Source organism: Python bivittatus, unplaced genomic scaffold (assembly GCF_059951505.1).
Source record: "Python bivittatus isolate LINGU-HERP-01145 unplaced genomic scaffold, Pbiv_v1 ctg000700_np1212, whole genome shotgun sequence".
Classification (NCBI taxonomy): Eukaryota; Metazoa; Chordata; class Lepidosauria; order Squamata; family Pythonidae; genus Python; species Python bivittatus.
In genome coordinates this window covers 80,153,046-80,297,224 of record NW_028277098.1, presented here as the reverse complement: position 1 = coordinate 80,297,224, position 144,179 = coordinate 80,153,046, and the positions used below count along the sequence as shown (strand labels likewise).

The 144,179-nt window shown below is 38.0% G+C and overlaps 1 long non-coding RNA gene across 1 annotated transcript; it reads left to right on the top strand.

Moving 5' to 3' along the window:
• The first annotated feature begins 39,508 nt into the window (after positions 1 to 39,508).
• LOC148214264 (uncharacterized) lies at positions 39,509 to 118,198 on the top strand. The gene is made up of 5 exons (XR_015798607.1): positions 39,509 to 39,690; positions 39,770 to 39,822; positions 112,469 to 112,602; positions 114,209 to 114,266; positions 117,911 to 118,198. It is a non-coding gene; the product is annotated as an uncharacterized LOC148214264 (long non-coding RNA).
• Positions 118,199 to 144,179: the final 25,981 nt, after the last annotated feature.

Below are 144,179 nucleotides of genomic sequence, written 5' to 3'. Positions count from 1 at the left end.
TTTCAAGGCCATTTTAGAACCATGCAAAATTCCGGCTGCAACACAAACCTAAATGGATCCTGTAGGTCTAAAGGAAACCACAGATAGACATGTTATAGTAGATCAAGAGGAAATCACTTCACAAAAAATGCCATAGCTTCTGCTGGAGGCACATGCACTGAATACAACTCATTCTGCCTTCTTGATGCAAATATTTCTAATCAGGTTGCACTCATCTCTTCTTCACACTGCAGAGACGGATTCTCTTTTGGAAGCTAGGGACTATTCTTAACAGTTTTGGGTAAGACAAGGGTGGAGTTATGTCACACAAATAGATGCAGACAGGATCGCTATTATTCTTGTGTTTTAAGAAACTGTTTTTAATCAGTAGTTTGGGATATATATACTTCAGTGTTTATGTTTCCTGCATCAGAATGATCAAAACTGTACTAATAGTTTTTGGAAGCTGCAAAAAAATGAGACTTAAAGTGATGCCACAAAGTCTCCTTCAAGTCAATCTCAGTCCTAAATATTGCATGACCAAAAATTGTCCAGCTCCCAGATTATATATATTCCCTTAAATCCATAAATGAAACCATGTAAAAATATTATTTAAACAACATATTGGGATGGTTTTCCATACTTTTTTCTAGTTATAACTATGATTGTCTGATGAATTGGATCTTTTGCCAGTTCTCATGTTAATTCAGTTGCTCTGTACTTCCCAGACTAACATACAGATTGGAATTCAACAATCCTTTGGATTTTGCAATTCTCCCAAGGTCATGGTTCAATCCTCAGCTTAAAAAAGGATTTAAAATACATTTGCAAAAATATTTTTGAATAATTTACATTTGGAAATAAAGTATGTTTATATTATAAACATATAAGAATATGTTCTTGAAAGGGTATGTTGTAAAAAATATGTTTCTTAGTTATATACGTCAATGTAAGTTTTACATGCATTTTTTTTTTTAAAAAACTGCAGATTAATGTGGAATCAGGATGGAAAGGAATTATTTATAAATACATGTGATAATGACTAGGAGCAGAGTGGTTCATCTATCATGATCTATTATTTGCATTTCATAAATAGCGCTAACACTTAAAGTTGGATCCATTTTTAATCACACTTAGAGCAGATACATTGAAATCAGTGGAAATTAAGTCTCATTATTTCAGTGGTTCTAAATATTCATAAATATGGCTCTAACTCATAAAAAGGCTTTGTTAATATTGTGCCTAAAATTTCTTCCACATTTTTCTAACTAATTTTATTATTTTTCATCAATTAGCCATTTAAAAAGAACCTTAAAAGAGATGAAATTTTTGGTGGAATCTCATCTTTAATTTGCTTTAGTTAAAAGTGGATAAGTGTCCTTTTTTCATTGTGTAATCGTGTTTTTCAATGGTCTGCATCTTCTTGGATTGACTGCATTTCAGTTAAATCCTAAGGGAAGATTTAATGGAAAAAAAATTCCCTTTTTAAATCAGGAAGTTTGAGCAGCCAGGGAAGTTGCAAAGCAATGGAGAGAGATGCTATAGGAAGAAAAATGTGCATAGCATCCTCACCATTTCACAACAGTAAGGAAAGTTTCAAGCCATTATCCAAAAAAATGATAATGAATAATTAAAATAAGCCATACAAGCCAATGCTGCTTTTAGGGGGAAGAAACGTGGGAGGAAATTGGGAGACAAATTTTGGCATAAAACATTTCTCCTTAATGTTTTGTAGTGAAAAGTAGCTCCATATTCCATTCCTCTGAAATTCGTGATTAATTAAGAAAAACGCTTACATTAATTCCAAAATTACAACTTGATCAATTTACCTTGGAACTTAGCTATTGTATGTCTTTTTTTCCATCTATTCTAGAAACATTTTTGCCTATGAACAGAAATAAAATGCTAATAAAAATGTTAATACATATATGGCCAGACTCTTGTTTGCATCAAGATTGTGTTTTGAGACATTTTACTGCCTTGCCCATATTCTCCTGAACATTAGGAGTATTTCTACAAACAGATGTACAGCCACATCAAGATTGCTTCTGACATGGTTTTATCAGGATTCGACTGCATCCTTTATTAAAATTGTATGAAGTTAGAGATAGAAAGAAAACTGGAGGATGTGCTAAATTGCACAGTGTACTCTACACAACACTTAGACATTGAAAAGAGAGCAGTGGAAATTTCCAAGGCATCAGCTCCATGGGAAACAAGATGAAGTCTGGGCAGAAATCTCAATGAAGAGGAATTAAGGAGTATATCCATCCTCAGCACAAGCAGAATTATAATCCAGAATAACAAAATACACCCCATAATAATAATATTTCTGTTTGGACTGGAAATCACCCTCTAAGCTTTCAGATTAGAGTCTATATCCAATGCCTGCTGATGTGTTCTCCTTATAACTAAGAACCCTATGTAATTGGGTTCCCAGTTCCAAGGGATGTCCATTTATATAGAGATAATGGCAAAAAAAGGGAAACATCTGCAAGAGGGGTCAAAAAACTCAAATCTGGCAGCCAGAATCACATGGTCATGGTCCCCATCTTGACTTCTTTGCCCATCTGCAGTTGTCCCTGGGCAGAAGGACAATCTGAAGCAGGACCTCTCTCTTTCATATATGTCTTTGATCCACGGACTGATGCTAATTACAGATCTAGAAAAGAAATAGCTAGCTATCATAAAATCATCCTAATATCCAGTTTTTAACGACATTGGGGAAAACAGGTACCATCTCCACTTTCATTTCAAAAGCATTTCAATGGGAAGCCTACTATTGTTTGGAAAATTGCTGTTTTCAACAACATTCTTTGACAAGTTCATACCACCTTCAAGAGAATACACTAAATAAAATGTATGGGTGATAGAAACTGAAATACCGCAGTTCATAATTACAATTAACCACTATTAATTAAAAGCTGAAAGATAAATGAGCCATGAGATCCATTTATTCCTAAGTTGGGAATATTTAAATTCACAGTAGGATGCTAGCCCATTTTTCACTGCAAAGTCTGACACTGCAAGAGTTGAAGGCAGAACAGCAGGGATCACATTTTCATTGCTTGGAATAAGCAAATAGCTGCAAGTGTGAAGAGACTGATGTAGCCTCCACACTTAGCATATTGGGACTGTGAAGGCCTACATACAGATTCCTGTTTAACAAGGTCTCTTAGCTAAGCCATATAGTTTTTCTTCAAGACAGTCTACATAAAATCACTGTAGTTTAGAATGTTGTTATTTGGAATATTGGAAAATGTACTGATAGAATCCCAAGAAGTAAGTCTGCCTAGGCAAGGTAGTCTCATAAATCTATGAAATCCTGAGTGTCCCCCTGCCCTTTGGTGCTTCCCTTAATTTCAAAAATAAATCAGATCCTCCAACCTGGGATTCTGACATCTCAGAATACCTAGTCAACATGACCGTTGCTTAGGCTTCTAGGAACTGAAGTTTACACATTTGGAGACAATAGAGGTGGTACTCTATTAAGGGAACAAATTCAAAGCCCTATTCAGAAGTTAAGAGATACATGCTCCATGTATATCCCAAGGGTGCACATGCACATATTATCACATGCACATGCACATACATCCAACCTCCCCATGATGAAGAAGAAAGTCTCAAATGAAAGGATAACTACTTTTGACTGGAAAAAAAATCACACTTCTTGGCACTATCAAGAATTTTTATTGCACACAATTCCTGTTTGGTTTATAACTCATCTATGTACGTGGGTGGGCAAGGCAAAAGGCAAGGCAGATACCTCAAACGTAGAGGGAACACCTCAAATCTCTGCAACCCACAAAATTGATAGTCTCAATAATTAGCAAATGAAGGACTGGGCTCATATGATATCAGACAAACTGAAGATCTCCTCCTGTTTCATGTCAATAAATTGCTGAAAGAGAAACATAATGAGTATGTCTTGATGGATAGCATTTCATCTCCAATCTCACTCCATTATCTTTAACAGTTCTTTGATGGTGTGAACAAGTATAATTACAGCCAAAAGATGGAGAGCATTGGCTGTCAATGACAAAAGGACCATTGAGAGCATACAGTAAGAGCTCTGAAGCGTAACACATGCACCCAACCCAAAATTATGCAGCCAGAAATATATTTGTGGATTCTGGCCAAATAAATCAATACATTGTTTCCTTTTCCTTATGAGTAGGCATGATTCACATGCTTTCTACCATCTTGTTCCATTTGCGTTTAATTTGTAAAGTGAGTTTCAACACAATACATGGAGAATTCCAGGTAGGACTAGATAGAAGGTAGTCCCCAGTTACTCAGTAGAGAATGAAGCCAGGTGTCCTTTCTTTTTTTTATTCTTCACTCTGGAACTGATATATCATTCCACGCCAGCTGCATTATCTAAGTATACATTCCACTTCCGTGCAAAACATAGCTTCTAATTCCTTTAACTTACAGGAACATCAACAAGCTGTTAATATTAGCAGGAATCTTTACCCTCTTCCTATTACAGCCCCTCTCACGTGTTTCATCAGTGTTGACTGACCCCATCTGCTCATGGATATCTAGCATATGTTACAGGCCTGCTGCTTTCTTGCTGGAGCTGGCCCTTTGCAGAATTTTTTGTATATACCATATAGGAACAGACTGTTTAGAAGTAGCCAGGGTCAATGAAATGTAGGCATGAAAGATATAAAAATGGCAGAAAATATAGCATCTTCTCTGATGCACATGCTTACTCCTAGTTTGTGTGTGTTGGGGGGGGGGGGGATAGAGAACTCAAAGCTCCAGACTTCAAAGATCCAGATGGCCCCAATCCTGCTGCCCTTCCCAAAGATCATAAAAGCCTTCTTTTTCCCCTGCATTAGGACCAGGCTGCCAGTGGAGCTGGGTATCAGTGTCTTGGGGGTGTAAATTGCTTATGAGATACCCCAGCTTTTGTATTCTATTATGATTGCTTTCAATTCTATGTTTCTGTTCTATTTTTGTATTGGTTGTTGTATTCTTTTTAGCAATCCAGAGTAATTCGCTTTTGCTGGGCAGCCATATACATTCTCTAGAATAATATAATACTGGGAGGGTTTTGTCACTTTTTCCTTTGACTCCAATCCACCAAGAATCAATCTATGAGTGGGCAGTAGAAGAGTCATTTGCTTTGCCATTTGCTTTTATAACAACAGAACAGACTTGTGGCAAGTGATTAATCATATCTGATTTATTCTCAATCGGATTCCTGTGAAAGTTGAAGACAGAACAGCAGCACTGGCTTAAAAAGAGGGCAACCAGAAGGGCTGCTTGTTAATGGGGACTTGGTGTGACTGTGTACTTTCTTTTTCTTTTTTTCTTTTTGTGTGTGTTTGTGTGCATTTTGGTTTTGGTTTTTGTTAGGTGGGACCCCATGATCACCGTGGTTGGGTTAGTTACCCCTCTGACATGGGGAGAGGGGACTGGAAGGTCAGTATGGTACTCCACAGTTCCTTGGCTCACTGCAAAGTCCTTGGAGTGCCTGGAGCATCAGCTGCTGCTGCTGGAACCAGAGGCTACATAGGAGGCAGAGAGATTATCTTTGCAGAGCTGGAGGCCACAGAGCCTATGGAATTGTGGTGGCAACCTTGGAGCTGTGGAGTTTGGTGGTGGCACTGAAGTCCAGTGGCTGGAGGTTCTGCACTGACATACCTTGGATGGGGCAGCACTGGGGGTCCTCTTGGATTCACAGTTCCTGCTCAAAGAGCAGGTGGCAGCTACAGTACCAGTTGTGCCTCTTCCTGGATCAGGATGTTGTTTCAACTGTCACTCTCATCCTAGCCATTTCAAGGCTTGACTACTGCAATGAACTCAATGTGGGGCTGCCCTTGAAAACCACTCAGAAACTTCAGCTAACCCAGAGGGCAGCAGCACAGGCAGTGATGGCCATGCCTCATTATGCCCACATGACACTTGTACTCTGTGAGCTGCAGGTGTAATTAAAAGTGCTGGTTCTTACCTTTAAAGCTTATGGTATAGGGCCTTACTATCTGAGGGACTGCTGTGGTTTCTGCCTGGCTGGTATGTGCTGGAAGAGTTGGTGCCCTCCAGGTCCATTAAATTAAACAGATTTATCAGGATCCAGGAAGTGCACCTTTTCTGTCATAGTGCCTGCCCTTTGGAATGAGAACCCCCTTGAGATCCATGTGGTCTCCATCCTGTTGCCATTCCATAAAGCCTTGAAGACCTGAAGTTCTCCCAGGCCTTGGGTTGAGATGGATGAAGCCCCTTGTTGGGTATGTCTGTGTTATTTTTGTTTATGTCTTTATATATTGACTGGAACCCATCTTGCTTTAGTTTGTATTAGATGTTTCATGGTAATATATTGTGAGTCACCCAGAATCAGAGTTGGGTAGTGCCTAAATTGAAATACATACATACATACATACATACATACATACATACATACATACCCCCTTCCAATGCTATACTGTACTTTGGTATAAAGCAGCACCAACTGCACAAAAATGGGGGATATCAGGAAGCTTAAGATCACTCTTACATTAGACTTTAGTGAGGTTAAACATATTCAATGTCTATGGAATATACCTGATGGAGATGAGAATCAGCCTGGAAGAGGAATTAAGTGGCAATGTATGAAGGACGGCATTGCTAGTTGATTTAAGCATTTGAGCATTGAATTTTGTATTCCAATATTTTGCTGCAGGTCCACTAGGTTTTCTATTAATGTTTCTGTAGGGATACTGGATAGTTACAGCAAGCTCCAGATGGGTAGACTTCAACTGCTGGAATTTCCAAGGTTGTAAGCATTGTTGAGAAATCAGGGTTAAAGTCCACATAACAAGAAGGCATCCAAGGTGGGAAATGGTGGATAACAGCAACACTAAAGTACTTTCAGAATGGAATGCAATTTATAGCCTCTTAGTCCCAATCTCTTATTGAACCTAGAGTTAGCTATGACTAATCCATATTCTTCTCCCTAGTTATGCTCTGCTCCACTCTATCCACTCTCCAGAAGAAAGACTATATACTCCTTATGGCAGGAACCTGTCTTTTTACAACTCTTTCATAAATCACCATATAAATTCCTGTTGCTGTATACAGAGCATTCATTCTACCAGCATAATCATAACAATTTCAATTTATTTACTTACTTACTTACTTACACATTGTACCTTTGTTGCCATTTTAATAAAATGGCAGCTGTTCAATCCTAACAAAACAACTTTTGAATCTGACCTTCCACGTCCCACCTTAAGATTACTTCTGAGTTAACATGAATAGGTTTGCACTGTAAGACTTGATACACTGAATTGCATTGGTATAACAGAGCTTTTTTTTTTTCCAACCTGGCACCATTCATATGTATTGAAACCTCCCAATTCCCAAGCAACATGGCAGTGAGGCAGTCCCAGGGCACTGAGGACAAAAGTTAGGGAAGGATGATATATTATCTCTTGGATGTTCTCAGATGCCAGGACAACTTCCAAATTTTGGCTAAGGCAACATCATGGAATATGATAAACAGCACTCTAAAATAGCCAAGACATAAATTTTCTTATCAAGCATGACCCTAAATAAACCAGTGATGAAGAAGACAATATCTTCAAAGTCTGTGCTGTTTTATATTTCCTGTAAAACTAGCAACAACCTTAAAATGCTCCCAGAACTGGTAACTGGGATAGACAAGATGGAGTGGATGCATCATTCATCTGACTCAGTAAATCAGTTACTATATTAGGATGTTTTGAACTTGTGCATTTCATTTCCAAGAAAAATGCAGATAAGGCATTTGTACACACACAAGAATAAAATTGAAAGGGGCCAAAGTAAACAGATTTTCTTGCAGACTTTCAGGAGACTACCCTCATAACCAATAATTAATTTTCCTCCTACAATCACTAATACTTAAAAAAAAAATCCTAAATCTGTTATACTACATAAATGATTTTCTACAGTCAATAAAAGAGAAAGGACCTGACCTATCCCTTGTCTTGAGCATGCCATTGGGTGGAACTTGCAAGCATTATTTTCTTTATTGGGGAGTTGTACACGCAGAGGAATTGGCAGTACAGTATGTGCTATTTTTCTGCATAGATATAATAGGGAACACATAGACATAGTAGAGGACTAGATCATTACTTGCATGGGTTATGCAATAAAAACCTAAATTCAATATAATCATTTGCTCCTAGACTACTGAGAAGTCCTTCCCCAACTTCACCACACTTCCGATATCATGATGTAAAGTTGGAGATTGTCTGTGGCCATCTGGGAGGGGAGGGTTGCAAAAGGATGCAAAGTCAATAGCATCCCAGGGTCTCAGTGACTAACAACTGCTGTTCCCCACCCACCCTCCCCAGTTTCCCAGTAGCAGGGATTCACATTAAGTTGATGTGAAGCTACAGTTCAAAGATTCAGGGATGACTCAATCAAATCACTCCTTTAAACTGAATCAATAAATTAGTTCAAGGTATTAAATCAGATTAGATACTTTTAATCAATTCAAAGATTTAGTGGACTTCCAGACATATGCACAGATACTTTTATGAAATCAGATACAATCTTTTGATTGAATTGATACAATTCAGAGCACATAATTAAATCAAACTGATTCTGAATTGAACCACAATTTTATACAAAATTGAATTAACTCTTCATTGATTCACAAAATCAAACTAATTCTTGGCTGATCCATGCCTTGTATTACTATTATTTTTTAATACCCCTAATAAGCCACAGTTTCCTTTTCTTTGGCTTTGTGGGCTGAAGGCAATGTGGCTAGTGATCTAACTGAGGGGCAGAGCTTTTTCATGCTATTCAGATTTGTGATATAGGCTTGTAATGCAAAGGAAGTATGTTAAGACTTGCAGAAACATAATGCACCTATTTCACATGCATCCCAAATGGTGATATGTTGGAAATAAGTGATTTGCCACAGAATTTCAGTAGCATGTTTGTGAGGCAGATGTCTCTACAGGCTATAAAAATATTGCCTATGGGATGTGAGTCATAAGTTGCCTGCTCCTGATGTAAAATGAGGCAAGAAAGCATAGCCTTCATTGTGATTGACATCCATGGTTAGGGATGAGTGAATCTGTCAATGTTGGTTTGCTCAGTTTCTGTTTCTACCAATTACAAATTCTTTTCACAGAAGTTTATGGTGCCCAGAAATTATCTACAGAAAAGTTCATACTCATTTTTAAGTGTATTCCAAAAATGTTCATTGTTCTACATACTTTTTCTATGTTACACATTATTTATATATATAATTCAGCACATTTTTCAGCATATGCCCGTTTTTTGCATGCATTTTTCCTTAAAACATGCATTTTTCAGTTAAAAAATGTTCACAAAATTGTTGAAAGTTCATATCTCAGTACATTTTGTTTCTCCTATAAATACAAATAGTGAGAATGGTAAATCCATATAAAAATTTAGATAGAATGAACCTCCCACTTATCCCTAATTTATGACATAACACTGCCATGGGGCTAACTAGAGTGAGAATATTTATTTGTTTGTTTGTTTGTTTATTTAGCATATTTATATAGGTGTCCAATTCACAAACATATGACTGGGTGGTGTACAACACAACAACAGTTAAAAACTTCATAACAATCTAAAAGCAATCAAAAATAAATAAAATTACTTATCTTCAACAGATAAACAGATAAAAACCAAGAACAAAGGAGAACAAAGATAACTTAATCTCATACAGCCACCTTACAGGGATCCCCAAAATGGGTGAAAAAAACATGTTTTAAGGGTCTTCCGGAAGGCTAACAGAGATGAAGCTAACCTCACCCCGGAAAGAATTATGTTCCAGAGGTTGGGGTCCACAGCACAAAAGGCATGTCACCTGGGTCCCACCAGATGGAGTTCTCTTGGAGACAGGACTTGCAGCATAGCCCTCCTGCCTGACCTGGTGGGATGGGTACATGTAATCAGGAAGAGGTGGTCCTTCAAATAACCCAGTCCCATCCTATGTAGGGCTTTAAAGGTCAAAACCAGGACCAAGAATTCCACCCAGAAGCAAACTGGCAACCTATGTGGCTCGCAGAACAGAGGTATAATGTGTGCCCTCCCAGGGGCACACATAACTGTCTGCACAGCTGCGTTCAGCACCAGCTGGCGCTTCTGGATGCTCTTCAAGGGCAGCTCCATGTACCGTGTGTTACAGTAATCTATTCTGGAGGCGACCAGGACATGAATGACTGTGACTAGAGCCTCATGGTAGAGCCTTATGCAACTGGTGCACAACACAAAGCTGTGCAAAGGCCCTCCTAGCCACGACTGCCACTTGTTCCTCAAGCAGAAGTCATGAGTCTAGATGGAACCTCAGGTCTGTGTTCTACCCCATCCAGTACCAAAGATGGTAAAGTCCCAAAAGCAGAAGGCCCAAAAACCATGAGTCACTCAGCCTTGCCAGGGTTCAGCTGAAGCTTGTTGTTCCCAATCCAAACTCCCACAGCCTCCAGGCACCAGGAGATGTCAACCACATCACTTAGTTTTCCAGGGGTGGAGATATATAACTGAGTATCATCAGCATACTGATGATACCTCACCCCATAGCAACAGATGATCTCACCCAACTATTAATTGTTGCTGTTGTTGTTACTGCTGTTGTTGCTGCAAACAATATCAAAATCTCAGAGAGCATCATTGCTGCCACCGATAGGATTGTGGACTTTCATCATCAGTGAAAAATGTGGTTTCTAGCTGCAATTTGAAAATAATTCAAATTGTTCCTAAGTTTGGATGTTTAATGTGTATTTCTGTTTTCAATAATGCTTTCTGCACTGAAAAATAATCTATTATAGAAAAGTAGGTTAAGAAAAACCTCAGGTAAATAATAAACTTTGGGACAAGTTGCCTAAGATCAAGATGTGCGTGATTTCATAGTGATTTGATAACTCCAAGCAAGATAACATATCATATAACAAGATTCAGTGGCAGTTTTAATACTCTGTTTGCATGAACTGTACACTTCCGCACTCCTGAATCAGATAATTTCAGAATGCCATGGACTCTTGGCATAAACCACTTTGCCTTCATAATACACAATGACCAAAAGGAGGTCAAATCAGAGATATTGCCACAATGTTAGAAGCAAGTAACTTATTTGCTTTTGGACTGCCTGTCAGGCATTCTAATTTGAGGGAGAGAGATTCCACAGTTATGAAAACATGTACATGCATCCAATCCGCACATAATATTTTTCATTAGTAGATGACTAGGGAAATAATTTCATTGTTACCTGACTTTATGAGAGTCAAACATCCACATACTAAAAAAGCTTAATGACTACATTGTATTTCCTGACTTATGGGAAGTATCAAGAGGTATCATTTCCCCTCATCCTGACAGCTAGTCAATTGAATTGCATATGCTTCTGTGAAAAGAGCCTGCCTGCTAGAAGATGCATATTACTCTGCACTTTGGACAGTCTGTAATATCAATCACAATGCATTACCAGTCAGAAAGCATGACAATGCCAAGGACTACTATTTAAGGAAGAAGGTGAAGAAGATTACCAATAGCTAGCTATTTCCATTTCTTGAGTCAGAGGCTGGGCACAAGGGTAATGAAGAGTAGTATGTATCTGCCTGCCGAGATGGAACTCTTGGATACATTCCACAAATTTTATTTTTTTATTTTTTTACTTTATTTTATTTTATTTTATTTTATTTTATTTTATTTTATTTTATTTTTGCATTTGTAAAGGTTCTTGTCCATTGCCTGGGTGGTGAGCCATTAATTGTACTAGTGGTGGGCCATGGATTTATTCAAGACTCAGTTTGCAACTATATTCACAAGTATAGATTGGAGACCATTTTGGTATACTTTCTTACATTCTTTTTTTTTTTTAATTAAGGATGTTATGTAAGAAGAGAAATAGATGATAGTTAGCGAGAAAGGGAGGGGGAGAGAAGATTAATAATGATAGATGATAAAGCAGAGAGACATGAAGCAAACATGTTTATCAAATGCTTATGTGTTAAAGCATGCAACAGTATCCACTTCAGATAGGAGACTGAAACCTGTCTTTTCCCCAAAGTTTAGTTCCACTGTAAACATTCTGCGATACCTGTGTATTTAATTCTCAGCTACCTTATGGGGAAAAAAGTGCCAAAATTGTGCCTTTGTGAATGAAAATTTCACTGCCCCATTGGACCCCCCTTGGGGAAAAATGTATTATTCACCAAATTTAAGAATAATCTAACAAAAATGCAGAATACCTGTCTGGTACAGCATGAGTCAATTCACTTTAACCACCCTAAGATAAAGCACCCTGGAGATTCTGAGAGCTCTCACACCCCACTTCCTCTCCCTTATACTAGGGCACAAAAGACAGTGAAAGAATCATTAGTCAAGAGGAGAATACACAGGTCTGCGCTTGTATAAGGTGGAAAGGAACAAAAGTTAAGATATATGGGTTGGGAAGAAGGTTTCCCTTTGAATGACAAACAGTGCTAGGATTATGGTATTTGAGGGCATTTCAGTAGAGGATGAAGATCCTTCTATCACACATTCTCTCATGTGTATTTGAGCAAAAATACTTCTTCAACCAACCCACTATCAGTATTAAAGCAGGTGACAATGAACAACAGGACATGTTCTATGCCAGCATCCTTTTCAAATGCATACCTGGCACCTGTACAATTACGATTTTAGCAAAAGGGGATTTTAAGAGGTTGCTGATGAAATTCACATATCTTAAGGTGAAAGGTATCAATGACCTGGCTCAGGAATGTGAAATGAGGCAAAATGAATAAGTTGACTTTATGTGATTGAGAAATAGAAAAGGAGAGAAATAATGTAAAAAAAAACCTTATATGTAATATGTAATATGTAATAATTATTTGATTTTCTGGGAAGAACAGCAGAATGGGAGAAATACGGCAAGAATTTGATTTTGATGGGTTGTGACCAGAATGCATCTCCAATGCCAGTGCAGCAATTGCCATACGTGTTGTCATAAACACACAAGTAAACAACCTTTTCTGATTAAAAACAAACATTAAAAAGCTATGCCAAAGGGCTATTGATTGTAGTAAGCAAGAAATGACAGAATTCTTTTTCTCCCAATATGTACTGTATAGGCCAACATATGGAACCATAGGATTCATCCAGTACAATAGGACAGAAAAGTCAGGAGGAAACCTCCTTAAATGTTATTTATTTATTATATTTATATTGCCATGCTTGTTTTGTTTTGTTTTCAGGGAGCTCGCTCTGTCTTTTTATCTTCCTATTAAACCAGTCCACCACTTCCATTTCCTCTCTTAAAACCCTCCAAATTTTTTCAGCACCAAAATGACTGGATTTCATCAGGGCACTTTTATACTATTATGGGTAGTGGGCATGTGAGAGGACCTGGGAAGTTTTAGGATAAGAATGAAAGTGGTTTTCCTCCCAGAGATCTCCCACTTCCATTCACAACCTTAATTTGGGAAAAGAAAGAATCAGTACATTGTACTTCTGAAAAAATGGTCATTTTGTCACCAAATGTTGATGGTTCAGTCTTGGAATTGGATGAGTACATGGTGCCCACTTCTGCTTGAAGTGGTAATAAGACAGGAGGAATGATGGGCAGAGGGGGAGGAGCCAACACAATTATTGATGATGTACCCTCTGCCACTGAAGAACAGTACATTGTCAATGCTATCACAGTCTCTCATAGACACTGATGTCATTTAATGGTATAACAGATAGGGTGCCATCTCCATCAATACTAAGGATAATAGTAATAGGTATAGCTGAACCTAGTAAAATTGATCAGAGAGAAAGAAAATGGCTGGTCTAAGAACATCCATCATCCAATACACATCAGTTTTGAGCAGAGATTTGAATCTGGGTCTTCCAAGCATGATATCTAACCACTGGAACACAGAAGGTCTCATTTGTTTATGTTTCAACACTGCCATTCCTTGAGATCAACCTTAGAAAAAAGGTAACTGGAAGCCACATTGTGCTCACTAAGATCTCTCATGTCATCCTCCAGATTTGCAAGCCTACCAAAGTGACACTGTGATGTTAACTTTCCACTTGCTCTACAATAGGCACATTAACATAGGCCTTGTTCCTAAACTGTAATCTTGGTGGGTTTTGTTAAGCAACTAGCTTAATTTGATGCTTGTATAATCAAAAGTAAGTCCCACGGAGATCAACAGGATTTACTCCCCAGAAATGGCACGCCCTGCTCATTCTTTTACTCCCAGCTTAAGGAACACTCATTTGGCAAGCAGGGGCTGCTCGGCTTGGGTGTAGGAGATCTTACTGTCAAGCTCATTCAGGGAAACATATGAGCTGTGAAATTCAACCAGTCATATCTCTGCACCCCCAAGGCGAGCTGGCCTTTATAACAGTTCAACCTATTCAGTGCTTGGATCGTTTAATCCCACTTGCTTGGTCTAAAGAGAGGCTGAAAGACTAAACCTCTCATCCCTTCTCTCCAAGATCCAAACAAAAATACCAATTAAATGCTATGCCAAAAATGGAGGGGAACCAAGAGGGGAGGGAGAGAGAAAAATTGCAATGACCAGTTCAGCCTTCACTAGTTTTAGAAGATTCTAGTTAGGAAGCTGCCAGTGCCAACCCCACAGCAGGAAGTGCCCATTATTAATGCTGGCACTGTGCACCAGCTGACTACAGAGCTGTAGGAACGGCTGTTCAACTGGCACACTGTTCCCTCTAGATGCTGGCGGAGGAACCAGAACAGATGTCTGAAGGTTTACTCTCCATCTCTCTCCTCTCCCTTTGCCCCCTCCCTGTTGTATGACCTTATGCCAGAAGGCTACGTGTTCCAAGGCAAAGGCTACAAAAGGGTCAAAGAAACATTCTCAGTCAAAGAAAATACTGCTGCAACTTGATGCTTCACTGGGCTATGGAATAATCAAGGATAGTGGGAGTTAAAAATATGGAAAATTGCCTTATACCAACCAAGGTATCGGCCCATCTAAGTCAGTGTTGTTTACTCTGGCAGAAGCACCTATCATCTCAGATAGGGCCATGTTCTGCCCTGCATGGAGATGCTGAGGATCATATGTGAGGCTTTCAGCATGCAGAAATGATTAAGAACATCAGACTAAGACTCACAAAATCCAAATTTGAATCTTCAATGGGAGATTTGAACCCAGGGATGCCCCTCCCAATCTATCTCACAGGATTATAGTGAGGATGAAATGAACAGAGAAGTCTCTGTCCCACCTGGAATATCTTAATAGGATTAAAATGTTTAAGTAATATACCAGTGTTCATTCTACTTCAAGCACAATGAAAGGAACGTGAGTTGTATACCAGGTGGAAGATGCAAATGCCCCACTGCTTCTTCTTTTGTAACGAAATTCAGCAGACTCAAGTGGATTCTCTGCCAGGCTCTAAAGATTCAAGCCTTTAAAGAAAGCTGTGGCATTATATAGAGAAAACCAGATCTTGCTCTTTCAGTTCAGCTTATTTGGAGAAATAAGGTAAGTTCTGATTTCCAGAAAGACATCTGCAGGCCAGGTTTTGAATTTATTTTGCATTTGTATTATGTTATTCATTATGATCTCTTCTGTTTAATGTGTTGTCACAGGAGTCAACATATAGGACTTTTTTTGGGAAAAGGAAAAGAGAAATAAGTTAAAAATGTAAATTAAAAGAACAAGAGATAATTTAGAAATGTTATCACGTACTTTTGCCATCTGGTTTTGGTGCCCCTCCAGCAGTGTTGGGCTTCAACTCTCAAAATTCCTAACCAGCATGTGTATTTGGCTATACCGGCTGAGAATTCTGGAAGTGAAATCCAACTCATAGGGAAGACACTAAACAAGGAAAGGATGAAGTAGATAAAAAGTGAGAGAGAATACAGCTGGATAAACTGAAAGATAGAAATACTTGAAGCCTTATAGCCCACTGCAGCCAAAGTGTAAAGGTCAGCTGGACCACCTTGAAAATCTTCTTCATTAGCTTAGTCTCCTTTTGAATCCATATATAATTTACTCAAATGAAGAGGAAATGACGGCACTCCAGATCTGTTTCTCATTGACTTGCAGAAGCTGAGGAAGAACCACACTCCACTCAAGTTAACAAAATATATTTTTCTTCCCCCCCCCCCCCCACACACACATGCTATTTCTTTCTTTTCTCCAGCCAAAATTCAAGCAGGAAACGTTCAACAAGCCCACTTTCCACTGAGGGCAGGCTGTGTCGTGAACCACCTTGGCTGGCTTATGAAATCATATTTCCAGGATCTGAAAGATGTTGCTGTGGCCCACCCACATCCTCACAGCAACCCAGGCTCTCTCCTGAGCCACTCCATCCAGGCCTAAGGAGCACACAGCAGGACAAATGTGGGTGGGCTTTTTGCATTCTGGATCCCTCAGAAGTAAGGAAGTGGAACTTCAAAGGAAACAGCAGTGGAGGGCCTTTCCGAAGCTGCCCATCTTGGTGGAAAAGATGGTTAGTGGCTTCTTGCACTCGTTCTCATTTCTTTTTTTAAAAGGTATTGATTTTGGATCAAAGAGAGGAACTCTTTCAACCTCTCTCCTGCCCACGGGTGCCCACAGGGGTCACAAGAGCCAGTATAAATCAGAAAAGAACTCCCAACAGCAGACCTCTGGAGACCCAGGAACCATGCAAAACTCCAGGGACTCATGACTGATGATGACGATGATATTACATAGAAACACTTACATGATGAACTGCAGCATTAGCATATTGCAGAAAAGCAAACCCATGGAGCAGTTCAGGACCCAGTCAACATCACAGAACCAGGTGGAACTTTCTCTTAAGAAAGGTCCCATATTACATTCTGTGGGGAGAGACTAGTTCTGTGCCAGCACAACTGGCTTATGAAATGAATGGGAAAGATCTTGTAGGAACCAAAAAAGTAAAAACTCATTACTGAATCACTAGGCAAATGTCTAGTGGGCAGAATATTAGTGTTGCCTTATTATGAATATTATTCTGTTTATCCTTACTTTTCCTTTTTCCTTTTATACATTAATTTTACAAATCTCTACTAAGATTTAGGATTCTGCTGCTTGCCACCATTTAAAAATCTGAGAAAGAAATCATTACAACGTGTTGCTTAATCTCTAGCATATCATTCCAGAAAGTATGTTAAAGGCAGTAGAGTCATGACTGTTCTGTCATAGTATTTTCCCTTAGTAATTGCTTCAGAAGCACCTACATATTAAGAAAATATTGTCTTCACTCTGAATTAACTTTTTTGTCTTCAGTAACGAAAAATGGTATTAAATAGTCAGATATGAATGACTTCTAAGTTTGTGACTTCACTGCATTCATTATATGATTTTGAAGAAGGATTCATTTGTATGATTAATCTAGGAACCATGCCCTCATGCTGACATTTTGAATACAATATTTTGTTAATATGGAAACTATATTATTCAGGTATTTTGATGTAATCGAATTGAGTCATATCCCTGGCACTCTCCATAAGGTACCAGACCTCTCTTCAGGTTGACTTTTTTTCCTCTGTAACACTTTACTACTACAGTATAATACCCCTACCTTAATGATTATGCTACATGGATCTCATGTTCAAGGTGGTATGATTAGAGAAGAAAAATAATTCTGCCATGGACCCTGAGGAGTCCCAGAGATTGTTTTCAAGGTTTTCTGGAAAAAAAAAAAAAATCAAGAATTTATTTCCTAACATTTCTGAGATGGCCAGGGGGGTGCTTTAATCTTTATTTTATTTGAAAAAGCGCATCAATCTTATAGCAGTGGTGGGGCCTTTAAAAAGTATCAGTATATTCCCCCAACACTTCTTGGAATGGCCATGTACATAGGCTTTCTAAAAATAAAGAAAGATGGAAGGGATACTTCAGTCACTCATATTCAACAAAAAAGTCCAGTACCCCCACACTATGTGCCCTGGGTTCAATCTGACCACTTTTTTTCTACAGATTTTTAATTTTAAGAGTTGTAGGAAAATGCAGTATTAATCTGCTCTAGTGTAAAAAGTGGACTAGACTTGCACAGATTCTTTCATCCCTAGAAACATACATTTTGTTAGAGCTATTTTGGTATTCCTGCATATACTGTAGTGTAAGAGAAACACTTACAATCATTAAAAATGTAATAGTCTTCAACCCAATCTTCATTCTCAACTCCTCATAAAGATGGGGGAGGAGCTCACTGATGGTTAATGGTTACAGATAATTCGCTATGCTGTTTCATCCTATCCAGACACCTAACCTCAGAAAGATATACTTACCATGCAGGGGGAAGAGGAATACAGAGTTTTGCCTTGTGCAAAAGAAGAATGTCTTACATCAAATTCCAGATTCAATAAATCACTATCTGACCTTGCCAATGGATTGTAATTTGAGGTTAATTTCCATGTTGTAACTAGGACAAAATCCATGACTGAGGGAAGTGGTGCATTGATGACTCAACTGGCACAGCTCCTATTTTTGACTAAACCAATGTCCCCTGTCTGGCATAAAAAGATGGCACTGTGCAATGTCTTCCAATCCTGCTCATAGGATAGCCATGAGAGTGAAAGAAAGACAGAGAGAAGGGTGGGGGGAGGTGAGAGAGAAAGATTCTGGTCACTAAATGTTCATTTTGCAGTCACTGCCACAAGTTTAAATGACTTGGGTTCATATAAGAAGCCAATTTCCACACAATTTAGTTTTTATATTAAATGAAACAGCATCTTGCTTAGGTAACCAGGTTTTCTGAGATGAATAGTAAGCATCACTTATGGGTCTGGAAGAAATGACTCTCCACTGAATCATTCACTGCTGGGTCCTTTCCACATAGCAGAATAGTAACAGCCTGGGAACCTTGATCTAATAGCCTTATGCTCATTTATGCTACAAGGAAGGAAGGAAGGAAGGAAGGAAGGAAGGAAGGAAGGAAGGAAGGAAGGAAGGAAGGAAGGAAGGAAGGAAGGAAGGAAGGAAGGAAGGAAGGAAGGAAGGAAGGAAGGAAGGAAGGAAGGAAATCAATCTGGACTATTCAATGGCTCCATGCATGCCTGGATGGCAAACAAGCTTGAGAGGTGTGATCTCTTAGGATCAATACTGGATCAATTGTATCTTCTGATGGAGGCTATCTTGAGAGCAAAACTCTGAGTACTGGGAACACATATTACCAAACAAATGTGTATAATCTGTACAGATGTCAAGTGGCCTTTCTGATCATTAGGTGGTTATGAAGTTGATGCAATAGTCCAAAATAAAGAGTTTAACTCTTATCAAAATATATTCATTTGCTATTTAAGCAGAATTCAGTAATTGGGGTGTGGGGAAGGCGAAAACATGTTCAAGAATTGCATTCAGTTATGCTAAGAGTAGGTTTCACCAAGAAAAGTTATGGAGGCCAAAAGGGAAATGGGCAGGATATAAGTCAACATTAATTAAATTAATTGCATAAATTAAAAAAAAAACAAATATTTTGCTTCTGGCTCTGGCCAGTCAGTATAGCTTCCAAAAGGGTGGAAGATAGGCATGAAAGACTTGGCAAACAGCACAGCACAGCCTCATGCAGTTTTGTTACTTTTGTTCCTTAAAACTAACATTAAAGTGATATTTATTTTAAAGCAAAAAAAGACATTCAACCAAGTCAAACATTTGAGAAGAAAATTGTGCAATTTAAAATAAACCAATGCCACAATATTTCTGAAACTTAACTTTTATAACAAGTTTATTCAGAAGCCTTAAGTACATACCACCCTGGATATTTTTTATTATCGTTTCCTTTTTTTTTTTCCAGCACCAACCCTAATCTTTCAGATAACTAAATCCTGCTTCCAAGTGGCCTACCGCTGAAATTCAGGGTGTGATATACAATCAGGATTGGGTGGTAGAGTTTGCTGCCAATTGGTAGCAAACTACACCACTCTATTTTTATAGCAAATGAGATGGAAAGTGTTGAAGAACCTCAGCAGGGACTGTATGTAGCCCATGGACCAGAGATTTTGTAATCATGTTTTAAGTGCAGCCTTCCAAAATCTCTTCTCTCCCATTATTTCCAACTAGAATATTATCAGAATGACTGCAGCGGTTCCTAACTCTCACTCAAAGGCCCACACTGCCAAACAGTTTCTACATGTAAAGGACAAGCTGCCTTTCCCTTGAGAAATTTGTTCAGCTGGCTTAAACATACTCAGCTGGCTTAAAATTAGCTCTAATATCTTCATCAGATTTGTGCTGCATTTTAAACAAGGTAAAATTCTAATAACAACTTTGTAAAACCAGTATGACTCCTTGAACCAAGAAAGGTAAGGGATCCGTTGCCTCAATCAAGATTCACTCCCAGGCACCAGGAGCACCACCTGGGTAAGCATGTTGGAGATTGCCATTCCTGTTGCTGCAGGGAGGGACGAATTTGATATTGATCAAAGGAATTTTAAAATCAATTTTAATTAAATGAAACATTTCTATCTTGCCTTCTTTTGTGTGGAACAGAAGCTGAGCCGCATGCATTTATATACAGTATGTACATACAGTATCTGATCAGGGGAAATGGCTGTATGGTCCCTGGATCCTCAGGGGTGGGAAATATGGAATAGCACAAGCAAAAAGAATTGTCTTTCAGTCATTATTTTCGTTTGCTTCAATTTGCTCTCAATTATTCCCAAAGGCAGAGCAATCATCTTTGTATTTTCTTTCCTAATAATGTTTGAATAAGAGAGAGCATGGGCAAGAGAGAGAGACTCTTGCAGATCAGTTTTAAAAAATGAACAGCAACATACCCATATGTACTCATCTTTTTAAACAAGAAAGATCTTTAGAGGTTACTTTAGCCCAAAGGCAGGTGCAATTCCTAGCATTTTTTTATTGACCCTAGCTTGAAACTCTGGAGAGCCACAGTCAATTGGTTTAGGCCAACCTCCCCCAACATTCTCCAGATGTGCTAGAATTCAAACTCCAAAATCCCAGACAGCAGGGCCTTTGGTACTAGATTTGGGGATTCCCACCAAGCCATTCCATCCTCTTCCCATACTATTACCTATCATCTATGAGGGAAAAACATCTACTGTCAGTCTGACTCAATATAAGGAAACTATTTATGTTTCTATGTCTCATCCCCTTTCCTTTCCACTTTCAAAATGGCGTCTGTAAAATGAACCTCTATGAATGTAACAGAAGACCCTCTCCACATAATTTATTTTTTTTAAAAAAAGGTCTTGCTGGCCAAAGTACTTTTACTCCTCACCCCTAATCATTTAACATTTAACATCTGTTTCATTTTGGAAAAGAAGAAAAGGTGCTGTGGAAGAACCCAATGAAAAGCTGTTCTGGATCAGGCCATATCTGTAGTTAATCCATTATTCTGTTATATTTGATAGAGTTGCCATATTTGATGAGGGGAGCACTTTGGAGAGGGTGTTGTTAATGTGATGTGCAGCATACATTTATCTATCCATGATTTATCTGGGGTTTTCTACCATTGTGAAACTGCAAATAGCTTTTCAAATCAGCTAAGAATTCTTTGGATAGTCCCACCAGAACTAGTTAGGTCTCAACATCAGAAGTTTTGATTATGTCTAAACTGAGGCTTATTAGAAAATCAAAAAGGGTCTGTATACCACCCAAACTGTGTCTGTACAAATTCCAAAGTGCTTCTGCCTTTTGAACCAATGTTTGTACAAAATCAGAAGTCTCTATTGCTTATACCAATTCTTTCTGAAATGAACTTTTTCTCTTTCTGAAACTCCCAAACCACAGATGCTGCCTTTTGTCCCAAGGCCAACAGCTCCTCTATCTATGGCCACCTCCTTTCTCTCTTTTCTGTCACCAACAAAAAGGCATCAGGGTCAAGGTACCTTTCCTAGCCACAAGACCTGGAAAACACCGTTATTGTTCCTTCTGACTGCCACACATACTGTTCATGTTTTCTGGCAAATAAGATTCAGAGGCAGCATACTATATGTACTCCAACTCTTGAATATTCACTATGTCAGGTTCAGCCGGCACTGCACGCCTAGGAACTTGCCGAGCCGCACTTTAGTCAATTTCAGCGCTCGAGCGCTAGCACAGAAAGAGGAAATGCGAAACCGCAAGCTAATGAATGGGCCCCCTGGCGCCACTTCACTAATCTGGAGCTGATATGTTGTGTTAACGCCAGAGGGCTGCGGGCGCTATAGACAAAGGAGAGAGCCGCGGAATTGAGGAAGAGATCAGTGCGCGAGGGGATGCTCCCGGCTGGGCGCGCGACAGAAGCCCCAACGAAGGCAACGACCACGCCACAGGCAACAACAATCCAAGAAACAAGAGAACTGGGCTGAACCTGCCATTCCAGTAGAAGGGGGGGATTACAGGGGGCAATCTGCAATCTCATTTGTCATATGTAACCTAGCAACGGGGCCCGCGGGGGGATTGAGACAACTATAAAGGAGTAATGTAAATGTACCAAGCCAGTCCTGGCTTTGCTTGTGACTGCTACATTACGCAAGAGTAAACCTCTTTTGTGAACCACACGTGTCACGGGAGTTTCTCTGTCGAACGGGGCAAACCTTACACACTACTTGTTTGAGCATGGACTACTGCAGTAGCAGCTGGTGGTGCAGAACATGTGAGCAGTGGTGGATAATGGTGGATGGCAGCAATACTGTGCAGCGTGTGTTGTTATACTCAGTGTGTCAAGCATAAAGCTCTATTACATTCTTCCTATCATTAACACAGGTTTATCTTGCTTAAAAAGTGCACTTCAGTGTAGAACATAGCATCACAGCAGAAGATTCCTCACTTCAAGCCACAAGACTTCTAATAGGGATTTCCCAGTTCCTAATCACACAGAAAGTACATGTACATAGGTGTGATGATGATTGTGGATTTTCCAACTCCACACATATAGACAACTTATCCACAACCCTCCTTCCCCAGAGCTGAGATGGCCTACTAGTCATTTGTTGAGGATATATACTCATAATGGAGTTTCTACTTGGTGCCCCCCTGCCATTGATCCATGCTGAAGTGGGATCCAAGAAATCCAGCAAGAAAGTAGTATTTTCCATCAGAAAATGCACTTCCTATGTGAACATTCTGATCCATATGGAGGAACAGCCTATGGGAGGAAGCTGGTGACCTACACAGCTCTCATCTGTCCATGGGGCTATGTGCCTTCATGACCATTTTTGTTTGGCTGCTGGAGAACCCTCACACCCTCCCCAGCAACCAAAGGCATGAGGAGGGACGTTTTAGTGGGTTTATTGTTGTTTTAGGCTTACGTAGGAATAGCAACATTGTGGAAGGTACTGGAAACTTTTGCTCCCAGTTCCCGCAAGGCAATCCTTTCCAGGTTTTCTTCTCTAAAGCAAATTTGGAGGCTACCTTGAGGGGATAAAAACCTAGAGATCCATGGATTGTTCATTCTCCTGCTCCTCCACCTTCGCTGTTCTTGTCCTCCATAGACTTCAGCAGCTGCAATCCCCAACCCCATGTGAAGGCATGAAGTTTGTTGCCCTTATTTTAGAGGTACAGCAAGAAGAACACTGTGGGACAGTGGTCTCAAAATGGCAGCCTTTTTTCTTCACCTAAGGCTTGGAAGAAATCATATAGCTGGGGTATTGGGAAGTCTGCCACTATCCTGGATAAGTAGGAGGCAAACAATCAGGGATATTTTGTCCAAACAAGGAGTGGCACCCTGTTTGAAACTCCAGCACTGCAAAGGTGGCTAGGAAATTTTCACTTTTTGCCATTTTTCTTTTACTCTACCTAGTGTAAAAAAATCTAGTTACATACCCATTCCTCACAAATGTTTGCCTTTTTAGCCCCCCTCTATTTGCTTCAGGGGGTGAAAAACAAACAGAGAGAGAGTTCCTAGAGAAGGCCAAATATCCAGTAAGGATTTATTCACAAACCCTTTTAGAACAACTCATTGAACACAAGTAGTTGCCAAATGCAAACCTTTTTAAGATACTTCCAGATGTAGATTCTCTTGTTCCTGATTTTCAGTCTCAATCCCAAAAGATTTGCTGCAGAAAAACTGATTTTCTTGATAAAGGCTTTCAAGACTTATTATTTCATTTCTGGCTAGATGTTGCCAAGAGTAAGGAGACATACATATTAAGGTCATCATTACAATTATACTGAGATGTGAGCTACTTGTTGAGTTATAGTAAAACATTTGCCTGAATGTTCTACTACATGAATCATTCATTGTAACTGATCAGGCCTCCATGAACTTTCTCAAAGTAGCTTGAGAAGTGGCTTAGTAATTCATATTTCTCCCTGATGAAACACTCTGACTGAGTGGTTTGGATATGGTTGAGTGTGGATGAGAAAGAATGAGAAAAGGAATGGAAAGAAACATTTCACACTTTATTTTCTCATTAAATTTCAGTGTTAGCTTCAGTTATGTGCTTACTTGTATTGAGGCCTCAGCAAATCCCATATGGTAGGAGTGGACTAAATATAGTAAAGCAAGAAGTCTATCCTGGAATCCTCCAATTGTGCTGGACTTCAACTTGCAGAGTTCCCACCCAATATATATTCTGTAACTGAAAACCAACAATCTGAAAAGTTCCAAGCTGGGGAAGGCTGGTCTAAAGCTTTATTCCTAAGTAATCTTCTAAATACAAAGCTTCTTAAATCAATGGCATGTCTCTAAAAAATGCATTTAAACATGATTTTATTTCCATCGCAGCTAAAATTAATTTGGATAGATGCTTTCACAGAACAGAATACATATATTAAGAAAATAAAATCAAGCAACAGAAAAGTTAAGTGACTCCTTCAGGGTTATGGTACTTTCAAAGTTTAAAAACAACAGCAAGTTTGCACTGCATATTCAGCTGTAGTTTTGACAAGTTAAGATTCTATAAACTAGACCATGACTGGTTGTGGTGGAGTGAATTCTGAAGATAGTGTTTTGAAAATAACATCTACCCACCATGGAAAAGGGGGTAAAAGGTCATACTCCTCTCAGTTGAGCCATAAATAAGAAGAGATAAGGATATAAAAGATGCTGAAAACATGCACTTCTCAGGGCAACAACATACTCTGTTTTTTGTCCCCGTCTTGAAAACGCAATCTCCAAGGACTCGGTCATGTGCCACTGACTCACAGGATGCTGATGTTGGTGAAAATTAAGATGGGATTAACATTTCCCTCCCTCACTTCTAATCTTGTTCTTTATTTTTCCTGTTTTTATTACTTAATCACAAGTAAAAGGCTAGATTGATGACTGTGAAGTTCTAGGAACTCAGCTCTAGGCCATACATTCATGATAAATCAGAGATCCAATTCTTTGTTACTTCCATGTGCTTTCACTCAACCAGCTTCCAGAGAGATATTCATTACTATTTCTTAAAATGTGCATTCATAGGTAATGGAGTAAGGCTATGCAGTGCTTCAGAAATATGTCAGAAAAAGGGCTTCAGAATTCATGGGAGTACAAACATAGCACCACTCTGCAACTGTTGAAAGTACTGCATTTTTTTTCCAGGATCCTAAGAAAAGATATAGGTGTTTTAAAGGAAATGGTAGGTGCTCTGTTTTGGAATTGAATCCAAAGCATTACACAGTAGTATTAAGGAATTCCATAGCAATATACAGTTTGTCCTTCAGGACTATGGTATGGATAGAGAGTTTAAACACTATGACCAAAAACTCATTCCTGAAACTGCTGAATGGTTACTGTGGCATATAATTAATGAGCAACAGAATAAGTGTGGATACTCATGATACCTTCTTACAGCTTCCTCCTCTTGTTTCCAATTAAATGATCACACCCTAGGTCTAAGCTGTGCCAATCAACTGTCTACCACAATCAAAAGTTGAGGAGGCCCTCTGATTGTTCCAGCCCATTTCCATTGGTCAGCAACCAGTGGAATTCAGGGCTATTAGATTCAGGAAATATTCAAATATTTTGTTTTGCAAACCATGATGTATGGTTTAGTGTGGCATCTATTCAACCAGTTATGTCTTATCCAACAAACCATACTTATGCAAACAATGAGTTAGAGCAATGTATGAACCCAGTCTATTGATGAAACCAGCCATAGCAGGAATACCCCAAAATTTTTGCTAGTGCAAAATATACAATTCTGTCTTTGTGTTTGTATGTGTGTGCATGTGCATTTACAGTATGTGAGTATGTACAGCATGTAAACAATTTAGTGCCAATAATACATCAACTTCATTGGCTTTCCATATTTTTTTAGCCCAATGCAAGGACTGATTGTTATCTAGAATTTAATGTGGGAAATTTGTCACACTAAAAAGAATTATGTTAGCAAAACCTCTCTCATTCCAGAGTGCAGGACATGGACTAATGGGTTTAAGTTGGAGGAAGGCATAGATTTCCTAACAGTAAGATCAGTTTGACAACGGAACCAATTTTTCAGAGCTCCTTTTAGTGGGTATTTTCAAATAGAGGCTAGATAGCTATCTGTTTGAATGCTTTGATTTGACTCTTGCTCTAAGCAGGCAGGTTGGTCTTGATGGCTCTTATGGCCCTTACTAATTCTATGATTCTATGGTTGTAAATTATATACAGTATATTGTAATCCAACAATACAAAGAAGGCTGCTGTAAACAATCATCAGGGCTGCTAGAAGGAATGGTGACAGGATAGAATGCTAAACTCTAATTTCCACTCACCCTCGAAACAATTAGTCAAATACATGCATCCACTTCAAATATCCAATTCAATCCATTAGTTAAACAGGCTATTTTCGTTTTATTTTACACCTAACTTCTGTTATATAAATGAAAGTGACAGGCCATGGGTTAAACTGATTTGGAATGAGTCTTTGTTTCCTCTCCTGCTCCTCGTAACATTTACAAATGATTGTTTATTGCAGAAGTGACCAGCCAACAGTTTACACTGTTGTCGGGCTCATTGAACACCTTGAAGAATTTGTGATTATTGTACAGTAACTCTCACCACCCAGAGTTTCTTGGAAAGATGGGTGGCCATATAAATTGGATTAATAAATAAAAAATGGTAAGACTATCATTTCCCATTGCTTTTCAAGCCTTCACAGTTAGGGTGGATTCTCTGTCACAGCCTTCAGACAAGATTTCCAAGGCACTTCCTACTCTTCCCATCATAGGTCATTAGAAGATCTCAGTCCTTATGATGCACACACAGACAAGTTTATTTGCTTTAATGCTTTAATGCAAACAAGATTTTGTGCACACTACAAGCTCCACATTGCAAGACTCAGTTCCTATTTTCTAGCCCCTAACTCTATTTTTCACTGAATCTGTTTTGGTTGATGCTTTGCTACCTTGTTGATTACTGCAAGTCATTTAGACTGCCCATGTTTTGTTTTACAGAGAATAGTCTTCTGTTTGAAGGACAAATGTAAACTAAAGATACCATGGATTTTGGAAGCCCTTGCTGGGCTTCAGAAGAGCTGTGAAGACATGGCTCTTCAGAAAATTATTTGGGGACAATGAGGATTGACCTATCCCCATTGGGTGGCTCCATTAGGGAATATTGTTTTGATTATTATGATTCTATTTTAATGTTGTTCTTGTTTGATGTAAGCTGTTTATTGCCATTTAGAACTGAGCAGGAAACAAGCCACAATAAATAAGTAAGTAGGTAAGTGCAGTGAGTATAGAGGATGACCTTGACAGAGAGAAGAAAGATCTGTCACCAAGGCAACAAACTGATAAATGTGGCTTAAACCCATACAAAGAGAGAAATTTATGAAAATGTCTCAGACAGGCACCCCCCTAATTCTCAAGAAGATAAAAGAGGGGAAGTACATTCAGACTTGCTGAATTCTCTTAATATAGTCTTCTAATAAGACTAGTTTTAGGCCTATGTGGCATCTGTTTCTTGGTCTGGTCTACCTTGTAGGTTGGCAGTAACTAAGTAAATATGTTTTTTAATACTCTGTAAAACAGTTCTTTTTGTACTCTGTAAAATATCCACCATGCAAAAGAAAGAATAAAAAGGAAGAGGAGGTAGACTCTATTTGTGACATAAAATGCTAAGTGCAAAAATTCTCCTGTATTTTTTCGTATTAGTTGTCACTCAATTTGATGAAGGAAATGTTGGCTTCAAAGTTTCTTTCCAAGAGGAAGGCAATTTTGCTGAACTTCTCATGAGTGGAGTGTGGTGATCATTAATTAATTTAATGATGAGGTGGATAAAGAATATGTGTGAATGAAGTCTGCAGTCTCATAGGCTTCCCACATGTCATGTTCATTCCCAAGAGAAGACATCATGGAATATTTCAAGTAGCAATGCTACTGTCACCATTAAGAAACTGCTGAATATTTTCTCCATCCCTTGGAGAAATTCAGAGAATCTTCCAACCTAATTTCTTTTCCCACATACGCATAAATTCCCATTTATGCCTAATTTTAGTGAAAACACTAAGGGTTTTGTTCTGTATCCTATGTCATAATGTTTGTGTGTGATAGTAAATGAGTTTGGCATATTCAGAAAGTCAACCATTCCATCTATATGCCACTGTAATGTAAAAGTGAGAATTCTCTTCTTGTTCTACTTTACTAATGCATGGAAAAATTGTAGCAGAAAACCAGGATTGCCTAGTAAATGGTCTACAGGGACATTGTGATGCGTCTCCCTCTTTTCAGTTGCTACTCTATGAACAAATGCCAACTGGAGAGGAAACCTGAAAGACTGCAAGACATGGCTGTGGCTTGCTTCTAAACCCATCAGATGTGATTTAGTAATATCTCAGCTACAAAATTCTCCTTCGTAAAGAGATGGTCATTTATGAATATGTTGGTACAGTGCATTGCTTAGTTTAAATGGACATCTAGAAAAACAAATATTTTGTAAATGTGGATGATTTAAACTTGTGGTTTCCACACAAGGTTACACAATCATAGCTTAAACTATGGCACGTTGTGAATAAATCATTATTATGCCAACACAGTGGGAGGTTTATTTGCCAAACAGTGTTAGGGTTGGCTAAGGCAATATTATCCAATGATATTAGAGCCAATGTTTAGCTTTTGTTAAAACAAACTATTTCCAAAATATAAGGACACTGAGAATATGCAGACAAAAAGTGTGCATACACACACACACACACATTGATTTGTGCTTGATATTAAGGGATTACATTACTATTGGCAAATGAAATATGTTGGAAACTGGCTAAGGACAAATATGAAGCATGACATTTGCTAAGTTTATACTGGCTAGGCTGAATGAAAGTTGAGGGGAAGGGAAGAAGATATTAATGTGACTGGGGGAGAAGCAGAAATAGGATGGGGTTTTAAATAAACATTGGGGAATACCTATAAAATGCAATCAAAAATCAAATCATCATGAATGAAACAGGCAAAAGCTATGAAAGTGAAAAGGCAGCAGAGGTGAAGGCAGAAAGAGCAATACAGAACTGAATCCTGAAGTTTCAAAGACTCAGTTTGTTTTATTTCCTACGTAGTCATTGATTAAATAGCTGTAATGAAATACAACCATTGGTGAGACTTTGAAGACGCCAAGTCGTAACCACTCTCATAAAATCTTAGAGGACATTATACTGCTGTAGTAGTCCAGTTTAAGAAATACAATGGCTAATAATGCCTTAGATAGCTCAAACCCCTCTCTGTCTACTGAAGTCTTACAAGAGTTTTGCAGGATTTGCGTCATTTCAAGGAGCTCATTGAAAACTAGCAAGATTTACTTCTAAGTACACATGTGTAGGATTGTACTATTATGAAACTATTATGTTAGTCCTTGAGCCCTTTCACTGTAATAAACTTTTCATTCATTCATATTAATAAGTTATGAATATAAATGCCAGCAGAAACTTTGAGATCTTTTCTGAAGATTTTTTTTCTTCCATTGTGACAGCAGATGGTTATTTGGGATAAGGGCTCCTCACTAGAGAAATTAAAGTAATCTTACCTGTCTTATCTTTCCTGTCACTAAATCACTTACCTGTCATAGTTTTTACCATGTTGTATTTTATCTTGATTTATCTTGGTTTCTTCTATTATTTATTTTCTTTGCATATTATGGTATTAAGGTTTAGTTATAAATCTTTTGTATACCAAAAGGTGCAAGAAAATCAATCCATCAAGATGTTAATAGCATTAAAATGTTCACTTCCATGCCAGTCATGTATCTAATTGGGAGACATAGTGACACATTTTTGTTTGGGGTGACAGCTGAATCTGGACCAGATGTGATAGGGAAAGCCAGGGTATCTGATTGTGTGTCTTCTATACTGATACACTAAATGGGATTTATAAATCAAATATTTCACTAAAGGTGCACAGATGATATGAGCTTAGCTTTCACTTCACTGCCCGATTTCACATCTGATATCCAGTTCAGTCCAGAAGAAAAATAAAGTTCCAGTAGAAGAGAATATACATAGCTCAGGGTTGAACTGTGGAGTCCTTGGTGCTCTCTGAGCTTGGTTGTTTGCTCACAGACATTTCATTACCCATCTAGGTAACATCATCAATGCTAGTGAGTGTGGGGTTTGTTCCATTTTATATACGGTACAATGTGGTTTTCTCCTTGGTAGTTTCTTGATTAGGATATTGTTTTCTGCTTGATTGTTTGCCTGGTGTTAATCCCAGCTTATATGGGTGTTGGCTGCTGAAGAGGAGGTGTTCTGGTCTTTTTGTTTCCTTCTTAACATTTTTATTGTCTCTTTGGAATGAAGTGTAAATGTGGTTTATCTCTATGTCTATTGATGGCTGATTTGTCTGAATGCCAAGCTTCCAGGAATTCCCTAGCATTTTTGGATTTAGCTTGGTCTAGGATGCTCACAGTTTCCCATTGAAATTATGGTTGAGTCTATCCATATGTTGTGAGATTCAGGAGTTTGCATCGTGTCTTCTGACTGCTAGTTAGTGTTCATGGATGTGCTCTGCTAGTCTTCTGCCTGTCTGTCCTACGTTGTGGCTGTTATAGTCCTTACACTGTGTGAAAAATAAAGCATTAATTCATAAGGAGATAAGGTGCAGAAGGGGTTACATTCTGTTCCCTTTGTTTTTGTATCCATTTTGAACTTTAAAAGATAGTCCTGGTCTGAAATGTGCCTGGCAATTTCTTAAAAGTTTTCTTCCTCTGCAAAACCGGTTTTTGTTTTTCTATTTATTTCCAGGGTATTTGACAATTCCTTATACATTTCTCTTGGTATTTCTGAGCTAATTTTGTGGTTGCAGGTGAAGATGCTGGTGTTGTTATGGTGTTGCTGTTTTCAGTTGCTTATCTTTCCATCACTCTGAAGTCTCCCTAGCTTCCCACATTTCCTAGTCTGAAAAAGCCCCATGAGAGGAATTCCTTCATGTGACTGTCCTTTAAGATTAATGGCAGCAAAGCCAGGGAGGCAGCAGATTGCTAGGGAGATGACTGTACAATACAGAATATTCACATACACACCTGCTTGGGCATCTTGTAACTACTGTAAATAAGTCTAAGAACCCCACAATCCACTGAAATTGTCTTCTCATTTAAAAAAAAAAAATTAAAAGCAAAATCTGTTTCATCAAACTGAATTAGATCTGATTAAAACAAAATCAGACATGTTGTGCATGACACTATTAAAAACAGACCTAGCTGAACTTTCTTATATGTATATGAACAACCATCATAGCAGTCAAATCCCACCTAGTTTTATGCACAATGGACAAACCGTGTGTTTTCATTTTTTTGTTCTCATAGTTTCTGAGAAAAAATTGAGATTGTGCCAAGATTTCTCTTAGCCAAAGCTTTCCAACTGCAACCCTCAGAGCAATAAATTGTTGTTATGTTAGGGAACTTTTGTAGCCATGATTGGAGAGGCTGAAATCCTAGAGAGGGGAACTCTCACCATCAGCTTTGTGGTCAGAAAATAAACAGACTTGAACCCACTGGACTCCAAGCTGGCTTGTGACCTTATAATTTATTATCAAAAAACCAGATATTAAAGGATTGCAAAAGCATTTTGGAATCACTTTTCTTTCTTTCTTTTTTTTTTAAGGGCAGTGGCTGTCTTTTGACTTGGTAAAAAAAAAATGCAAAAACCAGTCCTGACTTGTTGCTGCTCCACCTTAACTATGTTTTATACCATAATAATTCTGTGAGCTGTTCTAAAAGGTCCTGCTGAGACAGATATAAGCATGTTTATCAGAGAGGCCGAAGGCCTGTTTAATCCACACCCCTCTCTCCTTTTGGATTTTAAAGTGGACAAGGCCTCATTTGGTTGCCAAGGGAGGCAAAGAAAAGGTCAAGAAACTCCTCAGCTGCAAGTTAGTTTGTCAAACCCTCTTTAAGACAACATGACTTTACATGTTAATGTGAGTGCTTGACTCTGTGTCAATAGCTCCTATTGTGAGCATTTGTAACCCAAGATTTATAGTAAAGCTTGCAACATTTTTCCCCAGGCATAATGAGCATTTATTTTCCATTCCAGGTCTATAAGCAAAAGCCCTGACAAGTAATTATTGATACATTGTGTGGAAATAAAAGTGGTGGGCGAGTTGCTGTTTTTCGAATGCCAGCGTGGGCAGGAGGGAGGGTGGGCTGTGTCATAAGAGTGACAATCCTGGTGCCCAACATTGTCAAAGGCAACATGGAATTGCACTGTTTTGTGTGCCTGACTGTATTTGTGCTCCCTGTCACCAGGGTATGACATGCCAAAACAGAAGGAGTGCTCCTTTTCTCATGCTAATGCCTTGTAATGACAGCTTTTGGATCTCTGGGCTGTGTTAACACTCAACAAGTCAAGGTGTGACAGGTATTAGACCCACTGTGTCTCTACTCTCCAAGCCAAGTATTTTACATGGAGAGAGTTGCCATACTAGCCTGAGAGTAACAGCAGATTCCTACAATTCTATGTGCATTTCAGGAAATTGATTAAAATGAATTTGAAAAGCCAAAGGGCTCTGTTGTAACCCCAAGCTATACTGAGTTAGCTGAAACCAAGCGCAAGATAATGTCCAGGGCCAAGGATAGTACATCTGAATGAATAAGAGAGAACAAGTAAGCTAAGGCCAATAAACAGAAAGATCATAGGATGTAGGGGTTGGACCATTAGCAAAATTTTCCTGCTGTCCTGTCTGCCATGCCTCAGAGATTTATTTCTCAAGAAGTAAGATCCTCAAGTTACTCACAAGGAGTTCTGATTCTCAGATGGTTCACATGGATAACATCACTGGCCATCACTTGAGTTTGTACCTTCTGCTAAGGTGAAAACTTAACCAGTAATTCCAGATCAGAGGGGAAGTTCTCTACAACTTGAGATTATAAATATGTGTGGTTCTCCTCTAAGGGATTAGGAATGTCCTGTTCTACCTCAGTAACTGCTGCTCCCTAGAGTGCTCTAAGTCTTCCTTCAAAAAGGCAGCAAAGCAACCTCTTGAATGTTTAAAAATTGAAATTTAGCACACAAATGAATACTTTCCATAAGGGCATAGAAGGGATGATTATGTATAGCCTGGTATTCATACTGTCACACTTAAAAACCAAGTTTGCTATTAGCAAAGCAATAACCCAAGTCAGTGTTTAGAATATTTACTGATATACTAATGGCTTTTTAGGAATTGGTCCAGTTACCAGATTATTTAGATAATTAACCTAATCCACTAAACATAAAGGAGCTCTGAAACATGCATAGAATTCTTTAGTGAAATACTCTGAAAAAATAAGACAAAATAAGACAAAAGTAATACTTCTCAGAAGCTTCAGCGGGTGGCAGTGTCTTGATGGCCATCCCTAGGCTCAAAAGCTAAACAGGATCAGATCTGGTTAGCAATTGGATGGGAGAACTCCTGGCAGATATCAGGCCTGTAGGCTGTACTGGTAAGAAAATTTCTATAACATTGCCAGAAACACTGTGTGGATGTGTCCATGAAGATACCAGGACTACTTAAAATTAGTCAGAAAGCAAAATAAGAACTTTATCTTACCCCTTGTATATTAACATAAAAGCAATAGGAAAGCCTTGATCCCACCCAAAATCAATTAGATCACCTAGTTATAAAACTTTAAAACCATCAACCCATATCCTTCAAATGAAAAGAATTAAATAAGTCTGTAATGTCCAAATGGCCATTCTCTTTATAGGAATTGAATTTCAGTCATCAGGTTGGAAGAAACTAGAAGAGACAACCATGAGTTTCTGTTTGTACATTTGATTACTGTGTTTTTTTAGAAACAAGAAAATGTGCATGTTTCTTTTAAAAATGCAATATTAAGTCTCAATGGACTATGATCTGAATGTCTTTTTTCCCTGTAGAGTAACTACGATCTGCCACACCTTTTCTTTTTCTTCATAAACATTCATACCTCTAAATAAGGGAGTTCTCAAACTGAATTGTGCTAGTCATGTTGTAACTTCTTTTATTTTGTTAATGTTTGGAAATGCTCATAATTTCTTTTATCTTGGTAACCTGAACAAGCAACTTTTTCCAGGTCAGGTCAGTTTCCAATCAGATTCTTTTCTAAGTCTGTGGCAGATGTTCTGATATACCTTCCCATTAGTAATTCTGGTAGTTATTGCAAGTGCTATTATTGGCACAAAGAATGTATTTGAAAGGATAGACATCAGATTTTTTTATGCTGGAGATGTAAAAAAATTGAGGTCTCACTGGCCCACATGATATAGTCATGTGATCATTTAATTTCGTTTTGGGATGGTGTATAAGCAGATTTATATACAACCAACCAACCAACCAACCAACATACATACATACATACATACATACATATATGCAGATTTAAGGGAAATATTTAAATGTTAAGGATGTTAATGTAATGTTATATACCAAAGCTTTGGAATCTGATGGTGTACTGAGCATGGGGAATGGCTAAAAGAATTATTTTAAGAAATTGGAAAAGTGATATTATTACAGATGTCAAGGAATAGTTGTTGGAAATGTGTGATCTATGTGTTTTGGAAAAGGCAGTATTTTCTACTAATCAAAGTATGCAGCCATAAGTATTACTATGGCAGAGATTTTGTGGTATCTTACAGTAACATCTTGTATTGTTCATATTATAGTAGTGAATTCATTAGTAAACCAGTGATTATTGATAAGTATAAATATAAGATATATATTTTCTTTTTTTCTTTTCCTTATTAGTTTGCATTTTAGTTTGTAGTTTTAACCTTTGAAAAAAAAATTTTTTTTTTTAAAAAAGTGCTGTTATTGGCAATTACATGTATACATATTCACTATGCCTTACCATTGGCTTCAAAATATGATACCTCCTGCTGTACGACATCTGAAATTATATAAATTCCATTGTTGTAAATTTGATTGTTTTTTCAATCAGAGGTTCATCTGGAATGTAACATGAACAATGGAATTATTCAGTGGCTTAATATGGCAAGAGTAAACCTACAATTACCAAAAACAGCCAACCTCTCAACTCTTACTAAACTAAACTAAACTAAACTAAACTAAACTAAACTACTTGAATATCCTTTTTTTTGGGGATCATCTGCTGAATTTGAGAAAACAGTATAGAAAGGTATTTGAAATACACAGTAGGGAAAAATCCTTTTTTCCCCAAAATTAATCTGCATTCTGAACAGGAAAAGTTGAACCTGAAGCTTGGGGTTTGGGTCTTAAAGAGAAAAAGACTGAACAAATCAACCCAGAGTTCTCACTTGAGGCACAAATGTCCAGGCTTCAGTTATCCTACTTTGGACACATTATGCGAAGATCCAGCTCTCTGGAGAAGGTTCCAATGCTGGGAAAGGTGGAAAGAAAGAGAAGAGGACAACCAACAGCAAGGTAGATAGACTCAATTACAGTGGCAATGAGTGCACCATTGGAAGACTTGAAAGAACAGGTTAGGGATAGAGTGTCATGGAGAAAATCTATCTATGTGGTCACCAAGAGTTGAAAACAACTTGATGGCATATAATCAATAAAAAATCATTGAACACACACACACACATAACACATGAAAAACCAAAGCAATGCAACAAAGCAAAATAGTCACTTCCAATGTATCTTAAACATGCACACAAAACACTGCATGCACACATTTGATTTTACATTCCCCAGTACAACATTTTAACATTTACAGATTTGCTGGGGGGAAGGAGTTGCATATTACAACTGGCAGATTGGCTAGAATAACATTTTGCATTATGGTAAAGACATTCTAGAAGAAAGATTCCATTCTGAAGATACTAAAACTCTGCTTATCATATGTTATTGCTAGTTTGCATCCTCAGCCTTAGGCATCTTTGGTGTACAAAGAATGAACTCTTTTAAAAAGTAATCCACTAGCCTTGCAAAAGTTTATTGGCAGAATAATACTGAAGAAATTCGCAACTGCTTGTGTTTTGTTTGGCTTGCCTAGCTCAGGAGTATCATGTTAATCTCAAAGAAAAACTATTCGTATTGTGTTTTCCATAGATGGGTGAAAATAGGCTAGAAGAGACTTCCAGGCCTCTTATAGTAGCAACAGTTTCTTCTTCTGAGGTTGAGAATTCAAACTGTGTTTGGAAAAGCTTATGTGTCCAGATATTTAGTTCAACCTTTAAGCAAGCAAACCAAATTTCAGAGTTCAACAAAACTAACTTAATAATCTTACCAGAAGTATTTTTCCATGATTTATGGAACTTTCAGCTTCTCTGTCTGGCAAAATCAGGAAATTAGCTAACTGCATTCTCTTATTTATAGTTTTTATTTGGAATATATCAGTAAATAAAATCCCTATCTCAAAATATTTGGTCCATACTGAATGCAGGGTTTCCCTTCTCTAAGCCATCCAAATCTTTCCTACAATATTTAGGCCCTTTAAAATGTCTTTCTTCCTGGTGTAAAAACAATCAAAGCACATAAGACATCCCTTAACCTAGTGAAAAAAAATTGAAAAAAAGAAAACCATTAATAAGAAAACTGCACAAAAGACATTATGATAAATCTTTATGGCCTAAAATGTTCACTGTTCTAGTCTTAGAGAGAAATGTTTAGTTGTTGGTTGTTTTTTGTTATTGTTGTTTGTTTTGTTTTATTTTTTTGTTTTGCTTTGTTTTGTCTTTATGCACTGTTAGGATCACTGCCAATACTATCAGAGTATAAGCTTTAAATGAGCTCTAGTCCATGTTTGGTTGAACTAACTTCACATGTTCTGTTGATGCTATTCTAGCAGTTATCCCACCCAACTCATTGCTACCAGCCCCAATGAAAATCAGGTATCACCTTTGGCATTACCTATTAAGGAAAGGGAGCTTAGAAGCACTCAAATCAAGTGTTTCAACCACAAATCCAAAGAATCATCTTCTAAGGTGACAAGAAAATTCTCAGAAACCTTTAAGAAACCATCTGAATATCCAGGATACCTTGGGCAAAGTATTTGTGGACTCTCCAAATCCCAATGAGTCTAAATCCTATCAGGTAATTACCTGCCAGAACAACTGGAGTATAGAAAACTTTCCACATCCAGATCATCATCAATGTTATCTGATCCCACTAAAAATCCTATATGCTGGCCTGTTGAATGAGTAGAGCCAGATACCCATAGGAACAGCCACAAAGTCCTGAGTCATTTCCAAAAGAACTATTTCTGTAAATATAGGTAGTCCCCAGTTTAAAAACGAGTTCTGTTCCCAAGTTCTGCCGGTAAGTCAAATTTGTATGTAAGCTGAAACAGTATTATTATGTAATACTGTAAAAGTAGCATTGTGTAATTAACTCGAACCATTTGGTATTTAACTCAAATTTTGCTACACTAGGCTCTGTTCCTAACTATGAATCTTCTGTAAACCAGGCAATCTCAACCCAGGGACTACCTGTATGCCAGGGAACAAGCTGCAGGAAGGGGATCATCAGCATCTCATAAGACCATTTCAGCTAGTTCAGGGAAGGAGACTATAGGCAGAATGAATGGCATGACAATTGAATCCCAAGTACCCATTTTCAAATACAGAAACTGAAATACGTAAGGATACAGGGTGAAGTACCCAGCCACGATAAGAGTATCATGGTAGACCACTGTAACTACAAACCGTAAATGGTTTAGTCCTAAGAGAAGGTCTTTCAGATAGAGTTTTGTTTTGTTTTTCTCTTAGAAAGACAAAACCTACATAGACAACTAGATGTAAGATGAAGGAAAATATATTTTTCTTTGAGGACTGCAGATAGAACTGAAAAGTCCACCTTACTGGTCCTGTAAACAACTGGGTATAAGAGAGTATTAAGACCTTTAGTTTCTTCAAGTGACAGCCAATATCTCATTTGACATCAACAAATTCCACAGCATAATTACATGTTCAGAATTTATTGTATTTTACATGCTTTAAATATCATTTGTGTGATATCTAAAGTGGACCCATAGCTTTTTCAAAGAATATCTGAAAAAGATACAAGGGAACACACTTAATGTTCCTTAAAAATAAAAACAAAAAACAAAAAAAACCTCAAGTTACTATTTTTGTATTACTTTTGATAAATATCCAGTAAACCAAATCATGGTGATGAAAAATACTGTGTCCTTGAAGACTTGGATAGACTGGGGAAGAAGGGAGTATTAATAGTAAAAGGGCTCTAAACTAAAATAGAAACAATGCCAGTAGTGATAGTCAAACCCTATCAAAAATTCAGAATTCTGTAAGTCTCCAACAAGTAATCAATGGTCTTGGTATAAATCAGCTTTCGGCAGTCCTGAATTGCTTTCCTAAATAGCCCTGTTATTAGGTATTCATTTTACATTTCCAATAAGCTTCTACACTGCAGTTAAAGCTGCCAGAGCCTCTATTCTCCCTAAAGGGAGAGAGGTAACACAGTTGTACAAAGGAATTAGAGTCCAGTTTCAAAAGCTGAGACTCAGCAATGGGGCAGCAATTGCTAGATTATGAGGGACGTCTCCAAACAAAAAAACAAATCAAGAATCTTTGCCATCTGAACTCGAGTTATTACTTGACTTAGGCTTTGAAAATTTCTGAAACATTCCAAAAGAATACTTCATTAATTTGATCCAAAGTTCCACTGTATTCACTAATTTGGTGAGATTACAACACAACTGAAAAATGAGTAAGAAGCTGCGACATGGGTGACTTTCAAAAGGATGGTGTCATAAGATTGCTCACCCAGTTGCCATACTGCCAGTGCCATTGCTGATGATAATTAAAGGCATGTGTGTGTCTGCCCTCCACCCCACCCTCAGATCTGTCCAATCTATCTTTCCAGTGAGTGATGCCAAATATGACTATGGTTCCCTTTTTGCTCAAAGCCTTTTGGAACTTCTCAGCCCTGGTTTCCCTTTCCCACAATCCAGTTAGAATAATGCCACTGATTGATGGGAAAGATCCCAGAACTGGCAGACATGAGATACACAAACACAAGCTGAAGGACATCCCGCTTGTAATGTCTCTACAGTAGGACAAATGCTTGGAGTCTATTGTTGAAGAAGATTGCTTTTCATCAAGCTGACAGGGTGCAGCTGCTTGCTTGCTTGGAAGCTGTTCCATTTCCTCTTGGACACAGACTCCCTGGGGGGTTTCTGCATGCTGATCTGACATCAATAGCTGTGCAGACTTCAGGCCAAGTAACATGCTTTCCAATTAATGGAGGGGATTTTTTTTTTCACATAATTATGACAAATGTGTCTATCTATTGTCAGTGACATCAATGGAGCTGGAGTAGTAAGAACCAGTCCAGCAGGAGACTGTCATTGTTAGCTGGAATGATGGATGAGAATGACTTCTGGGTAGTAGCTAGCTATATTGCAAGCTCAGTAGGGCTAGGGCTATTGCAGAGCCTAGGGAAGGAGGGAAGGAGTGAGCCTTTTCATATTTGAAGAGCTGCCATTTAGAGAAAAAGCAGAATCTGTCAGGAGTTTGGTGAACAGGAGATGCATTTAGTATTCCTCTATAATAATGTAAGTCAATATTTTACAGTAATATTCAGTAGGTCATTTTTCATCTTGTATTATGCTAATGCCCAATAAATTCTTACAGGAAACATCAGATGTTCTTTGAGGAACAAGCAATCCAAGCATTCTACAAAGTAGGTAGGCATCATTTTTGCTGCAAATATGTTATTCTTTTTATTGTGCCCAAATATGTTTTCCTGGGTAGCTTCATAGGTTAGAAGCAAGCCCATTAAGGTCTGTTCTCAATTTGTTCGAAAAAAGATATCTTCCATTATCCACTACCTGTTCTTTTTATTGGAGAATAAATGTAGGATCTTTTGTATCAAATGTCTATATTGAACAATATGGACTCTTTGTATTTAGTAGATACCATGTTTATTTTTTAATCTCTCCATTTTTTCTTATTTCTTTTCCTGGAATCTCCATTTTCTCATGTCCTCTCCCCTTGTCTTTCCTGTGTTGCTGTGCTGTCATCTTTTTAAATAAATAATGCATATGTCTAAAAGGAATGTAATGTATGTTAGAGAGAAGTGTGCAAAAATATATTAAGAATATTCCCTGCTAAAAAACATACATGAGGAAAATATATGCCTATGTATATCAGAAAATATCTGTATTAGGAAAAATGTGCATTAAAGTATACAAATCTCATATGAGTGTTTATAAAAAAAATGCAACCTCATGAGGAATGAGAGAGAAAGAAGCTGAAAATCTGAAAAGAAATAATTTGTTTCAAGTTATCAAAACTTCTGGACTTCCAACCCCTATCGTAAGAATGTCTCTGCCTGACATTCTTCTCTCTGTCTGACATTCAGACAATATGCTGAAGATTTGCCCTTTTTGTGGGATTAAGACAATAACAAGCTAGTCAAGGGTTAAGAGCATCAAAGTTCATACTCCTCTTCATGAGGGCAAAACCACTACAAAGCAAAGGAGCATCAGATTTCAAGGTGTCAGTGGAGTAATAAAGAAACAACAACCAAATGAGGGGGATCAAAGATACCCAGCCAACTGTTCAGGTAAAGCTCAGGAGTATCAGGACATCCTTTGCTCAGCAGCACAGACTCACTCTTGAAAAAAGTTCTCTTTGATGGTTATAGAAAAAACAACAACCGCAGAATTCAGATGAGAGACATTCTATCCTTGCAAAGCCACTTCCTTAGGAGAACTCTGAGCTCTACAGAACAGTTGGGAAACATTCGCTTTTTAAGCCAAAATTTCTTTGCTTTCTGCCTTTAGAGAAATTTTCTTTGCAGCTGTTTGGCTGAAGATGATCACTCCTGTCCCTCCTTGGCTGCTCTGTTTTGAAAGGCAAAAGAAAGAGGCTGGACTAACATTCCAGAACTACAAGGGTTTAAGAATAATTACCTCTTTGGGATTGTAGGACGTAACACCCCCATTTAGCTCCTTCTCAGCAGAATCTTGTCCACTGCTTAATGAATACAGTAATCCAAAGGGGGGAGGGGAAGCTCTAATAAGCATGCAATAAATTTACAGCTTTAATTTTTTAAGGCTCCAGTATATCAATTAGGTTGGGGGGGAAATTCATGCAATCCGCCTTTTAATAAGAACTTATCTATCAAACTTTCTAAACTGTTTGCATCCTGAAATGCAATCCAAGGTGTTCGCAGGGACATGGGTGGTTTTGTGTTGTTTTTTAAGAAGCATGAGTTAAGGGAAAGTGCTTACAGGGGGAAAAAAAAAACAGCATGGTGAAAATATCCTAAAATGTTATGCTGAGGAAAGTAATTTTGCAAAAATGTACATATTAGAAGCAAGCTCATATAAAAAGACAGTGGTTAAGGTAATGCATTGGCAGTCAAGAGATCCAAGCCATCTCTCAGCCATAGAAGTTCACTAGCTGGCTATGGACCAGCTGTTCTTTCTTAGCCCAAGGTACCTCACAGGGTTATTGTAGAAAAAAATGGGAAGAAGGAGCCCTATGAATGCCATTTTGGGTTCCTGGATGACAGGTAGGATATACATTTAACACAGACATAGTGAAACCAATTGGGAGATGAATTCATCAAAGTGATACAAACTTTCATGCAGACCTTTCTTAGAATTTGTAACCTGAAGGGGAAACAAGACAAGGGAAGTTTAAAAATGAAATAATTAGAAACGTCATGAAACTGCATTTGACAGACTTCTTCATCTTTAGTCATAATGCATGAATTATACAAAGCAAACAACTTTATGGAACCTAAATCACAGGATCAGCATTTTCCTCAGCTATGCATCTAGTATTGGATTTACCTTCTTCTCTCACCAGATTGTTGCCTTTCTGATGCAGAATAGAGGAGGGATCACCTGCTGTCCTACTTTTCATCTCTTTCTACTCATATGGTTATCCACCATATTGTTTCCAGTGGCTCTGCAAAGTTCTGTGTCCTTTTGATATACAGAAGTATAAATAATGTAATTACTGTTGTTATGTCCTCTGCCCTTCTATTGCCTATCTTTTATCCCATTTTGCCACTAGGATAGGAACTGGGAACTTTTGCTTGCTGATCTTTAATAAATAAATAAATAAATAAACCTTAAGCTATACTTTTGCTAGCTGAACTGAGTGGTTTGTGCTTGCTCCCATTAGGATATAGGGATTAACTAGGAATGTGCTGGATGCAAACTAAACTGGAATTTATCCACAGTAATTTTCCAACATCCAGAAGGTCTCTTTCACATATGGGCTGGCCTCCTTGGCCTAGGCAAGCTTCAAGAGGATTCTGCACTGTGTGCCTACTTAGAATTGCTCAACTATGCATTTTTTCTAATGCAGATCTTGTTGGAGCACAGGGATAGGCCTCAGTGTGGTCATATTGGCTCTGAACTTCCCTTAGTAAAAAATCCTAAGAAATCTTTTATATGGATTTGAAGTCTCATATGAAAATGAGAGTGCAGGTTAGCCTAAACGGGGAACTCTAAACCTTATTCACCATTTTTTCCCCAAATAAAGGGAGGGAGGGAGGAAGGGAAGCTGATCTCCTGAAGGGGAAGGAAGGAAGGAAGGAAGGAAGGAAGGAAGGAAGGAAGGAAGGAAGGAAGGAAGGGAGGGAGGGAGGGAGGGAGGGAGGGAGGGAGGGAGGGAGGAAGGAAGGAAGGAAGGAAGGAAGGAAGGAAGGAAGGAAGGAAGGAAGGAAGGAAGGAAGGAAGGAAGGAAGGAAGGAAGATTTCCAACAGTTCCTGCCAGCTTCCGTCAGTGGGGAAGCCAGCAGGAAGTCAGAAGTCACTCCCGCTCCCACTGCTTTTTTGCCCACCCGTGGTCATTCTGTTTCTCTGTTTAGATAAGGAAATACCTCTGAAATGATGATCCAATGGGTCACGGGTTGTCTAGTATACCAACATTCTGTTCAATGTAGGGTAGATTGTATCATTTTTAACAAATGGCAAACCTACTAACATTATTATTGTTCTGAATGAGAGGAAGCAATTTAAAATTTCACAGGCAAACCTCTTCTTCCAAGGATTCTCCAATAAAAACTAAGTAACCCACTTAGTAGCATGTGTAATGAACTTGTACCAGTTGTACAGTGCAAGAGATAACTAACAATGAAGCCTTTTATCTGTGGAAGATTTTGATGAGGAATTCCCTTATAAAACTAATAAAGAGAAATCCCTAGATTATAAAAGTTGGGGAAAGGAGAATATGAGGAAAAGCAAGGAAAGGCAACGAACACATAGACAACATTTCAGACAAAATCAGTACATCAAGCTAATTAAATCCAATTAACTTGCTGGATTACCATATTGGATAAATAAAAATAGCTTATCATGTGACATGAGGGTAACACAGTATGAACAAATCCAATTTTCTATTCAGTACATGGAAGTTAGAGTTATGCATGACTATAAGTTTTGGTTCAGAGATGATTTAGTACTTTGAAAAATAGCCTTACTCAACTTGGATTTAACCTTTTGACTCTGGATCAAGTCTGAAAAGAGTTTCATGCCTCCTTTGGACTAATATGGGAAACCCACAAATGGATATAACTTTAACAGAATGGGTTAACATTTGCAAAGACCTTTCTGAGAAGAAGATGCTTGCCCAGATTCAGAGAAATAAGTGTATAAGTTTTGGAACTAAGTTCCTTTAAACTTTTTTTATGTCATTTTATGACAGAATTAAATAATACTTCTGTGCATAATAGCCTTCTGTGGGAATGATGTATGCCCAGTATTGAAAAGACAGATGAAGGGTGCAAGCAAATATGTCAATGATTCCTACAACCTTCCGTGATAGACCTTTCTCATGTCTTTCCTTCCTGATGTTTTATGGGGGAGCAAAACCTAGAAGTAGCTATTTTTGCAGACACACTGACTGCCTTTCTGGAGCACTGAAATGCCCTGAGACACCCATGAAGTCTTCCAGCTTGGCTCATAAGAATTGCTTTACTGCCTGGAGTCACAGATGTAGGAGCTTTACTTGAAAGAGAAGAATAAGTCTAAAGAGACCAGACTTAATTTGGGATTCACCTGATTCTGAAGGACACCTCTAAATGGAAATATTTATTCATTTCTTTGAGCAGAGGACAGCACCTGTTAAATAGGTGGTATTTAACAAGAGGTCTTTTGGAGGTAGTACCTGAAGTTAGAACACCTTCTCAATGAAAGGAAATCATTTAAAAATATTTTTCCCTATTTTGTCATATGTATAGAGATAAACCAAGAATAAGCTAAAATTGCCAACTGACCAGCTTGTCTTTTGGAATAACAGTTTGCAGAAATAAACCAAGTACGTTCTTCATGGCCAAATATAGACACCAACCAATTGGTCTGGGCTGTAGGCTGTGAAAGGTACAGCTCCAATAGCTAGCTGAAAAAGCAGCAGCCCCAGACAGAAGTAGGCAATTATCTTCCAGTGCTTCCCCATCTCATCCACCAGAACAAAAGCTGAAACAAGCAAAAAAGAGCAGGATATCTGCCCTTAGCAACGCAGTGCTAGAAAACATCCCTCTTTCATCCCTTCTTCTCCCCCACCGACATCCAACTCATTTTGTCTTTCATTTGTCAATATTGCCCTCCAAATGATGGAGTTCTCACTCCCTGCTTTCTCCGTATCCTTCTACCTACACACGCGTGCACGCACGCATGCAAACACACAGACACTTTGTGCTCTGAACTGAAGCAGTGATCCATTCTCTGTGATTAAATTAGCGTAAGTAATACGATATCATAGAACTGATTGATTTCCCCAGCAATAGTTATTAACCAGCTCAATTCAAAGGCAAGCATGGCCATTATTCTAAACATTGATTCCAAAATAGGACTGCAGGAGAGCTTTCAAATGCCATTCTGTGTCAGCCACAAGCAAATGATAACCCTGCTATCATTGTAGAAACTTCAAAAGAAACATGAGAATATTGTTTTTCTTTATTATTAAACTTCAGTATTAACTGGAGGCAAAATATTTAGATGTAGCCTTGGCATTTATGCTTGAATTGTGGTGTTTATCTGATGGGATAGTCTTGCCAATACATCTGTACTCTTAAAATCCAACAAATAGATTGATAGTACGTACAACAACCAATCTGGTCACTGTCAAGCAGAAGAGTGCATTGATAGTCATTAGTCCTTAAGAAAAAGGAAGGCAAATAGCCATATCCTAGTGATTAAAAGCCTCCAAGCATTATTTCTCTGGGCCTGATACAAACTTATATCATCTGCTATCCATCCATGGCCTGCTTTGAACAGTTAATAAATAAAGTTCTATATCTTTTGGAAAATGTGAGTGTTGATGGTTATTCTTGAGTTTCATTTGCTTCTTTAAGATTAAGTCTCTCTCACTGCTTACCTCCTGAGCATTTATAGCAAAACATGCCTCGGCTATAAAACAGGACTGAACTACATATGATGCCCAAACCACATTTCTGGAACCTCTCTTAACTGTCTCAGCAAAATCCAGGGGCCAAATGCAGAGAATTTGTGGCCTTTCTGCCATTTTTCACATTATTTAATGTTTTAAATCTTAGGATTAAAACCTTAAGATCACCTAAGATACTACCCTCCCAAAAAATTGTACCCCTACCCAATACATAACACTGCTGTACCCACTATAGTCCTTAATATGGGAAGACAAACAAACAAATCAACCTAGTCAGAGAAAGGTTGACTCCCCTGCAAAATGATGATACTGTCAAAAAAAAGTCATGAAATTGATCCAGTAATTGGAGGCTAAAAGATTGCATTGTATGCTTTCCCCACATTCAGTTCACCAAATAACTGTGCAGATTGATCAGCATATTTCCTTAGGATTGAGTCCTACTGATTTCAGGCTTCATTCTAATTAGGCACATATTAGATTGCACTTACATGATCCTCTTCCAAACAGAAATGATGGTTCTACTAAAATTCTTTCAAATAATTATCTTTTAAGTTTTTGCAAGATTATTGCAATGTATTGTAAAAGTGGCTACCTTTGAAGAGAGGTAATACAAACTATGGAGACAGGAATGCTGACAGAACTGGCCATTAGAATCATGCATCCAGGATAGTATCATCCACATATCTCCTAGTTCATTTCCAGGCTCAGCTCAAAGGGCTGCTGCTTTTAACCTATGATATCCTTCATAGCTTAAGGCAACAGTATTTGAAGAACAGTCTCATCCTGTATATCCCTACCAATTCTGAAATATCATCAACCAAAACACCGCTTGAACAATCTGACATATGGAGGCTGGCTACACATGAGTAGGCCCTTCATTGGTAACTCCCAGGCAACATCCACTCTGTGGACGTTTTGATATGAGGCAAAGGTTTATTTACTCCCCCAAGCCTTGTAACTTGCTATACGCCATTGTGGAGAGCAGTTTTTATCCTTGCAGATATTTTAAGAAATGAACAAACTTCATACTAACATATATATTCATATATGATTTCCTTGTAGAGAAAGCAACCTTATGAAAAGTGCAGAAGAGGAGTGAAAAGTAGAGGCCAGAAAACAAAACAAAATCACCCTAGAGCAAGAAATTAAAGGCAGGAGATAAGAAAAAAGAAAAGGGCATCTAACAAAATTCAGTTTATACTAACAGCATTCACTACTACAGTATATCTTTCCATTAATTTTTCTTCTTCCAAACCATCCTTGGTTCTACTATGTCCATACACCACTTTATACATCACCTTTTCTACGTTACAGTTCTTACCTCTTTTTCAGAATCTCATCAGCACCATCCCTGCCAGGAAATCTCTTCAGTATTGGGTATTTAAATATCTGTCTGGAGTCCTTGTATAGGGAACAGTATAATAACATATGGCTTAGGGTTTCTACTGAGCCATCTTCACATGGACATACCGGTAATCGAAGGTGTATAGGAGTACCCTTAAAACGTCCAAAAAGGACTGCTGAGGGCACTATGTCCAGTCTGACTAAGGTGAAAACTTTACAAAATTTCAGAATTATAATAGATGATAAATAAGAAGCTGGAACAAACCCTTTTGGTAGAAAGTGACAAATATTGCTGTGTAGCACCTTACTTAAATTTGTTTGTAGATCTATATCCCAGATACGTTGTTTAAGGGCAGTTCTAGCATTATCAAATCCTAATAAGCACAGACTTTCCATAGAGAAGCCCAGCAATTGAATTCTATCTAAGGCTTTTTTTTTTGCCATGATGATTTAAAATGATGTCTAAATACTAATGGGGCTAATCCTATAGGAAACAGAAGTAACTTTAGCCATGCCTTTCTCAGTTTTCCCCTTCCTCTTGACCTATTCACTCTCATATATTTGTTTTGTGATTCGATCCTTGTTCATTCTTTTATACTGGTCACCGTCTTTTTTTATTCAGACACTATTCATTAACCATACTTTCATTCTTGACTGTATCTCTTATTTTAAAGCACAGCTGATTCCCATACATTCAACTTACTTTTATATTAAATATGTTGAAACATTAATTATGTTGAAACATTAATTCCTCTCAAAGATCACATACTACCTATTATCAAATCAAATCAAATCAAGTCTTTATTATTGTCATAGACCAGCATATTATCCATTATCTTTCTTCCACCAACAGCATATCTTAACATTTCTTTGCTTATTTTCTTAAACATTCTACCAAGATACACAAATTAATTTACCATTGTAAGTATAATGTGCAATTATTCATTTCATATTCCACATAAAACACAACTACTTTGATATTTAATACACTGATTAATCAAGGGGACATCACATAACCTTGTCTTTCTTCTTGCTCAGTGTTGAAGGGAAACACAATCAGGCTTTCAAGATTCTATTACTACAGCTTATAGGTATACACACAGTTCCTAAACTGGCTTCACACATGCTTTTGTTTCTGTAATCATTTTGGCATAGTTTCTCTAAGGACATCTCTGTACCTCTCTACATTCAGTTATTTGAAGACTGCTAGCATATCTCCCCTTAGTCTTTCCTTCTGTGGGCTACGCATACTCACATCCTTTAACTGTTTCTCATAGGGCTTGGTTTCCAGACATTTTACCATCTTAGTAGCCATCCTCTGAACTTACTCCAATTTGTTAATGTAGTTTCTAAACCATGGGGTCCAGAACTGGACACAGTATTCTAAATGGAGTCTGACCAGAACAGAGTAGAGTGGAACAATTATTTCCTGTGATCTGATTCTATGCTCCTGTTAGTGCTCAAAATAGTGTTTTCCGTTTAAGTAACATCATGCTGTCAGCTCACATTTAACTTGTAATCAACAAGGACACCAAGATCCCTTTCACATGTACTACTTCCAAGCCAAGTTTCCCCCATCTTATTCTTGTGCCTTACATTTTCCCTACCTGGATGCAGAACTTTATATTTGCCTGTTAAATCCCATCCTATTAATTTCAACATTTAAATTAGCTAGATTCTCCCTTACCTTCTGCTTGTGTAACCTCAAGCCTGTCTAGGTCTTTTGAAATATCTCTTTCGTCTAAACTATTAGCAGCTTCTCCCAATTTTGTGTCAACTGATCTTGAAAGGCAGGCAGGCAGGCAGGCAGGCAGGCAGGCAGGCAGGCAGGAAGGAAGGAAGGAAGGAAGGAAGGAGAAATTGTGAGTAGTAATACATTTTCCAAGTTGTACATTTGTAGCTCCATCAACTGTCTTTCCTTTCCCATCCAATATTATTCTCTTTTCTTCCTCCACCCCATTCCGGAATTCTAAATGAAATGCATTATGCTTTAAAGAATCTTTGAGAGTACATGTGTGCCTATGGGACTTTTTCAAGTCACTTATTTGTTTGAATGCCATTGATTTTCCTCCTAATTGATATTCACTATGCTAATTTCTCTCACAAATCTCAAACACTATTGATCAAAAAGTAATAAACTCTCCAGCAAACAAAACATGGATTATTGCAATGTTGGGAAAACATCATTTAATATCAATACCATATTTACAATTATCTTTAACCCAAATTTCACCTGTGATGCAATGCATAATCAAAATCAGAGGGCTATAAGCATAAATGGTGAAGGGAGGCACTTTTAAAAATCCCACTGGACTATTTTGTGGTGCTTGTAAAAAAAAGACTGTATTAGGACAGATGTAAGCAGCTATTTATGCAATAAAAGCCATGATCCTTCCCATAGACAATATTGCAAAGATAAATCGATTTTTCTTTTTAAGTTTAAGAACCATAGCTCTGCTAGGATGGATCATTGATCACAATGGTCCACACCAGGAGACTGAGAGATCTGAATGGCTTCCTGATGGCTCATGGGATTTCTCTCTCACCTTGCCAGGTGATTCTGTCAAATCCCTAGCTGAACTCTGCAACAGAGAAATAACTCCTGCCATAACGGTTGGCAAATGATGTTCGTCAGAGTATTATTTTAGTCTCTTAGGTATTTATCATATACAAAATTATTGGAAATGATTTGCAAAGTTTTGAGGTGAGATGTCAAAAGTATGATGACACTCATCTCTTTTGGCCTTTTTCAGTTAAAACTAAAGAAATTGTTTAAGTTCAGTGTCTGATATCAGTGATCAGGACAAACAAGTTGAAGCTTTATCTACACTGAGAGGTGCTTCAGGTTAGCTAAAAGACACATCATGGAATAGGAACTCACTCTGTTTTTGTCAGAATTAATTTTTCTTGAAGACTCAGGTTGAACTGGATTGAATACCACCGGGCTGTTGAATGCCAGAACTGCATTTGCACAACTGAAGTTATTTATCCATTATTATCCTACCTTTCATTTGAAAGAAGGCAATCACTTCTATGCTATTGCCAAGAAAATGACATGGATATGTTCATGTAATCATCATTAGTTGACCTAGAATCAAGGAAGCCTTTTTACCCTGCCTTTCTATTATTGCACCTACTATCCTTGGATCATTTAACCAGAGGGATCTCATATGGACTACTATAATGCAAATTGTTCAAATCTGGACCTACATAGCTATCGCTAAATGAAAGACTTAAGTAATTTAGGGGTTACCTTGGAATTATATACTCCCATGTAACAACTTCACTATGTGCAGGTCCATTTTAGAGTGCCATCTATAACCCATAAAACCTTAGTTAATTTGGGATCAAGCTATTTGAAAGATCACTTTCTCTATATGAATCTGTCATGATTATGAGATCTATGAGATTTTAAGAGAGGGCATTCCTGTCTTACTAATATCAGAAGCACATCTGAATGTGGAAGAGAACTTTCTTGGTGACACCCTACACTCTCTGACATGGAGGAAAATAAATCCCATTCGTTAGTTTAATTATCATTTCATTCATGCTTTTCAAATAAAATAAAATAGCATTTTTGAAAGTCCTACAAAAATGAAATCTCCATTTTTAACAAAACACATATATTTGCAGATGGTCTCTTCACTGATTACATGCATAATATTAAACATTAAACTTTATAAAAGATTTTGGAACAAATGCTTTATGTCTGTCTCCTATCCACAATAATCTGAAAAACTGTTCTTGAGTTTTCCATCTTGTTTTTTGTAGTACTTTCACACTCACCCACCTAAATTTGCATTCGCATTGAAAAACAAAAGAAAACACTCATCTGGACAAGGAGAAAAAAATCCCTTGAGTTACATGTCACCAAGTTTGATATACTCAGAAATCTGCACTGTGGGTGGATTTGTGAAAGAGGAGCTATTGAGTGTGGCCTGCCATTCGACTCTGCACATGGCAAAGAGTAAAAACAATCCTGGCTGGCCAACCAAAATCAAGCAGAAATCCAAAGTAGAATCAGTATTCTTCAGGCAAGACTTGCTACAGCCCTCCTAAGCTATGGAGAAACCCGAGTATGCTCAAATGCCAGGTTTCTGTCATTATCCAAAGCACCCAGCCATATTTTTGTGTAGCATACTGGATATTGTCATATTCACAGATAATGTTGAAGGAGAAGGCTTCCTTGAAAATAGGAGCATGGGGCATGGGTTCTTGGACTGTATGGCTCTTCCCACATCCTCTGTTTAAAAAATGCTTGATTCCTGTATCCTCTACCCAACTAAGTCACCTAACAGTAACCAGATTTTTCTGTAGACCCATCCTTATCACATCTTCTATCAGGCTCCTACACCCACGCTGCTTTTCTCAGCATCCACCTAATCTCCTGTCTGAATTAAATGTTGATTAGGTGAATGAATTTAATTATAAGCATACCCTAAATAAAATTACTACTAATTACTACTGCATAGAAAAGACTCACAGAACTCCCATTTCCTTTAAGGAATCCCAGTAAGCTAGAAAAGGTGTAGATTAATTTATCAGCCATGCTTATACCACATGCAGCATTCTCTGCTCATGGTAAGGACAGAACCAGCCAGTTTTGACCCATGTTGGCCAGTATGCCACAAGTGCGACCAAAGCCTAGTTTTACTCCAAGCATGCTCACGTTATTCTCAAGCTAATATTAGTGTAACTTCTGATTTGGGGGCTGTAAGGGTCTGCATGGGAAGGATGCTCTGGGTCCCCCAGTGAAACAGGGTCATATTGCAAGAGACGTGCTTTCTCTGTCATGATGCCTGGCCTATAGAACTGACTTCTCCCTAAGATCCAGATGGCCCCAACTCTCAGGCGTTAGGACCAGGTTGTTAGTGAAGCCAGTATGTACATGTTTGGGACACTGAATTGTTTGTGAGCTGCCTCAGCTCTTGTATTTATTATATTTGTTATTAATTGTATTTTTAGTTTTGTTTTATATTGATTTTGTATTGTTAGCTGCCCAGAGTTATATGCTTAAAATTGTCAGCAATAGACATTTTCAGAATAAATAAGAGATGGAATCTTTATAAGACAGTAGTGCTGTTTATCCAGAAACCAATTTGGGTGCCTGAGGGATAAATCTGGGCAGGGAGAGACTAACAGATTTCCAGATAGCAGTTAAGATGGAGCTCTTCCACAGAGCTTTGATTGTTCAGGAATGAAGGAAGTAAATTAGTAGATATCAAATCTGTTTTTTTTAATGATTTTATGGTTTTTATATTTAGTTTGCAACTACCAGAAGTCCAGGTGGAACTAGCATTATAGAAATATTGTAAACAAACACTGAGGCACGTGCTGTGCACCAAATTACCATCAGCATGAATGTGAAAAAGTTTATTTGTTGATTTAGATAAAGCTTATAATAAAGTGAATAGGCTTGAATTTTGGAATAGCTTGCATGAATATGGAGTTGAAGGTTGGTTATTGCATGTGATAAGAGCAATACATATTAGAAATAAAACGTGTGAGAGTATTTAGTGAATGCTACAGCATTGAGCAGGCAGTAAGATAAGAGTATCTCCTTGGTTGCTTAATGCATTTTTTGATAAATGTATAAGGAACGCTTCTGATATTAGCGGTGTGCTGTTTGGAGACATGAGAGGACATGTTCTTTCATGTGCAGACAATGCTGTGTTGCTGGTTAACAATAAAAATGAGGCATATGGATCTGAAAATTAATGTATCAAAAACCAAGATAGTTGTGTCTGACTGGGAGTGAATGATTGTGAATTATATGTAGATAGTGAAAAAGTAGAGCAAGTAGATTAATTTGTGTACCTTGGTAGGATGTTTACTAAAGATTGAAAAATGGATGGAAAAAAATTAAGGCATGCAGGAGGTGGTAGAAAGTGATATATTGTACGAAATGAATGTTTGTCAAAAGAGGCAAAAATGGCTATGTATAAGAGTTCGCTTTTGCCCACTTTTCATATGGAAGTTGGGTATGTCAGAAGAAATATAAAAGTATGTCGAATGAAGCTGGAGTGGGTAACTTAAGAAGTGTGTACAATAAAATAAAAAGAGATAGAGTCAAGAATGAATGTGTATTGAAGGAATGTGAAATGAAGATAAAAATGAATCACCACTATAAAAGAACTACATTGATATAGTTTGGTTGTACAGAAATAAATAAATGAGGACTGAATCATAAATAAATATGTGGGAAAAAAGTTAACGGGTTGTGTGTGTGTCAGTTTTTTACTTCTGGCAATTGCCTGGACAAATCCCTGCAGTTTTCTGGGCAAGGTTTTTTCTCAGAAGTGGTTTGCCCTTGCTTCCTTCCTAGGGCTGAGAGAGAGTGACTGGTCTAAGGCCACCCAGCTGGGAGAACACATGGTCTCCCAGTTTCTACTGGGACAGCTTTCCAACTTCAAAATGTGATAAGTGGGAAATATCCTGAATGCTTTCTGCTTTATATTCACTTCTTGCTTCCTACTGATAAATGCAGGTATGATATTGTCTTTAAATCTCTATATCCCACAATACTACCACCTCCCATTTTCCCATAAAAATGTGGCAAAGTGTAAGCAAACACTATGTGCTTGCCAAAAGTGAAAATGACCTCTAAATAGTGCTGGTGGTAATTCCTTAATGATTAGTTTGAAAAATGCCTGTGTAACAATTACAAAGAGTGAATTTTTATTATTCTGATTCTCGTGCTTCACCCAATGAACAACACAAGCTGCCTGTTCAGAGAACCACATTTATTTTCCTTACAACAGGATTACACTGGAGGCTGGTTTTAAAGCACGTCCCAGCTTAGCTAAAAAAGTTAACTTTCGTGTAGTTTAATAGAGCCAAATGTTCTTGAAATCTCAGCCCAAGCTACAGGGACTGCCTACTATTATTTTGTTCTTAACATACTAGGAAATGAAGTGTGTGGGTTTTGGATTCTAGGATCCAGACCATCTGCTAAACCTATTGGAGGGATTTTGTGAATTCTAATTTACTTTTGATTTAAAAATAGCCCTAACATTACCCTATCATTTTCTGTAAATTATATATTATTTTGCTTGCCATTTTTAAATATTATAGCTCTTCTTCTATGGTGTAATTTAGACTCTTTATCAAATGCATTGATACAATTCCTCCATCACAGATACCAATATTCTCTCCGCACACACCCCAACTCCACATAACCCCCATTATATGTTAATAGCTGTTCAGCACCTAATGCACTTGGAAGTTGGCTGACAGGAGGAGAACCACTCTTAGAAGACCAAACACAAAGCACTCTAAAATATTTGAAACTTGGCTCTAATTCTCAAACTGATTGCAATTGAAGAGAGTTTTCCCGGTGAACTAATCTGATGACTGTACTTTTTACAGCAACTCAGAAAGACCATGCTTAAATGAAGAGATTGCATGCATTAGGTACTCCATTTTCCTATGGTAGCAACCATAGCAACTATTTTGCATATTGCTGCTGCACTTTCCAAGCAATGTACCCTTCAGCCAACAGAGAAAGAAAGAGAGAGAGATCATGCATTGGAATGAACTTGCAGCAATGGATGGGCTGTGATCTCTCTCTCTCTCTCTCATTCTCTCGCTCTCTCGCTCTCTTTCTCTCGCTCTCGCTCTCTCTCGCTCTCACTCTCTCTCTGTGTCTCGCTCTCTCTCTGTCCCTCTGTCTCTCTCTCTCTCTCTGCCAGATGCATACTCTCGTTGGTCAGCAGGAAACAAAAATTGGAACATAAACCAGATGCTAATAAGACTTAGCCAGTCTGTAACTGTTGGTGTTAGCAATCAAACACTCCTGAAGTCATACAATTCTATTGAGGTGGGGTCATTTGGAAAGGCTATAGAGAATCCATCTTCATGTTCCAAAATACATTAGGGAATGTATGCATATTTATGGTCAGTCCATAGATTTTTATTCTCTATTGAATAGCTGTTGCTTGAAATCTAAAGGACCAGCATATCAGAGATGCATGCCACAAATACACATCCTTTGGCTTCACAGAAAGGGATGTACAGTATAGTACCTATCCATCCTATAAGCTAAAATCATTGCTAGGAGTTACCAATATATATATATTTTAAAAATAACTGATATCTGTTCTTAAAATCTGCACAATTTCTGCTGAGGGATCTCCCTCTTAAATGACAGGTGAACAGATTTGAGCCATGTGTGTGCTTGCTGTTTATAGCTTTGTTGCCTGACAGCTACTTTAGAAATATATTGAGAATAGACTATACACTTTCATGTTTATACACACTAATTCTCTGATTTTGTTTTGGGTCTAATACCCCATCTAGATTACTGTTATTACTGCTGTGTAAAGAAAAGCTGAGCTATATATATATGGATATGAATGTGAACCAGGACAGGATATTCATCATTTCTACCCTTAGCTGCAAAACATATGAAGTTACTCAAGTCCATACATCACATAAAACAAATGAAATATGAAAAAGTATCATCTTGCACTTTTAAGCACAGCTTCTCAAATGCAACATTGGCAGGGCCTAAAACTTGTGGAACATGAATATCAGGACACCAGAAGTGCTTGACTTATTTTGGATCAAGGGCCAAACTTAACCTTTAAGTTGGCATGCTGAGAACCACATGTCAAAAAGTAGTGTTTAGGGAATATGACCAAAATGGGTTGATTTCATTTTTGTTTAATAAAAATAAAAGATGATAAATGGGACTGTCACACCTTGAAGATGATTCTGAAGATGTACTGATCTTGCCAGGCACAGTGCCCCTTTACTTTCATTAAAGCAACATGAAGGTTTTTTGCAGAAACTTGACAAAAGACTGCCACTGTGCTAAGGATTCTGCTCACTAAAATTATAGAACTCTTAAAACATCATCTTTTTTTTTTTAGGCTTTTGTATATACAGCCCTAGCAGTCAATATGATAGCAGTCAGTATATAGCAGTCATTTTCCTATTCTTAACAATCCCCCCTCTATTCTGTCACTTTAAATACCTCTGTTTGGAAACAATCTGGGAAGGACTTCAGGGGCTACACCAATGCCTTCAGGGGCCTCAGTTTGTGATTTTCTGTTCTGGAGAATTGTAGAAATAATATAAATCACTCCAAGATATCAAAGTGGTGGATAGCTTCTGCTTTTGCCACTGCAGTTGCTTGGTTCACACAATGAAGCCATCAATGCATGATGTGACAAGGAGTTTGTTCTTCGGTGGGTTTGTTGCAAAGCCTGATACTGTTTGGGGGGGGGGGGTGCTGAGAGACTGTGACTGCCTGAAAGTCACCCAAATGTCTTCCATGCCTAAGGGAGGATTAGAACCTGTGTTTCTCTGCCCCTAGGCCAGCACCTAACATCAGAATCATGCAAGCCATGGTATTCCTTGTGATACTCTATGGAAGGGAAAACTGGACTTTGAAGAAGCAGGATAGGAAGAATATTGACACCTTTGAATTTTGGTGTTGGAGAAGACTCCTGAGAATGCCACGGACAGCCAAGAAAACAAACAAATGGATCATTGCACAAATCAAGAGCTCTCACTTGAGGCACAAATGACCAGGCTCAAATTATCCTACTTTGGACACATTATGTGAAGACCTAACTCTCTGGAGAGGGCTCTAATGCAGGGAAAAGTGGTAAGAAAGAGAAGAAGATGACCAGCAGCAAAATAGACTCAGTTATGGCCGCAACAGGTGGCCCATTGGAAGACCTGAAGGACCAGTTTAGTGACAGATTGTCATGGAGAAAATCTATCTATGAGGTCACTAAGAGTCAACATTAACTTGAAGGTACATAATCAAAATCAGATTGAATTTATTTATTTATTTATTTATTTATTTAATTTGTGCGCCGCCCATCTCCCCCAGAGGGTGACTCTGGGTGGCTCAGAATTTTGATAGCAAAACAAGGTAACAATACTTGAAGATGCTGTATTCATTTTTCAAGGGCATCACCCTCTGTGCCATTTGGATTCTACTGTCTTACTCTGCTATGACTGCACCCAAACAAAAATCATATAAGTCCTATTTATAGGGCAATCAAGAATTTCTATGTTGTGGCAATTATGCTTCTTCAGGGAATCAATGGTGTCCTGCACATTTTCCTTTCTCTAATTATATAAATATGGCTATTATTTCTTTTAGTGCCTTTAATAATAAATAGTAAAGTCTTATGTTTAAATCTAATGTATATTTATGTTATGGCCTCTCCCATTTCCTGTGATCTGTTTAAGACTAATAAGGAAAGAGAATCTTATTTATGTGAATGTGCTTACTGAAATATCTATCTATCCCTCTCTCCACCCTCAAAGTCACAATTTTAATTTCATAAGAGAGGTATTCCACAAGCCAAAAGCAGGGAAGGAAAGGAGGAAAATCAATTGTTGAGAAACAGCCACATCCACAACCTTGTTGTCCTTATAGCAGAGCAGAAACTGAGTCAGCAAGGCTGAATTTCCAGGCTGATATGCTCCAGTAATGAGAAAGGTTTGGATTAGACATATTCATAGACAGAAACACCTACCAATTCAACACTCTCGCAAGGTAGAATTGGCTACAAGCTTCCTAGAGTGTTAATATATTCTGGATGTCAGCACAGTCTGCATTTTAAGACCTTAATACCTTTGGCCATGATGCTAAAATGAATGGGCATTGTAGTCCCAACATATCTGGAGGGTGCCAGCTAGGAGAAGGCTGCTTGGACCTGTACAGATCAATAGTTCATACTTGCCATACAAAGTTGTGGGAAAAGACAGATTTTGCTACCAGCTTGCATTCATTAGAAGTTTTGAAATGTATGTAGATAAAATGGGTTAGTGTGTAACACCAAGATCTGCAACTAGCTGAAATACGATTAACTTTAAATTAAGGAAACAGATTTATTTAAAATATTGTAAGGGGACAGAGGAAATAAAAATTATCAGTTAAAGAATTACAAACATGCACTTATTAACCAAACTATGTAAGCCAGGCAAATAGTAGTTTACAAAATATATTCTGCTAATGTATAAAAGAGCATAGCAGTACACAATAAATGTTCCAAAGGAAAAGGATATTGGAATATATATAGTTTAAAAATATTTGGAGAATTATGGGAAGGGGGTTGTGTGGGAAAGGGGGATCTTGCCTTGGTGGAAAGTTAATACTTTTATTGATCTCTGAGATTATTCATCTATGCACAGATGGTGGCACTGTTTAGGATAACAATATTTGTTGAGCACATACAAGTGACTTGAAGAGTTATGAGTAGGAACTGTCACTTTTATTTTTTCCCCCTTTAAGACAAGGGAGGAGGAGGCCTGTGGATGTGAGGGAGGTGTGTTTTCACATAGACTATGGCACAGAGAGTTTCATGAAAACATTCCAAGTTCTGTGAAAAAGTATTTACTGTATCCCCTTTTGGATTTTCTGAATTTCTGCATATCTTTGACATTTGTAGCTACAATAATTGCAACCAAATGCTTCCTGGAATCAGTGATCATCTCTCACATTGCTTTGTAGGAACCTTGGCCCATCCTTCCATGACAAACTGATTCAGCTCAGTAACATTTGAGGGTTTTCTAGAATGAACTACTTCTTCTGGGCCTCTGGTAATATTTCTATGGAACTTAGATCCATAGAAACTTTTATTCGGTCATTTCAAAACACTGAATTGGTTCTTCTTGGAGATTTGCTTGTATATTTGAGATCAGTCTTGCTACATAACCCACTTGTGCTTTAGTTTCAGCTGACAGACAATGGGTCTTATATTCTCCTGTAAAATTCTCTGATACAAAGCAGAATTCATGCATTTTCAGTGATGGCAAGTCATCCAGTTCTGGGGCAGCAAAGCATCCCCAAACTATGACATTACCACTCCCATCCTTGACAGTTGGTATGAGATTCCTATTATGGAATGCAGTGTTTGGTTTCCACCAGACATAATGACAGCCATGCAACCCAAAAAAGTTCCACACGTGATTCATCCATAGAATATTCTTCCAGAAGTCTGGAGGGTCATCCAGGAATGTTTTGGCAAACTTGAGACAAGCTTCTGTCTACTGTTTCTGTCTTGCCACTCTCTCATGAATCTCATTCTTATCCAGTACTTTTCTGAACATGGAGTCATGATCAGTGATTTTAGCCTAGATGAGAGAAACTTGCAGATCCATGGATGTTATTCAGGGGGGTTTGGTTTGTTTTGGTTTGTTTGTTTGTTTTGTGACAGTCTGGATAGTTTTATGTTGCATTCTTGGAGTTATTTTGATAAGATGACCACTCTTGGGAAGATTCATTATTGTCCCATACTTTTTGCATGTCAAGACTATGTCTCTGTATATCAGTGAAGCTCCAGAACTTTGAAAATGGTTTGGTAACCTTTTCCAAACTGAGAAAATCAATGTCTTTTTAATTGTTTTTCAAAAATGTCTTTTGAGTGGAGCAAGACATGCCTCCAAACTCTGCGTGAGGAAAACTTCAGCGTGATGAGAGCAGTCAAATTTTGTGAGATTTATATAGGGCAGAGCTAGCCAAAATTAGGCATGGTTGTTTAATGAAGTACTCACACAACTGAACCTAATTATATCTTTAATATTTCCCATTGGCACATCACATTTTGGATAACTCTGTTTAAGAAAAAAATGAAAGAAGCACAACAGTTGGGAGTGTTCATTTGCTCAACTCCCTATATGTTTTAGTAAGACCAAATTGAAGCTTTGAAAACATTCAGTGGCAAAGATATGCAAAAATTCAAGAAGTTAAAATGGGCAAATACTTTTTCATAGAATGTGTCATTTTCTTGAGGCAAAAAAGGAGGGGGTTGTCCCTGACTCTAATTCATTATTTGTTATTCTGACCTGGGTTTCAGAAGCAGAATATATCTTTAACTTCTAAGACCAAAATTAATCTGTCCTCTGGTCATCTTCAACAAGATGTGGTTCACACATCACTCTAAGCTATGTTTTGTTGAACCATGGTTTATTTATTTATTCATTCAATTTATATAGCTGCCTGTCTTATGTTCATGACTCTGGGTAGCTTACAATTAAAACATAAACAGTACCAAAAATTAAAAAATAAAACACCCATGCAAACAATATAAACATTAAAAACGATTAAACAATTAAAAGCCGTGCAGTACAATCACTGGGAGAACATAGTCATTCAAGAACAGTACAGCCATTTTATGGGCTCCATGCCACTCTCTGATCCCCAGTCCAGATGGCAAAGCCAGATCTGAATAAACTATAGTTGGTGGTATTAAGGGTATTCCACATAGCGCCGTATCTATTCTTCTATTCCTCTAAATTGTTTGGAAGTGGCTTTGCTCTTCTTTGTTCCTGAGAGAATGCAGAGTGCCTTCTCTCAGGCAAGTCCATCTAACCTATAAAAGAATGTCCTCTGAGCTAGTCTGAATCCTGGGGTAACAAATTTTTCTCTCCATTTCATACTAGAAAGGAAATTTGCTTAAAAATACTTCATCCCATTTCATGAGGTTATATTGAGAAATTAATGGAAGCTATATGAAGGACAGTATTCTGAAATAAAAGGAAGGAAGGAAGGAAGGAAGGAAGGAAGGAAGGAAGGAAGGAAGGAAGGAAGGAAGGAAGGAAGGAAGGAAGGAGGGAGGGAGGGAGGGAGGGGAGAATGTAAATAACTAAGCCACCTAACATTTTGCTAGCATTCCTTTCTTATATTTAAACGCCTCTTTAAAAGAAATGCTAATATATCAACACTTTTCCAGCTGGGCAGTTTCCCCAGTACCTCTAATCATGGTTACAGATGGTTGGAGTGGGGAACAGTGCATAGAAGACATATACTTCAGCCTCCAGAAATGAAATTCAGCCCCCTCTGGACCAAGAGGAGGAACATGAAGGCTTGCCTGAGGTAAAATCCAGGAGGCAGTGTGAGGTGGAAGTTGCTGCCAATGAGAACACAAACCACCCACAAACTCTGTTCAGCCACAGCAATGTAAAAAAAAAAAAAAAAACCACCTAAACAAACTGGTGTAGAACAAAAAAAAAAAAAAAAAAAGCCAACTCAGCTCTCCTAACAAGCTGATGTTATACAATCAGGTAGGTCCAAAGTTGGCTTTAAATTGGCTCAGAGTCATGCTGTAGTCTGTAGAGGTACACATAGCCAAAACCAAGTCAACCAAATTTTTTGTGGCTTAGGTGATGGCTGGATCTGGTCAAAGGCTGGGTAACATTTTTACTGGTCAATGGAGGTCTAACTGCTCAGATAGATAGATAGATAGATAGATAGATAGATAGATAGATAGATAGATAGATAGATAGATAGATAACAATATTTACATTTTCAGAGCTGGGAGCACTAGGTTTGCCACACCACTAAACAGTAGAAAGATTCACAAAGTCTATGCCAGTGTATGCTGGCTGGGGAATTGTAAGAGTTCAGGTCCACACATCTTAAAGTCACCAGGTTTGGAAAATACTTGTCCATATCATCTCAGAACTCTTACATTGTTTACAATACAGAATTGACTTTTGATTGGTTAAGTACTTGGTCAAATACACATCTGCCCATTGATATATCACACCAACCACCCCATTTATTTTAGTAATGTGGGCAACTTTCATGCCATCATAGTGTTGGATGAGGCCATTAAGACATTGAGTGCAAACATTTCATCAGTGTAGGACTCCAAATTATGAAACTTTTAATTAAACATAAATCTTCAATGAAAATCAGCAGGGACAGGATTTTTCTTCCACTCCTTGATAATATACTGATGATACCACTAGTTTCAACCAACAAAACCTCTGGAGAGGAAGCCATTAGACATTCTAAAAGGAGTTTCATCCTCTCCTATAAACTTGAGTTGTACATGCCTCTAAAAAGATTCCTTAAAATACACTCAATGTGCTAGTTTTAAAACTATAATTTGGAGGTACGAAGCCTCAGCAGATAAGTGCTTTGGGCAGGAATTTTCAATAAACACCTTATGCCTTCCCTGACCCATTTTTGTTTATGCTGCATACCTGTATGAGTTCCAACCACTGTCCCATCCTCATTCTTCTAGTGGCGTCTGTTTAATGTCAGAGGCAAATGAAAGGAACTTGTGTCAACATGTAGTTAAGGACTTCTAGCACTTCTCAAAACCATAACTGTATATTAAAGCTACATTTTGCTAAAATCTTTCTTGGGTGCTTTATTTTTGCTACTTTTTAATTATTCTAATTGAAAGAGAAGACTATTCCCTCTGTTTCTCTAGCTCACTTTTCCTTGCCCTGCTTCGCTTCTTCTTTTTCCCCTGCCTTTTAAAACAAAATGGCTACAAAAGCCTTCCAGTTTGTCATATAATCATATGATGTTAGGGGTAATAATCCAACTTGTCATATAATCATATAATGTTCATTTTTTCCCCTTCTTCTTCTCCTTCTCTCCTCTTCCAGCTGGAAGGTAGAAATGCATGAATTTCATTAATGAGATTGGCTCTGAAGTTGACACACCCAACTGCATATAAACACAAGGAATGGCTTGCATTTTCACTGTGTCTCTCCCTTTCTCTCTTTTTAATAAACAGGCTTTTAAAAATATATGTCCCTTGCCATATTTGTTTAAGGAATTTAATGTTTATAAAGGGAGAGGGGACCTGTGGGAGAAGAACAAGACTACCATTTAGCTTCAATTGGAGCGGAGGAGGAGCAGGAAAGGGATAGGGCTAGTGGAAAGAAAGCTCCCTACCTTATGGTTTGGAATGCAAAAGTTCTCCTTCCTATATAAAAACTGGCAACAGCTTCCAGCCTGTAATACTCAGCATATCTAGAAACCAAGGTCTTTGCAGCCAAGATCTAAGCTACTATGGTTCATGGCATTTTGGTGGGAAGGGGAAAGAACACAGGTACAATCAAGATACAGACAACAGGATTGCTGCTTTGATTTTTTTTTTTTTTTAATAGCACTCTTATGGGTGAATCCAAGAAAATAAGTATATGGTAGATGGCATAGGATTGGACAATAAATGCAGTAATTGCAATAAATGCAGTAATAAATGCAATAAACTGCATAAGTAGAGAGGCATGGGTATTTCCACTGGCTGCTTACAATCTCTAAAATCATTGCAGTGCTTGTTTCCAGTCAGTATTGTTTGACTATTTTTTCTTATTTTCTTATTTTCTTTTCTTCTTTTCTTCTTTTCTTCTTTTCTTCTTTTCTTCTTTTCTTCTTTTCTTCTTTTCTTCTCTTCTCTTCTTTCTTTCTTTTCTTCTTTCTTCTTCTTTTTTTTTTTGATATGCAGCGTCCTTTCTCCTCTTTTTACATGTTCTACTTGTTCTTTCTCCAGTAGGTATCTACTCTGTGCTAACAGAGGTTACTTGAATTGGCCTCTATTATTTTTCCTTTCAAAATATTTGCACTACAGTGCACTTCTCCTATACAAAAACTGCCAAGTCACACAAGAAAAAGGAGAGACGGAGAATGAATGCCAAGGGAGGACATGTCAGCAGAGGGGCATAACTGGGCTCTATTTGTAAGCAAGTTGTATAATAATGAGCCCCACCTTCACAAGTTTGTCTGCCTTCTGTTCCTGAATTAATTTGCTAGTTAAGACAGGAAGAATGCCATTAAAAAACTTAGGCAGATAATTCATTGTGTTTGGAACTTGGATGCTTAGGCAAAAAATAAAACAAAACTCTGCATTGTGTCTTTGTAATATCAGCAACCAATCTCCTCAATCCTCATTCTCATTTCAGGCCAATGTGTATGCCTACAACAATACAGTGCATTCTAAGGAAAGTTCAAATATTACAGAGCATAATTAGTCTGGAGGAATCAAAAGATAAAATACAGCACAAATCAATAATAACTGGGTAGAAGCTCACACTACTTATGAGCCATCTTGTGGCTTCAAAAATTCATTGAGCTTGAATTAAAAGGAACAACAATGATTTTAGAAAACTCAGGGTTTTAAAATTCCTCTTGTACCCAAAATATATAATGTGCAAATAGTGCTCATTTCATGAAAGCATAATGCAATTGATCACATCATTCCAAATGTAACTCAATTCCATTCCTAAGAGTTTGACCTAATTTCTATCTCGCTTCAGTAATATAGGCTGTTAGAATTTTGATGCCAATACATGGTCCTGTATATGTTACTAATCTGTCACTACTTTGCAAAAATTAGATTATCACATTACTTTAGAATGTGCTCTGCTGCCCCATGTGGTCTCTTGAGATAAACTATGCACAGTTTTGTAACAGAACAAGCTATTCTTTCTTCCCCCACCCTAAGGCAATCAATCAGTGTCTTACACTTCTGTAGTGCCCTTCACAAGTATTTCTCAAAGTGCTCAGCAGTCATTAAAATCAAATGAAATAAAAGGGCATAAATTACAAAGAAGGCAAGTTTAAATAACTCTTTAAAGGTTTGATTTAAAACATAAACAAGACAGCAGGAAAAGAATGTCATTTGCAGCAGGTTCTGTAGTGAAGTTCCCAGACAGAAATTGGGGTGGGGGGGGGGGTATTCAGATGCATACCAGGATGTGGAACATGTTAGAAGGATTATTGGACTGACCTTTCCCCTTGACCAATCTGAAGTCAAATGTTACCAAGCCATAAAGGATTGAAGATTAGAGATCTAAGCACAGTACTTAGGAAACATTTATCCATGCAAATGATTTTTGTATCTGTCAATTGCTGGTATGACCCAGAGAGGATTTATAAAAATTAGTAGAGAAGCCTCTCTACAGCTCTCCCTGGATCCCTGTGGAAGCATCTTTTTTGTGCTTTCACAGCCAAAGAGAAATTTGATGTCACTGTGTTCTTCATGATATGATCACACCAATAATGATTTAGTAAGAAATCCCTAGAAGTTCATTTAGGACTTGATGCTGTACCAACTGAAGTCAACACAGAGAATCATCACAGGGTGATGTATATGCAGAAAAAACAAACAAAAAAAGTGTGTTTATTCAGAACTGGTTTTAGGAGTGGGCTAAATGCTCCGTGGCACAGGATCACAGTTAAATTGGAGCCTATGGCTATATTACCTCCATACGGCTTTTTGTAGATTGCATATGCTGTTTTCTTGAAGCTCATTCTATTACATTCTCCTGGGCCAAACTGGATGTCAGCTCACTTTTCATGATGTGGCAATGATCAGCTATAAGGATTTAAATTTATACAAAATCCTGCCTAAGAACAACTGGCACTCTTTGTTTGCACCTGATTTGTGGTATGACTTTCTGGACATAAGATACAGAACCTTACCATTCTCCTCTTTGCCTCTCTCAAATGTAAATATATGTTTTGTGTCCCTTGTGTAGAAGTCCCTCAGATATAATTCTTTATAAGATTTGTTTGTCTTGGCCAGCTAGGTGGTTAATCGCCTGCAATGATATTTGCCTCTTGATAGCACCCAGAGGTATTGTTTTATCAGCAATCATTGGTGCCCTGAAACATTGACATCTCTACATTACTGAGATGTAGAAGAAAGAATGCCAGAGAACTAAAAGGCCAAGGGAATGAGATAAATGTCACTCAGAAGCAAGTAATTCTGTATCACCTTGTTCCTTATTTGGAGGTCACAGGTGTTCATTGCCTCTGAAATCCTTATATAAACCAGGGGTGGGGAACTTTTGGTCCTCCAGATGTTGTGAGCCAATGCTTGGAGTAAAACATGTTTTGGGGATGGGAAAAATGTCTCCTTTCACAGAGGTAATTCCCATACGTCTTGTTGCATACCATAGCCAAACAAAATACAGAGGCAGTTTCTGTGATACTGGAGGGCTATTAGGCTGACCTTTTTGCTGCAGCCAAGTTGAAATCAAAATATGGAAAGGGCTTAAAGTTCTGAGCCCAGTACTTAAGGAATGTTTGCCCATATAAAATGCCATCATTGGTGGACAGTAATCTCTGTGCTGGGGCAGCTGTTGGTCTATATGAATGTAACATTTAATAACTGTGATGGATGCCAATATATACCTTCTACTCTCTCTGAATCTATTTTCATTTCCTGGCATTAAAAAAAAGCAATTATCTTTTGCTGCATACAATATTAAATGAACTTGTTTTCCACTGCATGCCCAGTTGTGTTCTTCTTACACACAAGAATTTCTGGATGTCAGAGTTGGAAATAACTGAAAAAACATCATTCCATCTCTCTGCTGCAAAGGAATGGCAACAGGAGGAAAGAGGGAGGTAAGGCTCTATAGCTCACTGGTATAAAAAATGCTCAATGATCCTTTATAGAATATTTGTTCTACTTAAAAGGGAGAGAGAGTACACATCTTCAGAGTGACCTTTCAAGCAAAGCATGAGAGAGACCACTTATCACCATCTTTTCTCAGTGACCTCTATTGCTGGAATTGTTTTGTAATAGCATGAAAGTACTGTGGATGTTGTCTTAAGCCAGTGACAGCACCTATTGTCTCCTCCCCCAAAAAGCAAAGCATGTTCAAACCTGGTTAGGACTTAAAAGGGAGATCATTGAGAAATTCCAGGGCTTTAGCTTAAACTCAGGAGATGAAAAAAAAATTCCCAGAAGCTGGCAATGGCAAACCACTTTTATACTTTTGTCAAGAAAACCACATGAGCATGTCCACATAGTCACCAGGAGTTGAGCTGGATTCCTGGGAGTCTTTATCTTCACTGTACCTGATGGATGCTGAGCTTGACGGAATGGGAAAAATGGAGGCTATTTCAGCCCCTGATTTCTTTTTTCCTTCCTTGCAAATATTGACTTTTTTCTCTGCACTTTCTTCTCTCACTCTGTCACTGAAAATTCTCCAAGTAGCCACATGTAGGCATCCTACTTCAATGATATTTGAGATGATGGGGAAATGTTCTGTGATATTAGATATATGATGCACATATTGAATAGAATAGAATAGAATAGAATAGAATAGAATAGAATAGAATAGAATAGAATAGAATAGAATAGAATAGAATAGAATAGAATAGAATAGAATAGAATAGAATAGAATAGAATAGAATAGAATACTTTATTGGCCAAGTATGATTAGACATACAAGGAATTTGACTTCAGTGCAAAGAGCTCTCAGTGTATTTGCATAGCATCAGGAAATAAAGAATAATAGAAAAGTAATAACGTTATATACTAAACTATGCAGAGGAGTTGGAGGAAGACTGTGGCTATTGACTAACATATATTCATTTTTTTAAAAGGAGAAGCTATTATCCAACATATATTCACATTTAGCAGAGCATTATCAGTCATGTCTTAGCAGTCATATCTTATCATGCAATGTCAATCAATATATCATACTGCATTAATTAGGTGTTCAGCAGAGCAACGGCACGAGGGAAAAAACTGTTCCGCTGTCTAGATGTTTTAACATACGGTGCTCTGTAGCGCCGTCCTGAGGGAAGAACTTGAAACAATTTATGTCCAGGATGAGAGGGATCTGCAGATATCTTCTCCACCCTCCTTTTGACCCTCACAGTATACAGATCTTCTATAGAAGGCAAGCGGATTGCAATTATTCTTTCTGCAGGCTTAACTATCCGTTGGAGTCTGTATCTGTCCTGTTTGGTTATGGAGTCAAACCAGACAGTTATAGAGGAACAGATAACAGACTCAATGGTTCCTCTATAAAACTGTACCAAAAGCTCCTGAGGTAATTTAAACTTCCTAAGTTGATGCAGGAAGAACATCCTTTGTTGTGCCTGTTTGATGATGGTTCTGATGTTAAGCGTCCATTTCAGATCTTGGGAGATTATAGAACTCAAGAACTTGAAGGACTCTACTAATGATACTGGGCTGTCAAGTAGAGTAAGGAGAGGGGAATTAGAAGAGTTCTTCCTATGTGTTTTATGTGTGTTTTATAAGCACCAATTTACAATGATGTTCATGTATAACAAACAAACAAGAAACCATCCACCTTTATAGGGAGAAAAATAACCCCAAATCACAGAACACTAAAACAGTGATGATTCCCAGCTTTATATCTAAACACAAAAAAAAAAAAAAAATCCACACTTTATTCAAGTAATATGGTGCATTAATATTATATAATTTATCTTTAACTTAGTTCAATCTCATAATGACTGGCAGACAATGCTTTGAATAAAGTTATTTTAAAGTGTATGGTGATAAGGTTTCTCTTTCCTAAATCAAAAATTGTGTGATTTTGCAACCTAGCTGCATCCCTTACCTTCTCTCCCTTGACAAAAATTTACAAGCTGTTCTCTGTGTATTGTCTAAAAGTAACATCACCATAAACAAGCAACTTTTTATGGCTTATCTTCATTACATCTGCCATAAAGGGGACACTTTCTGCTTTATTTTGTTTCCCCATAAAGAGCTAAATTTGAAAGAAAGAAAGAAAGAAAGAAAGAAAGAAAGAAAGAAAGAAAGAAAGAAAGAAAGAAAGAAAGAAAGAGGGAGGGAGGGAGGGAGGGAGGGAGGGAGGGAGGGAGAGAGAGAGAGAGAGAGAAAGGGAGCATTTTCCTGAGTAGTTGCGGGTCACTCTGGATCAGCAAGGTTTAACTTTAGTGTGTTGTAATGAAATATTAATACTGAGTCAGTGTGTTTATTTCTCCAAGCATCTGGAGCCCCCGAGTGTTTATGTGCCAAGATTAGTAAAAAGTGTATTCATGCATAACTGGGTTGTACACAGAGAGTCTGAGATTTCAGTACTCAAAGAGTGTCCATGGAATTGAACAGCACATCTGTCTTTGTGTTATCCTAATTGAATGATCAGGAATGCTCCTTAGAGAATTTGATCTCACACTACAATACAATATATTGTCAAGGTGCTAATAACAGCGGTAGAAAACACATTTCTTTAAGGGCAGTTCACATAATTCAGCTAGGCTTGTTGAACATGTTGGTTGAATTAATCTGAACAGAAATTACCAGTTTTAGAATGTTGTTCTCCATTTTCCAATCACAGGTTTGCTTTATTTTACTACTATAACAGTACCCAAAAAGAATATCAGCTGGTAAACATAAAGGAAATTTGCTGGGGATCCAGTGAAATAATCAGATCCATATTTTCCAAATCTCAAGATTCCCACAGATAAATAGAAGTCAACTTATATTTTCAGAAAACCTTTTAGTTTTGATAAGTGACCCTAAGTTTCCTATCCAAGTATTTTCAATGAAGACAGGCAAATAGGCACTTGAAAAGATAATTTATGAGTTTTCCTAAATTAAAACACTTAAGATTTATATAGAAATGTATAGCAGCACTGAAAGTGCAGCAGATCATCCAACCCTAAGCCAAATGATCCCTGGGTTCAAAATGTGCAGGCTTCACTAGGTAATGATGATTTGTTCTATGTGGCTCAGAGATTAAAAACTGCCTCCCTAAGTTTTCAAAAGATCCAAATTTAAGAGGGGAACAAGCCACACTCTTTACACTTAACAACAACAACATGTGATCCTTTGGTTTGTAGTAAAACATGCATTCAGGAACCTTAAAAAAAAATCTCAGTATATGGTGATTAGTACACCATGCAATCTTCAAACAGATTTTTTTTTTAATTTAATTTTTAAATGTTGCTCAGAGAGCAAATATATGTCATGCACAGGCAGATCATCAGGGTAGTAACTGAAAAGAGAGACAACCAAATGCATAAAATATCAGTCTGAGAAATAAAAAAAAAAAAGGCTAAGGAATAGATGGAATGTTTATTTGTTTATTTCTTTAAATGATGACAAAAGCTGGATACCTCTGGCTCACTGAGGTCCAGATCTTGCTCATTCACATGCAGTCTAGACTGGCTAATTCAGCAAGTGCCCAAACTTTAAGAACAGGAAGCAACTGGATTTGCATTCCAAAGGTTAGTGGAGGAAGGACAAGAGGAGTAGCTCAGGGAATGGAATTGGAAAAGGAGACTGCCATGGCTTTCAGTCCAGCTTGCGAAGAGGTTCGTTTCCCCTGTTCCCATCAAAGTGGAAAGAGTTCTCGTCTCTTGGCTGTGAATTTCTCTCACATGCTCTATGCAATGGTGCCATCAAACTTTCATTGTTATTCGCAGCCCACGCTCCCAAAAAAGGATGAGTCACAAAACGGAGGTCCTGGCCCTGCTGCCTATACTGTCTGTCTGGATTTCCTTGTTATCCTTTTCCGTCTGGCAGCAGTCATCAAGAGCTAAAAGAACAAGTGCTACTCAAAAAGAAACCCACGCTGCTGAGCCAGTTTGGCTCCATTGCATAGAGGAAACTGTGTGCAACAGAGAGCATTTTTCCACCACACTGGGCCCAAACAGGCCTCGGAATACTAAATCCCAAAGAGAAAGAATTAGAGAGGAATTAAGAATGAGTGGCTACAAAATCTGCACATACACATACACACATACACAATGCTACCAAACCAAGCAGCCTTTTGTCTGCCTCTGTGAAAAAGACGAATACTGTACAGGATCCCTTTGCTTTGAAAGTAGACATATTAAAAATCAGGAAATCTTTGGTTTGAATGTTCCTTTTGCCATGAATACACCAGGTGGCTCTTAGGCAACACTTTCTTAATCTTAGTTTCCCTATCTGCAATATGAATATGTCCATATTCATACTGAGAGACTGTTGCAAGATTTTACCTAAAACATGATGCACTAAGAACTTGAAAGTAAAACTGAGCAGAAACTTTTGGCCCATCATTTTCAGTTGTTTGTGAAAACAGAGAATTTTTTATGGGGTCCAAAAGAAAGAGGGGAGTCAATCAGGAGAAGGTTAATTCTCTGGATCCAAAGATTTCTTGTTACTGAAGGGACAAAGTATGTGCCAGTTCTGGAGCTGGTTTATTTCTCTCCCTTTCTATTGTAACATCAGAAAAATGAAAAACAGAATGAAATCAAATCCGACAGGTTTGTCTGTCCCAGGAGGGAAGGGGATAAGAGAATCACACAGTACTCAAACAGAGCAAGAGGTGAAATTTATCATGTGTGGGCTTGGAGCACCCTTCCAGAAATGCAAGAAACTGAATGGTTTTTTAGTTGGGGGAGACCAAGACCTTTTGGAGAGACCAACAGTTTTGGGTACCACACATAGAGGGGATCATATTTGAAATTACTGAAATGGATTGATACTTTTTATTCAAGGCAGTAAAATTTATCAGTTAAAATATAATCCCAAGGGTTATTTCCATATCATGAGTCCCATTTACTAGGACATTGATTTCACTAGAGAAAAAATGCCATTGGCGTCAGATGCGGTGATAAAAAGAGTGGCTGCTTCAATGAATGCTCTGCCCCCAGGCCTATTGGAGTGTTAAAAGATGGGGAGGGGGATAACTTACAAAGCATGATGAAGGTTTAATAATGGATACTGAGAACGATGGACTCATAGGATGATGTTACTGATTAGTAGTACGTGCAAGATTATCAAAATAAAGGATGATTAAGTGCCATGAGATGCAGCAATCCTGTGCATCTTGCTTAGATAGGTGATAGATTTATCATGTTTTTTCAATGACTTTTAACTAACAGAAGCAGATCTTCAACATCAGATCCTGGATAACAACAATAGAAGGAATGATTGTCTTGAAGCCCAACATCAGGTCATCTCTGAGGCATCTGTCTACCCACAGTCAAAAAAGGAAACAAAACTAGATGGCTCCTTGGTCTGATCCATAAGATTTTCTCATGTTGTATCTTATTACTAAAACTGAATGTTCTAACTGCATTTAAATCCCTCACATTTCAGCAAGACCTATCTTCAGTTCTAGCTAAACTGAGAATCAAGTATTCACAGAAATGGGGAGGGGGATAATTAACCAAGTTGATCCTCCCTTTCATGTTAGGATTTTTATTTTTATGCACTGGAGGAAAAAGCAGAGAAGAGAATACTATGTCCCTTTAAGATTCTTGGAGAAGCCCAGGTGATTATCTTCACATAAACATTGGCAAAAGAAGCAATGAATTTGCCCACCCCCACCACAAAAAAAGGGGGGCCAGGAAAAGAAAAGAAATTAGATAAGAGGTAATAGTCCCGTAATAAAACTATAAAAGCCAGAGACTGCTTCAGGCATTTGACATGCATCTTGGCACTTTTAATGAGGAAGAACAAAAGACTTCAAGGAGCTTCTCCACTGTCTTTCTCTCTTGGTGTTGTGTGTGCATGTTTGCAGAGAGAAAGGGGAGGGAAGAAGGCTATGGCAGTGCAAAAGGGAGGGGGGAATACTAGCATGCACACACGCACACACAAGCACACCCATTCTCAAGGGTTGTTGTAAATCCCATTGACTGGATTAAACTCGCCTCAGTCCTCACACTACATTAAGCATGTGGTACTCCCTTTGGTGTATGGAGGATTGTGGTGGTAAATGAAGTAGAACAAGAACTGCAATATCAAGGGATTGGTTGGCTGTCTTTACAAGTTGGGGAGTAGGGGAGAATTTTCCCACTGTTCTCTTCAGTCTGTCTTGAAAAATCTCATCCTAACTAACATATAAAACTAACATTTTGTATATGTATCTATGCACAATACATTTGGGGTGGCAATACCGGAAAGGGGTGAGGGAAATCTTCCTGCACAAAACTAATTTCTGAATATGGCAACAAAATGAATGTGACTCTAGAGCAGCAAAGGAAGCCGAAAATAGATTTTAAGAATTGCATGTGATTTGTTTCCTTTAGCAAACATAGTTGGTTAACCGATTCCCTCTCCTTCCTTCCTTCCCTCTTTCCTTCCCTCCTTCCTTCCTTTTTCTTTCCCGTTGCTTCAACTTCTGTGTAGGTTGAAAAACCGTGAAAACACATGCATGGACACCAAATATATGCAAGGGACAAATATATACAAAGCAATCAATCCTTTGAAAAAATATGAGTGGTCTCCAGCCTGAGAGCTCTGAGAATGAATACAAAGCTTTTGGGGGGACCCCTGCTGTTGAGACTATAGCTAATTTGTACCTAAAAGATGTCAACTGTGGCTGACATGACCATGCTATGCCTCTAACAATAGGATTCATATTAGGTGAGAAACTAGAGAGTTAGATCTACAACGTCTTTAGCTTCCTTTCAGAATAAAAGTCAGGACAATGGAACCAATGAGCAAGGGAGATGACGAGTTCTCCTTTGCTGGATGACCCATCTCTCTGAGAACTTTAATCAGATTCCTGCAATGAGAAAGGGGAGGGACTTGATGACCTAAATGGCCCCTCCTGTCAGGCCTAGCCCAAGGAACTCCAGGAGACCATGCAGATTCAGTTCAGCAATGTTTATTAGCTACAACCTCTAGCAAGAATCTTCCCAGACTGAAACTCAGTTCCCAAAGTCAGCCAGTCAAAACAGAGTGAATTCCTCAGGGAGGTGCCAGCCTCATCCTCTTATCTCCTCCTTGCCCCTCAGGAGACGAAAGAGCATGTTTCCCTCCCTGAGTCTGGCCTTCATAATTCCATTCCATCACACCTCCCAATTCTATGATTTTAGTGGAGAATTTGAATTGCAAATATGGTTGTCTTCCTGATACCATGCTGGTCCCATTAGGTTGCCATTTGCCCTATAATGGAAAATGAATGTGTATCTATCTGTTTTCTTTTTATAAGATAAACAGAGACTTCAAGGAAAAGCATATAATACAAGAGGAAAAAATGAACACTGATGTCATACCTCCCCACCACAATATATTTTTAATGGAAATTTCATCACAGATCAACGTCTCTTCTAACTGGGTGTTAATAACTATAGGTAAATGATACCCAGAGAACTTGCTATTTTTAATGTATTTGCACTGTGCTACACTAAGATTTCTAAATAAAAAGGATAGCTTAAAGATGTTATTTTCTTCTTACAACGAACAGTAGCTTTTTTTAGTAAAGCACGCACATGAAAAAAGTAAGCATAAATTAAATGAAATGCACACAGAGTGGTATATGAATAGTCTGTATTTTCCTTGGTAATAGTGGATTGGCTTTACATCCCACATTTTATTAAAGAAAAAAAAAACATAAATTCACTGGAATATTAAGGCCTCAACTTTGACATTTAATTTCCATCCATACAGTGAAAACACAGTAAAAGCACTAAAATGAAAATAATGACTCAAATACACTTTCCCTATCTCAGATTCTCCTTTGCTTCTTCTGGTTTGAAACCAATTACTTACATGAGTCGAAACCCATTTGGCCACCTGATTTGACATCCCTTCCAGACCAAATGGGTCAGAATTTGGCAAACTCCCTTTGGAGTGCTGTCTTCGTTCCTAAACACAATGGTATTGCTTTTTTAAGCAAATGAAATAAGTTTCCCCTTTGGCTGGCTTGAACTGGAGTCCAGATGCAGGGCTTTGGCCCAACAAAAGCACTCAACAAATGATGAAAATATTAAGAAGGGTGCTTGATGTTTCTTGGCTTCCCTGAGAAGTCTCAGAGATCTTGGGGGCCTCTGCTATTTCATATTTCCTTTCCCTTCAGATTTAATAGGAAGAAAAACAATGGGTGCATGAACACAACGAAGCCTGGAATAGGCTTAATCAAAACCACTCATTAATACAAAAAAGGCAGGGAATTCAGAAGTATAATTATATTTTGCTCATCAACTAAGAAATTCTATTTAATCAAGCATTGTCTTAAGTCCAGGAGAGATGTCATGCAGACATTTAATAATTTGTTGTGTTCAGAGAAATTTTAAGGAGGCTATATAAAATTATATTTGTTAGGAAATGATACACCTTTACAAAGCAATATAATATGCCCTCCATGTTCCCCTAAGAAAACTACAGCCAGCCCAAAACTATTGAGGATCCAATTGGCAGTTTGGAACAATCAGCTTGGGATAATCAGAGACAAACTCAGAGATATCACTTAAATCTAGAGTTTTTCAAGGGCTTCTGGCAAAAGAAAACCCAGTTATATCTCAGAGCAAATACATCTATGGATGGGCTGGTTTAAAGTTATGCATAATGTGACCCCAAGAAACATGAAACCCTTTTTAACCCCCTTAAACCATGGAAAGAGAAATTATGTACATGGAGAGTACACATATTAACTTAGTTAAATGAATTGGCTTAAATTGGGCTTTTGGGCAATAAGACAAGTATTGCTGTTGTTATTTTAAGCCAAATATAGTTGTCCCAGCCCTGCCTTCCAGCTGCAACTTGCCTCCCAGTTTCTTGTTCCGAATCCTGTCTACTTTTAGGAAAGCAGTACCTGACATGCTACACCAAGCCAGAGGTCCTCAGCCTAAAATAAATCATAGAAACCATAGGCTCACAGATGATAAGGATTTGAAAGAATCTTCGAAATTATGTAGTCCAAACTCTCTGCCCAGTTCCAGAACACATTCTACTACTCTCTGCCCAGTTCCAGAATGTTCTACTACAACATTCCTGATAGATGGCTGTCTAGCCTTTGTTTCAACATTTCCAGCAATGGAGAGCCCAATATCTCCTGAAACAGTCTGTTTCATTGTTGAACAGTTCTTACAAACCATGTTTTTTTTCCCCCCTTGTAATTAAACCTCTGTTTCTTATCCTGTCTTCTGGAGCAACTCTGAACAATTCTGTCCTATAGACCAGGGTTCCACAACCTCAGCAACTTTAAGATGGGTGGACTTCAACTCCCAGAATTCCCCAGCCAGCATGGCTGGCTGGGGAATTCTGGAAGTTGAAGTCCACCCATCTTAAAGTTGCTGAGGTTAAGGAACCCTGCTATAGACACCTAGGGACAATTATCATGTCTCCCCATAGTCTTCTCTTCTCCAGACTACACACACCAAGTTGCCAACTATTTCTTATCCTTTTTCTTCCAGGATCTTTATCATCTTAGTTGGTCTCCTCTGGACACATTTCAGTAGGTCAGTGTCCTTTCTAAAATGTGCTGTTGTCTTCTGCTTGACAAAAAGTTGATTACTGCTGGTTTAAAGATTTTTGGTTTACCAGTGGTAGCTTTCTTCTTGAGAAAATAAGAGCTCTGAGATAGGGATCCAGATCAGGATTATATCAAGGTCCTGTCACGCATTTTTTGCAGCCCAAGTCCTAATTATTTACACAAAAAGAGAGACAGAACTGGTATCTAGAGGAAAGCATAGAGATATACAGTAATTACTAAGAATTTGCACAGTGTTACATGTGGTTCAATTCTCAGTTCAATTCTCTAACTTGTCATACCTCCTAATCAACTGCCCCACCAGTTGCTGTGCCAACTCTTTCCCCACAGTTATCAAACAGATAGTATTGGGAAGTCTCTCTGTACACCTTACAATTTCCACTGATTCCTGCACCAATAAAGGCTACCTACTTTTTTCACTGCTGGGAGAAAGCAAGCTAGATTCCTTGTGTCTAGTAGGAAAGTAAACAAAGTTAATGCAGCTGCATAAGCTTATTGATTTCATCCAAAAGAAAGACAAACCTGGGTTTGAGTCATAGGTCTCTGAAGGGGGACACAAGTAAAGTGTGTCAGAACCCTGCAAAACAGACCTTACCCCTTAGTACCTGCATGTAACAACATCATGATGCAAGTGCAAAAGGGTGGAGTTTACTCTGTGATGCCATGACATACACTTCATTATACCAGAGATCCATACAGCCCCCCACTCTGGCCTTGTTTAAATGAGCCCTTTAAACCTGGATCTTCCCCTAGGCCTTAGGCTAGAATGGGTGGCAGGCACCTTAGTGAGGAAATGTTTGGAAGGTTTGCTAACTGCTGGCAGGTGTATGTTGTGTCATTTCTCCCTAGACAATTGTTGTCTTTCTATACTATTTTAACCTGTTTTAGTACTGTACACCACCAGAGTTGTGATGGAGTCAGTCAGGCAGCCTTAGACATTTAATAAATAAATATGTTTTGGCATCCTCTTGCTTAGGAACACATACCTAGGGCTTGAGAGCACACCTCTTCTCCCCAAACAGAAGATGACACAGAAAAAGCTCGTCTGCTTTGTTTAGAATATTTGCTGAGCATATTTACCAAAGGCACCACTGGAGCATTAGTTCCATACCTGCTTATATTAGCATTTTTGTCAAAGGCTGATGTTTTGTTTTGTTTTGTTTTTGGCAGCACTGGTCATTGTGCATAGTCTGTTTTATAATTGACGTTTGCATCTATACACCTGCCAGCAGTTAGCAAAACTTTGTTCAGCACTAGATGCAACCTAGCTATGCTAAGGAACAAATATTAATGGGAGATAAGTTTGGTTTTTTACTCCATTCAAAACATTCAAATACAACTGGTCACGGTGCGGTACCAGGAGCTCTCTATTATACTCCATAGGCAATCTTATCAGTGAATACACTGTTAAGCCATTGGCCTAGCTTAATTATCCCTGCTTATACAGTAAAACCAACTTTTATCAACAAACCCGATCTTAACTTTTGCTCAATCTAATCAAAAAGCTCCCTTGATTTTCCCTGCTTATAAAAGAGTGCGCACCAAACACTTGCCCACCATGCCTCCAGGCTCAAGTCAAGTGAGTAATTACTCACACCATGCATACACATACATACACAAACCCAAAGACATCTACAGGAAGGTTAAATGATATAATGACCCAGGAACTAAAGTTGTATCTTTTACATGATAATGAAACAAGTGACCTAAAATTGTTGTGGTGACATAACTTCTCAATTTACTCAAATTTTGTTACTAATAGGCAACTCTTCTCCAATTAGTCCAGAAAAGTGATGTTTCAATTATACTTCCATCATAGACCACTCATACTGCCTTGAGCAATCAACCTTCAAGTCCAGATTCATGCAAAACCTTCCATGATTCAAGCTGATTAACTATAGAATTTGCTTTTTCTAAGTCAGCAAACATATAATGAACTTGCATTTCCAAATTAATAGCTGCTAATGAGCAAAAACCTGGTCTGCGAAGCCTATACCCATCAAAAAGCCACAACATACTTTCCAGATTTTCCTCACTGGCAGCTGCCGTACACTTTCAGTCAGAAATCTGCCAAACACCTTCCCAAGGACATTTAACATATGTATCTATTCTTGTTTTTGTACTGAGTCTTGCTACCCTTCCCTTTGTAAGGAACAATAATGGCATACTGCCAACTGTCAGGCAAAGGTGAAGACTTCCTAAATACATTAAATAAGTTGCACGGCAAGTCCATAAGCAAATCACATCCATTTTTTTATACCAGTGTTTCTCAGGCTTGGTAACTTTAAGATGTGTGGACTTCAATTCCCAGAATTCTGGGAGTTGAAGTCCAGGCATCTTAAAGTTGCCAAGGTTGAGAAGCACTGTTTTATACTATCCATTCATACCATCCATACCTTCAGCCATAATATTTTTCAACTTTATTACACCATTTATGGCTTCTTTTTCACCAGTATTTTCCTGGACACTAACATTTATAAGATTTTAGCTCTGTTCTTCAGCATACCACTATCATTTCCATATATATCTCAGAACCGTTCTTTCCAGTATTCTGTCATATCAGTTTTATCCAAAATGATTTCATTGCTTTTATTCTTAATTCCATTCACTCTGATGGAGGCTGGCCCTTCTCACTCACCTCCAAAACAACTTTTTATTTCCATCAAAATTGCTCTGCATTTTCCCTGCCTTTTTTTAATCTTAGCCATTCCTTATTCACTTTGACTACAAGATTTGCATCTTTTTTTCTGTATATGTCTTAGACAATATTGTTGATTCATTCTCACTTTTTTCACCAGTCATTCTCTTACAAGCATTTTTTTTTCATCCACAGCATATTTCACTTCATTATTACACAAAGCATACTTTTTGGTATGCCCCATTAATATAACTCAATTCTCAGGCACCCTGTAACATAATTCTTTATACTCTTTTCCACAGTTGTGACATCTTCTTTTTTTACAGCTACTTTCCATCCATCCTCTTGGGAAATTAATCTATCTTCTGATACCTTTTCATACAGAATTCATGTTCAGACACATACAGTCCAAAATATATTATTTGGAACTTCTGTGTTGTATACTTAATTGATGGTTTGGGGCAAGTCATTTCTCCCACCCAGATTATCTACCCATTTATGAACCTCTATGTCTTTCTATCCATTCATTCATTCTGCAAGTCATTTGTTTATCAGCCCAATTATTTTTCTATGTTTATTTGTTTGTATATCTGTATTAATCATAGAACCAGAGCATTGGAAGGGATGATTTTTCCAAATTATTCCTTTCAAAGCAGCTCACAACATATTTAAACACTTTAACAACTTGCAACAAAATGTAAAATTATCAGAGTAGCAGATTAAAATATCAGAAAAGTCAAACTACATAAAATATAAACTGTTATAAAATTAGACTTTTCTAGAAGGAAAATTACTAGTACCAGTGATATTCCTATTCCAAAGTTCCAATCTAGGAGTACGAATACTCTGCAGGTAAGCTATTTCAAATATAAGAGCCAATTTGCTGTAATGTTTAAGGCATGAGGCTAGAAACTGGCAGACTGTAAGTTCTTGCCCTACCTTAGGCACAAAGCCAGCTGGGTGACCTTGGACTAGTTATTCTCTCTCAGCCCTCGGATAGAGGCAATGGCAACCCACTTCTGAAATCTTGCCAAGAAAATGGCAGGGACTAGTTCAGGGAGTCACCAGGAGTCAACACTAACTGGAATCCCCCCTCCTCTGCTATTTCAAAGGGAGTTGGGCACCAATCAAAAGGCCCTAACTCTAGTTTCTACTCTAGTTTCTGTCAATCTGATAAATCAATTCCCAGGCAGGACCATAGAGGATTTTTTTAACCTGTTGTCCTTAAAAAAAGTATGTCTCAAAAGCAACTGTAAAGTGAAAGAAATATTTCAGTATTTGAAGCTTAGATCTCTTCTCTGTCTGGTATTTAGATTTGTGTGAATCCATAGACAAGAGGATAGAGCCTTGTTGTATTCCTCCAGTTGTTCCATTTTGTTATTAGTTCATTTTAGGTTGTGCAAGAGATTCAGTCTGCATCTTCCACACGATTGCATAAATTCAAAATATGTAAAACTTCCATCTGAATAAAATATTTGTTCAGACACAGTGAAAGGGAAGTCATACTGTCTGCACACATAAAACTGCTGCACACAGAACATTTACTTGTGTCTCTTTCTAAACTCCATCCAATCAAACCCATGACATGCAAATCTTCTAAAACCTTGCTGGTTTTGGAAGAAGACTAAATTTCCTTTACACCCAATATATTGAGAAAATAATCATAACCTGTATACTGACTTTGTAGTCAGATCAATGGCCTCAGACTGGCTTCATACACAAAGAACTTGGACCTCATCCCAGTCATGTTTGTGTTCTATGCATGTCAGAGTTTAAAAAGGAAAAGATACAAAGAATGTTAGAGAGGGAGGGAGGAAACTGGGGTGGGGGGAAGGGCTATGAGAAGACAGAAAGGGACAAAAGCAGAACAGAGGCCCATAGATCTGTGTCCTTAAATGCATGAGGCAGCTTCTCTGAAATTATGGAGGAAGCAAGTCCATTTTCCAATAGTGCAGGCTGATCTTATTTGGTGGAGCCTATGCTGAAGAAAATCAACATTAGATGGCACTCTTAATTGTTGGATTGTACAAACTCTCAACCAGGAGAAAAAATTAACTGGTTTGATTTTCTCTTGATTGCTAGGAGTTGGTGAATAATGATAACCGTCATCAACAACAACAAAATAGCAGCTCTGTCAGAAGACATAGGACTGAGCTGAAATATGACAGGTTTTTATTCATTTAGAAAACAAAAAAACAGAATTGGTGCAATCCATATGTCAGTTGTTCTTTTCCTGTGTATATGGAAGTAAAGACTTCCCCTAGGTTCATTACTTATTACTTACCCTGCCTAGGTACTGTCTAACATATACTTTCTCAATAGAAAAGATACAAGATTTTAAACAACATAGTTGATAAAAACCAACAATAACACTAATTATAAGCAGCATTGTAATTAGTGAGATCTGCATCAATATATAAATCTTTTAATATCCTGTTGCTTCATCCAGTGTGTACTTAGAAGTATGTAAATCAGACCCACATTTCTATGTCCATAGGGGCTATGAATAATCTATAGCTTCAAATAGTCCGGCCTTTCTACCCCAATGATTTATAGCAACTTATAGAGTCATTCAGTCATTGCAATAGCTGGATGACACTATAAGATGCTATAAATCACCAGGGTAGAAATGGCCTCTGCCATCATGTTGTTTACTAATTTCAGGCTTATGTAAAACTCCCAGAAAACTCTGTAGAGCTGTCCTATATGGAAATCGAGGTTTTTGCTTGCTGATTATCATCTTCAAAGTATCCACAATTCATAGAGACATCAAGTTAAATTTGTCTTTTAAAATGTGGAGGAAACAAAAATATGGAATGAATGATGTCTGAACTAGAATTCAAGCCTCAGATAATATGCATGAGAAAAGACTATAATCAGTAGTAGGCTAGAGGTCACATTCCAAAAACTATTCAAACAAAACTAAAATAGATTGAATTTAATATATGATTACATTTAATTAAAACTGCATTATTTAAATACCTTTCATATGATTACTATCCATGTCCTTAACCATCTCACCCTTCCCTTCCATTAAAAATTATAATGTGATGGTTGTCATTAGAGGTGTTCTGGAGATCACCAGGACTATCAGGGGTGCATGTATCCTGAGAACACCCCTAGTAAGAAAGGTTAACCATTATATGCTTCACATTCAAAACTGCAGAACAACATTACAAAAGAGCTACATTCCTTATTTCGGGTTCCTTAAAGACTCCGCAGTTTGCAGCTGTGTAAATATAAAGGGGATGGGTTATTAAAATACATCCCTACCATACCTCAGCAGACATGATTTAAATAATGTGAATTATCTGAAATTTGGACACTGAGGCCATTGTAAGACAAGAGCTGTGTTAGTCAATGGTGGCAAAAACTCAGAAGCACCTTTTCTAACAAATTTCATTAAAAGGTATACGTTTATTTTGGGGCACTGATCATCCACAGTGTAACAATTAGACAATTGTGAAGACTTCCTCTCAAACTAGTAATCTATAGAACTTTCAAGACAAGTGGTGATAAGATTAGCAAAATATCTCATGGGAATGATTTGAATTTACCATTACCATACCAGCTGTAGTTGTACTTTCAGGACTTTGCTCAGATTGTATCAAATCAATCAACATTATGATAAGTTTATCACAACATGATTCTGCTTCTTAAGTATGTATTTCAATCCTCTGGAGTCTTTTCAGGGCCACTTTCAAGTATCAGTCTGCTTTTGCTGTAGGTTTGTGCCTCAAGTGCAGCTTTTTGTCTTGCTGTTGGGATATGTGTTTTTTCCATTCTTTCATTATTCAGAAGTAGCCAAATGGATTACAGCTTCAATATTTTGCAAGGAAAAAGTAATGATTTGGTCAGCCTCTGCTCAGAAAGCTCAGTGAAGTCCAGGCACTATACAGGAAAGCCTGCCATGTATCTGCGTGGTTCCTATTGACGCCAATTATATTTTATGTAGTGATAGGAAATGCATACAGCAAAATGATGCTACGGATTAGGGTTCGTTTTTACACAGTTAAAATTATATACTACAGACTATCCCTGGTTAAAGCGATACCTCCAGGAAATTCTGTCCTCATGCTGCAGAAAGGAAACCAAAATAGAGGTTTTGGCAGTCAAGAGTGTTCCTAGCAGCCCACTCATAATGAACCATAGGAAAGGACATGGTGGCCTACTTTTAAGGGGGCCTTCTTGCCAAATCCCCAAAATAAGGAGAGAGAGAAAAATAGGGTGAAATTTGTAACAATCCCTTTATGCTGTGAAGATGTTGGCATTGTGACATCCCTTCTCTCTTTCAGCTGTGATATTTAAGTATGACTGACTGAAGCCTCCAACAGCCACGTCAAAAAGCAAGAGCTGTAATAGGGGATTATTAGTTTCCTTAGAGGTTCCCAATATGCCTAAATTCCATATTGAATATGGGTTTAGAATATACCATCCATGTTACTGTATATACTCAAAAGGAAGAAGACCCTGAATTGAAGAAAACCAACCCCCTCAAGTAAATATAGTTAGGAAAAACTCAGTAGCTTCCTTTATTATGTTCTCTATGAGTCTAAAATAGCCCTCTTATTTTAAAGGCAAATTATTTTAAAGGTAAATAGTAGGACAAAAAGATTAGTTATTTCATTCTACATCAAACCTCTGGCTTCCCATTCCAAATTAACTAGCAGCAGTATGAGTGGCAATAATTGTAGTAAAGGGAGTGCAGTGCAATGCAGTGCAATAGACCAGCCCTTCCCAACTTGACACCCTTCCAGATGGTGAGGACTGCAACACATCTGGCTAGGAAATGTAGAATTGCAGTCCCGACAGACCCAAAGGGGCCCATGCTGGGGAAAAGTAATGTGTGGAGTATGGGATTGCAGTTTGCCAACCATTACAGCTAAATGTAATAGCAGTAGCAATGACCTGTGATTACTGACGTAGATAACTTGGATGAATGGAAAGTTTGGACTGTAGGATGGAACAAATAAAGAGCTTTTGTGGCTGGGTAGATCTTGGAAGCAGTGGTACTGAACAACAGAAAATAATGATCAGACTCTACGGTCAACAGCAAGCATTTATATTTCAATCTTATGGTGTGACAAAAGATTAAGCAGCCATGATTTCTTTGGTCTGTTCCCTTCCCAACCTTGTCATCCAATCTCTTGCCTTTATCACTTCTAGCAGGTTGCAGGCAAGGATGGATAAAGGGCAGATAGGGAATGTCCAAAGCTTTCTTTGTTTCCTGCCTCATCAGGAGATCTAAAGGTTTGGTATTTGCACATTTTTTCAGCTTTCAAAATGGCAATCCCCAATAGTTGGGTAGATAAAATAGCACTTTAAAAGCACATCTCGATGGTAATAATTGCTCTGATTGGTTGACAGGTTATTACCATCAAAGTTCATTCATGCAAAGTTGAGCTGGAGTAAGGGTTGAAGAATCTTTACTAGTGTTGTTAGTGCTGGACTTAAAATCAGTCCTAGGTGGGAAAGAAAATAATGCTATCAGAGCCAGCCACAATTTCTTATGAGCTTAACCATTGTACACTAATGATGATGGCCAAGGACCATCATCATTATTGTTGAGGGAGTGGTCTCACTTGGGTTCTTTCCATCCCAAGATTCACCTGAAATGCAAGTGCTGATTCTTCTTACCCATCACAGGCTAACAAGCATCACTTTTAGTATCACCAATTTTCCAGGTCAGTACACACAAGAATCACTTCCCTCTGTTGCTGGCTGGGCTCAGCATTACTTTTGGGGCATACAACCAAGACTATTTCACCAGGACTGGGGAATCCCAGTTCAAGTCTGGCCTCAACCATAGAAGCTGATTGGATGACTCTGGGCCAGTCACTCTCTCTTATTCAACTTCACAAGATTGTTGTTGTAGGGGAAAATTGGAGGAGTTCTTGGAGGAAAAGCAGAGTGTTAATCTAATTAATTAACAAATAAATATGGAAGCCTTAACATTTGTATTTACCCAGTCATACCATGGGCAATGGCTTACTGTAACTGATAGCTGCTACTCTTATCTACAACTATAACAAAATCAACTTTTTGTTCCCTTGCGAACTGCAAAACAATGGAAAATTGTTTCTCATAAAAAAGCAGAAGTTGCTCGAAAAAAAAGAAACAGTTTAGAAATAGAGTTGTCACAGAATGAATCCAAAGTAATCTGCTTTAAAAAAAAAGATTAATAGTTTGCAGTTAGGAAAAATGCAGGCAAGATCTCAGTATGTTAAGAAACAATACAAGTTTAAATAAGTAAGAATTTTTATTTTAAAATACCTGGCCATAAATTGAAACTGTATGCTTGATCCATGGCCAGGAAAAGTACTCCACGTGAGAAAGTGGGAGAGAAGCTGAAGCTTTAAGGTATATATTATCCAGATTTTGTTTTGTTTTTGTTTTGCAATATTTATTTATTTGTGGCAAATGCAATGGGAATAATATTGGATAATATTAATATTTTAAATTTGGGGATTACCTGCAAGCATTTAAGATGGGCCATGGTAGTGATCATGACACATTCATTTTTATCCAAAGGATACTTAGCAACTCTCTTAATACAGCATGGCCATGCTGGCTGAAAATTTTGAAATTTGAGATCTAACTCATTCAGAGGGCACCAGATTGGAGAAGGTAGATATAATAAATCTGGAATTGATGGCACTGTCCTTTGTTAGAAGTACAGCCTTAATGTATCTATACAGCTATTGATACATGCAGTATTTATCAAAACATCTGAGGTCTTCATCTACCAATAGGTTTTGAAAGGGAAACATATTTGCAAACTGCAATCTTAATTCTACAGTCTTTTTTAAAAAAAATACACCAAAATAGCCCTTTCTAATAATACAAAGAGCACTGCAATAATTAGAAACAAGAGAAGAAGCTCAAAAGTCATGTTGTAATGAAGCAAATCGTATCATCCATGACAAGAATAAATTTTGGGCCTCCTTCTGTAGACAATGGCTTCCTCAAGAACAATAGCCCACAAGGGGAGGCTAAAATGAGGACTGAAATGAAAAGAGGGATGAGGTTATAAAGGTCCTCCAACCTTGGACTATTGGATTGACTATTGCATGAAGTATAAAACTCACAGGTGAATTGCTCTGGGGACTAAGGTAGGGCTACTGATCAGGGCTGCAAAAAATCTGGACAACCACTAAATGACAGCAAAGTTTAGGGTTTTCTTTGTTTGTAGCTAACTAGTGGTTGTTCAGATCTTTGCAATGCAGGTGTGATAGCCCTAAGTTAAAATGCTGTTATAACCCTGAGAAATAATGTATAATGCATATCATTGTAAATACTCTGGGACCCTGATCTATTATCTCCAGGCAACAGATCAAGGAGCTGGGGGGTCTGCATGCCAGTGGACAATGGCCAAGACCCCAGAGGATAAGCCCATGTCCACTACTTACCTTATTCTTCATGAACACATAGAAAACAGGTTCAAGTACCACATTAAACTACAGTTTGATTAACCATGGTTTGCTGAAAAGCCACAAGTGGCTTATTCCCCCAACAAAGCCCAAGCTAAACCAACCACATAGTGGTTTAGCACAATGCATAAGCTTGACCAGTCTCTCCTGCTCTCTCCCATTCATACACTGCTTTCCTTCCATTCATGCACATTCATAGGGAGGGCTATTACATTCTATTCTTCAAGAAAATTGTGCTCTATCTAGCTAAGCCAAAAGTGGTTATGTACTTTGGGGAGCACAAATTGCACAGAACTTTGCTGGAAAGGAAAACATGGTTTATAGTCCATATTTGGTCCCTACTTTTGATGAATCTTTGTCCATCATTTAGATAAATTTCATTATATAGTCCTAGTGCTGACAAAGTTGGCCTATGCCTACATTCATAAATATCTTCCATTTCTTTCTATCAGGTTCTTTTCTTTACTCTGTAATAATTGTTCTTCATTTTTCCTTCCATCAGAACTGTGGTCTTTGGAACAAAGCATGGAGTAATCTTGGAAAATCTGCTTTTGTTCCCATTTATTTTTTAATATATAATATTAAAATCTGCGATTGCAGTTTCCTTTTCTATTTTAGTTGTGAGTCTGATCATTTTGTCCATGATCATCCAGTTGCTTTATAATTTTGATCTCTGGGTTAGGGATATATAAGTTATTATTTATAAAAAATGAAGGTTGGAGGTATGACTCTTAGGGCTGGGCAGCACCTCAGAAATAATTCAGGGAAAATGCTTTCACATACATAAGAGCTTAAACACTACGTCTGTCTGCAACTCCTTAAAGAAGCTGCTCCCATTTACTGGGATGGTATAGCTTCCCTCTCCTTTAAAAAGTTGCAGACAGGTACTGTTTGTGCTCGGAAGCACCTTTCTAGAATCAAATCCAAAGTAAGCCCAGCCTGAATGTCTGCACTGGCACATTCTGTTCTGTTCTGTTCTTTTTATTCTTACTAAAGCCCTTGCTGAAGTTCCCGAGAACTATTCACTTCACTTGGACAGTTTACTTTTTTCTTCCCCGCCTACTCACAAGAATATTACGTCTAAACTCTCACTCCCAGACATTGACACATAAAAAAAGAGTTGTCCCTTATATTTATAAGTTTGCAATCTATCCTACCACTTGTGCACACACCTCAAATAGTCTGAAATCAGCTGTTGCAAAGTGTGAAAATTTACAGCTACAAAATCCATGTCCTGGAGCCATTTGCACATCTAGCTGTTGGAGTATTGAAAAAGAGTTGGTAAGTGTTAATGAGCACACAGGCACACCATCTTGAAGAATGCTCAGGAAAGTTTGTATAATGTGGCGGTTTTATTAAAGGCAAGAGACACAGCTGAGAGCTTGTTCATATTTTTGCACTGTGTGGTGTAAAATCATGGGCTTTAATGCCACCATGCTATTAAAACATGTGAAGTGCACATGATGTGCACTGCTAAATTTCTAAAATTCACCTGCTTGAAACTTTCACTCTTTAACCTGGAAATTCTTCCCCCAAATACCAAAAGTTGCTTAGAAGTGAACTGTAATGGAATCTTCCTCAGAGAAAACTCTTTATTTAATGTTTATAGTTACAATTCATTTTTCTATAATGGAACACTAAATGTCATATAGACTTCCAACCCAATTATTTTTAGTATAACTGCAATGTTATGTATCTTCAAGCCGTGACTTACTATTGAGAATCATAATTATTTCATTTAACCACAGGAACAGAGAAAGATAGCAAAGATGGGTAAAGATATGGAAAACGATTGTGCAAGAAAAGCTTAAAAGAACTTGAAATGTTTAGAACAAGGGAAAAAGGAAGTGGGGGGGGAAGAAACATTCTAGCATAGGGCAAGCAAAAGGAAGAAGGCTATAACTTATTTTCTCTTGACGCAAGGAATAAGCTTATGGACTTGAGTTACAGGAGGATAAATCCTCCAGCTACTAAACAGTTACGTTTAACTCACATGCTAATAAGATAATGCCCACAGTTTTGCAATCCAGACTTCAACAAAACATGGAATGAGAAATGCCAGATATACAAGCTGGAGTCAGAAAAGGCAAGGACACACGAGAACATATTGCTAACATCTGATGGATAATAATGCAAAAGGCAAAAGAGTTCCAAAAAGACTTATTTGTTGAATAAGTAAAAGCTTTTGATTGCGCATACAATGACAAATTATGGATAGCCTTTGAAACCACAAATATTACTGATTAGGAGGGGACAGAACAGAAAATGGAGCAAATAAATTGTTCAAAATTGAGAAAGTTGTTTAACCTATGTATAGGTTAGGGTGTGTATCGTGTAAAATGCTGGACAAAGAATCAGAAATTAGAATAAAAATTTAAATTGCTGAGAGACATTGCAACAATCTCAGATACCGTGATGGTATCAATTTAATGGTTGGAAGCAAGGAAGACTTAAGAAATCTCTTGCTGAAGAAGAAAGAGAATGCAACAACTGGTCTGTTGCTCAATATTTTTTAAAAAAGACCTAAGATTCTGTCAGTAACCAATGCCTACCCAATGCAAAGAAGCACAGAAGGATTGAAGTAGTAACAGATTGTATCTTCCTAGGCTCAGAAAATATTATTATTAGATTTTTATCCCACCTTTTTATATATATAACTCAAGGCAGTGAACATACCTAATATTCCTACCTCCTATCAGCCTGACATCAGGGGCTAAGAGAGAGGGACTGGCCCAAAGTCACCCAGCTGGCTTTCATGCCTAAGGCGGGACTAGAACTCACAGCCTCCTGGTTTCTAGGCCAGCACCTTCACCACTACACCGAACTGGGCCACATGATGGTAACTTTAGCTATGGAATAAAGAGAGAACTGCTTCTTGCGAAGAAGACTATGACAGATCTAGACAAAATATTAAACTGCAAAAAAGTATATATTATAAAGGCCATTGTTTTCCCAGTTGTACCATATGCCCATGAAAGCTGGACCATGAGAAAGGCTGAGCAAGTTAAATTGTATCTTTGAACTGTAATCCTGGGAAAAAATAGTTGAGAATACATTTGACTGGAAGAAGAAGAATTCAGTACTAGATGAAGTAAAAGCAGACCGCTCACTAATCATGTAGCTAAAGCTTAATTCTTTGAACACATAATGCAATGGCAAGAGTCATTGGAGAAGATCCTGAATGCTTGGAAAAATTGAAGGCAATCAGAAAAGAGACCAACAGAAGATGTGTAGGTTACTATAGTTGTTCAGTTAGAGCAGGGGTCCTCAAACTTTTTAAACAGGGGGCCAGTTCACGGTCTGTCAGAATGTTGGGGGGCCGGACTATAGTTTGAAAAAAACATGAGGAGAGGAGGAGAGCCGCCGGACCCGGCATACCTGTCATGAAGAATAGTCCGGCTCTGCGATCTCCCTCCCCATGCATTGCCTGCAGCTCCCGACACAGCCCCGACACTTCTGCTTCTGACAGACAGCAGCGGTGGCCAATCAGCCGGGTGGGCTGGATAAATGGCCCTGGCGGGCCGTATCCGGCCCGCGGGGCGTACTTTGAGAGCCCCCTGAATTAGAGCTACTAGATCTTGGCTGCAAAAAAATGGATGACCACTAGACAGCAGCAAAGGGATATAGACAAATCTAGCTCTCTGTTGCCACCTAGTGTCTTCTACATTTTTGCAGCCCTGATTTGCAGGCCTAGTTCAGCAAACCATGGCAAAAATGAAGCATGGCTTAACTGGATGTATGAACCAGCCTACAGGTCCATGGAGAAAATAAAAGCTCAGGTTATTATTAAGTAATAGTGACTAGAGTTGCCAAGTTTTTGTCATAACACTATTCTACCATTTTCAGTACTCTAAGTCACCAAAGTCAAATGCAGCTTTGGCATCCATTGTACAATTCATTCAGTAATTTCTTGCCCAAGCTTATGTTTGTACAATATTTTTGAGCAAAATACGGTCACATCTAACTGTTATCTCTATTCATAAGAACCAGGCATTTTTATAAAGTAAACAAAGTTAATCTTGTTTATTCTGAAGCTTTATGGGGGGAAATTGCTGATAATGAAATGTACAATGCAACAGTGTTCCTACAGTTGGCAGCTAAGGAACAAAGGTCCAAGCTTGGTCTGTCTTATTCATTTTTTAAGAAGCAAGACCAAATGTTTGCTTTAAGTGCAGTATGTAAAATATATGTTACAACAGCAGATATGGCAAGTATTAGAGGACTGGCTAATGTTTTGTGATCACTGGAAATGTATGGTATGTGTACATATGGGCTGTGAAAAATCTTCAGAGAAACAGACTGTACAGCCAAATTGTGGTCAATATTAGGAATCCCCCCCCCCAAAAAAAAAGCCTTCTGTGTTCTACACTTCATTTATAATTTTGACTTTTAAGTTACTATTTTTATGCTTCCAAACAACCAAAAAGGGTGATGGTGAACAGATGGAGGTGCTGGGTTCATGAGTTTTAATAGAGGCATCTTCCATTCCAGTAGAGTTCTGCACAACAGCTGCTGTCTCTATGTACAGACAATGAATCATTTGCCTAGAAATTAAACCATGTATCTGAATAAACCACATTCAGTTACTGTCTCTATTCAGTTATTTATTGGGGAAACTGGACCAATCCAAGCCCATGGTTTCAGCACAGAAGCCAGTGGAATTAAAATTTACAGACACACAAAAACCTGATTGTAAACTATTCTGTAAAATATAGTATTTGGGTCATGCAAGGCCTTAAGCTAAAATGGAATTAGAAGAAGCCTATTAATAACCTAAAATTCAGATAAAGCTTGGGCCTGGAATCATCATCATCAGTTATAAACATTCCAGGTTCCTTTAGTCATTACCATTTTGATCAGATATAAGAAAATCCCTGCATGGTTTACTTCTGGGATAAACAGTCATGGAACCTTAGCTATAGGTCACCCTTGGAATAAGCATGCCACAATTTAAGTCTGCCTTTTTGTGGGAGGAAACATTCAGTAAATGTTGCTTAGCCTATCTGATAAAAAAGTAAATATTTGTGAATCTGAAGAAAGCAAATGTGTTGACTGCTCCATGTAAAATACCTTGTTTTAATCTCTTCCAATTTAGATAGTCTATGAGTTTAACGGTTCAATACTATCTGCCCTTCTTTTTTGCTTTTCTTATGAAAAACAATGTTTTATCTTTTAAATTTGCTGTTTAGACAATGGAAACATGAATGAGCTACTGAAGTAAACTCCATTCTCGGATCTATATATTTAAAACATAATTAATCTCATTCTGCTAAATCTTTAGTCACAGTGTCCAGTACTTTCTTATAGCATTTTGAAGAACTCCATCAGGACTTCAGGCCATGTGAGGTAAACTTTTTGGCACATTCTCCTAGAACTTTATCTCATGGAAACAATTTGCAAATGTGTGTGCTATATTTGTAAGAGTACAAAGCCAACATGGAGCCTACAGTAGTGGTATTCTTTCTATAATACAAGTTAGCATTATATAGTATATAGATGTCTCCACAGCTGATGGCATGGTGAACATTTGATTCCTATTAATGACAGAGATAAGCACCTTCCCACAGGAAAGAGATACCATGGAGATAACCAAGAAAGCTGAACATTAAATGTTGTTTATTAAATCATGCATCTATGATGTGGCCAATATACAAGAAGGGAGGAGAAAAGAAAAAGTAGTTTGAGTTAAAAGACAACTTGGATAATGATCACTGATTTGATCAGCACGCATCCAGATATCTAGACTTCAAAGGATATGATCTCAGAGTAGTAGCAGAAGCAACCTAAAGATCCTTCAATGGTTCAGTTCAATGTGACATAGAGAAAGCCATGATTTAGAATTAATCCTAACAGGTAGATGATTGTTCATGTTTGCCTTACAAACCAATTTCAGAAACCAGTCAACATTTGATCCTGATTTAAGTTCTGGTTGTAGGGAAACATAAGCAGAGGATATGGAATTGTCATGTGAATATAGGAAAGGATGAGCCCTAATATGACCTCAAGGCTCCTACCTGCTCATTCATGTCCCCTGGCTGTCTTTGCTGCCCTGGTCACTTGTTCCCCTACCTCCTAAAATAAAAGAGAAACATTGAATTATTCTCTCCCTTACCATGATGCTGCTGATTGTCACACCCTTTTTGCCTGGAATAGTTTATAACTTATAACTAATACCAGTGATCACCATGCCTTTCCTTTCACTCCATTTAAAAAAAATACCTTTGTAGGATGGGAGCAAGAGCAAAACTCCAGATAATTAATCTGTTAGCAAAATGGTTAAAACAAAAGTAGAGAGCAAAGTAGGAATGAAAGGAAAGAGACTGTAGTAACTACTATTGGTATGACATTATGTTTTCAATCTGTGGAGTCCCAGTACAGTCATGGGAACTGTCCTTCTGGTGCCACTGGGCACTAAATCTGAATACTTGGAGTTCCTTGTGCAGAATCTGACTATTTTTTATTCTTCAGGCAACATCCTCAATAAAATTGTAATTTGTATTAAATCGGCTACGAAATAATACTCTATTCCTTGGCTGTCTATTTCTTTATATACATAGTACTTTATAATGCTTCATTGTAATCCACTCAGAGAACTTTGTTGTATAAATATGTTTTAAGCATGTATTCATACACTCTGCAGTTAGGAATGAAATCACTACATTGTTTCACAAATTGCATTTATACAACATTGAAAATGTCTTAATTTAGCTTTGAATTATTGTTGAAGAATAAGAAAATGAATTGACCAGACTTCTTGTTTGAAGCTGCTGTTTTGACTGTTGGAAGATAAAGACAAGGTAGACTGGAGTTAAAAGCAGTTTACTAACATTTGTGACAATCAGTTTTTGTTAATGAGAATTTTTTAATAAGTGCTTCTGGAATAGTACTCCAAGGTTATAGAAGAGGATTTCATTGGGCCTGTTCCACTCAATCATTTATCTAAAGATGCAGTGAATATTTAAAATCAGACGTATCCAAATTATAGCCCAATCTTAAGTGGAGAGCTAGGCTAACAATAAAATGAAACAAAGTTTATTATAAATTCAGGAGAGAAGCATATAATACTAGAAAATGAGAGGTAACTGCTCCCACATTCAAGCACATGCAACTGTTTTCCTTTCTAGACTTTAAAATTGACTTGGCAATGGCTATCTTCTATGAGGCCAATGTCTTATTTGTTTTACAATTCAAGTATTGAGTAGGCAAGACCGGTTTGTATAGGGCCACTCAGATGATCCAGATCGTTTATGAGACCTGACCAAGGCTTCTCAGTATAACGGCCAGCTCCTTTCTTGACTAACTACAGCATTACTATGAATAATCTTAATAAACCCAAACAGCAGGAATTTGGATAGGGAAAGAACAATCCTTTCTAACCTGGTGCCCTCCAAATTCCAGTTGGAATTTGACATGACTCAAATCCTTAGCCAAAATGGCTAACAAACTATGCTAGATTGGATAGTTCATCTAGCTTTATCTCCACCTGCATCATTTCTTATTGTGATAAAACATAACTCCTGGGCGGGAAAGGGGGGGATACGTAGAAATGCCTTCTTACCTATTTTTTGCTCTCAGTCCTCTTCTACCTCCCCTGCCCATCTTTTTTCTTCTTTTAAGGAAAAAAAAAACTAGGAAAGTTCATAACATTCAGCCCTGGAGGCAAGGTTTTTCCAATGTAAATTTCTTTTGGTCACTGCAATATGAACAGAAATCTTGGCTAGCCTTCTATTGCATCAGTTTTCATATTTTCTTTGCCTGCCTAGCTATTTGTCATTTTCCAATAATCCTATGCCCTGGAGATATTAATGCTTAGAGAATAGGCCTGCCCCATCACCCTGCCCTGCAAACATAATAATAATGTTGTGCTTGAAAATCTGCTCATCAGTGCTGATCACAGAAAGAGTCAAGGTCTCCCCTATGCATATAGGGTAACTTTGAGTTAGGGAAAAGGTGTGCTTCAGATTATGAAACCCAGAGCTATCCTTTGAAAGATAGAGGCAGCTCTTTTCCCACCCAGCCACCCCAAGATGATAAAGATATTTTTAAAGCAAAGAATCCCAAATAACATATTAGCAAACCAAGGTATTTTACATTGCCATATAAGGCAATAAATGCAGCAACGTTGGGAGTTCTTCCCTTTTTTTCCCAATAAATTCATTGTCTGTCACTAATAAATTCATGATCTTAAATTTGTTGTCAGTTTCTGTTAACTTGTTTTCATTTCCAGAAACACAGACAGACAGACTGACCACAACCAGAATTCTTCCTCCAGCGCCTGATCCCAATTTGCTTAAGCCTCTTGTTGAAGTCATCACTTGGACAGTTCTCAAGTGACCCCAGGCTGGGATCACATATGGAAAAAGAAAATCACAACACATTGCAGCTAGCCAACAGCTTCCTACAGTCCAACCAAAGTACATAGAAGTTCAGAAAAAGCCTACCTTTTTTTCTTCACCTGTAGTTCTTGAAGTTTTTTTTCCTTAAAATTAGGAAAAGGGTTACAATAGCAATAATTAACAATACAATCTCTTTCTTCCTCTCTCTCCTCTACATACCAATTTATTTTTTAAAATTTCCTGTGCACATGCTTACTTGGACATAAACTTTATTAAGCTTAATCTGACCACCTTTTGAATAAAATTCTTAAGGTCAGGTTGACATATTCCAAGACTATATTTGTACAACATATTAATCAGGTCATTTAAAGACCTAGTGGCTGCTTAGTGTAAACTTGATTGAGGTTTTCTGTTTTCTGGGGGGCGGGGGGGGGTGTTGTTTTTTTTGGCTTAGTATGTTATGGAAACCCTGCCTTTTTGGTCAGTTTATGGTTCAATGTATTGTGCAACATTGCCCCCACCCCTATGAGTTAATTCAATAACCCAGTTAAACATGTGGCATGAACATCATTGATCTAAAACACAATGTATTTTTGTAATGTTTGGAAATGATATAACTGAAGTGAAGCATGAAGTTCAATAAAAAGTTTAAGCATATTGTTTAGATCAATTAGCATATGCAATTGTAGAAGTTATAGTCATTTCTGGAGAGTTCCAGATTGGAAAAAAATGGTTTGGTAATTCCCATTAGCATCAATGGACTTAAAAGTGCTTGGCTTTGCTGGCTCATACCCACAGGATGCATGTTGTTGTCAGTCATATTTAAATAAACCTGTAAATTGCTTGGAGTCATTAGTTATCCATTCTGAAATAGTTTTAAACTTTACAGCTATGTCATATAGTATATATTACAGCTGGGAATCACCTATAAAGCAAATTGGTCAGGCCTGTGCACACACACACACACACACACACAGCTGAATATAGCCTTCAAAACATCTGTGTCAACTTTTTAGATGACACAGTTGTTTTAATGCTTCAAGGATGGGTGTTTCACATTATGAAGCACTCCTTTCAAACGTTTTGCCCAACCCTGAAGACCTCTCTGAGAATGCCCTGAGTTGATTCCAAATTCAGAATTTGGAGGAAAGTAAGTTCATTACCTGCAGTATCAAAACTTTTCAAACTGGAACTGATCAGTTCCATCTGTTCCCTTACTTAGTCTTGTTCAGTTGTTAGTTGTGACCCAATGGATATCATTTCACCAGAACTGAGTGTCAGTAACTGCTTCTCTGTATTCTTGTAAGCTTATGATTAGGTCACCAGTGATAATATCTAACCATCTTGTCTTCTGCCAGTCTCTTTTTCAATTGCCTTCAATTTTTTCAAGTCCTCTCCAGTGACTCTGCCTTCACTTTACCTGTGCAAAATATCTAGGTTTATTAATTCATTGTAAGAGTCCTACTTATTTGGAATGGTATATAAGCCTCAATAAATAAATAAAATAAATAATTCTTAGTGCTTCAAGTGAGCAGTCTGGTTTTATTTCACTTAGTATTAAATTATTTGTTCTTGCAGTCCAAGGAATTCTGTTAGCCTTGTAAGTGTTGTTGCTATTTTTAAGAAGAGGAGAAGGAGAAGGAGAAGGAGAAGGAGAAGGAGAAGGAGAAGGAGAAGGAGAAGGAGAAGGAGAAGGTGGTGGTCTCAAGTAACAGGATCAAGTAAAATTCAGAGTTTCCTACAGAATTTCTCTCATAATGCTCTGGCTCCTGCTGGAGAAGGGAAGCTAAAATGAAATGCCTTAGATTTTCCAGACAACTTCTTTTCTGAGGGCAAGTTTCTTTATTTTAAAAATTTGCTATGCACTTAAAGAACACCACAATTCTATAATAGATTGTTTTCAGAATGCAGCGATGGCCAAATCTAGGAATTCTAATCCCAGGCTCACAATGATTTGGTGTGCAATGTTTCCCATCTCACTGAAGAAAACAAGTGTCTATGTGTGCAAAGCAACAGGGAATTCCAGAAAAAGTATGTCATGCTTTTCATTTACACTTCTAAAATATAAATTTGGCAACCCTTTCCTGACCTTTTCTTTATTCCACTGCTGGTAATCTCCCCATGGCCTTTTCTTTTGGAGATGCCAGATCTCCTTCTCCTATGTGACCTGAGGAGTTTCCGACTGCCCATATATAGGAACAATTGGCTTCAGAGTTCATTCATCTTTTGCTTTTCTGTCTCTCCCCAGTGCTGAGATTTCACTGCAACCTCTGCTCCAGGTTTGACAACAAAGCTCTCAGGAATCCCCCTTCAGCCAAGAATAATACCCATAAAAATAAAGACATTATTAAAGCCAGATTACAACTGATCTGAAGTTGCAGTAAGTGTAATGTGACTCAAATGAAAATCCCAAGAGAGTTGGAGTCAGAAAGGGGAAAAAATCTCTCACTTTCAAAGTTCTGGACTCCAACCTACTCCTCAGTTGACTTGGGTAATCCATCAGACAACCACAGAAAGAAATGCCTCCCCCATTCCAGATGCAGCTGTATCTTGTCCCAGCCTGTCTCTTTCTCCTGCATTGTGAATAGAACCACAAGAAACATGGGATACAAATTAAAATACGACCTTTATTTAGGCTGAGCAGGTTGGAAATATTCCCTGTCTGTGGGTGAATGCTTATATAGTGACTTTTTTCTTCTTCAGACATCTATGTTTAATAAATATGATTTGGTTTATGTTTAAAGAATTTACAGAAAGATGAGCCACTTTTCTTTGGCTTTTCACTGTCCAATCCCCTTAACTAGCAAGAAAACCTGAAGCAGCATGGCAAAGTGGCTTAGGTGCCTCTCAATATGTGAACATCTTCATAGAAGGGTAGACAAAAATTGTTTTGTGTCAAACCAGAGCTGATTTTATAAACCAAGGCAAGAAAAGATTGGAGAGATTGTGGTAAAGCATGAAAATATGGAGTAGTAATAGCTGGGCCAAAGAATGCAATTGGAAGCTTTTATAACCAGGGGTAGCGTAAACTAGTATATACCCTTTGGGTGGGAAAGAAAAACCCTTACAATGAAGTACACAGATCCAGCCATACCTCATGCATGTGGGTAGCATTTTAACCACAGAAGACAAGGGTGGTATCAGAAAACTAGGGCCTGAGGCCACTCTGATCTTCAAGGGAGTCAGCTGCAAATATTAATCCCATCCTCTGTGCACAGAACTAGCTGTAATAGCACTACTGCTTTATTAAGCATTCACGCACATACCACACCATGTAATTATAATGTGAATCCAGCATATTAGGGTAAATCTTAGTCATCTGCATAAGACCCCCTTAAAGACCAGTATTATTATAATCCGAGGGAAATGAGCTGTCAAGAATAGAAACTGCCCTAAGTAATGAATGCCCAGATGAGGTGCTACTGATCTCTTCGGTAAGAGTTTGAGCCACACTACACATTTCCTGGCTTTCATCGGTGCCTACATACCCACTGCAAGACAAGAGCAATATGATTTTTCATGGCTTCAAATTAGAGTGTGCAGTGGGAATTTTGAGGCCTCAGCTCAGGTAATAGGGAGGAGATGCATGGAGTTTTACCTCCCTTAAGATTGCTTGCAAAAAATTCACATGAGAAAAAAAGGACTGAAAGGAACAATGTAAGCATGTTTTTTAATTTTATTTTTAAGCTGTGAATCCCTTCTCCAACCACCAACCCCCTTCCAGATTTTTGCCAACCACTCTGCTAGGAATCCTGCAGCCAAGTCCAGTGCTATTCTAAAGCAAAATAAACACAAAATGAAGCTGGCCTTAAAATCTGCAGCTGATGGGAACTCCCTCTGGGAAGGCCCAGGTGTTTGCCAGAAGGGAGGAAAAGAAAAAGAAGTTTAAATCATCACACCCTTTTCTGTATAATAATCCTTGAGCTGAAAGCAGTTCACATTAGCCTCTCACTACAGGGTGGGAGGGAGGGAGGAAGGCAGGCAGGCAGGCAGGATTGTTCAAAAGTCAAGTTCCCCCCCCCCCCATTCTTCACTGTCCCCACTTCCAAACTTTAAACACAAGGGAAAACCCAACTTTGTGTTTCAAAGTAGCACAACAGTCAGGCAGAACAGCAGCCTCTCCAAGTAAAAATGGGAACACTTTACATGGCATAGATCCAGGTTATTTGAGGGGCCACCTGTCTCCCATGGTTTCTACATGTCCAGTAAGAGCTGGCATGATCCATGTCCCCTCAATTAAATAATGTCATCATCTATTGAGGTCTAGGAGGTATGCCTTCTGTTGAGGCACCTGCACTGTGGAATGAGATCCCCCCCAGAGATTCATGTGGCTCCCACCCTGATGACATTCTGGCAGACCTTGAAAACCTAGCCATTTTGCCAGGCCTTGGATTAGGATGGACATGGTCCCCTTGTGTTTCTGTCTGTATAGTATATTGTTGGATGGATCCTGTTCTTGAGTAGTTATGTTGTATTTTTTATTTTTTTTTAATTATTGCTTGTCTTATATTGTGATCCACCCAGAGTCATCCTGGAGTCAAACGGCACCTAAATCTAATAAAATAAAAAATAAAAAAATAAAAAAAAAAGTTCATTAGTGACTGCATTTCATCTGTACCGAAGGACTATCTTGGAGCCCATCCCAGAAAGATCCAGCTGTGTTTCAATAAAGAGACTACAGGGTTCGAAAGCTTCATCAAAAGCACTTTGAGAATGTTGTCAAGAAGGCATCCCATTCAATTAGGGACTATTTATTTATGAAGGGTAATAGATGCTGAGAATGGGGGGGAGGGAGAAATGCAGGGAGTATATTAAAGACTGGCAATGTTTTGTTCTATCCAATGTCAAGTAACACAGGAGGTCAGAAAACCTTGAAGGGATTGTCAGGAAAATCTTCTGAACTAGGAAAAACATATTGTGCAGTGTTTAAGCCTCTATGGAAGAAAACTGCCAATACCAGATGGAGGAATTCTCAAATTGACAGACTTCCAGTGTAAGCCACAAACTTACAAGCTTCCCCCCACTCCCCCCGTTTTTTTTTAACTAATTCTTAAGTTAGCACAGATTACAGCAACCAGATCTGGCCTTCAAAACCAGATGATCACTAGGTGGGAGCATAGAGTTATAATTTTCTGGTAGCCCTAACATTGATTAAAAGTGTTCTGAATTTTCTTCACCTCTGAATTTGCCAAAACATTGCTATCTTAAATTTAATATTTAGAATGGATGAAAGCAAGAAGCATATCTAACTAAAGCAGAGTTTGGGTATATTTTCCATTTTAATCATGCCTGCCTTAACCTGCTCTTGATTTAAATATAAGGGAAAACTTCCTGACTGTAAGATCTATACATCAGTGGAACAGTCTGTCTCTGGAGGTTGTGGGTTCTCAATTTCTTGAGTTTTTAAGGAAGAGGCTGGACAACCAGCTCTCGCTGCTGGCTAATTGGTTTTCCTGCACATTGCAGAAGGTTGAACTAGATGCTTCTGCGGTCCCTTCCAACGCCACAATTCTATGATTCTATGATTCCATGTCCCCCCATGTTCCATGTTTTCCTTGGCTTATATAAATGTTTCACTGTTTCTTAGTAAGATTATACATTGGCCATTCAAATATAAATGAAGTGAAAATATTCACATAATCTAAATGGTATGGGTTGAGTAAGTAATTTCTTACAGTATCTCTTCATGCACACAGCTCAGTGTTCTACATGGGGTTGCCTTTGAAAACTACTTGGAAACTGAAATTCATACAGAATGTGGCAGCCAACTTACTGGCAGGTATGAGTTGCCAGCAGTATATAATACATGTTCCGTGAGCTCTGTTTTGGTTACCAATAGGTTGGTAACCCATAAAGACCTTTAAAGCCCTACATTGCTTGGAACAAAGGTACTTGCAGGGGCCATCTTCTCCAACCTATCCAGTATGCATATTTCAGAAGCTGTTGATGATCTCCCATTTCCATAAAGTAAGGAGCGTTGAGACCAACTAGAGTTATTTGTCTTTAATTGCCCAGTATGTTTGGAACAGCCTCTGTGCAGAAATTAGATTGGCCCCTAATGTAATAGTTTTCCAGAGGATGGTAAAGACGGGACTCTTCCAGGCAGCATTTGGGAGTTAACTGGTTTACTATCTATTGTTGTTCTTATTTTTACTGTTATTACTATTTTTTCTTTTGAGTCTTATTAATTGGGATAGCAATTATTGTTCCATCAATTTTACTTTAATCATGTTATCATTATTAAGATAGATTGTATTTTAGTAGGTTAACTTTAATATTGCAAGCCACCAAGAGTCATGCGTATGAAATGGGCGGCCATATAAATCTAGTAAGTAGATAGATAGATAGATAGATAGATAGATAGATAGATAGATAGATAAATAAATAAATAAATAGGAATCTTCTTACTGTGGACTTTTTATATGATTGTTGCTTTAATTGTTGAAAATCATCAGGCGTCCCTGGTAGCTTCAATGGCATATTATTCAAATATATACATATATATATATATATATATATACACACACACACACACACACACACACACACACACACACACACATATATATATATGTGTGTGTGTGTGTGTGTGTGTGTGTGTGTGACAGGCTCCAGACAACCATTGGGGTAGCGATGGTAACATAAATTAATGTAAATTGATATTATGGATTTCTGAAGAATGCCATATTCCAGATAAACCAGTTATATTCTTATGAAGATATAGTACCTTATGTTCTACCCATGATAATGGGGTACTGGAGAAGGGAGAGGATCCTGTAGGTGAGACCAAATCATTAGATAAGCCTACAAACTCTGGAGGCAGTCTACTCTTTCGATATCTTCATACTGAGGTATTCCTCCAGAGGACTTTTAGATGGGTCTATAGATTACATGATAACTTGCATCCCAGTTACAAAGGTTGCAGATATCCTGTCCATCTAGATAGGTTGATAGATAGTGGTGGGGAGAAGGCAGGCATTATAGTCCATACTGGCACCAGTGACATTGGGAAAAGTCTTGGAAGCTAAGTAGCAGATTGATGTTCAGGACTGCTAATGTAGCATTCTTAGATATACTACCTATTCCATGCATAGAGCCAGCTACATGGGCAGAATTCATCAATCTCAATTCAAGGATGCAATGGTGGTGCCACAAGGAGGGTTATAGGCACTTGGGAACTGTTTTGGGAAAAGCCAAATCAATATATGAGAAATGGGTTCCACTTTAATCAAATGGAACCAAGCCGCTGGCTCATAACATCATAAAGGTGACAGAGCAGCTTTTAAACTGATTAAAAATACTGGACCACATTCAGTTTGGAAGACTCTAGATATTCCAGAAAATGCTATAAAGAATAGAAACAGGGCTGGAAATGGATTATTATAAATTGGATTCATGAACAGAGCAGAGGGTTGGACTTGGTAGCCTAAATTATTTCTTCAGTTCCATGAGTATCTTCTCAAAATTCCGAACAAGCCCATTGCCTAAAAAAGATAAAGGGCTCCTAATATATAGAAATCTGTACAAAAACTTGCTTCCCCAGTGCCTTAAATACTTTCCAGAGCTCTAATCTCTTCAAAACCATTCTATCTGTATGTAGCTAGGTAGTCAAAGAAGTAGATGTACATAAAGGACACAAATCATTCAAGCTGACCAAAAAGGAAGAGCACGTTTGCTTTCTCCATTTATATACTGTGACATAAAATATAGCACAGTGCTTTACAAATTCCACAATAAAAAAAACAATAAAATAAGAGGATTTAAACTATTAAAACCTTAACAAATATCCATAATCATCCAATACAAACGTTTTTCAAGGCCAGTTGGAATAGCATTTTGTAGCACTGGGACTATTAATAGAGAAATCTGCACTTTTATTTTGATCTGTAGCAGTGGATTCTTCCTGGCAGCAGTGGATTTACTGAGTTTTTTAAAAATGGCAGCAAGCCACATGCAGCCCATGGGCTGTATGTTGTACAGGGCTGATCTATAGGATGTTCTCCAGAATATATAGAAGTGTCTGACTTAACAGAAATTGTTATATTTACTTATTGCAATAGATATGTAACAGATATTGCAGTGAACATGCTATGGAAAGCAATTCTATATATTAAATATACCATGGGTAATAATTGCACTACTCTGTATTCTCCTCTTCCCCTGTTTCTATAATAGACAGAGATATAATATCAGTTTAAGTCCTAAGTTTATTACGCCTTCTAATCTGAGATATCCTTAGGCTTATAATGCAATACTTATTACATATTAGACATATCTAATGATGTTAATGGAAAGGATGTTTCCATTTGTGTCAGTTTACAGAACTGACATTATAATGTGTTTTCTCTTATTCTTCAGATATTATGCTGAAGATGTGATTACATGGTTGAAGACTTTGGAAAAGTGCAAAATAAAATCTACTTTAAAAAAAAACAAGCAAATATATACAAAAGAAGAAAAAAATAATGTATAACAGCAGAGGCCAAGCCTCTGAATTAATGTCCAAATTATGACAACAGTTTAAACAACAAGTACTTATTTCCAAATATTTTGCATTGCTGTTTGTCATCAGGTAGATTGATATGTACAGTCACTTGGGCCATTAAGGGGGCTAGATTCCAAATCTCTGAAAAGCCATTCTCTGATTGCTGGAGAGCTCGAGTCATGCCATTTTGTAGCAATTAAAATTTGGCAGTGACTAACAAATTCCAAACCAATTTATAATGCTCCCACTGTATGAGTCCTTCAAAACTGCCTAGTATTGTTACCCTCCTCCTCTCCTTCCAATTTATTGGGGAAGCTAAATTATTATTGAAAAACCTTAAAGTCACAGTACATGCTTCTCACTCCAACTGACAAGAGATGCAATAAGCATTTTTAAACCACATTTTATATATGGAACAGCTTATTCTCTGAAGTGAGGATGGCCCCTACTCTTAGGGTCTTCTGGAAAGCTATAAAGAACTAGCTCTTCAAGAGGGCCCTTCAGGATTGATTTCAGAGCTATTGATGTAAGATGTAGTTCTATAATATTTATATTATATTTGTTTAATATGGCTGCCCAACTCACAAAATGCAACTCAGGGCAGAGTATAACAATAAAAACAGAGTATAATAAGCGCAAAAAACCAGCAAAAACTGTAACAAAATGCACTATCGGTATATCATACTTTACAGGACAAACATACCAAGATCCAGGCCCCAAACCCAAGGGAGTAACCAAGTCTTCAAAGCCTTTTTGAAATCTTGGAGTAGGGCAAGTAAAGTCTCAGGGGCAGATTATTCCACAGGGCAGGCACACCTCCTAAGTCCCATCACTATTAAAGAGAAGGGATCTGGAGCATGCCCACTCTGTTGGAGTGTGTCGGACAGGCAGAGACAACCAGAGACAGGTGGTCCTGCGAGTAAAGTGTTCCTGTGCCATGTAAGGCTTTAACCCCCACCTTGAATTGCACCTGGAAGCCTACTAGGAGCCACTGCAGCAGCTTGCAAAATACAGGTGCTACATGGGCATACTAAGGTTTGCCCATAACTACTCACACCATCACATTCTGGACCAGATGATATTTAGACTGAGGTGATGCATACATTTCCTTAAAAATCAATCAATCTCCAGGCATAGGCACATGGTAGAAACTACAATATCGTGTGTCATTATGTCATCATGTGAATGAGACAAATTGTGTAATTTTTGTCATTTGCAGAATGACAGCATGACTCACATGATGTCTCTTGTCCCTTTCTTCTCCTTCATGCTACATCCACACTTATACATGGGGTGGTGGAGTCAGAATTGCATCCCTTGGTCTTAACCCCATTTTCTATCATTCATTATAACCAAAAGAGAACTTCTTCACATTGATAGGTAGACTGACAAGTAGAGCTCTCTTTCCATATACTGAAAGAATAAGCAGAGGAGAAACACAGTTGTAGGAGCAAGCATGACCCACTAGTAAAAATCTGGTGATGTTGCCTTCCCTCTGCTTCTACAGATGTAGGCCCAGAAAGCTCCTACACCAGAATGATGCTACCCAGTGTTCCTCTCTAAGGGTAGACGTTTTGCATATATACATTGAAAGCTCCTCCCCCCTCCCCTCCCCTCCTCCCCCCAAACGCTAGACATTTGCTAAGGAGGAGGAAATTGATGCATGGCACATAACTGTGATGAGCAAGGCTAATCTACACAACCCTGGGAAACTCAAGGGTTCATGTCATTATAATTCTCCAAGTACAGATCATGTTCAGAAATTGTAATGAAGCTGTAGTATTCAAACCAATGCCTGTAGTCATAATCTGACACCCATACCCATATGCACACAAACACACACACACATAAAGTCTCTGCACATTCATTACATGCAGAATTGTCTGAAAAAGGCTTTTATGTCCTGGGTAATAATTCCACAATATTTCTGCTGTAAACAGCTTTATAACCAGAAAACCTTAGTTAATTAAATTGGTAGGATGCAAAACTTTTCTATTTGTCTTGTTTGGTTCAAGAATGGGCTAGTTGCGCAGAAATAAAATTCTCAGTGTGGTCATATACACATGCTTATTCCAGCCACAGTTTTCTAGCCTCCTTTCTATTTAATATAGTAAAAAGTATTTTAAAGGCAAAGGCAATTGCAAGGGTATTTCATTTCCACTGGATAACTGGAAATTGTATAATAAAACTCTGGAACTTCCCTGATTTTTTTTTTTCTTGGAATTTTCCTCATTCAATGCAAACAGATTATGAGAACCTTTGTACTAGTACTGCTAAAGCCCATATACAACATTAATCTATTGACTGATAAAACAATCCACTAAGTGGAGTCACATATACATTAGATCAAACATACTCTTTGACACAAATGCACAAACAAAAATGAGCCAAAGAGTAACAGTTGGGAAAATATGCCTGGAAATTCTAGGAGTTGTAGCCCCAACATATCTGAAGGACCCACACTAGGAAAGACTAGTCTGTGTGATAAGGGATAATGAATGGAGTACTTTGAATGGTGAGTAATGATTTCCCTTTGATTCTGCCATGTAGTTTCTTCAGGCAAGCCAAGCTGGAAATGCTGCCGCCTTCTCCTCAGTGACCTTTGCCATATAGGATACTTCAAAGTCTGTTCAAATTTGTAATAGTGATGATTCTGTGAGCCAGGTTAAATCAAAGATCCAGTGTAATAGTTGGCAGGAATCCATGCATTTCTGAGTTTTAAAAATCCCAGATAAAAGAGAGCCAGTGTGATACAGTGGTTAAGGTGTTGGACTGATTCATTGATGATTGACTGTGCGTCATCACGTTAGAGGCAGGAGTTGACAACAACTCTTAGTGCCCACATAAATAGATTTTCTCCATGATGATCTGTCTCTAACCTAGTCTTTCAAGTCTTCCAATGGTACACTCATTACCATTGTAACTGAGTCCATCCACCTTGCTACTGGTTGTCCTCTTCCTTCTCTTTCCTTCTTTCTTTTTCCTCTTAACCTTTCCCAGCATTTGAGCCTTCTCCAGAAAGCTAGGTCTTCACATAATATGTCCAAAGTAGGATAATTTGAGCCTGGTCATTTGTTCCTTAAGTGAGAACTCTGGGTTGATTTGTTTGATGATTAGTTTGTTTGTGTTTTTGCTGTTCATGCTATTCTCAGGAGTCTGCTTTAACACCGAAGTTTAAAAGTGTCAAAACCCTTCCTATCTTGCTTCTTCAAAGTCCAAGTTTGCCTTTCATAGAGTGTCACAGGCAATACCATGGCTTGTATGAAGCCAGAAATACACCACCTAAGAGGCCAGGGCCACAAGCAGGTTCCAAGCCTTATGTGTAGTTCCTTGGAATCTTTAAAAAATTATCACTGAATTTCAGTTTAAATGTAACACAAAGGAAAATTATTAAATACATGACTGGAGGATAACATGAATTTAATTACATTTCAGTGTAAATTAAATGAAATCAGGTTTAATTTTTGTTGGTCCTACTATTATTTTTTAGAATGCAAACTCATAAAAAGTTGCTCACATCTGTTCCAAGTCATTATTTGTTTTTAAGTGTGGTTTGTTGAATAGCAAATATACTTCAGATGTTCCAGAAGGAGAAGGAGGGGTTAACATTTTGGAAAAAGGCTATTGTTCCAGGAAATGGATTACTAGCAGTACAGTTTTATGTATGTCTATTCTAAACTGAGTCTTACTGAATTAAATGCCATTTATTTCCATGATAATATATATGAAGATTTAGATCTAAACATTAAAAGTTACCTTGAAAATGGGGGGGGGGGATCTGTTTTCCATATTTCCAGGGTTTTTTTTATTAGAGATTCACAATTTTTAAAAAATGGAAGTAAAGATTCCTTGACAAAATATCAAGGAGACGTTAAAGGGTCTTTATAGATTGATCTCCCATCATACAACTAATTTGGTGCTCATAAGTATTTTTCATAATTCATGAGATTCTTTAAATCACAACTTTTGTAATGAAATTTTTTTTTGTCTTTTCAGTTGTTTTCAGGTATTAAAAAGCAGTTTCCTATTCTGTCTACCAGGTGACATTTCTAGGTCAAATTGCAAGTTCATGCTTCAGTTTAATCCAGAGTTAAACAAAGCTAGAGTGCACAGGACACCTAACATTTGAATACAAGTGAATTATTTTGAGGTTTAATTTTTTTAAAAAAATATTTATATTTTAATATAGACTATCTGATTATGCATTGTGGAATTGTACACTGCTATATGCTTTTGGTTGTATAGTGTGTTTATTGTTAATGGTTTAAACTCACAGATTAGACTCCTAAAGGGCATTTTACTGTTAAATGGATTTCATAATTCTCTGTGCTCAATAGGATTTACACTTCTGCTGAGACAAGGAAGAAATCAGAGCATTTTTAATATGAAGTGAACATATCCAATTTTATTTTTGCAGACCAATATATCAACAAAACTACAATTATTCTTTCAAATTTGCACTTAATACAGTTCTCCAATAAAGATTAATACAAAAATGTATACTTTTTTATACATGAAATATTTGTTTGTATGGGTGTTTTTCTGTAGGGTTTAAAGAGTGGAGTACAACTTCCCAAATCCATAATTTGGGATTAGATTTGGAATTAAAAACAGATAGTCAAAATTAAAACTGAAACCATATGTTGTAAGATAACTGGATAAAAACAGGAAATTAACATTCAGGATATAAATAATATTAAGTCATTTTCTGGAGGGATAATCATAGCAGCTTTGAGGCTTCATGAAAAAATGAAATCTTCACCAACTCTCTGAGAACCAGGACAGTAAACACCAGTGTACAAAGAAAAAAGAAAAGAAAAGAAAAGAAAAGAAAAGAAAAAAAGAAAAGAAAAGAAAAGAAAAGAAAAGAAAAGAAAAGAAAAGAAAAGAAAACTCTGTGTGTGTGTGTGTGTGTGTGTGTGTGTATCTTAGAGTCATAAAACATAGTAACAAGTAACCCAGTTAAAACAAACAGTAAATCTAAATACCCACATAAATTGTTGTCTGCCTAACTGGAATTGTCCATACCAAGGGCCCTGCAGAAGATACCAGTTTTAGTGCCTTTCTGAATGTTAATGTGGGGGCCATCCTGCTCTTGGAAGCCAAGCTGTTCCACTGGGAGGGGTCTGCTATCAAGAACATTCTCCTCTGGGCTGCCATCTCTCTGAGGATATGAACTCACATATGAACTCACTGGCAGCCCTTTCTTGGGAAAGTTGGGAACCAACATACAATATGGTGCAATATGGCAAATATAGCAAGGAAATCTAGTGACTACTACAATATAGTCCTACAGTGGTTACAGAAGCTACCATTTAGCTTCTCTTAGCCTGGTGTCTTTCAGAGGTACTGGCCATATTGCCTGGGGTTAATGGGGTTCATAAGCTATCATATTTAGGGGTACCAGTTCAGAGAAGGCTATTACAAGTGACAACTTTATTTTAAAATATTGCTGGATGGCTGGATTGCTGGATTGATTGATTCTTTTACTTCATTGAATTGTTCATTTTCCACTAATGTATTATAAACTGCTTCCCCATCCTAAATATTTTCTATAAAATGCCCTGGCCAAGCTTCCTTAAAATTCCTTGTTCAGCAAATATATCTTACTGTCTGAAATTGTCAGCCCTATTAGGTAGACCAGACTAAGAAACAGACACTGTATAGGCCTAAAGCTAGTAACAGAATCTTGCAAGTCTGCATGTGCTTCCCTTCCTCCCTCTTTTATCTTCATGTGAATTGGGGGGGCTGGCTATCTGAATTGTTTTCATAAACCACTTTCTTGGGCTAGATTCAAGCCTCGTTTATCTGATTGTTGCCTATGCAACAGATCTTCCCTCTGTCCTTCAAGGCCATTCTCTATATTCACTACAGAAATGCAGCAAATATTAATTTTGGCTCAGAGTCTATAAAAATAGATCATCATCATCATCATCATCATCATCATCATCATCATCATCATCATCATCACCATCCTGTACAATCACTATTGTTACCATATACTGTATATGTTTCTCTCATTTCTTTAGGTTTTCTGAAATGATTTTTCATTTGAATGGCTTGATCTTTACATTCCTCTACTCCTGCTAGAGTATGAGGGAGGGAGGGAGGAGGCAGCATCACTGGGGGGAAAAAAGAGGAAAAAATGGGAGCTCCTTTCTTGTTTTGACCCTTCTATGCAGACACAACAATAGGAAATAGAACAGGACATTTAAGGAACTTTTCTTAAGTTATCAAAAGAAGATCCTAAATTGTGGAAACTTTTAATTTCACCAAGAAAAGCTTTCTCCTTATCTTTGAAAAGCACCATTTCCCTTGCAGATCAAGAATATACATTTTTATGGAAAGAGCTTGTTCCAAGTTTGTTTTGCTTTCCTCTAAGACTGACAGCAATTATATTGCTGTGCCAAGTGGCAGCAAATGCTGGGTTCTTTCCTCTAGTAGATATTGGGTGAAGCTGGAAGAAGAAGCTTCCTCCTGCCTTCTTAGATAATCAGCTAATGCCTCATTTGCTGTTTCCACCTGATCACAGATAAAATGGGCACCCATTTAAGAGAAGGCCTTTCTGGTTGAAGCACTTTTGTAACAGAGCAGCCCCCCCAAGACAGTTTGCCCTGGTGCTAAATCTACTTTTCTCAGCACCCAGAAAAGGAAGCAAGTTAAATACATTTCATTCCCTCAGCTTTTATGGATGTTAAAACTTGCCTATGGCTCTGTTTCCCTAACTACCCATTGCTAGAACATGAAGGAAAACTACCCCAAAATAAAGACCAATGTCAATGCAGTGTTGATCTAAAACATTCCAAGTTGACATTTGTTGCTTACAGCTACAAGTTTCTGTATTTAACCATAGATAGAAATGCCTTATGCTTTGGTGATGAAGAGGAAACAAGCTGCTTTGTGCGACAAAGTGAAGAAATATAAGAATATATAAACCAAGCAACCCATGGCAGCCTGATTATGAACATGATTGTAAAGAGTACATGACTCTTTACAATATTTGTACTTGTGTTATATTCTAAAAACAAACAACTTTTCTGTGCATTCCTGTCTGGCAAGTTCATCACATAATTAACTTTTTAAAAAATAACTTAATAACCTATATCTTACAAAATAAAATGAATTTTCTCGATATTTCAGTAAGACAACGGGTTGTATCCAGCTAAGTACATCTTGCCAGCAGCATGGATATCATTTCTATACAAATTGTGTCTGTTCCTTGCATTTTTCCCCATATCTGTCCTAGAAGATTGTGGGATCCTCCACTTTTGGAGTAGGGAGTATAGCAAGACAAGAAAGAAGTATTGTTGAACAAGCAGAAATCTGTGCAGTGTTTACTTGCTCAGCCTGCAGCAATGACAGAACACATTGAAGATATAAAGCCTGTGACTGGAAAAGATATTGGTTCTGAAGTCACAAGAGTTCTTGATCTGTTTGATTAGATCTCTGAATCAGAATAGGAACATTTCCCCATTCTGGTTGAATTACATGGCCTTCCTCCCTTGTTGCCAATCATGGCTGAGGGTTTGGAGAAAAAGGATAAAATGTTTCATGAGAAATTCTTCAGCTTCTATAGACCTTCTATCCAGCTGGGAAATTCTGTCAACCATTCCTCTTTACCACTGAAGCCTAAATTGTCTGCTTCCAATTTACTGGTGTTTCTGAGATGTGACAAATACATTTGAATAGCAAATTCTCTTGTTTGTTAAAATGAGGGGATGTATTCTAGGATGCCCACTTTGAGCAAAAATTAATGGACTTGGGAATTTGGTCACAATTTAAAGTTGGCTTTTAGGTCAGAAAAATGGAATCCCTCAAAACATATTATTGGAAAAATCCTTGCCCATTCTCCACTAGTAACATTATTAGGAGAACAAGAGGAAAGCATGGCTGATAAGGAGAACATTAAAATTATCTGTAGCCAATGCCAGCCAAAAAGCCTTTAAGCAGTTACAGAGCACTTAAAAAGAAGGGGCAAGCCAGGGTTTAATATTAAGAAAGGTCAAATTCTGACATCTACTGGTCAGTAAAATAGATCCTCTGAGAATTTTCTCATTAAAAATGGAATTTCCCCTGTCTCTATTGGCAAATAGTGGATATACATTGACTCATATTTATGTCAACAGATAGACTGACTATGCAGATGTATGCATGTCTGCTCAAAAGAAAGCCTAGTTAAATTGAAAGTGACCTCCTACACTTAACATTTTATAGGACTGATATCTGATTCTGCAATTCTGTGCACACTTACCTACAAGTAACCCCCATTCAGTTTAATGGCACCAATAATTTAGTTTTACAAAGAAAAAATCCACACGCAGTTGGGCTATGCATTGCATTCAGAGGACAAAAATATCTGGAAATTATGCTGTAAAAGACTACAAACATCAGCAAGGTCAATTACGTATCCAGCAAAAGGTCCAGAGTGCTTCTGCCTAAAGCAGAGACGGCTTTACATCTGTAGATATCGATGTTGAATTCATCAACCAAAATGTAGTATTTCTGGAGCATAAAAGAAATACACAGCACTTACTAGGTCTCCTCTTGTTCCTGTTTAATTTCCTTTGTCTAATATAAACTCAGTGGGCTATGACTAACGGCTAACATATAATTTCTAATTGTATGACATTATGTTATGCTAGCACAAAAACATTATCGGAGCCAAGACCCAAGACAGCAGCCTATAGTTCAGTCTTAGTAGGGATTAGATAGGAATGGAAAAAATACCATCAGAATCAGCTGCATTTGTCAGGGAAGTACTGTAGATGAAAAGCCAAGCTTAATGGGAAAATATTCTGTTTCCCACCTCCTTCCTCAGCAGGTTCCGAGTCATTTTGCAAGCCAAATGGAACACACTCTTACTATAGATGTGAAAAAAGGAAACCTCTGGACTATTATTGTTTATTTGTTTTTACAGGCACTCTGCACGTCCTTATCCTCCATTTCCAAACTGCCTTTCTCATCTCCCTGTACTGTATATATGTCGACTCCTTACCTTCTTTCCAAAATGTTCCATTTCCTGCCTTTGACCATTTCAACAATTCAATTACATTTCACAGACTATAGAAATATAGAGGTGTGGGGGGAGAGGAATAAGCCTTAAAAGATAAGAGATGAATAGGAAAAGTAATACTCTGATCCTATAATAAAAGCAAAACAAACAAGCAAACAAACAAAAATGAGGGATTATTCATTCTATTTCTATTTCCATATAGAAATGGGGGATCCTAATCATATCCCTCCCATACAGCACATGGGACTGATGGTAAATGAGAAAGTAGCACATATACTATAGTCATTTATGAGTAAATGCTTCAGAAGCAATCAGAAGTGAAAAATCCAGCACAGCCTTACATAATCAATTTCTGGCCGGTGACTAGCACTATTTTTTTTTTGTCTGCGCTCAGTCATTACTGACCCTGCAGTGACTGCTTGGACGAGTCCTTGCAGTTTTCAAGGCAACTGTTTCGGAAGTGGTTTGCCAGAACCTCCTTCCTAGAGCAGAGCCCAGCTGGCGAGCACAGGAGGCGGGGTTTCCGTTGCTTCCCGCCCTTTTCGGGCGCGTGCGGTTTTTCGCGCTTACCGGCAACTGCTCCCGACTCCCATGCAAGCTCCCCCAGCATTTTTCCTCCCACCGGAGTGAAAGTACCCATTTATCTACTCACGTGAGTTTTCGACCTGTTGGGTTGACAGGAACTGGGGAGGAAAGAGGAGCTCACCCTGTTTAGTGTGAAGGCTGGACTCGAACCGGCGAAGCGTCAGCCATTTCTGGCCGGCAACTTTCAGCGTCATTAAGCTGCTGCGCCACCGCGTATTTAGACATTCTTTAGAATTTAGACACCGCACTATTTAGACATTCTTAAACTAGATCGGGATGCCATTATTTATTTAATATAATTTTTTTGCCCTTTCAATCAACCCAGTTTAAGGGACCCCTGCTCATCAGTTGATACTATCACTTACTATCATTTCTTTTTGTCCCTGCTGAAGTCATAACATTGTTATGGATGTATTCTACAGGTAACCCAACCCAGCACAAGATATAGATGAAATCTTTGCAAATCAGATGGCCAAGATATCCAGGAAACACACCACTGTAGTAATGGAGAATTTCAACTACCCCAGTATTAACTGAGAATGAAAGTCTATGGCAGGTGGGATTTTTTGATATATCTTGCAACTCCATGATCCGAAAAGTGCAGGAAGGATCTAGGGGATTTGCTATACTAGACTTCATATCTATTAACAGGGAATAAATAGTGGAGGAAGTGGGAGATATAGGAACTTTGGAAAAGAATGACTATCTGATCCCAGAATTCCCCATATGACAGGCAAGGAGAATGGAAGGTAATCAAATTAGTGTTCCAGATTTCAAGAGAGGTGACTTGAATCCATTAAGGGAAAACTGGGAAAAACTAGGAAGAATTTCATGGATGGAAATCCTAAAGGGAAATCTAGTTCAGAGGGATTAAGGAATTCTGAAAAATGAGATAATTAAGGCCCAATAGCACAAAAAATTCCAAAGAGAAAAAAGAATGGAAGGCAGCTGATCACACCAGTGAGATTGTATAAAGAGCTTTCTGATAAACTGAGAGAAAGGACAAGTTTTAAAAAATGAAAGCAGAATATCAGGAAATAGCCTTAATCTGTAAGGATGGGCAGGATGGCTAAAGCTCAGAATGAGCTGACGCTTGCAACAAACACCAAAAAGAGGGGGTTTTTTATATGTGCAGATCAAGAGAAAGTCAAGGAAATGGTTGGTCCACTGGTTGGGGAAGATGCAAAATGGTGACAGAAATTGGGAGAAGACTGAACAACTTCATTCTTAATTTGCATGTGTCCTTTGCAAAAGGAAAAAGTGGCCCAACCTGTCAGAAGTTGTACCAGGCAGCAAGCAGAAGAAAAATGAAGGTGAAAATAGGCAAAGAAGTGGTGAAAGAACAACAAGCAGTTTTAAATTAAAGTTCCTGGGGCCAAATGGATTACATTCCATGATGCTAAATCAGAACCATTGACTATAATCTTTGAGAACTCCTGAAACAGAGGGGAAGTGTCAGAAGACTGAACAGCATTGTTCCAATCTTTTTTTTGGGGGGGGGGGGGGTGGACCTTTCTGATCCACCCACAGAACTATCAACTCTTGGGACTCTGAGAAGGAAGGAGCCAAGTTTGAATAACAAGGGGGCAATGGTAGGTTTATTGCCTATGGGGACCTGATCTATCCCAGCCTGCATCCAACAAATAAATTTTTGAAGAAGGAGAAACAGGGGAGAGAAAGAGAGGAAGGAAGGTTATTCAGCCTCAAAAGACACGTGGAGACTATCAGTGGAAGAGTCACAGATCCTTCCTGGGCCAACTGCCCAGGAAGGAGGGAGGGAAGATGCACCAGTTTCCTCCAGTATGAGAAAAAGAAAGACTTGAAGGGGTGGGTGGTATGAGAGCCGTCAGAAACAAACAGTCTGAAAACAGATAGTTCATTACCGAAATTAGAGACAAGTGGAAACCATGTCTCACCCAAAAAATTGTGGCTTCAGGCCTGTGGGAGAGAGAAAGAGGTTCAAGAATTGGATTCATGGGGCTTGCATGTGTTGTATAACAGTCTTTCATTGGAATTGTTTTGTAATGACTTCACTAGCTTTTCTACAATAAACCTACCTACCAGAACTGGTCTATTTGAGTCAGTGTCTAGTCTAGCCTGTCAAGAAAAGTCTGACACATAGTTATATGATTCTTACCTATGCCTTTTTTCTTTAACCCAAGGTAATCCACTGTTCTGGAACAGACTGTGTGTGGATGGGAAAAAGGCATAAGGGGAAAGGTTAGTTCATGTTTTCTCTTCTGCTCCTCTTTTATCTCAAATCAATCTCTGAATGCTGCTTTTTGATCCATAGGGAAAGATAAACAGTCAGTGAAAGATAGAGGGCCCATGAAGCTTCTTTATATGCTATGTTCCACAGATGAAAAAGTAGTTTGGAAAGAGCAATTTTGAACTGAGAAAGGCCCAAATGGGAACATGCTGAATTTTCTTGCAAATGTTCTGTTCAACTGTAGCCTTCCCAGAATGCTTCCATAAAACAACAAATAATCCCAAAGAAATGTGTCATGGAGATCCATGAACACGAAGTTTAAGAATGAATTATCTGTGAAGTACAACAGCTCTAGGTTATTAGTTTTATCAGCAAAAAAGGTGCAGCATGGAATAGCTTTTGTTCATTGATCTAGAAGATAGAAAGGCTTTGGGTAGATTTAAATGTGTGTTGAAAAACTCAGTATAATTCAGCCAGATGGAAAGAAAGAGAGGATGATAACCTTTTGAAACTTTGGAACAGTCTTTTTTCATTAAAAAAAAAAAGCATAATCAATCTTCATGAATTGTGGCATTATCAAACACTTAACAAATAATGAACAAAAAAAAATCATAAATACCACACAAAGTCCAGCACTCAATAAAGGCCTGCAGCCAAGTTTTGAATACATCTATCTGTACTTTTTTTTTTAATTTCATTTTTTTTTGTTTTTGGTAAGCAGCTTTTCTATGGTTTATAGAATAAAATTGGAAAGCAGCTGATGGTGTGTGTATCACCTGGAAATAAAACTCAACAACCAAGACTTCTAGTACATTCAGCAGTTTCCTACAACCTAATTTTGTTTTGTATCTGTGTGTCTCAGAATTACTGAACTTCAATTACTTTTGTTAGAAGAAAAAGGAATAGTAAAGTTTTAGTTATTAATTAAAATTATTGTGCTTATATTGCTCATATTAAGTTCATGAATGGGTTAATGTGACCTCCATGTGTATCCAATGTATAAGCAAAACCCAACCTGTTCATGCCAGCATCCCCTCTGCCTACCCCTCAAACATCGGTCAATTGACCTTTCAGGCCACTCTTACCCAGAATGCATGTTGATACTGGCCAGTGAAAACCTTCCAGGGCACTGTAACCTTGATTCTATTGACCACATTACTTTGATTTAAATTTCAAACAGCCTGTGATTTTTGTTTTCTCCTCCCCCAGCTCCAAAAGCAAATGTTATAGATTTTAAAAGGAAGGAAGCTTTTGCTGCACACTTGCTTTGCACAATCTTTGCATAAGCAAAAAGGCAATCAATACAAACAGAATTAATTTTAATTGACCCTATCCTAATATTCACACCAACTGCTGAGGAATTTTCATTAGCAAAGAAACTCACTGCCACCCACAACAAAATACCTTGCTCGTTATTTACAGAAATACTGGCCCAATTATACAAAATGGAGTTAATTATGATGCTTATTACCAAAGTTATTGTGTTATGATTATAGCAAGCCATCACTTAGGTCAATAAATGTGTAAATGGCAGAGACGGTTTAGATAAAATACTCAAGAAGAAATGAGACAGCCTGTCAAAACAGCTAAGCTCCTTTCTTATCACCAAATCTCTTGAGATTCTCAGAGGGGGGGGAGATGTAATATAATTGTGATTTCCCAAACAGGAAAAATATCTAATAGTTACAGTCAGTCCAATGTTAGGTGAGCAACAAGGAAAAAAGTATTCCATTTTATGTTTGTATTAATTTAAATTATTAATAAAGTTATTTTCACTTGAGCAAATGGTGAATTTAGTAATTGAAAGAATAAGACCACATGACAGCAGTCCTAAACTTGGGGCAGATGGAGGACAGGATCAGGGCAGATCGGTTGTCACTCCCAAAGACATCTTAGAAACAAATTTTACTTTAACAGCTGGACATTATGAGGGATCACCAATTACTTGATTGTTTCTTCTTAGCAAGGTTTGGTGCAATTTAGCACAACAGATAAGACCCAATTTGAACATCTGGAGACTGCTCTTCATCTAAGGATGTAACATAGCTCAAATATTAGCCACATTCCCTCTCCCCATTTTTTTTTTTTTTCCTCCTTTAACCAACTCACTTGAGAAATAATTCTTGGAAACTCAAAACCTTGCAACTATTTTGAAAAGAATCACTTGGCCTGCTAAAGGTATAGCTTCAATGGTGACTTGGGATTTTTTTCCCCCCCTCATATACATTTTTCCTGACATCCATGCATAATTAAACAAAAATCCATATGCTGAATTATCAGTTAGATTTAGTAACATACAAATCTTTATAACGATATTAAAAAAATGTTATTGGCATCTTAACAAAATCAGCTGGCAATTGCTATGTGCATTTTTCTTAGAGGCCAACTAAAGGTCAAAATTATATTCTTTACAGAAACATAAACTTTCCTTGAATGAAAATGCTTGACAGTTAAATATACCACTTTAAGTGTATGTATTATTTAAAATGTATGTAAATTGTTTTTACCACTGACAGGAAGCAAAGTGTTTTTTAAAAGAATCTGTCCTGAGTGAAGAAATTTCTGAACAGTTCTGGAGGCCTTAGCTTAGCTAACTGTAATGCTAAAACGAGAATAAAAGTCATGCAAATCTAGATATAAACTGAAATGCCAATGTTCAAAATTATCCATTTTAATTCAAGTCACCCACTGACATTATGAAAGATGTAGATGCTTGCTTGTGTGGCTTCTGCACTAGCATATATATATATTAGCTCACACTTTGTGAAGTATCTTTTTAAAAGTGCTGGCTGAATAATCTGACCTTTGAATTATGTATATAAATGTTGCTTTCCCCAGTGTGGTGCTCCAGAGATCGTTCAGACTGTAGTCATCCTTAACTATTGGTTCATGATGGCTGAGTAAATTAAGATGGTACCCCAAAGATCTGGCAGATACTACACAGGGGAAGACTGCTTAAAAACTTCCTGTTAGGAAGTACCAGAGTAAATGTCAGAGAGGCTCCACAAGGAGTTAATGAACAGTGAAACCTTTGCTGAAAGCCCAAGATGGAAAGCTTTATGGTAACACTTGTCTCCCAAATAATCATCCTTTCATTAATGCGCACACAGGAAGTTACATGCTTCATTCTGAAGATAAAAACAAAACCAGAGATTTAATCTTTATCTGTTGCTCTAATGTGACCCCTTTGTGAAAAAATACACTGTAGGAAAGGGAAATCATAGAATTTCAGACCCTGCTCAATAAGCCTTGACATTTTATCCTGGATTTTTTACTCAAAGCATACTATTTAAAAACTATGTGGGCATCAACATTTCCTTCTTGAGGAAATAAATGAATATAAAAGACAGCCAACCTGATGCATGTTGACTCGAAAGCAAGTCCCACTGAAATAGGCCTTACTCACAGAAAATAATGCTTGGGATTGCAGCTATAATTTCATTGCAAGGGATCAATCAGACATGGTCAAATGTTGGCTACTGCATGATGGGCCATGATGGGCCAATATGTGAAATTCAATTTTACTTAGTTTTTCCTTTTTTTATCCTTGCATTTGTTCCATCCCATTTCTACCATCAGCTTAAAGGAGGCCAGACACTGTTCCCATGGTCTCAGATAGATCAGTTCAATGTCCTTTCTCTTCTTATCCCCTCAGTCACCTTCTTCTAATGAATCACAAGCCTCAGTCTGCTGCCTAGTCCCAGTTACTCTCTATCCTCCAGCACTAACAGCTGTAACTGTGTTTCGGTGATCCCAGCTCTGCTGCAACTATCTGCAAGCTCGGTGCCCCCTTGGACACAGCAGTTGAAGCCAGCATGATCGATAATCTGACAGACTGAATCATAGTTTTCTGCTGATAAAATAATTGACTGAATGGTGCATATGCAAACACACCCTCACACACATCCCAATAGGAAAACGAATGATCGTCTTAGCTGCAGATTCTGGATTTCTTTAACAAGTCCCATGTAAGTAGTATTGCTATCTGAAAAGATGTCATCCAACCTCACATGAAGAGGGCATCTAAAGACCTCCTCACTTCTTTTTAGTTCTCTACAGAAAGCACTGTTACATCAGTTTTTTTTATTTTTTTAATAATATCTTCTAAATGCCAGTATCAGAGAACAACATATCTGATGTACAAGCACAAATAAGGGACTTAAGTGAGTCTTTGGAATAAGATGATTAGTAATGTATCTGAATTTGTTTTGCATTTTTATCAGTCGACACTAATATGAAGGAAGCGCAATACAAAATTCCCCATAGATGGTACGTTTTGCAAGGCTACACCTATTTCTTACCATCTCTAGTCTATATATTTGGTTGTAAATCCAAGTATTAAAACATGGTTGCTGCTTGTTTCAGAAATGTCTTGAGATTAACCCACTGCTTCTTACCATTTCTTCTGTGTTTGATTTTTAACCTAATGACTTAGGATTTAAGCATAAGGACCTTATAAGCAATTGTATACAATGGCAAAATTGTGTATAGTGGCCAACTAAATTGGTTGCTGTAGGTTTAATCTCTAGTGAATTGGTAGCATCTGAACATTTATGTTTATGTACACATTTCAACAATCAGTACTCCCATTCTCCACAGTACTGGCAATAGTGGAGGCAACGAAGAAATAGTAGAAAAACAATTACCTCCGTTTCCATTATTGAGGTTATTGGTGATATATCACACTGTCCATCAATTGCCAGACTCCTCTGCTCTTTTTTCTTAGCTGCTTTATTTTCTTTTAATACTTCTTTAGGTTTTGTTTTATTTTTCTGTACATTTCTACCTTTATTTCAGAGTAATACAATTACATAGAAGGTATTTGCTTTTTTTAATAAGCTTTGTTTTTTTGCTACATAAATCCTTTTCATATCTTTCTATCTATCTACCTATTTATTATGTCTAATCTTCTGGTTTTAAAGTGGCATAAGCTAGTCCTGTTGCACTATTTCATATACATATATATAATTTCCATCACAGGATATTTCTATGTAAGGAGGAGGCAGATTCACCTCCACACATAAGCACATATGTACATGGCTTTCGGCCCCATTCTTGTGCTTGAGTGAGGCATAAATTCCATTAACCTGAATTGCAGATTTAGCTCACCTTTACAACAGCCAATATTGACAAGATGCTGGTGATCAATATGGGACAGATTGGAAGCTCATTTCAACAAATTGATAAAAGTTCAGAATGAAAAGAGGTGAGGCAGTTTACAGCAAAGGTTAAATCTTTACATTCTGCTTTCTCTAATACCTACTTTTTTCCTTTACATGCTCCTAACCTTCAGAATTAACCCTATTTTAAAATACAAGCAGTGTTTTCTAGTCATATTTTCTCCTTCATTCTCAGTTCTCTACTGCAGTACACCAAGGATACACTGCGTCTTGCTTTCTATGGGTGAAGCAGAATAACTCCAATATTCATCATCTCACTGACATCATTCAGATGGAGAACAGCAAAATTCCAATACCACCATCCTTCCTATTCTCTAATAATTTGTCTTTGGAGTGTTGAGGGAAGGGCAAAGATTCTGTCATTAATGCCAGTGGAGAGTTCCCTCCCTACTTAGGTTAATTACAGTATAAAGGATCATGTTTAGAAAGCAAAGGCTTAGGCTTCCTCTCCCTGAATGCTGCAGTTCTGAGGTAAATCAGACAGGGCCAGCACCTGAAATTAAAAATATAATGGTCACATAATTGCTCCAGCAAGTGCCAAGGAAGACATCTTTACTGTACAAAGAGCCTTGTGGTTTTAGAAGTTGTTAAAATATAGACACTGCTTAACCATGCCATTTAGAAAGTAAATGTAATCTCTATCTTCCAGAATTTTTCTAGAAAAGAATAAACGCTACTAGGATGTCATTCTGAGGTGCATTTATCCTGTTTATACACATCAATTTGCTGCCATCAGGATCCCTAGTCACATTTTGTTGAATTCTTAGAAGGAATAACCAACACGCAGCCTGTGGACTGCAAAACAATTTTATCTGAGAATTTGATATGGGAAAAAAAAAGACCTTGGATGTAGATTGGCTTATGAAGAAAAGAAATGTGGTTGCCCAAAATGTAAAAACACTCTTTCTTTCAACATTATATATCTCTGGGGGAAATGGGCGCCATATAAATTTAAAAATCAATCAATCAATCAATCAATCAATCAATCAATCAATCTCCTTTGGTTTTCTGTTTAATTTTCCAGTCGTATTCACAGTCATGCACTCGACTGTTGTGCCACATTCTCGGCTGGCAAGATCTGGATTGAATACTGATTCAGACCATCCAGACTAGCTGTCTGTGTCATGTTACTTGAGAGAAAGACTCCATGGGGGATCATAATAGATTAAAGCCCCGCTGTTCACACCTTTGGCAGACCATCACATTGGCTGTCCCATCTTCTTTAACCTTTTAAACACTTTTCATTCTGGTGAAGAAGTGTCCAACCTTTAGAGGGTCAGGATCCCCACAATGCTTTTGGAGAAGCCATAGGCCACAGTGGAGCAATAAATAATGCAGGGGTGCAGTTCCTGCCCTGGTGGAAGACTAAATGGTGTAAATATTTTGCAATAAAGCGCCCAAAAGAAGTCAGCCTTCAGAACTGAGGTTAAGCCCTGGCTTATATTAGATAGCATTAATATGTTAACAGTACCTTATATGAAGAGGCAATTCCAATATGTCCATCATGTAAATCAGAAAAAAATTATATGTCCTTTTATGTATTTCATTGACATTCTTAAACCTGATAACTGCTTGGATTCTTCTGTTGATACTTAGTCCTTACTTTTAAGACTGCTTCAAGTTACTTTAAAAAAAGAAATCAATTTACTCTTAATTCTCTGAAAGCTCCACACTGTTTTAAATTACATGCTTATACTGGGATAGGAAGGCTATTTATTCAGCAGGAAAATTTCAGGCCCATCTGAAATTAATTTCTCAACTCCGACATTCCTGGGTACCAGCCTTCAATCTAGCTATGGAATTTCCTGATGGAGCTGCACGCGTTTCAGTCTTTATGTTACAGGTTTCTCAGCACCACCATCCTTTTGCCCTGCCAGCTGTGAAACTCAAGACTGACTCCTCCATTGCTGCTGCTTTAGCTGAATCACTGCTGCCCCCTTTCACAAGCCTTAGCTGAATATTGCAATTGCTTCCTCAGAGGTAACTGTAACAACACAGCAATATCACTGAAGAATCCATCTCCCAGTTAAAGAACCAAGCAGAGCATTGATTAGAGTTTTGGTAACTCAGTGTCATCCTGTTTCCAAATCTAGAGGGCAGCCATTCCTTTCACTCTTGTCTTTATAAAATGACCCTTTCAATTTAAGGACCAAAATGTAGGTTATTTACAATGACTACAACATATACATTTTTATAGTCCTTTCTTTACTTTTTCTAATTAGAATATTTCACTCCCCAACTAACTCCTGTTTCTGTTCCTTCTAGGGTCTTCCTAGCCATAAAAGAAATTGAGCCCTCCTTCTCCTACCCACTCATCAGGATCTCATTTCTGTATACCATCTTGTTAACTGGGGTATTGATAAATTATAATGGATAAAGGCTCAGCTTTAAAAATATTATATATTTAAAAATATATAAAAGACTGGTTAAATCAACAGCCACCATATCAAGACTGTAAAAATGTGGATGACCACGAGTTGGCAGTAGAGTTAGAATTTTCTGTCTCACTTTGCTGGCATCTAGAGGTCACCTGGATTTAGGCGGCCCAAGCCCTTAGAAACAATTATCTTTTGAATTTGTAAACAATTGAGTGCTTATTTGAGACACTAGGACTTAAGCCAGGGATAGAATACAGAGGGATTCTCCATGATATAACATTTCCAAAATGAACAAGGAAAAGGCAAACTAAGTGAAATAATGTCATTTTTAAATAAGATTGCACTATTGTATAGTTCAAAATGGGATACATTTTCCTGTATTAGAAATTGTTCCTCAAAACTCTTCATTGAATGCAATAATAGATGGGAATGGTTCTCTAATGCCTGTCAGTATGAAGCCTTTAATACAATTGAGATAATTGGAATGGAAAGCTCCCTATCTATAGTTTACCAAAAATGCTTGATTCATGGACTAATCCCCAGTAGTCCTCATGGGAAACAAAGGAGATCATTAGCCAAGTCAAAGACCAGATCAAGAGGAGAACTAGAGCTTCACTTGCATGAAAGCACTGAATTATGGGAAGGAAAGAGTGAAAGTATCTATGGTCAGCAAATCTTGCATGACCATGAAATTCATGAGTATATTAAGAGTCTGTAAACACATGGTATCAACTATGGAGTACAGGGTGAAACTTCCTGCTGTTTTGAATATGGTGCTGTTGTCTGGCAAGAGCCCTGAGAAAACTGGGAATGTTATGTATCAGTCTTGTGCCAGTGTGCTATGAATAAACATATGTGACAGAAGACGGATGTCTCTGAAGAATCTACAGAGTAGTTGCTGCAGTGTTGTGACCACAACCCACATGCTGACATGACCATATAATTAAGTTCTGTATCATAACATATACATATACTATGGATACAGAACCCACATGACAGTTTGAATAACAAGCATGTTATTTAATATACTTTTAGCCAAGATAGCACTGATTGCAATTACTGTTGCCTTCCTTAGGAAATTCCACTTAAAAACTGGGCCCACAGGATTGGAATCAGTCTACAAACAGGGAGAATAAGGATAATAAAGTTAAAAGAGGGACACATGGCAAGACAATAGAAGTTCATAAGACAGTCTGTAGTCAAGAAAATCTGCAGAAAAGATTTTTGTCTTTATTGGCAAAGACTTTTCTGCAAACCAACTTCCTTCTTATGCTAGACCATTGTTTCTCAACCTTGGCAGATTAAAGATGTGTGGACTTCAATTCTTAAAACTCCCCAGCCAGCATGCTGGCTGGGTTGTTCTGGGAGTTGAAGTCCATACATCTTCAAGCTGCCAAGGTTGAGAAACACTGTGCTAGACATTTGCCTCTGGAGAGTGGTCAAAAACAAACTTTGATCGGCTCCCATGAAATTGAAGTTCTAGAGTTGGGAAATAGCCACCAATAACTTCATTCTATGTGCCCTCCTTTATCATGTCTAATACATAGATCATATACTTGACAGGGCATGGGAACTGGCCTCTACATAACTCATAGATTTATAGAACAAAATCTGTGGGGTTCTTATCTTTCTCTAGTTGTTTTTAAAAACCTTATGGCAAGCAATAACAAAAGCTTTCTTTGTTGCTGCCTCTCTAAATAGACAATATTTTATCTGTTAAACATCTATTCCTGTCCAGCCAAGAATACGAATCCTATTCAAATGGATGGAAGGAGGTAGATGTATACAGTGAGATACAGTGCTGTATCTGCTTGGCATGGGGAAATTCTCCAGCATCTCCAGTACACTTGTCTGAAGCCATGGAGAATCTCTTGAAGGCAGGGTTGATAATACCAATGCACCAACTGCAAAATCAAAAACAGCTTCCTATGATCCCATATTGTTACATGAAGAGCAAAATGGATACATGATTTGCTGAACACGTTATTTGGCACCATCACTACCAACTATTTTGTTTTATTGTTTTAATCTCCACTGGCTTCCAGTTCATCTTTGTCTCAGTTCCAATTATCAACACTTTCATATAAAGTCCTAAATAGTTTGGAACTAGGATATTTCAAGGCTTCTTATCTAAATCATGTTGCCTATAAACTTTATTTTCTCTATGAAAAGCACAGTTGTTGGGGAAATGGACACATCCTTTTCTGGTGCAGCTCCAAACTCTCTTTGTAGAGAAATTCACTTCACTTTTAAGCTTCAGGCAACTTGCTAAGATCCTTTGATTTCATACATCTTTTGATGTGAGTTAAACTTCTGGCTCAGAGACTTTATATTGTCTTGTTTAATCCTGTTGTTGAGTTAAGGTACAAAACTAAATATATAAATTAGATCTTTTAAACTGTATTTCCTATATTCTGTGATTACTCTTGTCAACAGCTTTAGGTTTATTGGAGAAAGAAATGGAGGATACTTTTAAAAACATTTATAAAAATAACACTGTACTCTTAATGGTCAAGTCTAAAGGCAGGCTACTATGTCCTATGCCAAATCAGCCTCAAAAATCAGCTAAATATAACAGTTTAGCATTTAATTTCTTAGGTGGTAATATGTGTGACTTCAAGCCAGTTTGTTGCATTTGGGGGCCTCCTGCCCAAATCTTGCTCTGATAAGTACTGTTGCTTATATGGGAATGGCTCTGCTTTGCAGTGGTATGTTCAGCTGCATTAGAGTCCTTAAGTCTCTCCAGATTCTAATGAAGAGGAGAACACATAGTTCCTGTTATCAGTTTAACTCTTAGAAAAACATAGAAAACCTTTTAACATCAGGGCAGTGTATCTAGTCAGACTACTACAATAGCTATGACAATACTTTCCAAAGATCTGAGGCACTTATATTTCATCTGATCTTCTGGATCTTCTTCATGTGAATAATGTGTTCTACGCTGATGCATAAATCCCCTGCCTATTGCTTTCCTCACTGATTCTACAGCTTTATGATATATTTCTGGAATTGTTCTCATAAGACTGCTACATTATAATGTTTGAAACTTTTTTTTTTTTTTGGCAAGCAGGGAATTGGAATCTATTTATTATGCTGATTTTTTTTTCCAGAAACCAAGTAAGTTAAGAATTCAATAGCTTATTTTTCCCTCTTTGGTTTCCTCCTGTTTTTGTTGAACTCCCAACTTGTTTTTTTTTTTTTAAGAGTCCAGTGGAGATTGCATCCAAAGCACGAGCTGAATGTTCTCTTTAAAGACCAAAGAATCTACCCAAACTCTATTCCAGAATAAAACAACCATGCTACAGCACAACTGTCCTGACCCAGCACATGGAAAGAAAAATGGGAATGTTATGGGAAAAAAAGTACAGTACTTCCTCTTTTTCTGTCCTCTTTGGACTAAATGGAAGAACTGAAATTTCAACCAGGTTGGTTAAATATCCATTTGCACAGACTGCACATACCTGGATTTTATGACTTTTATAATGATTCATAGGGCTGTGAATGGTTTCCATTATTCTAAGAACGTGCATGTAAATCAGAGAAGAATTAAATGTATTAATTTTTAAGGAAAAAAAGAAAAGCACAAGGGTTACCCATGAACTATCACAAGGAGAAAAAAAAGAAAAAAGAATGCCTATCTGAAAACAAAACAATGTTTTTGGTACTACTTCATGATGGATTTTTGATATATTAAAGACTGGAAAACCACACATTTTGAAGGAAATTGTAAAGCATGACCCAAACCTCTGGCCCATTAAATTAAATGAAATAAATTATGCCACCTTGATCTCTAGGTGAACAAAAGATGTAGTCATTATTTGCTTCTTTAAAGTCTTTACAAGTGTACTTACATGTTTTCTTATAGGGAAGGCCATTCTTAAAAACATTTTGTTAACATTTAACTTCTCCCAGACAAAATGGTTTTCCTAAAATGCAGTCAATGTGGTTATTCAAACAAATGCTCCCAAGTAGGGGAGGGCAGATGAAACAGCATGTTTCTTTTCAGTTTCCAATTTGCAGTCATTTGTTTTAGATAAAGTCGGTGCAAGGCATTGCTGAAAGCAATCACAGCAAGGGAAAAAAGACATGAGGAGAGATCAAAAGGTCTTTAACTAGTGTCTAGCAATCATTAGGTGCCAAGAGAACCTCCTTGGAGAGCAAGTTCTACATATGGATGAACAAATCTTCTCCTCTTGCCTCTACTTGCTTTTTTAAACAATTCTGAACAGGAGTATGTTATGCCTTCTGCCATGAAACCGTTAAAGGTAAAGGGGAAAAAATCAGAAAAATCACCACAAAACTGGCTGAATACCCAGGACATTAAAAAAAAATAAGACCTTCTGCCTGGCTGAGCAAATTTGTCAAGTTTGGCTTTCTTTCACATTCCTATACTTCATTTTTCAAATTTGTACTGTTCCGTGTAAAATCTGCTAATTTTGATGGGTAAAAAAAAAATAACAAATGTAATTTTCACCCACCTCAAATGAGGCCCTACAACCAGAAAGGCCCTCTTTCTGTCTTGCTTCAGACCTGATGAAGATAAAAGGAAAATGTCATCAGACTTTGAGATCACGATATATGTTGGATGAAAATAGGTCAGAAATGATCTATTGCAAACTTCTAATTTAAACATCAGGCAGTCTGGAGAAGCGTAATGTGTGTCCCATACTGCTCCCAATTAGTCTCTTTTTCCTACCAAGTCCTGTGACAGTAAAACTTCTTCCCTGCATCCCTCTACCCCCACTGCTTAAATATTGCACCCTAATTTCATCATCTGAATTGGGCTGCTCAAATTATGCAAGAATATTTCAGTTTAGCTCTAGTGCTGAAATTAATTCAGGACTTATGTTGTCTCTGTGAAAATATATCCATCTGGAGGAGGTCTCACTGCAGGGATGGTGCATCTGTGACTCACTAGATGTTACTGAAATCACAAGTGGACATGTTGGGAAGTACACTGTAACAGTATCTGGAGGACCACAGCTTCCCAGTTCCTGTCCTGCTTAAGTTCTTCTTCTGAGAAATGGAAAATGTTCTTTTACCACATGTATTCTGGTGCATTCATCATTTGAGCCTCTTTCCCTCTTAGAAATGAATGACAATAAGAATAACAACCTCCATTGATATTGTAAAAAAGCAATATTGTAGTACAACATTGCTCCAAATAAAGTGAGCACTAAATCTGAAAGATAAAATTCAGGGAAAATTAGAATAAGCCTCTCTCTTTACTCATGTTTATGCTCTCATCAACATTCGCTTGCTGCTTTCTGTCTTCTGCCACATCTTCTCTTCCAGCTCCCACCACAGTAGCATTTACCACAGTGACAAATGAAGCAATAATAAGGGTGGTCATTTAACTCTTTGCATCCTACTTAAAAATTATGTTAATTACCATATAATGGGTCCACAGAGACAGCAGAGGCTAGGTGAAATCTACCCTGAGGGCACCACTATAGTTCATCTGTCCATTCTCTAATAGAACTCTAAAGTTCACCCTTATAAACATGTCACCAAGTCTATAATTAAGTGACTGGTCATTAAATAACATATGTGGTACCTATGGGTCACACATCAATCAATTGGTGATGGATATTTATCCAATAATTGTTCAGAAGTAGCTCTATAACTCTCTGTTACCACAACATGGAACTTACTCTTAATAAACAGAATGCTCGGACAAGGAATCTGTAGGTAATAAATATGGAAGGATGTAAAATATTTCTGAATAGTGGCCTAGAAAGTGATAATAGCTTTGCCACTGCATAGGATTCCCTTTGGGCAGGAAATCTGTAGATTTCCACTTTTTTCTTCCCAAATTCTCCTCTGTAGAAGTCACCACCAATTTAGAACTCTATAGCAATACTTTACAAGGGACAACAGAAACCACAGCTTCTAATTTAGTGGGAAATGTTTTGTTCTGCTAAATAAATTTGGCAGGTAATTCTTACTTCTAACAAGATATGGAGCTGTTCTTTAGCTTTTCTGGTCTTTTTATTTTGAAATGCTAAGGACTAAAGTAAAAATACCAGGACATGCTCCAATTTTTGTTGTTCAGTCATTAAATTATGCTCCAATAACCATGCTTATATGCCATGTCCTCATGACGTTGCCTTTTTCTCATCTTCACCCTGCAGCTGAGGCTACTCAAATTTGTCTAGTTGTTCCAGTTTTAAACCTCCTCCTGACACAGATTTTGCATAATCTAGGATGTTACTGATGGGATTAATTAACATTAACAATGTTGACATGGTCATGTTTTGCGCAGCTTTTACTGACTACTTTAAGTTGATGTGAGCATTTCCATTCCTCTCCAGTCACTAGGATTCCATGGTCCTTTTGCCTTTGGCTGCAAGACAGACTGGTCTCCGGGCTTCTGAAGCACTTGTCAGGTTTTGCATACATGCCTTATATGCATGGGTTTAGCGTTCTTCTGAAAGAACTCTGGGTTTAGATACAGCCTAACTGACTGGTCACAGGCACAGAGCACCACCACTCCAGTGACCTCTCAGTTGGGCAACTTGAAAGGAGGCCAGTTATACAATTTCAAGCACCAACTGGCATGTGCTGAACCCTGCCCCCACCATACATTAAGGATAGTAAATGGGAAGGGACAGGGTGTCCGGTGGCCATGATGTTTGACTGGGGGGGAAACAAAGTCAGGAGAATCCACCAATCAATGCTCTTAAGTTGTCCATCATTAAAAGAATAAGGACATCACTGAGGCAGGATAGAGCTTAAGCATCAGGGCAGTGCAACTTGTGTTGGCATAAGCACAAGGATTGATGGATTGCAATTTGACATAGCCATCTGTCTGTGCCCTTTATGTTTTTCTACAGAATAAAACTCTAATGTAGACTGTTCACAGCATTAACATTTCAACAGATTCCACTTCCCCAAACAGATTTTAGTGGAACCCGTATTGCCATAGAAATTCCTATAGATCAAGACACATTGCTCTTTTTGCAAACCCGGTGCCAGTATAGACTGCCTTCCTATTAATCATGCAGCCTGCTCTCACTTTCTCCCCTCAACTAGTGGAAGAAGATAGATGAATCATCCTCCCTCATCAGCTCTGCCTTCACGGGTGACCCTATCTCTTATTCAAGACACATCACAGGAAAGTTAGCTCCTGCCAACTGCCCTTTTTCAAGTCTAAAGGGGCAGCCTCTGAGTGCCCACACTGACAGATCTACTCATAGGAATCTTAGAGTCAAGAATTATTTCACTGGAAACATCCTGTGGGTCATGCTGCCTGACTCCTGAGCCCATAAGAAGATTGTAGAAAAACATCCAATATTCAGAAAGGCATACATATTGTCAAATTACATTTGGGAAGTAAACCAATTAGGAAAGAAGGATCATCCAACATGACAGAAAGAAGGAAATAGGCTCATGGACATAAGTATTGGAACAGGCTGGAGGGAAGACAGGGAGACCATCTCAACACAGAAATGACATAGAAATCATGATAACTAAAAATGTTCAATGGCAGCAAAGAGATTGTAAGAGGATTTTTCTTTCTTCCACTTAAAACACATATGGGAGACACAGTTTACTTTCACTTTACCTTCTGGTAAAGTGCAGAATTTACATCTGTAGTTTCAATCACATTGTGATTGATAGGTTTCCTATACCAGGGTCACTTGTATTTCCATTATTTATTGAACTATTCTATTTGGCCCTCATTGAAAACTGACGGTAGATCCATACAGTTCAGAATTAATCAAAACAGTGATTTCTCAGTGCTAAGGACTTACCTACCACCCAGAGATTATGCCGAGGTCAAAATGAGATATAGGAAAGATAACAATTTTGAATTCATCTTCAGAAGGAAACTCAGGCTGAGATGAATGTTTCTCCAATGGAACATTTAGTGGTTTCAGAGAGATCACATGCAATAGAAAAACTTTCAGATGTGGTCGTCCTTCCTTTTGTCAAGATGGCCATAGTTTTGTTTATTCGCCTGAAGCAAAGGCTAACTTTTGTGCTCAGAAGATAGTTGTCCTTTTTAAATGTTGCTCCAGAGTGACATCAGTAATATTATGCCTAATGCTGAGAATTCTCAGAAAGCCCCTGAGTAACACACCAATTTTCACCTATACCAACCCCCCCCACCGCACCCCCCAATTCCCCCCCCCTCAGATCTCTATAAATACCCACAAAAGGGTCACCTCATCCTGGGCACAGAGAGAACTGCTCCTGTTTGTGCTTCTGCTCTCTGAAGATGCCAGTCACAGATGCTGGCGAAACATTAGGAAACAAAACTTCCAGAACACGGCCACACAGCCCGGAAGACCCACACCAGCCATTTCACCTATATCTTTGCCAGAGGACAAAAAGCCAAGAAAAGTGGGAAGTGGTACATAGTTATAGGGAAAAAATCCAATATGCTTTTCTAATATGTTATACAGTATATACATGCACATCTTGGCAGTGTGATTTCCTGAGCTGAAGCCTTCACTACAAGAAGAAGCTAATTGCCACCAAGCAAATGTCTTTTTGCTCCTGGCTGTCTCCATTGAAATGGTCCTTCAGCCTCTATAAATTAAGTTACTGAGTTTTATGATGACTGTTTCACTTTTGACTGAGGCAACTGTGATTATGCGTCATTGGTGCATGGGGATGTGCATTTTCTCTGAAACATTAGTTGAGTTAGCTATGTTGTATGAACACAACTTTTGCTTCTTGCAACTCAAGCTGAGTTATGGCTTCCATAATTATGAAACTATAGAATGCATCAGAGTACGTGAACGTATGTTTATAATAACATTCCCACTTTCTTCTTAATGATTAAAGTTGTAGGATTGATTTGTTAGGCACAAATAACCAGAAAATAAAAACCTTTTTTCACAACTGTATTGTGCACTTGTTGAACAAGTACAGTGGTACCTCGGGATACGAACTTAATCCGTTCCGTGACTCTGGTTGCAACTCGAGTTGGTCTCAAATCGAGGCAAATTTCCCCATAGGGTTCAATGTAAATCCGGTTAATCCGTGCCGCCCTCCGCCCGAATTTGGTCGCAACCCGAGGCAATTTTCTCTTCAGAGCCTTACTCCCGCCAAGCCTGCTCTGCATTTTCTTTGGAGCCATGCTAACACGCACACCAAAAACCTTCGCAAAACACCGCAAAACACACCACAAGCCTCACCGAATGTCTCCTTGCTACTGCTACCTCGCCCACAGGAAGCCGCAACCGCATGGCAGCAGGGAAAATGGCCGTGGATCTGGTTTGTAAGTCGAGGCAAGTTCGTAACCCGAGGTAAAATTTTCCTGCCAAAGCTGGTCGTAACCCGAAATGTTCGTTAGTAGAGGCGTTCGTAACCCGAGGTACCATGTAATGCATTAATAGCCTGCTAAACGATCTTTTTCCCTTACCCATTACTCTTTTATGGTTTACAGGTAGCCTTAAACACTTAACGTGTTTTAATACATGTTAACCTCTAAAGCTGCCTTAAACACTTCAACTGTTTAATGCTTTGGGTCACTTCCAACAGTGTCTTGAGTTAATCACAAAGGTGGTTCTTTAAATCAGAATAGCAGAAAGGCTCTGTTCTGGAAATCTTCTAAGGGCCATAGGCAGGTTGAAAAATCTCCTGAAACCACTCAGCCTGAGAGGAGGCTGCAAAGAAACATACTGTGCTGTGCTGAAATTGGAATTCCATGTGTGATTATGGATGTGCCTTTCGGCTCTAGGGGCAAAACCATGAGGGAGACCCTAATGAGTGTGAGTCACTGGCAAATCTTGCAAAATACAGCATGTGCAGCGCAAGACTAAGAACCAGTTCAGTCTATGTTGAATGATGCACATTCCAATTTCAGTCTGTTTTTAATGAACCATAAAACAATCAGTGAAAAGTGCCTGCAATATTTTCAATAAATTCTCACTGACTATTCACAGCATATGCGTAGTGGAGGGGTTGTATGCTAGGTGGAGGGGTGGGGGGGAAATAACTGAAGTAATTAGCTTGGGTCTTGCCAAACCTTCCTTTGACCTCTCTGTGAAAGGTGCAGTTAACCAAAATAATTCCCTTTTCTAAAATGGCCCCTCTTATATCTAATGAGCATAATAAAGCTCAGAGTTTATTTACACAACAGAGTTCAAATGTCCCTCAGCTTGTTGTTCTTGTGATCTCAGGTTTATTGTTGCCCTAAAATAATTCAGAGCTACAGGATATCTTGGCAATTCTACAGTAAGCACTCACTTCACTAGTATCATGACAAACAGTATAGAGGTTAAAATATTGGATTGGAACCATGGAAATCCAGGTTTAGATCTATATGAAAGCTCTCTGGCTGGTTTTGGAGTAGTCAGTAATGTTTTGCTTAACCTGTCTCAGAAGTCTGTTCCCATGGGGATAAAATTGGAGGGAATAGCATTATTATGAGACCTTGAAAGAGATCCTTGTCCTTGACCTTGACCTTGCAGGAGAATGAACGAATTTAGGGATATGAGCAAAGTGGATTAGGACCACCATACACTGATTCTTCAACCACCATTATCAGTTAGCAATCAATGCTGAAACTCTTCATAGATTGTAGTGTGGTGGAGCAGAACTTATGTATATGCTGCAATGGCACTGCCAAGACAAATTTGGTATATAACCTGGTTTGAAGAAGGGCCACAGTGGGGACTGATTTCCCATGTTCATGTGTTTCCATAGCCTAATCAGATCCACATCTCTGATTAAATGCACAGAGATCCATAATCTCTCTTCCTGGACAGCAAGAAAGATCAAGCAAGATTCTCTTCAACTTAAATCAGCCTTGATAGGCCTCTTCCTGCTTAAAAGTTAAAATATGTGATGCTGCCGCTATTAGGATATTCCCCCCCAGCCCTTGTTAGAACTAAGCCCAGGGGTATCCTTGATATTTGTTTGTTATTTTTCCTTTCTCTGCCAAATTTTAACATGGATAAGTTCCTCAATGTAGCTAAGCAGAGTCCAGAGCTCTTGGATTATGTAAAGCACTAAGGAAGAGAAGAAACGTGAGGAAAAATGGCCAGCAATGCTGGTGTTGTACTGTCAAGATACTACTAGAAACTCAGGTTCAAACTTGGCTTCTACTATGAAGGCTCAGTATGTGACTTTGAGCCAGTCTTGACTACCAGACCAACCTACTCCACATGGAAGATGGACTTTTTAATTGAATAGTACAGAGATACTGTGCTGTATGTCTATGAAGATTCTCAGTCATCCAGGTAGAATGGTCTGGAGGTTGAGTCATGGCAACTGGATACTGTGCTCATGTTCTGAAGGACTTCTGAATCATTTTTGAGGCATGCACAGGCATAATATACATTCATCTTCAAAACAGATTGATAAAACACAGACATTTGTAACATAGACTGATATCACATCATTGGGGACCCAAGAGTGATTACAATTCTATAATTAATGCATACTTGGTAGCAAACCTGGGTTCCCCCTGATTAATGTCTATATTAATGTATATCCAAAAGAGAGGCTAGAGCGTAGAGTTATTATTCTAGGATAACTATTTGTATGAAACTGAGCTAGATAAAAAAAAAAAAAATGACTGCTATTGAAAAAGGGCTATTGCCATTGACTAATTAGATGGTTTGGAAAATGCAAGAAAGCAAGGCACTTTTTAAAATGTAATAACATAGCTAATTATGCCAGCCATAAGGGAATCAGGAATGATCAGAGTGCCTAGCTCCACAAAGGTCCCTTTGGGATCCTTGGATTTTTGGAAAAGGATTAGCTCAGCTGCTCCATAGAGAACTCAAGTGAAACTGCCAAGTTTGATCTGGTTTCAATTAAAGCAAATAAAGATGAAATCAATTAATTAATTCCACATGGCTTCAAATAGATTAACAAAGTCTATAATGTGAAGACAGATTACAGTAAATCTTTGACCTTGATTATGCTATATTTTTTTGAATACCTTTGAATCACGGTATCACTGCTTGTCTATATTCTTCAGAAACCTGACTATAATACCTTGCCATTTACACACCCTTTTCTTATGTTTTTGCAGCCTCTACTTTGTGTAAAGGGTGGTCTCTGAGTTCTCCATCTCCGGTCATCCTGAGAAATCCACAAATAGAACTTGAACAAAACACTGAAGAATGCTCTGGTTCAGATTTTCAATCATTCCATTACACCTCTACCCCTAGAAATATTGTATGGATTTTCAAGTGATTTGTCTGCATTTATAAACGTAAGCTTATGTGATACAGCTCTGCTTTGCTTTGATGAGATCATTCATTATGCGATTTATTTAGAGATTCTGCTATGTTCAGAGGATTTGTCCAGTAATTCTAATAGTTTGTAGAGGCATCTGCACATATAATCCGCATTTTTATTTATTATATTTATATCCTTCCTTTTTTCCAGGAACTCACAGTGGTACAACTGCATTCCCTTCTCCAATTTCCCCCACAGTAAGAACTCTGCGAGGTAGTTTTGCTGACAAAGAAAAAGTGAATGAGAGAGAGACAGAGTGGACCAGTGTCACTCACTGAACTTCCTTTGCTATGATTGGCCTTGAACTTAAGTTCCCCATTCCAGCTTCCAATAATTGAATCAAAAGAAGCTTCTGTGTATGTGCAGAAGCTTCTTTTGACTACTGGCAATGCCAGGTGAGTCCTCAGACCCTCATGAAGCAGTTTTGCAGGGGGTCTTTACACAAACCATTATTGAAGTGAAACATCCCTTAAATAAAGTGGTTTTGGAAGCAGTAAACTTTTCAGTTCCCAGCAGAATAACCTATCTACTCAAAAGCAAATCTTACAGAATTCATTGAAACCTATTCCTAGAGATCTGAGGTCAGACAGTCAGAACAACTTGTAACTGTTCCAAACTCAAAACATTTTGCATATTCTCGGGTATGATTGTACAGCAACAGTCAGGAGCAAAAAGCCCTAAGGATACCAATCGCCTTCAAGCTAATAACAAGAGCCTTTTGCAAGGAATCAGTTCAAATCTCTATCAAGACCAGTTTGTCCTGGTTTGCTGCTTGGTAAGCGAAAGAGAAAGAAGAAGGTTTCAGAAAGAAATGGAGAATATCAAAAGGCAAAAGGTGACTTTCCTGACTTTCTGGAAAGTTTCTGCCACAATTTGTTTCTGCTTCTCCCTTCAAAGCCCAGCTATAGTTGCTAGGAGCTGACCAATAGTAAAACATTCATGCATACTCTGAAAGGAACACATGAATTCAACAGTGATTTTCAGATGGTAAAAAGGTACAGCCCAAATGGCATCGAAAGCATGTGCTTAATTTCTTTGAACTTGGAAATGAAGTCAGAGCCACCCGCCTTAGAAAGAGCTGCTAGGAGTTTGGAACGAAAAGGAAGATTTAATGTGGAAAAAAGTCTGGTTGGGAATGACCTTCTGCACTGATTGACTTTAGCAGAATGTAAATGATGGGCTGTAAATCAGGTGACATGCGAACCCCACAGTGAATCATACTGTTCCCTTCAATCCCATCAAGAATGGGAGGCATAAATCCTCCCAGTTCATGCCAGGCCATGAGCAGTCCTTTAAATTTCCAATTAAAGATCTACTGTCCTTTGCCCGGTGCTCACTGGAGAGGCTGTATATTAAAATGATAATAAGCAACCAAGAAGCTACCACAGTGGTCTGTCTTTGGAATATTGATCCCCAGGCTTCTGTCAGCAAGGCCTTCCGATCAACTCAGGAGATGAAGAGCTACTATTTATTATAATGTATTTTAGGGTGGTTTTGCAAACTATTATGATTTAGCATCTGCAGTTTCAACATACATTTTGATTATGGAGCAATGAACTGGCTATATTTCACAAGCAAAGATGTCAGCCAAATTTGCCAAAGCATTCTGGATGTACAGTACGAGATGCAATTCAGTCAAGAAATCACTTTGGATTGGTTGCTTCTGATGTTGCAATCCCTCGTTCACACGATAGACTGGAAAATCAAAATGCTGCCTTGTGCCTTCCCCCTCCTCTTATGCCTATAGCTCACTAGAACATTTCCTGATTTGTTAGCTCAGTTTACTGTAACATCTGAACTGAAAAACTGTGATTTGAATGATACTGTAAACTAAGATCAAACTGTAAATTAGAAGCTTGGTTTCTAGGGGTCATGCACATCATGAGTTGCCAAAAATACCTGTCCTGCACAAAGCAGTGTATAATACAACATCTGTACAGAGAAAGGTTGACATAAAAGAGACCATTTAATACCATCTTATTTATTTATTTATTTGCTTGCTTGGTTGCTTGCTTTATGTTAAGGTGGCAAACATAGCATTCCTTCCTCCTATTTTTCTCCACAAAACTCTGTGAGGTACACTGGACTGAGAGAGAGTGTTTGACCAAAGTCACCCAGTGAGCTAGTGACCTTTTGAAGGATGCCTTCCTTGACTGTAAAAATAATTTGGGCTTAATTCAATTCATCCATATAATTAATCAGACCTTCAGCTATTTTAACTATTTTTCATATTGACATCCTGCTCATTCTCCAAGGAAAGCAGAACAATACCTACCAGATGGCCATTTAAACCCAATGCTCTGTCTACCACCTAATACAGGGCCCTGTTCCTCAGTAAATTAATCAAGGAAACAAACAGAATACCCAAACTCTTGCCTCTACCATGCAGGATATATAGATTACTGTTGTACTGAAATATTCCTTTCAATTTCCTCAAAGGTTTCTCTTTTTTCCCATTTACAAAGAAGTTTTTGGTTTTTGACCTTTCTTGGGGTGCTTTAGAATTTCTTGAGCATTTCTTCTGATGACATGTTTTATATTACATTATTGTAGAAAGGTGGAGGGGAGGACGCTGTTCCTGGCATTTTATGTTAACCCCTCTCTTCATTGTTTTGTAATCTCCCTGACTGTCCTTCCTCCTGATCTGCAAAGTCTGGAGAGGGAATTTTTTTTATGAGGACTTCCTTGGGATTGAATTGCAATGTGCAAAGCCAGAAAGGCTTATTTTATTGCACAGAAAAACTGAGGATGCTAACAAAGACATATATTGCTCATAACATTAAAAAATGCACCATTCCAGTTGAATGGTTTTTTTATAGATTTTTATAGATTTATTGGTATCAATGTCATTAGAAGTTTATAATGAGCCATTTAATCTTACTACAGCTCATAACATAAAAATAATGAATAACATAGGTACAACCTGAGGGTTTTAGGGACAGTTTGAATGAGAATGATGAAAAAAACAAAGGCAGACAAATTTGGAGGAGGACATATCACTATATTGGAAATGGCAGTAGATTCCAGTCTGCCCTCTGGAATCGTATCCTCTGGAATTTCATGCTGCTCTGACCCTGCCATCTTTTAAACGGGTCTTGACTTGACTCTTTCCCCAGGCTCTAAATTAGGGAAGTACGTGCCTTCTGTGGGGATGTTATTAATGAGTTAGTCCCCACATTATCACTTTCTTTTTGCTTTTATTGTAATGGATGTGTTTTTAACTTGTATGTTGCCCAAAGTCATTACGAGTTGGGCAACCTTATAAACTGGATTGATAAAGAAATATAAATAATAGTCTGTGTCAGCTGCCAGAGTTTCCCCAAAGCATCAGATACTGTTTCAAGACCTTGGAGAGGCCAAAGGCCTGAATCTGGGGACTTGTGCTTTGCTACCAAGTTACTGACCCTCCTCTTCATTGCTGACTTTCTCATCCCTGAACATAATTTGTTTTGGTTGGTTTTGTTTTTTTAAACAACAAAAAAAAATCAACACTCCAGGCAAGGGGAAAAACAAGACACATCAAAAGCTGAATCGTGCACACAGTGATGCAGGAGCACAACCAGCTGGCTGTGACAGAACTGGCTCCTCTAGGATTTTCAAACCATTTTCCATGACTGCTGTACTACCAGTTTTTGCGAGAATGAGTCAATAGCACAGATCAGTGTAACATCATACTCCCTTTTATGCAATGTTCATTTCTTTCACATGCCAAGAATTGGCTCTACATTTTTTTAAAGTCCTGTATTAACAGCACCTGCTTTTAGAAGCAGAAACATTCCAAGGGAGACATATGAGTAACTTGCATATGGCTTTCAAGTGGCTAACCTTCTGTTTAAGTTACATGCTATTCTAACTCAAAAATTGTTTATTTGGAGGTCAGGTTATAAAATGCAAGAGTGTGGAATTTAACTTCAGTTCCCATGTCCTAGACCAGCAGGCGCTGGATGTTTCAAAGAAGTGAGATCTAATTTCTCACAAGCACCAGGTGCCAATACTTAATTTCAGGCAATACTGTTTATAATGCCAGCTTTCATTTATTTTATTTTAATTTTGGAGCAAAATTTCCTCTTCTAGCTGCAAAAGACAGCAATGTCTTCTAGAAAGGAAGATAGAAAAAATGAATAGAGCATTGGATCCAGAAATTAGTCCCCTCTTTGAACAAGCTGCACCATTTCAGGTTTGTTTTATTTTTCTGAAAATTCATATTATATCAAGGTGCATAATTAAATCAATAGCATGGAGCCTAAGCATAGATAAAAACGTACTGCAGATAGCATGTTTAAGAGCCAAAACAAGCAAGCAAGCAAGAAGTTGCAGGAGATTTTAGAAATCAGGAGTTTTAGTGGAGCAAATTCAGTTTCCTGTCTCAGCAAGAAGAGGTTTTTTTCTAAGTCACTCTTCATAATAAAGCAGACTTAATGAGCACTAGTCATGTAAATCCCATGGAATTGCATATTGAAAATCTGCATTCAGGTGCAAGAAGCCCATCAAGATGGGTACTGTTAGCATGAACGCCAAAAGAACTGTGAAAATGAATTGTTGTGTTGTCATCAAATGCTTCCAGTTTTCTCCATCCTACCACCTGTGTAATTTGGAAGATGTGGAATAGCTGAGGTCCTCACCTGGGACATTAGAAAGAAGGTCTAGAAATCAGCATGCAACTAATTGCTTATATGCTTTGGAAATTCCCATGTAAAAGAAGGGCCTTACAACTGTTTAATCTGTTTATTTATTTATTATTCTATTTATATAGCTGCCCATCTCACATATGTGACTCTGGACAGCTTACAAGATTAAAACACAAACAATACCAAGAAACCAAAAAATAATCTTGACGTCTCCCCGCAGCTTACTCAAAATGTTTAAATTGGTATGATCCAAACTTCCAATTTACTGATTTTTCTTTACACTGATTATGATTTATGCTCCCATTGATCTTACAATGTCATCTTAAGGTGAGAATTTTCTTAAAATATCTGTGCCCCAGTTCTCTCTTCCCACAAAATGTTGCAACTATTCAGATATCAGGACATTTCACAACATAGTTTGATCACTGAGCTAGCTAATTTCCAAAGGGACTTGTGCTGTGCTATAGTATGATAGACAAACCAATAAACGAGGTAAGGATAAGCAAGCTCTTGCTTTTTGGAGGCTGAAGTGAAAAATTTTTAGCCAGTCCAAGAACTACTCAGATGTAACGGGAGAAGGATTTCAAGATAAGTAGGAAAAAGAAACTCTGGCTAGTCAGAAAATATCCCATCATTCTCTTCCCATTCAGTTGGACAGATTATTGCATTATGAATAGCAAATTAACAAAGAAAGAATAGATACTCTAAAAGTAATCCATGCATTTAATTCTGCATTTCTAAGGTTGGGTAACAGATGAGCTGGTCATCTAGAAATGCCTAAATGTCTGCCAAAGTTGACATTTTTAAGAAGAGTGATTTTGCCAATCACTCTTATATATAGAAAACTAATTTTGCCAAAGTTCTCTCAGCTGCAATATGGGGATAAAAATCAAAATAACCATTCTAGGGTTGTGGTAAAGGTTATAACAAAATAACAAAGATGCTTTAAACAACTGAATATGTATAGGAAGAAGAGGAATTTAGGGAGAGGCTGGAAAATAGGATACTGAGAAAGAAAGAGACAGGCCCAGTGCTGGAAACTAGAATATCTAGAAGTTAACACAGAAAAACATTGAACCTGGACTACTGAAACAGGCAGAACGGTTTTCTATATATAAAGATTCTCTATAAAGAGAAAGATTTTCTAAAAATAGAAAGATTTTAATTAATTCATCAATTTTCACCCAAACCTATGTCATCCAGTTGAGTGAGAATCTATGCTGCAGGTTTTAAAATAGATAACTAGGCTACCACAGAACTTCCAGGAAACAATTATTTTGGTCAGGGCTTCTGGTGATCTTACTGTTCCCTTCCTTTCACCATCTTTGCCAGCTGTACCATTTACTTAAATACTAAGTCACACTGGTTCATACTCCTTGAATGTAATTCTGCAGTGCCTTTTTTTGCCCTAGCTGTCCGCTGACTTCTCTCCAAGTTCAATTTTTCAGTAATCCAAGTTCAATGTTTTTCTGTGTTAACTTCTAGATATTCTAGTTTCCAGCACTGGGCCTGTCTCTTTCTTTCTCAGTATCCTATTTCCCAGCCTCTCCCTAAATTCCTCTTCTTCCTATACATATTCAGTTGTTTAAAGCATCTTTGTTACTTTGTTATAACCTTTACCACAACCCTAGAATGGTTATTTTGATTTTTATCCCCATATTGCAGCTGAGAGAACTTTGGCAAAATTAGTTGGAGAACTCATAACAGAGGCAATATTTGATCAAAGATGACCTGATTCGCAGCTCAGTCTCTTGGAGCACATGAAACATCAGTGTTCAATATTCTCATCCCATTTGATATTTGACACTTGGCCTTTGTGGTGCCATATAGCTTTATGATATTTTCTTCTTGCCCATTTTATTTGGTTCCAGCATGAGTGGAAAGGGATTGTGGTCTCTAATGGTTACAGAGTTAGAAACTGCTGCTTATGAACAGGGCATGAAGAACCATCTCTTTTTTTTGATAAAAATATGAAGGTACTTGCAAGCCAGAGATGGATGGTTCAACTCCTACAAATTGTCCTCAAGGAATTCTTCTAGGCAGGCTAATTCATATCAGACAAGACATATGACATTCTGTACTCCAGGGACAAGAATCACAGAATCAGTGGGTGGGTAAGGTAAAACAGAGAAATATCTCTCTGAGTGATGAGGAACAGGCGAAGGAGGTCTCAGGCTTTACAAGCACTGGGAGTTAAATGTAATGTTTTCACAAATGCATTGATCATGTGGATTGTGAATTTGAAGCCAATTCATTCCCAATACTACAGGAAATGCAAAGAGGAAGCCAGATAAAGTTACAGGGATTCTCAATTATTGTAGATGGTGAGTAGAAGAGGGTCTATGCATTTAAAAACTGGCCCAAATCATAAGATGTTGCCATCTGTAGTTTCAGCCTTCAGTAGGGGTTCTGCAGGCTGAAAGGATGAGTCATGGTTACATGTGATGGAATGATCTACGTAGCGACCTATGGTGCCAGAATTTATTAGGATCTAAAGGTATATAGCAGACCCAGCCTAAGTGTGTAGAACAGCTGGAGAGATAAAATCTTGGTGCTTAAGATATAGCATCTGGGCCTCCCTTAATTTGGGGATATCCCTGTCTATGTAAATCTTAAGGTTTAAAACATAGAGTGTTTGAGGTATCTGCTTGCTAAATGCTCCCTTTTCCACAAGTCTTCCACAAGCTACTTCCAATGGGCAGCTGGGTTTCTTAGCAGGGAATTCTCGTACAAACAGGCCAAATCCTTCACAATATGAACATAGATCATGAACACACTGGCACTGCCTTTTTGTAGTTGACAGCGGAGCCCTATTTCCAACTGCATGAGTGTTCTAGGGGAAGGATGGAATGAACGTATACTCTGCCACAGTTCTTCCAGCCTTCCATTTGTATCTAATCAAAGCTGAATGAATACTTCTAAAGTCTCTGGAATGGTTTGTTGATAGCTCATTGTATATTTCATCAGATAGGTCCTCTTTAAACTGATGAACTATGACTAGTTCATTCCTGACCACATCCTGAGCTAACAAGTCAGCCACATATACACACTATTTATTATATCATAATAATAGTAATAAATATTAATAATGATTTATTAAATTTATATGCCCCTTGACTCCCAGCAACTCTGGGTAGTCATATGGTGCCAGAACTCATGACTGACTGTCATCCATTTGGTGGGTTCATTATAGGCAACTTTCAGGCTTGCTATGAAGTTATTAAAATTGTCCTTATCAGAGCTGTTCTGTGGTATAAGAGGAATTTTGCAGCTCCTCTAGTCAAAAAGTCAATTTCTGAAGGTTAGATAGGTCTGGACAGGGAAGAATAGGCTTTGGCTCAACCCTGACAAGACTGAGCATCTCTGGATATTTGCACTCCCTGAGTCTGGAATTGTTCTATCTTTTGTCCTGAATAAGATTGCTCTCCCCTCATCAGACTGGTGTACCATTTGGGGGTCTTCTTGAACTCAAGCTCCTGCAACAGGTGGCAGCTGTGGCCAGGAAAGCCTATGCACAAATTCATCAAGTGTGCTAGCTGTGCTCATACTTAGACCAAAAGGTCCTTAAGATAGTCATTCATATTCTGGTTATCTCGCAATTGGACTATTGCAATGTGTTCTACATGGGACTGTCCTGTAAGACTACTTGGAAGCTGCAGCTGGTCCAGAATGCAGTGGTACAGGCAGTTATGCACATGCCATGGCATGCTCATATAAAACCTCTGCTCTGTGAGCTGCACTGCTTGCCACTGGGCTTCTGAGTGCAATTTAAGGTGCTGGTTATCACCTACAAATCCCTTCAAGGTATAGGGCCTGCTTATTTGAGGGACAACCTATCCTTCATAATTTCTGCCCATCCCACACATTCTGCCATTGTCAGCATGCTCCAGGTCCCATCAATTAAACAATGTCACTTGTTGGAACCTAGGAAACCAGCCTTCCTGTCATGGCACCTCCATTCTGGAACATCATTCCCCCCAACATTCATATGGCTCCAAACCTGGTCCTATTTAAATAAGCCCTTAAAATATGACTCTACCTCCAGGCCCAGTATGATATTTTGGTCTTTTGAATGGTCATTGCTCTTTTTTTCCAGGCTTTCTCTCTTTGATGATGTATTCTTTATTTTTAATATTTTGTTTTTATTGTATCGTTGTATTATTTTTATTTATCTCTTGTATTCTGTAAGCCATCCAGAGTCATGATAGACTGGGATGGCCTAAAAATTCTGAAAACAAAGAAATAAATTTATCCTGGCCATTAAGAGATTTATACATGCCCCAGAGTCTCTATCATATTTTTCAGATAAAAAAAGAATGACAGCAGTTACTACTGCTGCTATCACTATTATGATGATACCTAGATCCAGAGCTGTATCAGAGTGGTCTCCAGGAATAAAGGTACATGCTGATCTGTCTGCTGGACTAATAAGATCATCATTTGGGTTACCTGGGCCATCTGGGCCATAACCTGGTTCTGATGCAGTGTCACTTGGTTCTGATAATTAAGAAAAGTTGTATGTGGGTTTTATTAATTTTAAAACAGCTTTTGACTCAATCCCCAGAGAACGACTGTGGTCAAAAGTGGAGAGATCTTCTATTGATAGATGCTTGTTAGTATTCATTAAAATCCTGCATAACAATACTCACATCCAAATAAGACTTGACAACCAAGGACATCTTTCTGACCTGGTACTTACTTATAAAGGTGTAAAGCCTCCTTATTATTTAATTTCTATATTAATGGTATGGTGGCAAGACTCATCAAATTAGAACATCAGCCTCCAAACTTGGCTTGTAGACCTATTGCAGTTCTCTTGTATGCAGATGATGCAGCCATCATTTCTACTTCACCCATTGGTTTGAGGAGAGCCCTAAAATTGGTTGCCTCCTATTGTATAGACGACGATTTAATTATTATGAAAAAAAAGAAGAAAGAAAGAAGAAAGAAATTATGAAAGAAAAGAAGAAGTTTTCAAAGAAGTCTTGTAGATACAGTCATAGGTAGCAAATAAATGGGAATGATATTGAATAAGTTCAAGAAACAAACAGAATACCCAAATTATCATGGAGGCCCCAAATTAAGTCCCTAAAAGAGAAGAAAGTGAAGGTGCCATATTAAGATTTTTTTTTTTTTTTTTTTTTTTCACAATAGGAGGTAATTATATACGTGGTGGACTAAAAGTATTTGAAGCTAAAATAATATCACAGTTGTCCTCTGGCTTCCAGATATGTGCATATAAGAACCTAGAACCATTAGAAGCTGTACAATCAAGCTTCCTAAGAAACCTGTTTTTGGTTTCTCATTGTGTTCCTAACTCAATCCTTTGGGCTGAAGCTGGAATGGTTCTAATTAAAACTTGTGCCCAAATACCACATGTTAGTTATTGGCTCAAACTAATTTTCAACCCAAGTTGTCTGGTTTCTTTGACTCTTCAAGACAAATTCCAGACTTCTTGGTGAAAATTACTTGGTGCCACCCTAAACCATTCTGGATTCTCCCCCGATGTATTGATTCCAATGGGAATTGAT